This window comes from Amaranthus tricolor, chromosome 1, assembly GCF_026212465.1.
Source record: "Amaranthus tricolor cultivar Red isolate AtriRed21 chromosome 1, ASM2621246v1, whole genome shotgun sequence".
Lineage (NCBI taxonomy): Eukaryota > Viridiplantae > Streptophyta > Magnoliopsida > Caryophyllales > Amaranthaceae > Amaranthus > Amaranthus tricolor.
In genome coordinates, this window is record NC_080047.1 from 7,155,472 (window position 1) to 7,296,081 (window position 140,610).

Below are 140,610 nucleotides of genomic sequence, written 5' to 3' on the forward strand. Positions count from 1 at the left end.
AATGCTTCTTCCTCGCTTGTCGGTCTTCATTATAACAAACACAAAGACCCGACTTATCCAAAAGGAGGTAGGCAAAAAGCTAACATTTTATTTCCAATTCATATTCTCATTAAAATGCTTTATGATATTGCTTCATTAGGTTTTACTTTTTTGACCAATAACATTTTACAATCACATCTAGAAATTATATGGCAAATTTTCCATTCAACTTTTTCAAACCCAGGAATTAAATCAATATACGTATAACTCTAATGAAATATTGGAGATTTTTCGTGGGTAAAATATCCAAGTATTATACGACATACGTACATTATGTTAGATACAATTCTAACTTGATTATTTCATTACTAAATTAACTCCATTCAAATGTACAAAATATCGATAATTCAAGCACAACTATTCACGTTTTATATATAATAAATCGATGTATATATTTATTATGATAATACACATTTGTTGTATATATATCATTGAATATCAAATTTTGAATTGATGGTGAATATTATTATGTTTATCATTAACAATATCATGTTTCATACTATGAACATATAAATATTTGCTGATAATTTTTTGTCTATTTTTTCACTTGTGATTTTTGACGTAAAAAAATAATTGCAACATATGTCAAAAAAAATTATACATTTAGTATATTATTAATATAACAAGTTTTAAATATACTTAATATTAAAAAAAACATAGTTAAAGATGAAAAAAATATTTAATTGCAAAAATCAAAATAAGCAACCTTAATATACAATTTCAACTTTTCAAACTACAAATGTCACTATACATTAATTAATTTATAATTCATTCATAATCTTAAAAATGAAAAAACAAACCAATGTTAATCAAGCAAATTACACACAAATACACAATGCCATACATTTTTTTATATTTATGGCAAAATTAAATTGAAATATGATTCCATCTCAACATCAAAACATTTGGCGCGTTATAGCTATACATTTATTGCTCCTTTTTTCAAAAATCTCCTATCAAAATAAGCAATAATTTTCAGTTTTGTAACTTTGCAACAGGGGACCAATCACCATATATTTTTCCCTTGGCTCTCCTTAATTCCCAGCGTGCGCCGCACTTACAAACCCGGTCGGTGGCCGTCTTTTTCCCTATCTCTGCACATGGGAATACACAACCACCTCATCAAGGCGGCGCGTGAGATTTATAATCAACAACCACAATAACGGTATTAATACCCAATATCATCTTCTAGTGCGTGTTCAGACACGCGCCATATCCTAACGGACTTGTCTAAGCTACCACTATACACAATCCATTCTTGATCATGCCATTGATTTTTCTCATCACTATCATCATCAGACATGTGATGATCATGATCTGGTTCAACGGCTAAACATTTGACAGGACCAAGATGACCGGATAAAACAGCTAAACAAGAGTGGACCCCATCATTTTCTCTCTTCCATACACAAATAGTTTTATCTGCGGACCCACTCAATACCAAACACCCCGCCGTAGATAAACACAAAACGGCCAACTTATGCCCTCTTAACACCCCACCATACACCACCCCTTCTTCTTCATCTCTTTCCCAAAAATTCACCAACCCGTCCGACGACCCGGCATACAAAACCCACCCGTTTTCCTTCTCATCCTCCGCCACCGCCAACGCCGTCACCGCATTATCTTGCGTTAACAGGGTCTTCATATGAAAATGCTTTACTTCCTTCCCATCTAACTCCCTTCTCCAAACCTTAACCGACCCGTCAGCCGAGCCCGAAAAAACCAGCCCGTCAAACCCGACAACTATTGAATTTATTGCATCTTCATGTGCTTCAAATGATTCCAAGCATTTCCCATCAGAAATTCTCCATACTTTTATTGTTTTATCCCATGAACCCGAATACAATAACCCGAATTCCTCATTCAAACTCATACAAGAAACCGCGTCATAATGTTTAATCTTCGGTACTTTATGATGCCGTCTTACCTCAACGTAATTCTTCGGGTTCATAGAACATTTAATATAATCCCCAAATTTCGGAAGTGTACCGACCCGTTTTCCATTCTTGGTCCATATCCGGATCTTCCCATCTTGATGACCCGTAAAAACTTGTTGATCTTTCGAAATAACAATCGCTTTAACTAACCCACTTCCTGATTTAAACCCACCCGCATCATGAAAATTCCTCCAAACCCGAATATTCTTCGATTCGGATCCAGTATACAACATCCCATCCTTAACTGCTAGTGAATAAACATGTCCTTCTTCTCTAAGAAGAGAACCAATCAAATACTTTCTCCCACGAGAAAAGTAGATATTATCAGTGGTATGATTGGGTGTGGTAGGGTGCAGAGTAGGGGAGAGTTTAATCCATGGAGATTTAAGATAAGGGGATGATTGTGGTAATGGTGAAGAGATGGTGAAATTGTATGGTGAAGGTGAATTAGTACTAAAATAATTGTCATTATCATTGTAATTAAAACAGCTTAATCTCGGACTGCTTAATCTGGGACTACTAGTACTACTACTTGAATAATAATGGGTACTTTCTTGATCAGTTTCTTCTTCAGAAGAGTGTTGTAAAAGTTGCCTGAATTTCACTCTTCCTGAAAATTGGTTATTATTATTGTTGATTTTCATTGTCTCAATTGGAGACATGGTGTATGATTTGATTTGGGCGTTGAGAATTTGGTGTTTAGTTTGCTAGTTTTGGTAAAAAAGATTTATGGGGAGGATTTTTTTAGTTGTTGTTTGTTTGTTTTAGAAGTGTAAATGGAAAATTTGAGGGGCATTAATTGGAGAAAAAAGAGGGAAGGAGGGAATATAAATAGGGAAAAAATTTGGAAATGAGTGGGGATGAAGGTAGGTTGAAAGTTGGTTGTGTTTTAGGGACACGTGGGATATATGAATGGTGATTGTTTTAAAATTGATAATAATATAATAAAAAAATATAGTATTTTGTTTATAGAAGTATTTATGTATATGATGAATTTGCATACATAAGCATATACTATTTATGTGAGAACGTTGTAGTCATACTCACATGTACGTTAAATTTATTATTAGTAATGTAAATAAAAAATCGAGAGTATATAGATGTTATTTATTTGCACTGTATGATTTTAAAAAAACTCATGTATTTAAGTCATATAATATAATACAAATTTAAAAGATTGAGAAAATAATAAATTTAATGCGTGTTTAATATATGATTTTTTGGTTGTCTTTAGTTTGTTGTTAGTTAAAAAATTAAGAAAAGGTTTGGTAAATGATTTTTCGGTTAGCTAAAAAACTAATTTCATAGCCAAAACCAAAATACTTGATTAATATTTTTATTAACTTTTGGCTTGTTGACTAAAATAAACAACGACCAACTAGTTTTACAAAATATATCTATAAACAATTAATTTATCTAGCTAACTTAAAAGACAATTAAAATAGCAACATTTCAACTGGTCAAACAAGTCAATTATGAAAACTACATTCAACAATTATTTGTCAAACAATTCTTTAATGGTTGCAATAAAATATTTGTTTTCAATAATTGTTGAATAAGATTTTGAGAAAATATTTTGAAAAGCTAAGTTTGATTAAATACAGCAAGTGTGTTCACATTTTAATGCAATTATCTATGTGGCCCATGTGGCAGTGGCGGATTTAAGGTTCGGAGTTTTAAGTGGCACCACCTAATGAACCAAATTTCGTCAGAGTTTCATTTGTAAAATTAACAATTATTTTTACTCTTACATGTTAAAATTTGAAATACGACATACCATAAAAGAAAATAGAACAAATTAAATCAACTAGCCTGATAAAAAATGACACAAAATAAATAAATAAGATAAAGTTACTAAAATGAGAGAGTGTTTATCATCAAAAGGCTTCAGTATTAATTTTACACTTTTACTTTTATCAATAAAAGAGTCTACTTTAAATTTTCTTTTTTAAAAAACGCTTAAGAGCACGTGTCCCCATAGGCTCCAACATAAATCAGCCTCTAATGTGGCCAAACACTTGTTAAATTGTTAGATTGTTAAATACTGACATTTATTGGTTAAGTTATATTCTGGCATAATAAAGCACTAATGAATCATCTAAATCTTTACGAGTCCAAAAAAACTAAGCATACATTAATATATTAATCTTACATAAGATTTTAAATATTCATAATTTTATCAATAAATCTCATTTATAATTAATATGTAATTTTTTTTTCTTTTTGCATATATAGCTGTAAAGTTATTAAAGTAATTTTCTTTTTCTTTTCATAAAAAAACAGTATATTAGTTTTAAATAAGACGTGCTAACATTTGCCTCATAATAATTAGAGTAATTGGCTGTCTTTAGTTTGAATAATAATAATTGGCTGCGTGACCTGGCGGTTAAAATCGATTGACTTTCTCGCTTTGAGTTCTGACTTGCGGTTTTAGTTTTTTGTTTGGCGTGTAATAATTTTTGGATTTTGACCTTTTTCCGAATTTGTGTTCCCTTGTATTTGATGAAACTACGTTTTCTTTTTTGAGAGTTTTTGACAATAATTTTTTAATTCAAATAAAAAAGTTAAAGTTCATGTAGGATTGAATGGCCAACGCATATTATATGCTAATATTAGGTCAATTAAATGGTTAAAATATTTATTTTTAAATAATCTGCTAATTAATAAATTAAACGAATTAATAAAATCAGCTAGCAAATTAGTTACTATATGTGCAAGAAGTTGATTGAATATTATTTATTTCTCTTGAATTGTCAATTTATTATTCTCTTTATTTATGACTTGATAACTAAAAACGAATTCAATAATAAACCTGTTTAGATCATGGTACAAGCCATAATTAAATTTCATATTAATATTAAAATTATGTATAATATAACACCAAATATTATTGCAAATTTGGTTAAATACACATGACAAGGTGAGTTTTGTCATGAGTTGATCTAATAAATTGTTATTGTTTTATCATTATATTTTGGTTCATCATTTGCAATTATTTTGGATTTGTCGCAATTGATTTCAATTTAACCACAAAAAAGTTATTACTCTATCTTGTTTGGTTGACATAGGAATAGCTTTTTCTTGGGAAATAACTGTCCAAGTAAAATGTGCGTAGAAGTTTTTTTTTTTGTGTTTGGTAACATTAAAGAATTGCAATTAAGGCATGAATTTAATTCTAGTTGTCAGGGGTAAAATAGTGATTAAAATTTTACAAGCATTAGGAATTTATTTTCCTTTAATTTTAAATTTCTATCACAAATTTTCGTGAAATACGGTCTCTTTGAGAGATCATCTTTAATTGAGCCGGCCCATTATATATTTTTTAAAATATTATAAATGTAAGTAAACATTTAAGATATTGAAAGTAGACATTAAGGATACGGTAAATAAGCATTAAGGATAATGTAAGTAGACATTAAAAATACGGTAAGTAGACATTAATTTTTAATGGGCTGGACTTGAGATGTGTCTTTTAAAGAGACAGTTTCTCAAAAGACTAGCTGAATTTTTATGTTAATGGCTAATTAAGCCCAATTTTTTGTATAGTCTAGGAAATTCAACTTTTTTGCTAATTAGTTACAATCAAACAAACTCATTGAAATAAAGAATTATACATTTTTAATACAATTCATTAATGGAAAATACCTATTCGTTCTCTTATGTTTTCTCCGTTCAAAATATTTTACTTAAAGGATAGACAAATTTGATTAAGGTTTTCGAGATATATATAGAAGATAAATTATATTTATGTGAGATCTCGTTAGATTTGTCTTAATGTATATTTTATTATTTATTAATTTTTATAATTTTTTATGATACGTATTTAGAAATATTGAGAATCAAAATTTATTTTAAATATTTTGCAAAAAGTAAACTAGAAGAACAAAAAAGTACGAGGGAGTATTTTATGTTCTTTACCACATCTAATAACTCGAGAAAGACAAGAGAACATTAATAAAAAATAATAATGGCTCTGATTAACATATACTCTTTCCAATTCACATCAATTGTTGTATTTAATTAGTTTTGACATCCAATACACTGATTCAATTATATATATATTTCTACTTGTGTATAATTAAAAATTATAAAATTTAATATAAATTTACATTGAGTCGAATTACACAAAATCTCACTGGACTATATTTTAACATTTAGATTTGGAATAAAATACAATTAAAAATAGTTGATGATTAAAATACCTGTTCGTTAAGTTAATGCTTCACGTTTGACATGACAATATTTTGTATTAAAGATAACTTATCCGTGAATGGCAATTTATATATAGAATTTAAGAAAATATATTTTTTTATTACACTGAAATAAGACCCTATTATATTCATTCAATTAAAAGAAAGCCTATTACTATTCTAATTAATTCATTGAAATTGATAAATACAAGTTGATCATTGACTTACCAAAAAGAGAAAAATAAAAGTAACCGAGAAAATTGTGTAAATTGTTGACATATGAGATTTATACTATAATATAATCCATTTAAAATACCTATCTGAATCAAATACCAAATAAAGGTGGACAAAGGAACGCTTTTTCCTTGCAATGGGAAAATTAAAACCCAAGTTATTTAAATTCTGGGGACAAAGACTTTATGAATAGCAAGTTGGCTAACAACTTCAATTTTATAAAATCATACAATATGGATATAAACATTAAAAGCCATAAAAAAACAAAAAAAAAAAAAACATAAAGACCATATATTTAAACTAGTGCTTCTTTTGTTTTCATATGTTTATCTCAAATAGTATTTACGAATTTTCGTGTTTGATTTATCATCGATCTATATGAAAAAACAAATTCATGTGGGATCTTGATGGATTCGTCTCAAAATATACTTTCTAAATAACAACTTTTTAAAATTTTTAATAACTCACAATTAAAATTATTTGACTTTTAATTTTACATTAGGGTCTACGAAAAAAATAAATGGGAAGAACAAATATAAATCGAAAACAGAGCGAGTATGATTATAGGCTTCTATTCATCATCTAAAATATTTTATTACACATTATATATATATGCATGTATCCGTATTTCTATCAAGTTTGAAATCTCAATTAAAAATTACTTTAACTACTTAAAAAACTATGGTGAAATTTGATTTAAATTTAAATTTGAATATTTTTAATTTGCCAAACAATAAATTTGAGTCAATTTCAAATTTTCAAATAAAATCATCGTTTTCAAGCATGGCATTAAAGAATTTAGGGAGTAATGCTAAATAAATAGTATATAGGAGTAATAATAATCATCCAATTATGAGAGAATTGAGTTTTTTTTTAAAATAAAGAAATATATTATTAAGTTAAAAATAATTAGTGTACATCAAAAGAAAAATAACAGTTCTCATAATCCGATAAAAGAGACTAAGAAGGTGTTCTCTTCAACTTATTTTTTTGACTTATTACTTATTCTTATTGGAATCAGATCAGATCAGACCAGATCAGATCAGATCAGATCAGATCAGATCAGAACTATTCAGATCAGATCAGAAAGTTTCAGATCAGACCAGACCAGATCAGAACAGATCAGACCAGACCAGATCAGATCAGATCAAACCATACCATTATTATTATTATTATTATTATTATTATTATTATTATTATTATTATAGAATTCAACTAAATATAGTCAACGATATTTGGGCATCAATTCAAAGAGAAGCAGAAACATCGTAGTTTTTGATGTTTAATTTTTATAATGTAATGTATATTATTATTAGATGGAGAAACTATGTAGTATGTAATAATAATAATAATAATAATGATAATGATAATGATAATGATAATGATAATGATAATAATAATAATAATAATAATAATAATAATAAGAAAAAATTTTAAAAAAATTTAAAAAATAAATAATAATAATAATAATAATAATAATAATAATAATAATAATAATAATAATAATAATACCTTAACTACTATTATTAATAACAAACTCAATGAAACCAAATCTAATCAGATCAGACCAGATCAGATCAAACCAGACCAGATCAGATCAGACCAGACCAGATCAGAAAGATTCAGATCAGATCAGACTGAATCAGACCAGACCAGATCAGACCAGATCAGATCAGACCAGATCAGAAAGATTCAGATCAGATCAGACTGAATCAGACCAGATCAGACCAGATCAGATCAAACCTTATTAAATTCAGATCAGATCCAATAAGATCAGACGAAGAGAACATGAAGCAAATAATTTTACCAGTCATATCCAACTATGAAAACTTGAAAGGAGAAAAGTCAAAACCCTAATAATGTTTCACATTAGAGGAAAATGTAGTGGAGCAATAGAAATACGCTCGTTCATCAGCCGCCACGTTATCCTTGCTTCTCTTACAAGGCTTGAGCTCTAGAACTAGAATAGCAAGACCGGTTTAGCATGGATAATCTCTTTTTTTTTTTTAGCAAGTTGCTTATTTTGTAAATATTGTGTAGAATAGTAAATTCTTCTAAATTTCCACATGATATTCTTTTCTCATTTGTTGAAGAGCCATTGTTTTTTTTGTTTTTTAGTTATGAAGAGCCATTGTTATTATTAAAGGATATAATATATTTTAGGATTTAATCAAAAGTTTAATCTAATATGGTCTTAGAAGTCAATAAGAAAAGAAATTACGGGTTTAATTTTATTCATTTCTCCTTTAAAGTAGAATATTTTGGGACAGGTCTGAGGCGGCCCACGCTGTATATATTCTTTTAGCTTAAAGGACTCTCATAAGAGAGGTCAAAGACATATTAAAATATATAGTATATCCTGAGGCTTCAACTATCACCATAAACTATTGGTTACATTGATTCTTTGATAGTATATATTATGTGACTAAAGTGATAAGGTATACAAAGAGTAAAAATAGGAAAAAATAAACAAATTCAGTGTCACAAAAAAAAAAATTGAATCAATTGATGGAATAGATATTTTTTGTCAATCACAAATTATTCAACTTAATTAAACGAAAATAAATTTGTTACACAATAGTCAAAAGTATTCTATTATATTCCTTCTGTTCTGGTCTATATCCTATTTATCAATCATTCTTAAATTTTATTTTACAGTTAAAAAATATATGTTAAAACATAGTTAATTAATCTAATTGGTTCGTTGCAATGTAAAAATTAATACCAATTTTTATAATTTTTAATCATGTAAAATTAAAAATATTATAAATTAAATAAGCGCACGCTTTATCATGTGTGTTGCTCCCTCTATTCCTTTGAGATTGTAATCCCAAACAGATGGAAAGGTAAACTAGATGGGAAACTTAGAGTGGTATGTTAGAGTATATAATATATCATAAAGCCTTAATTGCTAGTTTAAATCAAAAATTAATGTCCAAATATATAATATTATATACTCTAACACGGCGTGGAATAATGGGGATCCTTATATGTGCATTACGTACTAATTTGTACTCACACAAGACAAATACTAGCAAAGAGTGCTCAATTTAGAAGCAACAACTACAAGCATGCATCAGTTGTAGACGTTGTCGCTTCTAAGCGTTTACGAAGTACGCTAAATTTTATTGCAGCTTGAATATTTCAAAATTATAGCTAAGATACACCGTCATTTCTAGTTGAATTATGAAAAATGTCACATGCATATTTATTGTTTCAGATATGGTAAATCACTTTGCGTTTACATGTATATATTTTGGTTTTTTATATGCTATTATTGAATGCAACCTTAACCCATTTGAATCATATATTTATATTTCTTAGCGGAAAATGACATTAATAATTTAATATTTTACTCGTTCATTATGAATAATTTTATTTTTAGACAATTTTTAAAAATATAATTTTTTTCGAGTTGGGGGCCTCTTTTGGCCGCGCTCTCCTTCATGGGTATGAATAGTTGCCATCCTTCTCTCCCTAGACCTTGACCATAATTTTCTATGAGTAGGATATACTGGGTATGATGATGATGATGATTTTTAGTTCGTTGTGAATAATCTAACCTTTGTCGTAGTTTGTTAGCAACATAACCTATTATTATATATTATTAGTAATGCGGTATGTTGTGAGCAAATACAAAGGTTAAATTATTAGAAAATAATCCAAAGCTGGAATTATTCAAAGCAAATGGGCGAAAAATTAGATTATTAATGTCAATTTTTCTTAAAATTATTATTTTATAATTTTAAATCTTTTAGATCGTTATTAGAGATGGAGGAGAAACCTAACGGGAAGAGGAACCTAAGTTCTGGCTCGTTAATGAATTAACTCAATCTAAATGTTTGTCAGAATTGTAGATGAAACGTAAACCTTGAATTCTCATATCTAACACTGAATATTTGTTAAAATAAGGGACCGATTAGATTTAAACTCTTGAACTACTTTATTGTAGGTTTTGAATTCTGAAGCTATATGTATAGAGATCAACTAAACCTAAACTATAAGGCGATGGTTGGAACATATGAATAAATTATACTTTCTATATAAGTTGACGATTTAAACGTTAGAATATGTTACTTTGTGTCATGCAATAAATTTGAAAATACATAAGCTTGCAAATATATAAAACTTTTGAAAAATAAGTTATAATAAGTCGAGTCAAATTACCATCAAATTCAACTTACTTATTTAGATCAGTTTCAGATCAAATATACATTTTAAATTTAAACCTACTAATTTTGAACTTAAATTTGAAATCCATTTCAAGTCATATGAAAAATATAAACAATTAAGCAACATGCATAGTGTTGAAGTTTACACTTGTCATACGGTGTAATATGCCACATACTTCTACACAACTACTTCATATACTAAGTCTACATGATTCAAATCATCGGCTAACTACTTGTCTTAAAGATTTGAAACATGTATAATATATGATAGTATGATCAAAAGATAAACATATAAATAATCCAAAATGTACACTACATTGAAAATAAAGGGCATTTTTAAATACAAAATCCCAATTAAATAAATGGTACATCTTGATACGTGTTACAAAAACATTTTTCTATGCGTATGGGAGATATTTGCATACATTTTGCTTGCGTAAATGAAATCCAAGGAAATAATGGTGTAAGCATAAAAAGTGAGGTTAATTTATTTCAATTTATTAGGACAAGTGTTATCATAAAATTCAAAGTGGAGTGAAATAATAATAAATCATATATATATATATATAAATAGTAAGAGAATTTCTAAATGCTTATATAAGAATAGATGCATGCATTGTATCAACTTTAATTTGGTGCATACACGTCGTAATCAGTCTTTGACAATTTCTTTCTTTGCCCTGAATTTTTCCCTATTTATCGTTTTTAGATTATTATTTTTTTTAAGGATTATTATCCAAATTGGGAAATTAATTAGTTTATTTTTGATTATGATCACGATGACGATGAGTTCATCTTTATTCTTGAAAATTTGGTGAGAATTTAATGTAAGAGTCTAATAGTTATTTCTTTTTTATTTTTTTTAATTAAAAGTAGGCGGCTAAAAGATTAAAAACGTTAGATGAGAATTAAAATAAGTATTTTTTTCTAAAAAAATTGATATTTTGTATCCTTTAACTGGGATAAACCTCTTTCTCCTTTTCGACTTACTACACCCTCATTTCTTGGGTTTTACAAATTTGGGTTCTAAAATACTCCTCAAATTATAAGGTTTTTGACCATTAATATGTTAAAAGTATAATTATTTATATTAGTTGATAGTTGATACTATTAAGAGAGATTTGTTGAATATCTATTATAAAAATTGGTGTAATATATGAAGTCTTTAATACTCTCTATTTTCATTTTTTTTCTCATTTACTTTTTATATAGATCTCAATGCAATTTTATTAATCAAATAATTTTTATTATGAAGTTTAAAATTCCAAAACTTGATATTTAAAAAATATGTATAAAAAAAAATCAGTTAAGATCTCACACGAATATGTTATTTCGTATAGATCGATGAGAAATCATAGTTAAAATTTAACAATGAAATTCGTTAATTCTATTTGAGAAAAACATATGATTATTTTTAGTAATTCTTAAGTAAATTGATATTAATGCTCATAATTTCATGTAGAAGTTAATACCCATAATAATTTTAAGTGAACCATAAAATGCAATAGATTTTTTAATAAGAGAATAAAAGTATAATATAATTAGCTAGTGTCATGTCAATTATCCTCTAGTAATATCTGTTAAATAGTACAGGTGTAAGGTTGACCAGCTATGTAGGACACAAAAAACTTGGCCAAAGAAGCAGAAGTTGTGCTTATGATTATAATGATAATCAGTTGATTGCAGCTCTTGACCAGCATCTTGGCCCCCTGCACGTCAATCAACAGTCTCGTTTACTTATAGGGCATTATTATTTGTCGCCACCCTTTTCATTTTATCGCCACCCTCCCTCCTAATGAAATTACGAATTTGCCTCTTATTTTTAAAAAATTACAAATTTGCCATTGAGTTAATAAATTTTCATTTTCATTTTTTTTTAATTTTTTTTAATTATTTTTATTTATATTATTTTTGTTATTATTATTATCATAGTTATTATTATTATTATTATTATTATTATTATTACGGTTATTATTATTATTATTACGGTTATTATTATTATTATAACGGTTATTATTATTACGCTTATTAATAATAATAATAATAATAATAATAATACTAATAATAATAATAATAATAATAACATTAATAATAAAAATAATAATAATAAAAAAAAATTAAAAAAAAAATATCAGTCGCACGTTTTGTGCGACTGATATTTTTTTTTTTTTATTATTATTAATTTTATTATTATTATTATTATTATTATTACGGTTATTATTATTAATTTTATTATTATTATTATTATTATTATTATTATTAATATTGTTGTTGTTATTATTATTATTATTAAATTATTATTTTTGTTTCAATTATTATTGTTATAACTGATGTAAGAAAGAAAGCATAAAAATTGACAAACACAAAACACACAGAATTTACGTGGTTCACCGACAATGTGTCGACTAAGTCCACATGCAGAGGAGAGAAAAATTTTAATACTAGAAGAAACCCAAAAGACAAATATTGGCTAGATTATAGAAAATAAGAGTTTATAAATTACTCCAATACATAAAACCTTAGCCAAAACAGATTTTTTTGGAATGATGCAAAACTAATGCCCAAGACTCCTTTTATAAGGAGAAGAATAACAAGCCTTTGTTATTCTTCCGATGTGGGATAATGATAAACATTAATCTTCCAATGTGGGATAATGAAAAACATTAATCTTCCAATGTGGGATAATGACAAACATCAATCTTCCAATGTAAGGTTATGTCTTGAATCCCACATTGGAAGATTGATGTTTGTCATTATCCCACATTGAAAGATTAATGTTTTTCATTATCCCACATTGGAAGATTAATGTTTATCATTATCCCACATCGGAAGAATAACAAAGGCTTGTTATTCTTTGTTATTCTTCTCCTTATAAAAGGAGTCTTGGGCATTAGTTTTGCATCATCCCAAAAAAATTTGTTTTGCTAAGGTTTTCTGTATTGGAGTAATTTATAAACTCTTAATTTCTATAATCTAGCCAATATTTGTATTTTGGGTTTCCTTTAATAATAAAATTTTATGCTTTCTTTCTTACATCAATTATAACAATAATAATTAAAACAAAAATAATAATTTAATAATAATAATAATAACAACCACAATATTAATAATAATAATAAAAAAAAAAAAAAAATTAAAAAAAAAATACAAGTCGCACAAAACGTGCGACTGGTATTTTTTTTTTTAATTTTTTTTATTATTATTATTTTTATTATTAATTTTATTATTATTATTATTATTATTATTATTATTAATAACCGTAATAATAATAACCGTTATAATAATAATAATAACCGTAATAATAATAATAATAATAATAATAATAATAATAATAATAATAATAATAATAATAATAATAATAATAACAATAATAATATAAATAAGAATAATTAAAAAAAATTAAAAAAAAATGAAAATGAAAAGTTATTAACTCAATGGCAAATTTGTAAATTTTTAAAGATCAGGGGCGAATTCGTAATTTCATTAGGAGGGGGGGTGGCGATAAAATGAAAAGGGTGGCGACAAATAAGAATCGGGTACTTATATCGTCCCTTTTAGGGTTCTGCCAATTGTAATACAACCCACTACTTGATGTTACATGAGTTATGACCAATATTATCATAATTATTACTCCTTTTCTCGTGTTTAATTAGGAGTAAAGAGAAGAATTGTAATTTTTTAAAAAAATTGGAAATTGATCCGATAAAAAATTAAGATAAAAAATAAATTGTGTTAATAAAATTAAAAAAAAAAGTTAAAATTATACATAATATTAAGAGAAAGTGGTGGTTTCTTGTCTGAATATAGAAATGAAGCAAAATAAATAGAACTGACCAAAATAACATATGATGCAAAAATAAATGAAACGGAGGGAGTACATGAAGATTTTATACCCAAATTAACACTTATTTTTATTGAAAAGTTAGTAAGGCTACAACCCTAGGCCGTCATCACTTTTGGTGCGATCGCTAAGTTGTCTCAAGATATCATTACTTCAGTTTTTACAAGAATTTTTCTCATTTTGAAATTTTCAATGAATTTAATTATGACTTTATCTTTGATTTCTTATCTCTCATTTTGAATTTATTCATTGAAAATAATGATACTAAAATAAAAAAAAAAATTGCATTTTGATTTGTATAATCTATATAAATTGATTTCTATATAACTTAAATTTTATGAAAAAAATATTTAAAATTAAATTAAATTAAAAAAATAAAATATTGAATGACAAATCAATAAATATATATTTATAATAAATAATACTAATATTTATTTTAAAAATAATAAATATCGTAAAAATTAAAACAAATGCATTATATTCAATGGACAATGTATTTGTTAATATTTTGTATGAATGTAGCGATGACTTGGCGATAGCCCCAAGTCTTCGCTTATATTTATTGTCTTTTTATAAAACTTGGCGATGACTTGGCATGGGCCAGGCGATTGCAAATAGGAATGGGCGCGGTTGCCAAATATGGAGAAGAGCTGACGTTGACTTTTTAACATCGAATTAGATAGTGAGAAGCAGAAGTTTGTTACCATGTCATCGCTAAGGTCATTAATTTAGCGTTTGCTTGATAATACCTTATACCGTCGCTATTTGTACCTTTTGTAGTATTCTATATATCAATAGTGTTAAATTAATAGTGCACTACGTACATGTTAAACCTCAAAAGTATTATTAGTAAATTATATTGAAAACAATTATAAATTTTTAATATATAAATTATAAAGCTATGCATAAAACCCAAAAGTATTCAATACAACACCGTAATTAACTATATTAAGAAAATTATTTAAAAAAAAAACTATATTAAGAATAAAAAAAAAATGTAATTTGTGTACTATACAATTTGGAGCAAGTGATGTTAAAAATTACCTATGCAAGATGTAAAATCCTTTGATTAACCTATGATTTACGAGAAACATGCTACGTCACATGCTATGTACAATATCATCGTACACTTGGTTCTTTGTTATGCATTTTCAATTTTTACTTGAATAAATAATAATTTTTGATTAGAATGGTTCACCAACTAGCTAGCCCTTCCAAATAAAGGATTAGTCCTTTACCCAAACAGCAAGTCATCAAGAAGACAAACTATACATTATATTGCTTTAATTAATTAATACACTTTTAACAACACATCTTTAAATTTTACGTCATTTAATATACTATTTAATATACTATTTTAATATTAAATATTTTTAAATGTACATAATATAAAAAAAACTTGATATAATCAACATATATATTAATTAATGAATCGAATAAAATCGTACTTGACTACTCTCTCTATTTCTTTTTGTTTGTCTACTTTACTTTTTGCACGCTTTTTAAAGTAAATTTTAAACTATAATATCTCTAATATTACGCATCATAAAAAATTATAAAAATTATATGTTACAAATCTTTACATCAAGACAAATCTAACAAGATCCCATATGAATATATTTTATCTTTAATATATAGTTCAAAAATCAAATTTAAATTTCTCTCTTCTAAGTGGAAAAACTTAAAGAGGACAAATAAAAAGAAACGGAGAGAGCATATTTTTCTTTGTACATTAAAAAAAATTATAAATAAGATTGATTGATGAATGATATTTACTGAAATATAATAATTATTATTAATAAATATTTATTTATGATAATGGAAAAAAATATCCATAGATTTCATGACGGAATCATCATCTATCGTATCAAATCCAATTTCAATATATTAAACAAGTCTTTACTTAGAGAGTGATTTAAACCTACATCATTCCAAAATTAAGCCAGGTGTCCTTAATCAAAGTAATGAAGCAGTATTAGTGACTAACTCATACTTACAGATGGCATTAATTTATTTAATTAATCAAATAATTATTCATCTATTAAGGTAATCTGCTGTTGGCTTATTACCAAACCGTACCCTTCAAACAAACAAAACATGCAATATAATAATACTCCTGGTGTCCCTCTCATTTTCTCTTACTATAAGTTATTTATTTTATTTCATTTTACTTTATTTCACTAAATTTCCCTATTACTATTTTTTATCACGTTTTTTAATACCCATTAAAAAAAACTCCCTTAATCCATATTTTAAAGGTTATATTTGGTATATTTCTATACAATAATAGAGATATTTATAAAATACAAAATATATTTAGGTGAGCTTTTATTAAATTCTTTTCGATGTATAAAATTCAATTCATATATTTTTTATATTTTTTTATAAAAATTTATTTATACTGATGTTAGTGTTAGTGGTGACTTAAATGCACCAAATAAAATTCTATGCATTAGTGTGAATGCATATAATTAGAATTTTTAGAGTGTTTAAGTTAGTTACTTAATGTGTAGTTAAGTTGGTGGATTAATTTGTATGTTAATGATAGTGTTTAAGTTGGTGATCAATGCATGTAATAAATGGTGTGTTGATGAAGGCAGTTAAACATGCATATTATGATGGTAATTAAGGCATGATGAATGATAGTTAATAAGAAGACTAAAGGGTGAAGATTCTTGTATGAGACATCCAAGTAATAAAGCATTACTTTGATCGAGCATTGAAATCGTTTTTCAGCTGATATTTGAATTATATAAAATGCAATGTAAGCCACAAAATCAAATTGAGGAATACAATTTATTTCTCTTTTTCTTCATTAAAACTCATAATTACTTTATTAAAGGTCATGACTCCCCCTACAATCAATACTTCACTAATTAATGTACCCCATAAAATCGAGACGCTCGATTTTCTTAATTCTTATGCCATCCTCTTAAAGGGCAATCTCATGAGACAGTGGAATAGTAAATAGAGAGAATTTTTAATTATATTATAGATTTTGGATTAAGAAAATCAGGAAAGGGCATTAATATAATTGGATATTCTTTCCGTTCTCTAATGTTTTTTTCATTTAGAATATTCCACCCAAGGAGAGAGAAATTTGATTAATGTCATATTTAGAAGATAAAATATATTCATATAAGATCTCGTTATATTCGTCTTAATGTATACTTTTTTATTATGTATTTTATATAATTTTTATTAACGTGTATTTAGAAATATAAAAATTTAAAATTTGCTTTAAAAACTGTAAAAAAGTAAACGGAAAGAAAAAAGAAAGGACGGAGTATCATGCAAGAAGAGACAAAAGAATTAATGTAGATTAAGTGCACTTTGCAGCTAATGTGATGATGATCTGTATAGATAATGATTTGGGTTAAATTGTGATTATAATAAGTTTCAATCTGATACTGCTCCTGATTTGACAAAATCTTAGAGTTGAAATTGCCAACTAATCTAAGCTTATCATAATAGGGAACGTGGTTCTGATTTATGGATTTTATGATATAATTTTCATTAAAGTAAAGGAATTTTATCCAACTGGTTTAAAAGGTGAAAATAATTTAAATTATAGTGCATGCAAGATTGGCCTCAGCCCTAAGCTATATCTATATTGTAGACTTTATAGTTAATTTTAGAGTAGTTAAAAAGTTACGAGTATGAAGTGGTGATCGTGATCCTATTTGGTATATCTTGTCCATAGTTCGAGGAGAGATGGATGACGATAATTTATACCTATAAAGGAAAGCGCGACTAAAAGAGTTTTCCGGCTTGAGAAGGATAATAAATATAGCAACACGGAAAAGATAAATTAAATGCATATAAATAAAATAAATAAGTAGAATCAACTACAAAATGAAAACAAAAAAGAATACAAAACTAATAATAAAAGAAACGAGAGAAGTAAGATGGTAAAAATACCCAAAGGTAACATAAGAGGATATCAGTAGTCTAAAACATGGATATGACGCCTCCAACTACCCCTATTCCTAGTTAGGCCCTCAGAGAGGTTTAACTCATGTAAGTCAACTTTTATTTGCTCATCCCAAGTTCTCATGAGTCCATTCTTGACTCCTCTTACCCTCTACTATAATGTTCTCTACCCTCCTCACCAGGCGGTGAAAGTCTTTCTTTGCACATGTCCAAACCACTTCAATCTACCTTCGCGCATTTTTCCAAAAATAGGGGCTACTCATAGTTTGTCCCTAAACTCTTGGTTCCTAAACTCTGTAATTTCCATCTTATGTTCAAAAATCTTCTTTACAGGCCAACATTCGGTCCCATATAGCATAGCATGTCTGATTGCCGTCCGGTAGAATTTTCCTTTTAACTTACAAGTGTCAAGTAATTAACTTAATTAACAGTTCAAATTTATGTTAGATTTTCTAATATCACCTATATATCCTTCCACCATTTTATAATACTCGCTACATTCAATAGTAATACTATTCATCTTTAATCTTGATTTCGTAATACCGATTCATGCCTAAGAGATTATATAGTCATATATAAATTTTGTTTTAATCTTCTAAGAATCTGGTTTTCTAATATTTAATTTTTTTAATTTTTATTTAGTAAAAATAAAAATATTTAATATTAAAATATACATTGAACTACGTGTAAAAAGAAATGTAGCAAGTATTATATTACGGAGGAAGTATGTAACATCTTTACATCCTTGATTTCCGGTCCATCAGATCGCTGGTGACTATTTATGGAGGCTATAGACTGACCCTATAGACCAACACAAGTTTTTTCATCGCGCTTTAGTCTTAATTGTACGCATCATGTAAAACATCCCATGAGGTCATTCATCTTAAAAAAATCTCCATAAAATATACTTAACTGCGAAGTTCTTAGCAAATAAGAGTATAAGTTTTTGCTATACCAGCATTATTATAAGAGTATACTTGTATAAGAGTATACCAGCATTAATCCACCTTGAAAAGAAATTAAATATACTTGTATAAGAGTATAAGTTTTTGCTTGACTTAGATTTTTATAAGATGATATCCCTTATTTTACATAAATTAATTTCATTATTAGAAACATGTAATTATGTTGTTGATGGATTAACCAAGTTGGGATTTGGGTGAGTTTGGACTGTCATTCCACTTTTAAATTTGCAGGGTGTAATTCTACTTTTAATTGTATGCATTTGTTGTTATTCATTACACACATGTTTTGTGCGCCACATTACAATACCACAATAACTTACACTTCATAAATTATACGTCATTTAAATTATAGCTCTTTTTTTATTATTGATTTTCCTGTGGAGATTCAATGAACCAGAATTTTTAGCCACTAGTTTCCCAATTTGGTTGCTCTGCTGTACTGTTTAATGTTTACCATTAAATTCTTATTATTAAATCTGTTTTTCTTTTCGATGAACTGAAAGTATGTTAGAGTATATAATTTATCTTGGCGTTTTAACTATTAGCTTAAATTTTTAGTTGAGTTAGTTTCTTGAAATGGTAACAAAAGTCAACGTGATAAGAGATCGCGGATTTAAATGTCAACCACTCTTCATTTAAAGTGGAATATTTAACACTAGATGTGAAGAGAGCATGTGTTGCATCACTTATGGCCCAAAGGGTTCTCGTGTGAGGGAGTGTGTTATAGTATACAAGTACATATCCTGAGGCCTTAACTACCAGCGTAAGTTTTTAATTGAGTTAATTTCTTAATGCAATTATTATTCGCATATGAGTTAAAAAAAATAAAATTATACTACTACATATTACCAATTAATTTTAGTATTAAATACAAGTGAGTTATCTGTTATCTTTTATATTTAGTAGGTGTCATAGCTATGTTTCTTAAATTCTATCATTTTCTTTGAAGAATACAAATAAAATGTAAATGGTATGTAAAAAGTTGTGGATTCTTTTCTTACTTGGAGATACTTGGAATCAAATTAATACTGTTTTTCAATAGTTTACATAAAATTAGAATCTTTGATTACAAAGTTTAAAATTTTATCTGAGTCGCTATTTTGTTCAGGACTTCTTAAAAAATCAAATACTTATACAACATTGCTCCCATATGGAATTCATAAGGTCGTCCTTGGACCCATGACTGCATCCGGTGTTTTCAATTCAATTATCACCAATAAACTGTTTAAACCTAATTATTAGAGTAGATATTCTATGACTTGATACAACTCATATGGAGTATATTGATCTCTCTCTTCCTAAGAGATTGAGATTGACACTTTTTTCTTTATAATTCATCCGACCTTATATTTACTATATTTTTCTTTTATGGAAATGTTCTGACCATATATATTATGTTGTCAACTCTCCATTAATATTATCCATACAATTCAAATATTTTAATTATTTTTTAGTGTTTATGTAGTAATATACAATTGTCGCAATTTCATGAAAACCAAAAGAGTATTTAATATTTGGTTGTTGTGTCACTATTAATAAATAATTAAAAATATACTTAAAAAATGAACAAGCCAATTAAAGAACTCGTAGATAAATGAATGTTCAAGAAGCAATCATGTACAAGTACATAATACAATACATGGGCCATTGTATATACTTGTATGTAGCCTTATCAATCCAAACAAGATAAGATGATTAATGGCTATAGCTTCATACTTTATGCAAGCATGGCATGACACTAGTTAGATATTTAACTTGAAGCTGTTTTTCTTTTTCTTTTTTTTTTCTTTTTGCTACACCTAATAGTGAAGCAGATTGATTAGTTGATAGATATTTTTGTCCTCTATACTTTGGCTAATATGCTACATATAACACAAATACAACTAGTCTTTTAGAAGAAAAAGAATGTTGGTTATCATGAATGCACTCATGCATGTGATACATCTCATGATCATAACACGCATTATAACAATACGAAGTCAAATGCTTATAAGGTCAAATAAATAATGAATCGTTGGTCTGTTTTAAACATCTCTTATAAGTAACCATGAATATTAAAGCAAGTTGCTTAAATCTCATTTAGCTATATAGGGTTCATACATAACGGTTAACATTATAATAATTATTGTAAATAATTCATTGTTCATACATTTTAAAACTATCATAGATAACCATTTTACAATATATAAAAACATTTTAAAACGAGTTGCTTAAAGTGTGAATTTTTGAGTTTTTTTACACTATATATGCTGATTATTTTAAAAACAAGCTAGTTGATAGCTACTTCTTCTTTAATTTCTTGTTCTCTAAACATAAATAGATATTTTAAAATATAAGGTAATTTCGATAAAATTAAAATTTACCACTCACATGTGTGTTATTTTGTAATGGTTACACATAAAATTTTGAAAAAAAAATCTAAATATGGAAAATAAATGGAAGAGTTTTGATTAGTATATTAAAAGGGTACTTGTCTAATTAGAGTGTACGTACGTACATATGGCAAGTGGTTGACCACTGTTAGTGCTAGATTCAAATAATTAGGGTATTGGTGGATTCCAACAATACCAGCAAGTACTTTTGTTATACGCCACAATGGTTCATGCAACGTTCACCAGTTATATATATATATATATATATATATATATATATATATATATATATATATATATATATATATATATATATATATATATATATATATATATATATATATATATAGTCTTAACAAGCCTTTTATATAAAGCTTTTTGAGTTAAAAGTGTTGATATAATACAAATTATCTTCATATCTGACGTCAAATATACACTTTAAATGAGTTGATATGCGTGAGATTCAAACATATGACCACTTGTCAAGTTGACCTTTGTTGTCATGTAAAAAAACTGATTCAATTATAAGTTTAAACTGATGATTGAGACCCATAATAAATTACATGCTCTACCATATACTTCACTGCTTGTTAATTAGTGTTCGAAGCTTTCCTTGGCCCTAGGGCTGCTCTTGTTTGTGAAATTATTTAATAGTAGGGTAATATCTATGTTGTCGTCTTAAACTCACCATATATCTACAAAATAAAAGCTGCTTTTCATGGAAGAAACTTGCATTGCTTGCCCTCTTTTTATATGAATGAATATAGTTCACCAATATACTTTTGAGGATATAAAACAAAGTAATGGGCGAGAATGAACTAGTGGAATTATAGGTTGATTTGGTTGTTGAAGAATTTTACTTCTATCTTTTTTCATAAAGGTCGGTGCTCACTAGCTATAGAAAATCATCTTCATTCCCTTCTTACTTGTAGGAGATTCTCTTTACATTGAAGTAGCAAAAGTTTTTGAGAATATAGAAGTGTTAAAAGAACTGACTTAATTATAAGTTTAAATTGATTGTTGAAGCTATATGATATGTTACATATTCTAATGCGTTTTCTCACATGCAACTTTTTAGGCTATAAGTATGGGTGAAACACATGCCCTCTTACACCAGCTAACATTGAAATATTCCACTCGTAATTAGGGATAATTGGGATTTGAATACATAACTTTTTGTCACGTTGACTTTTGATACCATGTCAAAGAACCAACTAAATGATAGAAAATTTTATTTTGACCGCAAGCACATCGTGTGTATGTAGCTAACAGGTTGATGCAAAACAATCCTACTACACCAAAATTAAAAGGAGTATAAACGCCATCAATAATTACAAACAATTATAAGTTTAAACTTATGGTTAAAACTTCAAGGTATCTTATATACTCTTAACATGTTTCCTCTAATAGATTTAGATTTAACCTAATCACGTCATATATAGATTTAGGTATGCTGCCTAGCTATTTCTTCCTGATAAACATTATGTATCATAAATATATATTTATTTGTAGTTATTTATTAGAATGGAAGTATTTATTTTACAAAACTTAAAATTTAATGCACATATACTACATGTAAAATGTATATTCCTATCATATATGTGTAGCTAAAAATGTATACAAGTATTTCACTTTATATGGTTGAACAAGAGAGTTGTGACTACTTGTAAGTACTGATTAGTGTACTGACTACTTAGTGATCACTAGTGTTCCTCATCCACACCTATTACATTTCTTTCAATTCTTTGTTTTTTTTTGACGAAGACTATAATTTCAATTCTTACTTTTTAAGGGTTTATTTCATGACATTTCATTATCAAATGAAACTAATTGAAAAGTGGCCTTTTAAGTAACTAATAATTTTCACCAAATGGCCATACTTGCTAATGTATTGATGATATATGACTAAAGATTTTTTCTCATTTATACATGGTTATAATGATTCTCTAGATACTTCTTTTATTGTAGAGATTATCAATGAATTTATATCGGACTCAATTACATTTCAAAATTTTGATTATGAGTGTTTTTTATCCCCAAGCTCGAAGAGCGTGCCTTTGGTAAAATCCAGTTTTGTTAAACAATCCTTGGTACATGTGTTATCTTGGTCGTCAGATATATATGACTATTTTGGTAGATGAACTTTGAGTTCAATAGAAGCATGGTTGCATTGTCTAAGACTTTTAATATGACTTTGTTTTAAAGCCTTAGTATGAACAAAGATGCTTGACTTTTGTCTTGAAGCAATGAGATCATTCAACATATATTTAATGAGACTTTAGAAGCGTTAGGGATAAAAATGTGCGAGGGATTCACTTCAACAAGGAAGAAGGAAGTTTTGTTTAGCCATATCATATCATGCTCAAACGAGCACCTTGATGATTAACCAGTTGAGGTCTTTGAATCTATGCGACTTGAGCATACATTGATAAGCTCACACAAGCAGCCAATTGCTTCTCCTTAATTGGGACCAATTTTATCCAGCTTAACTTAGCTTCAACCTACTTTTTATTTAGGCTATAGACTCACTAAACAACGGAGCAGTTTTCGACTAGATCGTTCTCTCAATCTAGTTGTGCTCCCTTCCCATTCTAGATTTTAGAGATTCTCATGAAATTTAATGAATATTAATAAATTTTCATTTACCACACGTAACTTTTGTCAGAAGAAAACTTTTCTCAAACCACTCCAAGTCAAATCATGCAAGACGCAAAACTCTTGTTTTGACAAGAATGCTCATTAAGAATTAAGATCTAAGATAGGGTTCATCCGAGCAAGACTGAACAGGCCACATATGAAATTTATAGCCAAAGCACAATTCAACCATGTGCTAAGTGCCGGCCCATATACACCAAATGTTCGGACCATTTGCTCATCTGAGTGTAAGCCTGCTTGTTTGGGTAGTATGCTATACATTACATTTTGCCTTAATTAGCTTATGACAAGCAATCCACTTGCTAGTTCTAGCATAAGCCAAACACACATTCTGTCCAAGTCACTATCTTATTTGTCCAAAAAAGCACGACCTCCACTAACTTAAAAGAACATCAATCTCAAGTTTAATCTTTAATATATAACTATTGTAAGAACGAAATAAATCCAATTGCAAATGCCGTATTAGTTATGCATTTATGATTTAACCATTAGTCAATTTGGTTGATATTTTACACCTATTTTAATATCACATGCTATATGTTCGTAGGAGAAAAAAAAAAACGGTTGTAAGTTTGTAATCATCCTTTGTTACTCCTAACTAATGGCAAATGTCATTTGTATTATTAATTAGTCTACCTTGGATGAATAATCTTCATTAAATTATAAGGTTCTAATACGTACCTCTAAGAGACTTTACATTTTGCATCTCTTGTAACAATCAACTCTTAACTACATTTTGTCTATTATTGTAAAACAACAGAATTTTCATACATACACCCTGCTTTCGAGGGTATGTATGTCGTCCCATTTTGTATACATATACTATGACGTGCTATTTAGTTGATGCCTCATATTTCGTATATATATCGGCTAATTTACAAGTGTGTTGAAGACCAGTAATACTATAATGACCGCTGTATATGTTATTATGTACCAAGTGTTCGAATTTCATTTAAATTATGACTTTTGTAATATATAAAAACACCGTAGTTTGATCGTTTGGTAAAGAATAGGGGTGAATACAAAATAAAATCAAATGATGTCTATGTATTAAGTATTGTTTTTTAAAAAATGTTGATAGTATGGCTTAAATCCGAGACAAAAAATCTATCACACACTAATATTTTAACCAATATACTTATCAACATATTTAGAGATATAACTTGTTTAAATGTTATTAGTTGACAACATTGAAATAATATGGATCCACCCCTCTTAAAGAACATATCTTGTGACTGCAATGTAAGGCGATAAAATTTAAGAAATAGGCCACAATAAGCCAACCAGAAAGAAGAAGACTAGAAGATTACGAGTGAAAGCTAGAAAGTCATTCATTAATAAAACCAATTGGTAGTATCAGTAAAACTACTTCTCAAATTTATTAAGTGGTTCCATTTCACATATATTTCATTTTGGTATGTTGCATCAAATTTACAACATACTTTATTTTGTTCTGTGCTACTATATTGTAAAAGTTACTATATATTGAGTTTTCAATGATAAATTTAACTTATATTTTAATTTTAATTTCACCTGCACATTTTAAATGTATTTTCCTTTTCTACTTAAAACATAAAACAAATTTAATTAATTAAATTTATACTTATAATCAAGGTATATATAGTTTTTACTGGGGTTACAAATACTTATTAATCTAGGTATATGTATTATATAGTATGTAGAGAGTATAGTGCATGGACTTTTGAGTTGCAATTGATAATAATCAAAGGTATAAATAATATTTTAAAGATCAGTTATATCTTCTACTTTAAAGATCAGACATTTAATATATTAAATTTTATTTCAGTTGAAATAAATAATATTTTTTTTATCTATTTCTCATCTTCTCTCGGTCCATTTTGTTGTCATTGGAATGGTGAAGTATATAAGTAGATAATTATATGATAAAATAATTAGTTGTTAGTGTGGTTAAGAAACAAAAAGTCAAGATAAGATGGTTTCATGTCAAAGCAGTTGATGGTGCATTTACAGTAAACAAAGAGTTTATATTTTTTTGACCTGTGACATAATAAACTAAGAGTTTATATTCTCATAATTTTTATTAGTTAAACAATAATATAGACAATGATGAAGGTGCATAAGGTTAAGGAATATAACAACTATTTTTGTTCTTAAAAATATCGGTTAAAACTTAAAACTAAGTATGAGATTAAGCTGTGGTCTATGGGTGATGACTTATGAGTGATAAATTTATCGAGTGGACTAGAAGCCTAGTGACTAGATAGTAGACTGGTTTAATAGGTGGAGCAAGTAGGGAATACGTAAAATGTGTTTAGTTAAAGGTCAAGCGTAGAGTTGCACGTAGGTGGTCAAAACTAAAATCAGACCGAAGTTCAGTAGTTAGGTTTGGTTTTTAATCTCAAAAATTACAATTTCATTTAATTTTAGAAATTCTAGGCATATTAAACCGTACATGTGTAATTTTAAGTTTAGTTGTAAACCACAATCGTACAATACTTTTTAATACTAGAAACTTAAACCTCTCTAGGTGATTTTAATGCAGTATTGTATTTTTCATAGTTTGGTTGTAAGTCTAGCCTTTAATTGTCATTTATACTTATTCAAGTTCTCATTTAAGAATGTTTTATTGTGTGACAACTTTAAATTAAGTTAAATAGTTAATTAAATTAATTAAAATTTATTAAAATTGACATTTTGAATATTAAAGTATTCACTATAATTATTTGAAAGAGCATATTTAAATTTGTTGCTAAATAAGAGAATTCACAAAATATAAGCTTTATGGTGAGATCATTTTTAATAAGCTGACCCATGTATATTTAGTTAAATTAGCCACTTATAATTTTAAAATAATTAATTATAGAAACAGACTAATTATATGAGATTGATTCATACAAGACGACTTGATAAGAATTTGGGAAGGTTTAATCACTCAATCAAAGGCTACCTTAATGGTCATCTAAACCAAGTACAACCTCATCGAAAAGAGAAACCTAGGCCCATGGTCAGGCCCATGGTTACGCCCATTTTCTTATTTTTTTTGTCGACTTAACTTTTTGTTCTTGTTCCTCAAGTTTCTCTGAAAATCATATTTCACTTCAAAACCTCCAAATTCCCAGAAATTTTCAGAGTTTATTTTCATAAGAATATAAATGGAGTTTGTTCTGGAAGAAGGCAAGAAACATCACAGAGAATGCTCCACATTAGTACTGGTTAGTTCACTTTACTACCTTCAATTTCATTGATTTGTTCATAATTTCTTTCTAGTGGTAATTCTCAGAATTAATCAATTTTGTAGACTTTGATTTAGTTTCCTGATTTTATTTCTGTTTGTGGGTAACTATTTGGGCGATAAATCAGCCGGCTTTATCAGTAGGAAATGTAGGACAGTTAGCAGTTGATTTATTGGTAGCATCATCAAAAGGAGCGGAAAGAATCGGGTATTTGGATGATCCATATATTCTTCCTTGTGTTGGAAATGACCCGTTTGGTCCTCTTCCTCAAGGAGAACTTGCTCTTCCCCTTGAAGGTTTTGTTTTTCCTCTTAACATCTTGTGTCTTTCATGCAATGTTATTGTGTTCCAATTTTTCTAGTGTTATTGTGTAATTGTAATTGAATTTTATGTAATTAATGATATTTTTTTTACATAATTTAAATATTGATGGTATTAAGGTTTGCAGTGTATGATTCACCGTCCAATAAATTGACTTTCGTACAGCAAAGATCTCCCATAGTTAAGGTATGTAGTTATGAACTCTAATTACTTATTTACTACTATTATGCTGTGATCAATGTGTCTTTCCCTGAGCTTAGGAAAAATAAAATTTAGGGTTTTTTTATATGAATCTTTACATGAATCGCGATAAGGGATATCGAGCACAGTTTGCAATTACGTTGAGCTGCCATAGTTTTTGGATGATTTTTAAGTTTGATTAAATTCAAAGAAGTGAGTACAAGGGAAAGAGGAAGCATTCTAAGTGAGATAATAGTAAGGGTTTGTCCTCTTCAATTGGTTTACTTTTGACTTGTAGGAACTTGTTGGAATTCGTTGTTTTTTGTTGTTGTTCATTGAATATGGATAACCAGTATCCGAAACTTATTGGAATTGAATGAAACCTATTTGTGCTGTTTTTTCTTGAAGTTAAAGTAGATCGAGAATCATTAAGTTTACATTAATTGTAATAAGACTAGTGACGTGATTAGTTCTCAAGCAATCTAAAGATTTTGCTGAAATTAGATTTTTGTGTTGAGAAAACTTAAGCATTGATTGATGGATAGTATTGAATTTTTCTCTTTGTCCGAGTGTGTTATATTCATCATTGCACGAGGGTTAATGTTTGTGACTAGTGATCAAGAGGTTACTTGCCTCTAAATTTCAGGCCTCATGAGGCCAAATAGTTTGTACCATGAAGTCTTGACTAGTGTCTTGAATAGCTTTTGTAGTTCATGTGCTTGATATTGTGTTTATGTAGGGTTTATTGGTAGTTAAAGTTTTTTCTTATTGTACATTTTCTGTTATTTGACATCTTGTAGGGGATGATGGTTCAATTTGCCCAAAGTTTGGCTGATTTTGCTGTTGCGGCTGGAATGAAGCATGTTATTGTGCTCTCTAGCTTGGAATTTAGGAGATGGCAGAAGGTTGATATGTCTAGGTATTTGTGCCATTCTTTTTTTGTTTTCAATCTTTGAACTAAAAAGTTATCGTTTGAGATTTTGAAAATTAGAGGATATAAAGGGGTGTTTGGCAATTAGCTTTTTTGTTGGCTTTTTCGTTAACTTTTGACTTTTGGTTTTATGCTCTTTGGTCGATCAAATAGCAAAAAAAAAAAAAAATGTTTGCTAAATGACTTTTAAGCTAGATTTTAAATCAAAACCAAAAAGTGGAATAACTTTTTTCATTGACTTTTGACTTTTCGCTTACTTTTCTCTAACTGCCAACAGCAGGTAAATATTTTTTACCAAACATTTTCTCAACAACTAACTTCAACAATTACCTTTTCTAGTCAAACTACAACAACTCCAGCTAATAGTTCAATCCAAGATAATCTAATGTGGTCTTTAGACTTTTAAAAAAAATGTGATCTTCAGACTTGATATTATATTTCCGGCTAATAGTTCAATCCAAGATAATCTAAGTTAGAGATATGTTTTAATCCCTTTTGTGATTGCAAAGATCCCAAATAAGATAACAAGACTTGATCAAGGGAGAAGTTCAATGATGCATGTTATTTGCTAATGACGTTGTAATGTTGGACTAAACTAGAGTTGAGGTTAATGCTAAGTTAGGGATATAGAGATAGGTGTTAGAATCAAAGTGATTTACAATAATTCGAAATAAGAAATATATAGAATATCATTTTGTTACGAAGGATCATATTAGAGGTTGTGATATATTTTGTTACCACAAGAGCCATATTTACATGGAACGTGGAATGTAGTCACGTTCCACGATCCGAGAACGTCTGTCCCAATCACCATGAAACGCGATCCAAATCGCTCAAGGTGACGTCCCGGTGTAGAAGACCTTCCTTAAAAGGTATTTTAGCCTTCATTTACAAATTAAAGAAAAAAGAAGGGAGAAAAATAATTTATCTCGTACCTAATTGTTCCCGTGTCAATCTAGATTGCGTTCCGTGTTCCCGTCTCCTTCCCCGTTCCAAACCGAATGTCGTTCCAGGTAACAATGGCAAGTGCACAATGTACGTGTAGCTAACGAGTAAATGTCAGGGAAGCTAATCAATTAATTTGCCTACTCTTATAATCATGTAATAGAAAATAAAATATATATAAGGTTTGATTCTAACACTACTAAAATTATATAACTAAACGAACAATTGGGAATCACCTAAATTCTCATATGAACACAATTTATAATAGTATTTATAAAAGTTTAGATTAATTATGTGATTAAAAGTGATCTTGTCAATCTCAAGTTTCTCGCTATATTGATTAACTATCAGATTTATACTCTATTAATTCAATTCTCACATATTGACCGGATTAATAAAAATTTAACTAAAATCTATCGTAAAGCAAAGTAACTCCTAATCTCAAATTCTTGTTATGTTGATCAGGTTAACAAAGTTTATAAATTTAGGGTTAATTCGCCCGATTTAATCACATAATCCTAATTTTATAGACACTTTGAATAATTTAGTTCATACTTCGAATGTAGGATCAAACTCTAATCCTAAAATATGAAACTACTCACTAGACAAGAAAACTGACATAAAAACAACAAATAAATCCCTAGACATGATACTAAACACAACTAATACTAATGAGAAACAATTAAAATATACTAGGGAAAAGTAAAATTGCAAAAAGAACTAAGAACATCAAAATCTGGAACAATTAAACAAACAATAATATAGAAACTTACATTGAATAATGGCAATTGGAATTAATTGAATAAAGAAATTACAATTTATATCTAGGAATTGAATTTTCTCTTTATTTACGTGGGGCGACCTCTGACTTGAGTTGTTTTGGTAATTCTTCAGTGGAATGCCAATATACTATCTTTCGAGCACCAATGTAGATGGAACAAATGATGATTGTGAAAAAATTGGATGGAAACGACTCCCAGAGTACAACCCTTCTCTAAGCAGATGGCAATATCTTTGTGATGTGGCAGGAGGGAATAGTGTTGTTGAACTTCCTTTTGATGATGATGTAGAAAGTGATGAAGATTATTATGCCAGTTTGCCTTTTGCTGCACTGTTTTCTTGTTTTAAGGTACTTTTGAATCTATGTATTTGTTAAAATTTTATATGAGATGTTTTATTACTACTTACAAGGTTTATCTTATGGTGTTTTTTTTAATTGTTTGTAAAAAACTAGACTTTGTAGAGTCTAACTTCTCGACATGGAAAACTTGGATGATGCAATTGATAGCCTAATAAGTATTTTGTTTTAATTTATCTTATAGGAGATCATAGAATGAAATTTTATTGCGCCATTCAGGGATTCATGTCCGTGGAATAGTTTTTTCTAACTCATGAGTCCTAGCTTTTTTTTAACTGATCAGGCAAAAGGGTTGAAGGTGACTTGCTTGCTCCGTTACTGCTCAGAAGGAGATAACATATCTGATTCCTTTAATCTTGCTGAGGCAGCATGCAGGATTTTGGGACTGACTCCTAGTGATCACAATGGTAAACTATTTTACCCTTCTTGTTTTTAAGTGATTACTCAATTTCTTTGAATGAGTTGCATGTTTTTTGCAATCTGGTTTAGTAAAAATGGCATGCTACAAATAAAGTGGTAATTGAAGTAAGTGGTAGCGCATTCTATATGTTGATAGTTTTTTTTGTGGGGGTTCCAAAGTTGTTATACGTTAATCTGATAATTCAGTCAAGGAGATAATATTTTTTTTTTTGGAATGAGTAGCTAGCTTTGCACATAATGTGTTTCAAGGTATGTACTAAGCCTGCTACTGCTACTTTGTTATGGAAATTCTATCAAGTGCTTCTGTTTTTTTACTGAAAAGAGGTGGCAGATCTGGTCATTTGAATTTTGAAATTCAGAATATTTTTTGGAAGTGGAATCTTTTCTGTTTAGATTTGCCTCCATGCATCTGAATATGGCTTGAGTCCTTTGTACACTTTCGTTGCCAAAGTTGAGATAAAATCTTAGAAGTTGTCTTACTTCACATCTCGTCCAATTTTGTCTGCCAAAGTACTATTTTGAGTATTAGAAGTTTCATCTAAAGGTTCAAATGCAGTAGCATAGTGTAAATATGCAGTAACGATTGCGCTCATGGTAAGGGGAGTGATGCGGTTATTGTAATGCCTAAATATCAGTAAAAACCGTAAATATCCCTTGATATGGTCCAAAACAGGGTTTTACCTTTACAACCTGTACAACGCAGCTGGCACTATGCGTTGCGGTCTTGTTTTTACACTATGCACATTAGTATAAGTAAGACGCTGTCAGAATTCAGAAAGGGAGCGAGCAGTTCAATGCTTACTTTTGTTACGAGTAGCAAACATGCTATTGTCCATCTGAATGTTGTGATATAGAAAGGGAGTGAGCAGTTCAATGCCTACTTTTGTTATGTGTATCGAACAGACCACTGTCTATCTGAATATTGTGGTTCTGATGGAGAGCTTCCTTAGTTGCTTTATCTTTTTTTTCTTGCTTTTGAAGGCAAACATTATTGGTTCTTTATATTAAGTGAACGACTAAACTTGCATGATGCATCTCTCAGGCGTGTTGATACTCTGCTATGGTGCTACGGCTCTTCTCAGCTTACATTAGTACCCAATGTTCACTATCAATTTATTGAAATTATTTCACTGAAAGCAGCCATCCAAAAGATCTTTTTCTCTCTCAATCAATCTCAGTGATCGACATGTTGGGTTCTATTCCATCTCATTGTAAATATTTAGTACCATGGTAGTTTTGAACTTGCTGGTCCTTATTCAGTTGTTGATTTGTCAGTGAATAATTATATTGTACCACTCTTTTTATACTCCTGCTATATCACTTTAAATTTAAGTTGCATGATGCTGGTGACTAGCAAATGGATAGTGGGTGCAGAGTGGTGATGACTGTAGAGATGAAGGCACATGCCAGCATCAATAATGGTGAGTTTGCGTTCCAATGATGTGGCTGCAGCAGAGTTTGCTGTTGTGCCTATGTCATGATGGTAGCTTCATGACACTGAATGCAGCGCTATGAGTTATGACGCTAATGTGCTCGTGTAATCATTGATTCTATTACAACCATGTATGAGGACTTCAAACCATTAGAAGTAGGGCTTGAATTAGCTAGAGTAAGATTGGTATAGTTAGAAATTAAAACATAATTTAGTGAACAAACTACCACTTAACTGAGCAGGGGCCGGGGGGGTTTCGATATTTGAGATAACTAAATTCCTAATTACTTATTTGGTTTTTCTTTGTGTGTGGTTTTGTTAGCTCTTAGAATCCCAAATCATTACCCTCACAAGGCAATAATAATTACTGGCTATTATGGCTCTCTTGATAGATGTAAAACAGCTCTAACACTATGTTTGGATAACGAGGGAAAGGGAGGGAAGAGATATGAAAGGAAAGTAACTCTTGTTTATTTAGGAAGGAAGGGAAAAGAAAAGAAGGAAGATGAGTTTTCCCTTTAAATCTTTTCAACTTTGGAATGATCGATCCATTAACAAAATCATCCATTCCTCCCATCTTTTTATCCAAACAAGAGATCTCTCATCCCTCCAAATCCTTCCCCTTCCTTTCTCTCTATTTCCTTCCATCCAAAAACAATTTAAATTCTATGTAAAGTATTTTTTGTAATTCACATTACTATCCATACGTGGTAATATTTTCTTGCAGCAGTATGCAAGTATTTTTAAAAAAATTATTTTGCTCGTCTTGGCCGGTAAGAACTTAGAATCAAGGTTCAAAGCATTTTTTTCTTGTCAACTCACTGCACAATGTCTTGCCTTAATTTTGTTTTGAACCATATGTTCTTTGCTACCAGAGTACCACTGCTCAATGTTTGTAAATCTTAGTTCTCTTTTATTATTGACAGCAAGTGGAGATGGAGGCTGGGTCACCCCACTTTCATGGAAGAGCTTGTATGGACCTCCCCCAGATATGTCAATGTTCTAGGCTGATTCAACTTGGAAAGCATTATGCAGAATTTACATGTAAAACTCAAACTCTATAGTTGGTATATTACCGATCAAAGTTTCAGAAAACATGCTCTGAAGACGATTCTAATTAACCACAAAACTTATGTGACTAAGGTGATTTATTAGGCATTCTTCTTTTATCCCCTTCTGAACTGGAGTTGTATTAACTTATGATATTACAGTTTTTTCCATGGTTCTTTCGTAGCTCTGTTATTTTAGTTCTTAGTGGGCATATGCCATATGCCTTTCTTCCTTTTATATTTGTGATACTTCTGTGCTTGTTTCGTTGTTAGAACTTATGGCTATTACAATTAAAGGCTAAATAATACATTGCTTGATGCATTATATGAGGACACAACTAAATAGCCAGAAGTCATTTCCATGTATACTCTTCTCTGCTTCGTTCCTTCCTGGCAATTTTGGTTGGCCCTTACTTGGAGCCATCAATTATCGCTGAGACGTCTTTTACTTCCAAGGATGAGATTGGTTGTTCAAGTTTCTCATGGAAATAAACTAGTCCTCAGTCTTGTGAGATAATATCTACCAGCCTTTTAATTTCTCTGACCCTTAATTTATCATATTTCTGGACCCATCAGGCCATCAGCTTCCCTGTTCTTTTTTTATGCTTTCATTGTTGAAAATATCGGTCTTTTTGAGTTTTGATCAAGGCCATATCACTAACCAAGTCTTCACTATTTAATTTCTTTTCCAATCATCTTTCTATCTAATAAATGTTAATTTAGGACTAATGATCATTCAACTTATAATTAATACATTCTGAATTTTCAATTGACCATGTTACTTGTTCTTAACTAATTCAGTGAAGACATATGCCTGTAACGTCATCTGTATGCTTCCCTTGAAGAGAGAAATTAATTGTAAATAGTAATGATATAAATATGTAACCACTAAGCCCTGTTAGGAGTATTGGTTTAATGATTATTGTTAATGCGATTTAATGTTACAGTTGGGGTCACTCCCTCTTCTGTCCTTTGAAACCCTGACTTTAGCGAACCTTAAAAAATCAAGTTGCATGGAGGCTAAGTTGTAAGTACTTTGTAGGGTATTTACTTTGAATGTGATTGGTTTATTTCTTACTCTTGAACTTCTTTTATTTTCTGGGAGGGGTTTAGTATTCTTGGAATCTGTATCAAAATTGTGCAAATTGACACTTGATTCTCGACAATTTAGTGATTTGTAATTTGTTTGCCCTTCTTCTTCTTAAAATGTTATCTTCATGTCCTTTCTATCATCTTCCAAAAGTGAGCAATGTGCTCTCGTCATCGCGTTCATCAAACCTTCCTCTTCCTTTGTGTAAAATCCCAGGTGGTCATGGTCTACCCTTTTTTGGACCCATGAAGGATCGTTGGGACTTCTTTTATGCTCAAGGACGAGAAGAATATTTCAGGTCTCGCATGGAAAAATACAACTCCACTGTTTTTCGAGCTAACTTGCCTCCTGGCCCGTGGATATCCTCTGACCCACGGGTTGTCGTTCTTCTTGATGCTAATAGCTTTCCAGTCCTCTTTGACAATTCCAAGGTTGATAAACGTGATGTTTTTGCTGGAACCTACATGCCTTCCACTACCTTCACTGGTGGTTTTCGTACGTGCCCGTACTTGGACCCTAGTGAGCCTGAGCATGGCTCTTTGAAAGCCTTGTTTTTATCTGTCCTCACCTCTCATCATGAGGAAATTATTCCTTTGTTTCAGCGTTGTTTGAAAGGCTTGTTTCATGGCCTTGAGGCTCAGCTAAAAAGAACAGGTCAGGCTGAATTTGGGCCGTCCAATGATGCTTTATCGCTGGAGTTTTTTTTCAGGCTTCTTTGTGATGGAAAAAGTCCTTTAGAAACAAAAATAGAGTCTAAGGGACCTTATATGCTCAAGAAGTGGATATTTTGTCAAGTAGCCCCTATGATAACATTAGAATTACCCAAATTCTTACACCCAATTGAAGATTTTATGTTGCATTCTTTTAGAATACCTTTTAAATTGGTGCAAAGTGATTACTATAAGTTGTATGATGCATTCTCCTCTTCAGCTAAGTCATTCTTGGACAAAGCGGAGAGCTTTGGTTTAAGCAGAGAAGAGGCGTGCCATAACTTAGTATGTGTAGTTGGTTTTAATTCATTTGGGATTTCAAAGTGGTTTCCATCCTTGATGACATGGGTTGCATGTGGTGGAAAGAGCTTACACCGAGAGTTGGCTGAGGAGATTAGAAGTGTCGTAAGGTCTGAGGGTGGGATCACTTTCAATGCCATCAATAAGATGGCATTGACCAAGTCAGTGGTTTATGAGGCTCTAAGGATTGAACCTCCCACACCATTTCAGTTTGGGAAGGCCAAGGAAGATTTTGTGATCCAGAGCCATGACTCTACCTTTTCAATCCTAAAAGGGGAATTAATCTTAGGATATCAACCATTTGCTATGAAAGATCCTAATATCTTTGACGATCCCGAGAAGTTTATAGCAAATAGATTCGTCGGAGAAGGAGAAAAACTGTTGAAGTATGTGTTCTGGTCAAATGGGAGGGGGATTGATGAACCAACTGTGCATAATAAGCAATGCCCAGCTAAGAATCTGGTGGAGCTCATTTCTAGAGTTTTGTTGATAGAATTCTTCTTGCGGTATGACACATTTACTGCTAAAGTTGGAAACCTGTCTAATCCCAATGTGACTTTCTTGACCTTAAAGAAAGCCTCCCGTACTTGATGTTGGGAAAAACATATTCAGATAAATTTATGTTGTTTCACCTCAATCACTTTGTTGTGTGTTGGATTGTAGTTGAGTGTTGATTAACTCTTTTCTTTGATTGTGCTTTTATGGTAATATTCTTCATAATGTTACAGTATTTGTCACTGTTCTTTCATGCATCTATACTGTTATTTTAATTCTTGGTAGGCATATTTCTTTTTAGGTGTTATAACTTCTAGGATTATTCGTCGATTCAAATTATAGGTGATTAAACTTTAAAAAGTCCGAGCATACATTGCTCGATTCATTATATGAATGCTAGTTCAGTTCGAGTGATTTAATATTTACATGACGCATGATATTAGTAACCGGTTTGCTCATGCTAGATGGTTCCTGAAGATGTTTGTTTGAGTTAGATTTATAGTTTATGTCCACCAAATATTTTTGCTAAGATTGATAGAAGATTCCATTTTCTGGAGAGCATGTTTTTGTTTTCTAACATGTTTAAGGTATGTATATTCACAAATTAGAGACATAGGAAACATACAACACAGATTACAGTCAAATTTTGAACACCATTTCATTTCATTACAATTCATAACTATTGGTAAACAAGAATCTACTTGCAACCAATGACTTTATTAGAAAATAGGTATATATTTGTATAATGCATATAGTTCATAATAAGCAGCAGTATATTGGTACAGTATTAACTCCAGGAAGCTTTCTCCAAGGACAAGAAGCTCACCTTGGGTTTAGTCAATAAGTTTTCGGATTTAACGGTAAATGTATCATACCGTAAGAAGAATTCCACCAGCAAAACCCTGGAAATGAGCACTACTAGATTTTTAGCCGGGCATTGCTTATTGTCTACTGTCGGATCATCAATCTCCCTTCCATTAGACCATAACACGTACTTCACAAGTTTTTCTCCTTCCTTTCCTACAAATCGATTTCCTATAAACTTCTCTGGATTTTGAAATATCTTTGGATCTTTCGTAGCAAATGGTTGATATCCAAAAATCATCTCTCCTTTTTGGATTTTAAAGGTTGCGTCATGGCTTTGAATAAACAAATCATCCTTAGCCCTCCCGTACTGGAATGGTGTGGCTGGTTCAATTCGTAAAGCCTAGACCACTGACTTAGTCAATGTCATCTTGTTAATGGCATTCAATGTGATCCCACCTTCTGATTTGACTATGGATCTAATCTCCTCAGCCAATTCTCGGTGTAAGCTCTCCCCCGCAGATGCAATCCATGTGATCAAAGACGGAAACCACCTTGCAAACGCAAATGAGTTAAATCCAACTACACAAATTAAGTTGTGGCATGCTTCTTCTCTGTTTAAACCATAACTTTCTGCCTTGTCTAAAAATGACTTAGCCGAGGAGAAAAATACATCATACAACTTTTTGTAATCGTTTTTCACAAGATAAAAAGGCAATCTGAAAGAATGCAATATTAAATCTTCAATTGGGTTTAATAACTTGGGTAATCCTATTGTTACCATAGATGCTATTTGGAAAAATATCCATTTTTGGAGCATCTTAGGCCCCTTTGATTCAAGTTTAGTTTCTAAAGGACTTTTTCCATCACAAATGAATTTGAATATAAAATCAAGAAATAAAGCATCATTTAGCGGACCAAATTCGGCTCTACCTTTGCTCCGTAGCTCATCCTCAAGCTCAGTAAACATTACTTTCAGACAATTTTGAAAGAGAGAAATAATCTTCTCATCATGCTGAGAACTGAGAATAGATAGAAATAAGGATTTCAGAGTGCCATGGCCAGGTTCACTTGGGTCCATGTAGGGACAAGTACGAATACCCCCAGTGAATGTGGTGGATGGCATGAATGTTCCTGTAAAAACATCGCGTTTATCAACCTTTGAATTATCATACAGGATTGGAAAGCTGTTTGCATCTAACACAACAACCACTCGTGGATCAGAAGAGATCATTGGGCCAGGAGGCATGTTAGTTCGAAATACAGTAGAGTTGTATTTTTCCATACGAGACCTGAAATATTCATCTTGTCCTTGGAAGTAAAAGAAGTCCCACCGATCCTTAATGGGTCCCAAAAAGGGCAGACCATAACTTCCGGGGATTTCTCGCAAAGGAAAGTCAGATGAAGATGAATTGAGAGACATTTTTGAGTGCAGGAAAGGATAATAGGAAGTTGCAAATTCTTTCAGCTGACGAGTTGTAGAGGTGTACTTGTGCATACTATATAATATCCCTTCCAAGATCTAACACCAAAAATTGTTAAATTATTTAAACATGTAGCATTATTTAATATATTCTCCCCAGCAAATTAAAATTATCATTATTACTTTCTTTGTTTTTTTAATTGCTTTTAGATTTCTTTTTCGTTATTTAATGCCTTTGTCGAATTATTAATATCTGAAGTTATACATACTTAAAAATTATAAAAATTTCATATTATGAAATTATGCGACGAAACGAATAAACAAGTTCCTATATAATTATGTTTTATTATTGTATACTTGTCGTAATAGGTAAAACATCATAAAATAATAAATATTGTAAAGATTATTTTTAAGCAACTACAAAACAGACTACGTATTATTTTAGTACTCCTATAATGTCAATTGTCAATGCAGCCAGCCAGCTATCCAAATGTGAAAATGAGTAGTTGACTTCGATCATTATTGCAATTGTAAATATATAAAATATGAGTTCTCCCATAGATTCTTGTCTTATTTATCCTTTGGTATATTCATTCTTGTCTTAATTAACACTATATATTCTCGTATCTTACTCTATAATCGTACACCTATAACAAAAAGTTGATAGAAAAAGAAAAATATAAGTAAATGAGATAAAAAATAACAAGTTAACGAGTAAAATTTAAATAAAAATAGAAGTGGATTATAGAGATCAAGGCATATAACATATATATTTTACAGCTACATCAATTAATTTAAAATTTTAGTCAAAAGATACTCACAATAACAAACTTTGTATAACATGTTCTATGGTTCCTAATACTTCATTTAGCTATCCTATATTCGTCTTAGTCTGATTTCTAGCCTTGATGCTTAAGGTTGCTTCATCTAATGATTGCAAGAGGAGAGTGTACTAGCTGATTATCTCTCAACCAATCTCAAGTGCACACTTAGATCCTTCTCCGCAAATACTGACAATTTAGTTGATTTACTTCAAATAAGTCGTCATAAACTTAGTGAACATAAATCATTAATAGCCCTAACACGTCCGATCTGGCTATCCATATTACATGATCAACTTAGAAAATAAATAACTAGTAGCATTATAATACAAAACTATAATACACTACACCATCATTTTCTATACATAATTAGTTTCATTCTTAATACATACATTGTACTTGTTTACGTGCACATGTAGCATTCCCTAACAAGACTATTAAATAATGAATCAATACTCAATAGTAATACCAATAATCAATTATTTCATTTTTTTCCCTAACTTTAAGTCTTCAATAGCTATTTGCTTTGTTCAAGGACAAGAAAGTCAAGTTAGAAGCATCCATTTCAACGGTAAATGTATCATATCGTAGGAAGAATTCGACCAAGAAAACCCTAGAAATAAGCTCCACCAAATTTTTACCAGGACATTGCTTATCATTCATCTTTGGTTCATCAGTCTCCCATCCATTTGACCAAAATACATACATTACCAATTTTTCACCTTCCTTCCCAACAAATCTATTTCCTATAAACTTTTCAGGCTCATCAAATATCTTCGGATCTTTCGTAGCAAATGGTTGAAACCCGAATATCATCTCCCCTTTCTTGACCTCATACTCAGCATCATGGGTTTGGATCACCAAATCTTGCTTAGCCCTACCATATTGGTATGGTACCGGTGGTTCAATCCTTAAACTTCCGTAAACTACTGATTTTGTTAACCCCATTTTGTTTATTCCTTTTAATGTAATTCCACCTTCGGATTTTACAATGCTTCTTATCTCATCCGCTAGATCGCGGTGTAGGGTTTCCCCTGCGGATCCAACCCATTTCATCAAAGACGGAAACCATGTTGTAAAACCTCCAAATGAGTTGAATCCTGCTATGAACACTAAGTTATTACATGCTTCTTCTCTGCTAAAACCGAAACTTTCTGCTTTGTCTAAGAATGTCGTTGCAGAAGAAGAGAATGCATCGTATATCTTTTCATATTCATTTTTTACTAGAAAAAAAGGTATTCCTATAGAATGCAAGATAAAATCTTCAATTGGGTATGATAATTTTGGTAATCCCATTGTTCTTATGGGTAATACTTGGCCAAGTAACCACTTTTTAATCAAGCTAGGCCCATCAGATTTTAGTATAGTGTCTGAAGGGCTCTTCCCATCACAATACAATCGAAAAACAAATTCAAGTGATAAATCAGCATTAAGTGGCACAAAATCAACTCTGTTAGTGTCTCTAAGCTGATTTTCGAGCCCAGAAAACAACCCTTTAACACATGTTTGAAAGAGAGGGATGGTTTCGTCACGCTTAGAATCAAGAAAAGTGAGTAATAAGGTCTTAATAGAGCCATGATTAGGCTCACTCGGGTCTAAATAAGAGCAAACACGATAACCTCCGGTGTATGAAGTTGAAGGCATATATGTTCCTGTAAAAACATCTCTTTTTTCAACTTTAGAAGTATCAAACAGAATAGGAAAGCTTTTTGCGTCTAAAAGAACAATAACTCGTGGGTCATCAGAGATCCACGGGCCAGGAGGCATATTAACTCGAAATATAGTGGAATTGTAGTTTTCCATTCGTGACCTAAAGAATTTATCTTCTCCTTGGAAGTAAAAGAAATCCCATCGATCTTTAATAGATCCAAAAAATGGAAGACCATAATTACCAGGGATTTCTCGTCTAGCGAGATTTGGGGATGATGAGGAGGAGGATTGCACAAAAGAGAATGGGGAAGACATTTTATAAGTGAGAATTAGTTTGCAATGAGATATAGTCCTTAAATTATGTCTTCATATATATAGAAGTAGGGTATGCATTATATATTAGGCAGTAGTCAGAATTTAGGATTAGTTTGAACTTAAATAAATAATTTGATAATAAATCTATAAATTCATGAGAATTCTTTCTTATATTTGATGTTGTTATATTAAATTTTAGACAGGTTTATTTGTTATACTTTTAAAAATCTTTGTATTCTTAAAATATTTTTGACATACTAAGTTGGCCTTAGTCAATTTGATATTAATATTTTTTTTAATGCTTATAGTTCTTACATATTTTTTAACAATTGTATTTTAATATTTTTTTGTAATGCATATGGTCTATTCTATATATATTTTCACAAACTTTATTATAATATTTTTAAATGTTTAAGTTTTTCATATTTTTTTTCATTAACTATATTTTTTATATTTTTTAATGTTTATAATTTTTATTTTTCTCACTGAACTTTATTATTCATATGAAATAATATCTTTATCATCTAATAGATTTAATTTTTCTTAATTATTTTGAATATTCATTATGATATAGAAATAAAAGGAAGTATTTATTATAAGGGGTCATTTGACTTGGTTTTTAAAATCTTGCAATTTTACGTATTTACATGTTGTAATTTTTTTAATCTCTCTTGAGCTATAAGTTTGACCAAGGCTTTATTCTATTAACAAATTATTTGGTTATTGGTGCAAAATAATGATAATTAAAATACTTTATAATGTAAAATTTTCATTAAATGTATCATGTTATTACTATGGCAATAAAACTTGCACCATTATAAAATTCATTTAGTCATAATTTTACATTATCACCTAATATTACAACATTATAAAATACTTTAAAATCTAAATTTTCATAAAGTGTTAATGTATTAAAATTAATTTTGTGAAAAAATCCCATGATTAAAATAGAACAAGTAAGACCATTGACAATATAACACAAATTTTCTTCAAAAATTACATTAACTTATCAAAACTATTCTCAGTATGTGTTTATATTACAGAAGAAATGGAATGACAAACAGAAAGAAAGAAAACAAGATTTGGACAAAAGAATTCTGATTATTATTGAATAATGAATACAGAATGTGTTTATATACAAGAGGAGAAAATCAAGAATTACACATATACCCCTAACAAATAATAAACTAAAAACACTTAGTTATAACAACCTATAACTAACTAAAAACAGAAATAACAGAATGATAGTCTTCTGTTGTAGAGGAAGCCTTCTGCTTCTGTTTGTAGATAATGCAGCCTTCTGTTGTAGATGTATTCAACACTTTGAACAGCTCATTCCTTTGAGCAAAGTGTTCATTCACGAGCACCATTTTCATCATAAGTATTCTTAATACTATTTAATACCAGCAACCAAATAAATTAAACCTAAATGTTTGATGCAACATGTTTATAATCAATTTGTGATTGCTGCTTACTTAATAATTATCTAAGTCAATGGCAGAGGCAGTATAGATTATTATGGAGTTACATCACAGCATCAATAATGACGTCATCTAATTACAATACCTCTTCAATTGGACAATATAAAACAAGATTAAAGTATGTAAAAATTTTGTAATACTTGACATAATTGCAAACAATTAGAATCAAATATCACAAATTCTTGTATGAAACGGCTTCTCCGTAAGATACATTTTATACATGGTTAAATAAAATTAAATAACTTAATTAATATAAATTATTAGCATATACTTATAGGCGGCTTCTTGTTGTCGTCTCATAATCTCTTACATTGATAACTCATTAATTAAAAAAGTAAATGCAAAGATAAATTAATACGTTCTGACTAGATCTTCTAATTATAAGCTTACATTTAATCATAAGTGCATTGTTAGATTGAAAATTCTATGAAATCATTATAAGCAATTGAAGGTAAAAAATTTACTTAGAAACTAACATCTTATCAGCTTTTAGTTTTGTTGATGTAAGCATTTTTTATTATAGATAAGTTTATAATTGAAGGCCGAGTAAACATGACAAGGTCGAGCCTCCCCCAATCCCAATGTGCCTTCGACCTTGAATATGTATCCGAAAAAATAACCAAATGTACAAATACTTTAAGAATAATAAGATTTTTTTAAATATTATAAGTAGGCGTTAAGAATGATATAAATAGATATTTAAGATATTGAAAGTAGATATTAAGAATACAGTAAGTAAACATTAAAAATATTGTAAACAGACATTAAAAATACGGTAAATAGACAATTATTTTTTAATATGTCTTTAAAAAAAACACATTTTCCTATACTGGGTCCCTCAGGCCTCAAAAGTCTAAGAGTAAGACTTCTGCCGAATGTCATCTTATTACAAGACTTATCGGTTTGATAAAATTAATTAATACGGACCATCATAATAATAAAGATAATTGAAATACTAGCAAGTAACTTTAAAAAATATTAAAAACTGAGGATGATGCATTCTTCATTAATCTCTTGGATAGTAACAAAAGGAAATATGATTCTTTAAAAGGAAAATTTGATATTATAAACCCAACAATTTTCTAGGCAACTTAAAATACATCCAACACTCCAACTATCAAATTATTGGGGTAATTAACTTTTAGTAAACCTCGCTTATTTATATTTAACAATAATTATAAGGGAGTATTTTAGGGGGATGAGGAATAAATAAGTGTTCTTTTGATTAACAAGCTTAATAGTTCAGTGTATTTTGAATTTATTAATACCAAATGTTTCTTACATTAATTTATACTTTTTACGATTAAAAATTTTTACAACAAAAAATTTCCTTTTTTAAATTTGAAATACTTTTATGAAAGACTATCTCTCAGAGTCTGAGTTATTCAATCTATATATTGTTAGGCTGTGACAATTCGTCATATGATAATCTCATGGGCCCACTCGTGTTGATACCCATAGGAAACCTATTGGCTTGGCCCACAAACCCCCGAGTAATTAGCATTGACTTGCATACAATACTTGATGAGTTTCACTCTTTCCCAAAATCATATGGTATTAAGAGGATATTCACCAAGGACTATATGCAAGTTTACAACCCAATATTTTAGAGATATAAAATCTTCACAAATTCTTGTGAGAGACGGTCTCTTTGAAAGATTATCTCTAATTGGGCCGGTCCATTATATATCTTTTAAAATATTGTAAGTAGGCATTAAGAATGATGTAAATAGAGATTTACAAGATTGAAAGTATGCATTAAGGATACGGTAAGTAAACATTAAGGATAGTGTATGTAGGTATTAAGGAATACAGTTAATAGGCATTAATCTTTAATAGACTGGACTTAAAATACGTCTCTGAAAGAGACAGTCTCTCAAGAGACTAGCTGTAAAATCTTTCTCACATGTAAAGCATTTTCAAGATAAATAAAGCGCATCTCTCTGTCCTATTTTTTACCTGGACAAGCGTTAAGAACGTAACGGAGGATCGGAGTAGGTTAAATTAGATTTCTTGTGACTTAGATTTTCATTCGGGCCTACACCGCAACGACATTTCCATCATAATATTAATTCGTAATGGCTGGCCTTATTTACACCACTATTTCTTATATAAGGTCATTTCATCGTGAGATAAATTCATATGAAAAGTTAATTAATAAAAAAGTATTAAAAAATAATGAAAACTGTATTTTCACTTGTATAGGAAGCTTTTTTTTTAATATTTGGATTGACCTAATTAAAATCGTTTCACAATGAAACGTCCTAGCTCAATGGAGAATAAAATTAGTGTATTTACACCTATCTTTTACTCTTCTAGGCTTCTACCTTTCAAAACGTACGAATCTTTTCAACAATCTTAAAAAGGAAATTTACGTACGTTGTTGGCCAATTACAGAGGAATAGTATTCGAACAATCCTAAAATATTACGGTAATTGCTTACATATAATGTGCACTACATACGTTACCAATGCATACTCTACTTATTGTATATATATGAACCAAAATTTTGAATTCTATATCTCTTTGCAAATTACTAATTCTTTCTTATAACAATGTCATCTCCATTTGTTTCTTTGCTCTCATCCCCATCTCCATCCTTAAACCTGCCACAACGAGAAATCCCTGGTAAGTATGGTCTTCCCTTCTTCGGATCTATTAAAGATCGATGGGATTTCTTCTACATCCAAGGTCGAGACAAATTCTTTAGATCTCGAATGGATAACTACAACTCCACTATATTTCGAGTTAATATGCCTCCAGGTCCGTGGATCTCTCATGACCCACGGGTTATTGTTCTTTTAGACGCAAAAAGTTTTCCTATTCTGTTTGATACTTCTAAAGTTGAAAAAAGAGATGTTTTTACAGGAACATATATGCCTTCAACTTCATACACCGGAGGTTATCGTGTTTGCTCTTATTTAGACCCGAGTGAACCTAATCATGGCTCTATTAAGACCTTATTACTCACTTTTCTTGCTTCTAAACATAAAGAATTCATCCCACTATTTCAATCATGTGTTGAAAGCTTGTTCTCCGGGCTTGAGAATCAACTCAAAGACACTAACCGAGCTGATTTTGTGCCTCTCAATGAAATTTTATCACTTGAATTTGTTTTTCGATTGTTTTGTGATGGTAAGAGCCCTTCAGATACTACTCTAAAATTGAATGGACCAAGTTTGATTAAAAAATGGCTAGTTGGTCAAATATCACCCATAGGAACAGCCGAATTACCTAAAATATTATACCCAATTGAAGATTTTATTCTACATTCCATAGGAATACCTTTTTTCTTAGTGAAAAATGAATATGAAAAGATATACGATGCATTCTCTTCTTCTGCAACGACATTCTTAGACAAAGCAGAAAGTTTCGGTTTAAGCAGAGAAGAAGCATGTAATAACTTAGTGTTCATAGCAGGATTCAACTCATTTGGAGGTTTTACAACATGGTTTCCGTCTTTGATGAAATGGGTTGGATCCGCAGGGGAAACCCTACACCGCGATCTAGCGGATGAGATAAGAAGCATTGTAAAATCCGAAGGTGGAGTTACATTAAAAGGAATAAACAAAATGGGGTTAACAAAATCAGTAGTTTACGAAAGTTTAAGGATTGAACCACCGGTACCATACCAATATGGTAGGGCTAAGCAAGATTTGGTGATCCAAACCCATGATGCTGAGTATGAGGTCAAGAAAGGGGAGATGATGTTCGGGTTTCAACCATTTGCTACGAAAGATCCGAAGATATTTGATGAGCCTGAAAAGTTTATAGGAAATAGATTTGTTGGGAAGGAAGGTGAAAAATTGGTAAAGTATGTATTTTGGTCAAATGGATGGGAGACTGATGAACCAAAGATGAATGATAAGCAATGTCCTGGTAAAAATTTGGTGGAGCTTATTTCTAGGGTTTTCTTGGTCGAATTCTTCCTACGATATGATACATTTACCGTTGAAATGAATGGTTCTAACTTGACTTTCTTGTCCTTGAAGAAAGCAAACAGCTATTGAAGACTTTTTAGGGAAAAAATTATTGGTATTACTATTGAGTATTAATTCATTATTTAATAGTCTTGTTTGTATACTCGTACAATTAAGTTATTATTACTTTATTTTCAAATTTACAAAAAATAGTCTTCATTTAATTGTAGTTTTCCAAATAAAAGTAAATAAATTTGAACTCTTTGAAGATTCGTTAGTTGAACATCATATCATTAGTAATTAGTTATCACAAATTCTTTATTATAGATGATTTTATGGTGAGACTATTTATTAGACTAATGTATTTTTGTATATTTAATGAGTAAAACTGATTACTCACTATTTTAATGTGATAAGTTAGAGAAATAAGCTAATTATATGAGTCAGTCTCATAAAACAGTTATATACAAAACGAGCTAGCTAGTCATTACTTCCTTTGTTTCTTTGAAATTGCAATAATGAAAGATGACATAAAGATTAATCATGGATTGCTGATACAATCAAATTGTAAAATAATTATACCGATAAGATTAAAATATGTAGAATAGAATTAAAGTATTTAGATAATTACCATTGAAAATATGACAAAGTAAAATAAATGTTTTAAAAGTAACATAATGGCAATCTAAAAGAAATACATAAATTCTTGATGATAATACGAATTAAAGAGAATCTCTTATAAGAATAACTCATTGAAATATATCAGGTATATGTAGTTTGTTAAGTGTAAGATCAGTTGGTTAAATATTGTTTGTTACAATAGCATTGAGCATTTGAGTTCTCTAAAATCACGTGATATATCATATTTAATATTTTTATCGTATTTGGCAACTATATATTGAGTAATAGAAGTACTTCATTATTCTCTTCTATTTTCTCCGCTGTTGCATTCATGCCCACACTTTTGTAGATTTACGAATTGTTTCAAACTCAACGATTGAAAATTGATAACTCAACACGTAATATATCGAAGTACAGTTATACTCAAATTGGTAACTACTCGTTTTTTTTTAAAATTTTTTTAATTTTTTTTTTAACTTCTCGCTTTGTTAAATCAAAGTTCTCCAATTTTTAAAATTTGTTGAAATTTTATTTTTAGTAATTATTCACTTTTATAAAATTTTTATATATACAATTTAACTAAATTAAAATTCATACATTTAACTTATATTTTTAGAGCAAAGTTCAGAAATGGTGGAGGAAATAGAAAGAAAAGTTGAAAAAAAAAGAGTTTAGGATGTATTTGGAGAAATCAAAGTCGTTGATTGAGACAATAACCTTGATTTAACTAAAGTAATTGTCTTAACAACGACTTTTAACCATACCTAGATCTGAAACCATTGGAGTTTCAAATTTGTTGTCTGAAATAATGAATTTGTCTATAAGTAAAATTATTGTTTTAGAAAATCGAATTTTATCTCAATTAGAGTAAGAAATTTATTTTCTGAATACAGTTTTGGAATCAATTCCTACAAAATTCTTGCTTCCTAAGCCTACTCCTTGTTATATTTATCACTTTAATTCCCAAAATCACATGTAAATCCATAAAATAATTAAACCATAGATCATAGAAACATACCTTGCGAATCCATAAGATTGTATGCGGAAGCCCTAATGGTATTACTTCTTTAGGGTTTGCTTGTTATAACTTCCACCACTATGTTTTTCTTTATGTGAAAAATCAAATGATACTTTTCAAAAATATCCCCTTTTAACACTATAATGATGGGTATATATAGTATTAAGAGTTCTTTAAGTCTAATGGGCCACAACCCCATTATAACTTAATGGGCTATATTTATAAACACGTGGTGGGGCCATAACCGCTTATAAAATACTTTAGCATAATATCTCTAATTTGTCCCGATCACCAAAAATAAAGATATTATTATGGTATCTACACAATATTATTTTCACGACATTATTGCCTTTAAGCCTATTTAATCTTTAATATACCACTATATTATTGGCTATACTAATGACGATCCACACATTATTATTTAACATGTGTGACCCATATTACAAAGACCTTACAATCTCCCACTGGGTCGCATATGTTTCCTTAAATGTGTCATACCTTATGAGCTCAATTATATCATCATTACCTCAGGCAACACAATCTCGTCCATCAATCTCATCAATATAGGACCAATGCAGCTTTCATTATGATAAACACAATTTGACCACCAATGATCACACATATTAACATGATTAAATGACATAGATCAATCATAAAAAAAATGTAGCATGAAAAACACATGAATGTGGCTTACACATGTCGATTTTCAACTGGCCTACTTAAAAAAAAAAAAAAATTTCAACTGTAATGTTCGGTAAGAAACTGTCTAATTACACAACTTTATTCTGATCAGAAAATAAAACTTAACATGTAATCAGTCTTTATGATAACCAACTCCCACTAAACTCCAGACTCCTGAAAGTCTATTACTCCCGTGTGAGTAATATGCTCATGAAAAACTTTAGGTGGGAGACCTTTTGTTAGAGGATCTGCCAACATAGAGTTTGTGTCAATTTTCACAATTGAAATTTCCCTTAACCGAACTCTTTCTTTAGTGGCTCGATACTTTATTTTAATGTGCTTTGACTTAATCGAGCTACTATTATCATTTGAATACAGTACTGCCGACTTGTTGTCACAATAAATCTTTATAGGCTTTTCAACCTCATTTACTATTCGCAGCCCAGTGACAAAGTTGCGTAACCATAATCCCTGATTTGATGTAACAAAACAAGCAATGAATTCTGTCTCCATGGTAGAAGTAGCTATAATTTCCTGCTTAACACTTTTCCACGATATCGCACCACCAGCTAGCAGATATACATAACCTGTGGTGGATTTACTAGTGTCTTGACATCCCGCAAAGTCAGAGTCAGAGTATCCAACGACCTCCAAGTTATCTGATCTTTTATAGGTGAGCATATAGTTCCTTGTTCGCCTAAGATATCTCATTACCCTTTTGGCTGCTTTCCAATGGTCCATTCCTGGATTACTGAGATATCTGCCTAACATTCCGACAATGTATGCTATATCTGGACGCGTACAAACCTGAGCATACATTAGACTTCCCACACATGACGCGTAGGGAATCTTCTGCATCTCCTGTCTTTCCAGATGACTCTTAGGGCATTGCTCGAGACTGAATTTGTCTCCCTTAGAGATAGGGGTATCTCCTGGCTTACAATATTCCATGTCAAATTTCTTTAAGACTTTATCGATATAGTTCCTTTGTGATAACCGTAGAGTATATTGTGATCTATTACGCAATATCTCAATTCCTAATACAAAGGAGGCTTCACCAAGATCTTTCATCTCAAAATTCTTTGATAGAAATTTCTTGGTTGCATACAGCATGCCTGTATCATTAGTCACTAATAGAATGTCATCGACATATAAAACCAAGAAGATCATCTTACTCCCACTGAACTTATGATACACACAATCATCAACAACATTCTGCTCGAACCCAAATGAGAGAATGACTTGATGGAACTTGTAGTACCATTGACGAGATGCTTGCTTAAGCCCATAGATGGATTTCTTTAACTTACAAACCATATTTATTGAATCTCCTGATACAAAATTTTCTGGTTGTAACATATAGATTGTTTCAGCAATGTCACCATTGAGGAACGCCGTCTTTACATCCATCTGATGTAATTCAAGGTCAAAATGTGCAACAAGTGCCATGATTATTCTAAAAGAGTCTTTCGATGATACAGGAGAAAAAGTCTCTTTATAATCAACACCTTCCTTTTGAGTATAACCCTTAGCCACAAGACGTGCCTTATATCTCATCACATTACCTTGCGAGTCCCTTTTGATTTTAAATATCCATTTACAACCAATGGGTTTCGCGCCTTCTGGTAATGGGACAAGTTCCCAAACTTTATTGTCATGCATAGAATTATACTCTTCGTTCATTGCGCTAATCCATTTATCCGAATAGGAACTTTTCATGGCTTCACGGAAGTTGATAGGCTCATCTTCCATTAGACCACCACTTTCTCCATGTTCAAGGAGATAGACATTGTAATCATCTGGAATTGCACTTCTCCTTTCTCTAATGGAACGACGCAATGGGACTTGTACTTGTTGCTCTTGTTCTTGAGGTTGTTGAATTTGTTCATCATGAACAGGACCTTCTATGTCATTAGGAGGAATAACAACATTGTCTTGCTGAGGTTCCTCATCTGTTTCCTGAAAACCATCTTTATGAATCGTTTCAGGAATTGAAACTGATTCTTCCTCAAAGACAATGTCTCTTACTTTATTCTTCTCCCCAAATGAAACATCCTCAAAGAACACAGCAGTTCCCGTCTCAAATATAACTTTAGTAGTAAGATCATAAAATTTATAACCCCTGGATCTTTCCGAGTAACCAATAAAGTAGCAGCTAACTGTTTTGGAATCCAGTTTCTTTTCATGTGGCCTATATGGCCGTGCTTCAGCTGGGCATCCCCATATATGAAAATGCTTCAGACTTGGCTTTCGCCCAGTCCAAAGTTCATAAGGTGTTTTAGCAACTGCTTTAGTTGGAACTCGGTTAAGAATGTAAGCTGCAGTCTTTAGTGCCTCACCCCAGAGGGAATCTGGTAAGACTGAATGGCAAATCATGCTTCTTACCATGTCCTTAAGGGTTCTGTTTCGTCGTTCAGCCACTCCATTCATGCTGGGTGATCCCGGCATTGTGTACTGAGGCACAATCCCACATTCCTCTAGGTATCTTGCAAATGGTCCTGGACGTTGTTCACCTGTACCGTCATTCCTACCATAGTATTCTCCACCACGGTCGGATCTGATGTTCTTTATGCGTTTATTGAGTTGATTTTCAACTTCAGCTTTATACGCTTTGAACACATCCAAGACTTGAGATTTTTCATAAATAAGAAACAAGTATGCATATCTAGAGTAATCATCAATGAATGATACAAAATATTCTTGCCCATTCCAAGATGGAGTTGGAAAAGGCCCACATATATCTGTATGTACCAATTCTAATGCTTCAGCAGCTCTGTATGCACCTAATTTCTTAGACTTGGTTTGTTTACCTTTAATGCACGCAACACAATTATCAATACTTGTGAAATCAATGGGGTTAAGGATCCCATCAGACACTAAACGCTTAACTCTATTTATAGAGATGTGACCTAGACGTTTGTGCCACAATTCACCTGATCGTGCATTATCAATTTTACGCTTAGTACCACGTGTTTCAACATTCAGGCTTTCATTATAAGAAACTACAGTATCAAGCATATATAGATTGTCATAAGTATTAAATGATCCAGTCCCAATTTCATTCGAATTAAAAGACAATGTAACTTTATAGTTTCCAAAAGAACAACAATATCCTGATTTGTCCAAATAAGAAACAGAAACCAAATTCCGCCTAAAAGACGGTACAATAAAAGTGTCTTTCAAATCCAAATAAAAACCAGAATTTAACAACAATCTAAAATGCCCTATAGCTTCCACTGCCACCGCTTCTCCATCACCCACGTAGATGTATCTTTCACCATCAGTTGGCTTGCGATTGCTCAGACAGCCCTGCATAGAAACACTTATGTTAGATGTAGCATCGGAGTCTAACCACCAAGTGTTTCTTGGTACTGAAGCTAAATTGTTCTCAGAACAAACCAGAATAAAGGTTGTACCTTTCTTTGCCTTCCAGGCCTGGTATTTAGGACAATCTTTCTTTAGGTGTCCAGATTTTTTACAGAAGAAACAATTAATTATATTTTCCTTGGGTTTCTTCTGCTCAGGACCTTTAGCAGCTTCATCCTTATAGGGAATTTTATTTCTCTTTTTACCTTTATCTTTAGAGTTACTAGCCAGATGAGCACTCTCTGTCTTATTTCGTTTCAACCTCTCTTCCTCTTGCACACAGAATGAAATGAGCTCATTAAGAGACCATTTCTCCCTTTGACAGTTGTAACTGACCTTGAAGGGATCAAATGCATTTGGGAGAGAGTTCAAGATTATATGTACGAGGATATCTTCTGATATTTCGATCTTTAATGTCTTGAGTTTTGAAACAATATGAGACATTTCCATAATGTACTCCCTTATGTTTCCTTAACCTGAATACCTTTTGGAAGTAAAACTGCTTAACAACAAGCTTATTTCCGCCTTATCGCTTTTAATAAAGCGTTTCTCAATTTCAGTAAGGAAATCCTTGGCATTTGTAACCTCATCGGACACAACGCCCCTAAAAGATTCTGGAATGCCGCGCTTTATGATCATTAGACTTAGGCGATTCGAGCGATCCCACTTCTCATAGTACCTTTTATCCTCAGCAGTACTATCATCTGTAAGAGAAGGGGGTTGTTCTACTCTAAATGCCAAATCTAGATCCATGCAGCCTAGAGTGATTTGAACATTCTCCTTCCATTCCTTAAAATTAGTACCGGTTAGGACTGGAATAGAGTTCAAGTTGGCAGATATACTTGAAAAATTAACTGAAAAGGAACAAAAACAAACAATATAAATATTTGCTCACTTAGCACTCGATATAACAATTCAAATAATTGTCAAAACCCATCACAAGATATCAAACGCATCATTAATACCAAGTCTTTGGACAGTAATATTAACTGCTAGCGATACTCTTGTTGCAACAATCAAACATTAATGATAATATATGTGCAAAAATAAATCCTCCTTTGGGTTGATTCATAAACCACATATTTCACTTGATAATCATTACATGTTTATCGTCGTAAATGTACATATATCTTGCCAAATATTAACCTTCCTTTGGGCCGACTAATATTCGAACATAATTATACATACATGCATTCAATATTTCTCATAAGTTGTCTACATAACCGGGATCACTTTTGGTGATATTTTATTTCAACAAGCTTAATCAAAATAGTGAACTTTTATTATTTGTCAAACATACATTATTATCACCACATGTGTGTTCAAATTTTGGCCAAATAATAATCTTCCTTTGGGCCGACTATTACTTGCACGAAATTAAATACACACATCTCAATATTTTAAATCTACTAATCTATACAAAAGAGGTTACTCTGGTAACATATTATATCGATTAATTAGTCTAAAATTGAGGCAAAATTTTATTTTATATTATATTTATTTATTTTATTTTATTTATTTATCGAGTATAGAAAAAGACTGATTAAATCCTTAATATATATGCATATTAATCAAGCTTTTATATATATTATCCTTGATTGATTCACGTTCAACGATCACATTGTACAGTATGTATATTACTTCAATATATACATGGAAGCAATAGCATATGATATAAAATAGCCAATTATCATGAATGTTTAATATGCATATGTCAGTTATCATGAATTTGAGATAATAATTATCATGAATTGGCTATATCAGTGCGCAAGAAATTATAAATTATAATTCATATGAGACAAAAACAGCCGAAAACGTCAAACTGTGCTCAAGTCGAAACGTAATTTTCAATAAACATAATACTTTGTTTCAAGAAAGTATGTGAAACAATGTAATGGAGAGGCACATGAATTTAATAATAATGGATGTAATGATCAAGATTTAAAGATTAGTGAATCTTTATGCCAATAAAATTCATACGATTGAATAATCGAACCATAAAGCCCTAAATTATTTAATGGATCTAAACATGTAGGCTCTTGATACCAATTGTTATATTTATCACTTTAATTCCCAAAATCACATGTAAATCCATAAAATAATTAAACCATAGATCATAGAAACATACCTTGCGAATCCATAAGATTGTATGCGGAAGCCCTAATGGTATTACTTCTTTAGGGTTTGCTTGTTATAACTTCCACCACTATGTTTTTCATTATGTGAAAAATCAAATGATACTTTTCAAAAATATCCCCTTTTAACACTATAATGATGGGTATATATAGTATTAAGAGTTCTTTAAGTCTAATGGGCCACAACCCCATTATAACTTAATGGGCTATATTTATAAACACGTGGTGGGGCCATAACCGCTTATAAAATACTTTAGCATAATATCTCTAATTTGTCCCGATCACCAAAAATAAAGATATTATTATGGTATCTACACAATATTATTTTCACGACATTATTGCCTTTAAGCCTATTTAATCTTTAATATACCACTATATTATTGGCTATACTAATGACGATCCACACATTATTATTTAACATGTGTGACCCACATTACAAAGACCTTACACTCCTGAGCTCAAAAAAATTTGTTGTTTTAAACTGTTGCTTCATTTAAAAGCAAATACGTTGACATAAGCTCTTGTCTAAGGCTAGGAGACGATTATTTTCGAATTATTTTTATCTTGATGTTCAAAGGCAGATCAACGGTGGGTAGTAGAGCTATCGGTACTTGGCACAGTAACAACTAGCTTGAATTTTGTGCCAAGTCAGAAAATTTAAAAATAATTAAATAATTTTTTAAATATAAACAAAATTTGTTTACATGTATTAACTTGTTATTTGTTTACTATAATAAATATAGAGAAAACAATATTTAACGTGTAAGAGAAATTAAACGTGACACTTTACATTTTCTTATGCATGTAATATCGAGTATTATAGTAATCACAATTTAATCTTTTGAATATCTACTTCTATGTGTAATTTTGTGTATATAATATAAATATATATATAATATCTTAATTTTTTAAACTCATAAGTGCTTTTGTGTATTTTTGATGACTTTAGGGAAAATATTTCATAAATGATATTTTCAATAGATGTAGTAGTGTAGGAAAATTTTATTGATCAAGTAATTAAATGAAACGTACGTCTGACGATTGAAAATTCTTACACCTTTTGAAGATATACATTATTTAATATAACATTATATATAGCGTGACAACATTCAACATTTCTTTTTATATGAAAAACACATATTTTTTTGATTTGCATCACGTATCATACAATATTAATAAAAGAGTTGTAAAATGACAAATGACAAATGACAAACTCTTAAAATTTTTCCAAATGAATTTATTAAATAAGTTAGAATTGATTACTTGGCACTTTATTATCCTAAATTAACATGATATTTTTCATTACCTTATTAGTTGATATTTTACAAAATATGCAAGTCAAGCTTTAATATTCTTCTATAATTTGCGTACCTTATTAGTTGATATTTTTCCTTTTATATTCTTATATTAGTTTTACAATATTGCTTTAAATTATTTGATTGATTGATGTTCTAGTATGGTATATGTCTAAATATGAATCTTATTTTATTAATTGAATTTAGTAATACAGTTGACTATTACAACCTGATCAATTAGGTGGGAAAATTTTCAATCATAACTTGACACATGTCAATAAGATACTTTTTTTGTTTCTTTTTTAGTATATTAGTATATAGAAGTATAGATACCATATAATAAGTTAAAATTCTCGTTTGACACAACAATAATTTAAAAACTTATAACACAATTTAGTGTCAAATTAAAGAATCTAATAAATATTTAAATACAGTTATTTTTTTTGATGTAAACTTAAATTAATGGCTGAATAAAATTGTACTTTCTTTATATCAAATAAGTATTAGTGATACAATTTTTTTCATGTGATAAGGTTGTGGAATTAAATGCTCTATTAGCATTTACACTAATTTAATTAATATCTTAATTTTTTTCAACTCATTAGTGTTCTTGTGTATTTTTGATAACATAAGGAAAGATATTTCACAAATGATATTATCGATAGATGTAGTAGCGTAGGAAAATTTTACTAATTAAGTAATTAAATGAAACTTATGTATGACGATTGAGAATTCTAACACCTTTCGAAGATATAAATTATTTAATATGACAATATATATACCGTGACAACATTCAACATTTCTTTTTTATATGGAAAACACATTTTTTTTTTAATTTGAATCACTTATTATACAATATAATAAAAGAGTTGAAAAATAACAAATGACAAACTCTTAAACTTTGTCAAATGAAACTAATTTCATAGGTTAGAATTGAATATTTGACACTTTATTTTCCTCAATTAACATGATATTTTTCCTTATCTTATTAGCTACTATTTTTCCAAATATACAAGTCAAGCTTTAATATTCTTTTATTAATATTCTTATATCATCTTTATAATATTGATTTAAATTATTTAATTGATTGATACTATTTTATGGTATATGTCTAAATATGAAAATGCTATTATTTGAATTTAATGATGGAATTGACTATTATAGCTTGATCATTTAGGCGGAAAAATTTTCAACCATAGCTTGACACGTGTCAATAAGATACTCTTTTGGTTTCTCTTTTAATATATTAGTGTAGATAGCTCGACACGTGTCAATAAGATACTCTTTTAATTTCTCTTTTAATATATTAGTATAGATATAAATGACAACTTTTTTATTTCCATTTTTATTGCTATTCACCATATATTGTCCATATATTGTCCATTTTTATAGAATAGAATGATAATATAAACCAACTGGAATATGAAACGTATATATTATAACATAAAGAATAAAGAATGATTATAATAACCCAATTTAGCCAAATGATGAAATTTTCTAAAAATACCCATATGTCATTTTGGAGGGAAAATAATGAACGTGAAAGTGACACGTGTCTTGCTGAATAACCCATTTTGTATATAGCAATAGATAATAGATAGATGGGATTGGAGAGAAAAGATTCGGATTTTGTCTTGACTAAAGCAAATATCATCTTTTTCAGATAAGAATTTAAGATCGAATCTCATTTGATACTTTCCTTTCCGGCTTACTATATAATAAAAAAAAATAGGGTTAAGAATTTGGAATGAGATGATTGTAGAGTCTTGGAGTAAAAATGAGAAGGTAAATTACGTTTTATATTGGGTTCTTAATTTAATAAGAATACTATTATGATATACTCTTTGGTCTCTATCTTCTTCTTTCCATTTGAAATATGAAACTGGACAAGAAAAATAATAATGAGAGATAAGCTAAAATTATAGACTAATTTTTAGTTCGAATAAGTAATGATTATTACTAATTGAGATTATAGAATATGATGAGGCCAAGGTTATTACTATTAATAGGAAATAATCAATTAACTATTAATAGAAATAAATAATAATTATTGTTTGGTAAACTAATAAGGGTATTTTAATCCAAAAAGATGTTTCAAATAGAAAGATTTATAATAAGAATAACTTTGTGAAATTTCATTTTAGGAAAATGATGAGAAGATTAGGTAAGAATAGAGGTGATCAAACATCGGGTCGGGCCGGGTGGGAAAAAACTGCCCATTGATGCGGGCCGGGCCGGGCCGGGCTGAAGTGCGGGCCTATGTTTTATATTATTTAATTGTATCATATAATAAAACTAAAATTAAAATATTATTTTTTCCGTTTCAAATTAATTGCAACTTAGAAAAATGTCATTATTAATTCTTTACTCTTAATTTTATTTTAATTTTTTTTATTTATAAGTTGAAATATAATTAAGTGATATCTTGTTTGATTCATTTCATTGCAAAGATTATTAATATATAACTTTTGTAATTTTCATTACATATAATTAAGAATATTAATAATTGAATTAGTACATCAAACTTCATAACAAATAAAATATTGCAAGTATTTTGAAATGGAAGAAGCATCCGTGTTTTTATCGAGTCAAATAGAGTCATATTTAATTCGAATAATTAAAAAAAATAAAAATTTATTCCAAATTCCAATCAATTGCCGGCCCTACCCACCCCACAAATTACAAATAATTGAAATAAACAAATACAATTGTTACATATTATACATAACGTAAAACAAATTCAAAATGCAAATCATGAACAAGCTCTTTTTCGGGCCGGGCCGGCCCGCGGGCCAAACGTCAATCCCAAACCCGTCCCAAAAAAATTCGGGCCACTTATTTTGTGCTCAAACCCGCCCATCGGACCATATTTTGATACCCAAGCCCTCATTTTTTCGGGTCGGGCCGACGGGCCGAGCCGCCCATGATCAGGTCTAGGTAAGAATATGGGGGTAGATAGTAGAGAAAATATAACCCAGACATTAGGGCTATGAATGGACCGAATACAGATCGGGTCAAGATATAGTTGAAATAGGTAAGGTCATGTTAAGCCTTACAAAGTAGAAAATAGGGTTTAAGCATGTTGGGTCCATTAAGCAAAGAAAGCCCGACCCAGCTTAGCCCATTTATCTTATTTCATTACTTGTACTTGCTAGTATTACTAACTAATACACTTGAATAGCCTAAGATCAATAAGACAATAACAAATAAAACTGTTAGAGCAAATGCCCAAGCTACCAAATGTGATGGTGTTGTGAGCAACACAAGAGAGTCTTCAATGTGTTGTAATGATGGTGCAATGAAGAACATCAATGTGGAGCACCAAATAAGCATTGGAATGTGCCTTGAACAAGGCAAGGCTCAAAGGGAGGACTTTCTCGAGCAAGGCAGCAGCTAAACAAGAAGATCAAAAGCTGTTGAAGACCCGCTCGACTGGTCGAGCAGGCTAGCTCGGTCGAGCGAGGTACAGGGTCCAATTCTGCTACTTTCTGTTTTTTGGGCTGTTTTCTTTGGGGTTTCAAGGGTTTGGTCCTAGGACTTCTAATATGTAATAGGCTATATAAGAGGGCTTAGAACATTACTAGAAGCAAAGACGAGAGGCAAATACATTAGGGAAGCTAGGGCATTGGCCATTAGAGTGTTCTTGTTGTATTAGTGCCATTTGTGGAGTTTCACCATCAAAGGTGAAACCTTTATGGGTTAAGAGTGAGCTCTTAACTACTGAAAGTTGAGTCATTAGTGTAATATTGATTATATTAATGATAAGATACTTTATTTGAGGGAGAGGTATCATTAAATACCTCATAAATACATTGTGTTGCTTGTTTGATTGTCGCTTGTTTATGCTCTGTTTCTCACTCAACTTCTACATCGTTTTCTACCATTTTGGGTCCTAGCCATTCTCCTTCAAAAACTTTGATATACAGTATATATATCCTAGAGTTCTTACAAGCGTGGCCAAGTTTAGTTCAAGCGACTGATGAAAATGGACACTCTCAAGTCTCCACACAAAAGACTGAACAGCAGCATTAGATTGATGTTCTATCCTCTTTCAACACACACTACGTCATACTCATCACGACGCCAATCTTAAATCTTAACCATGCGATAATTTTTTGGAAAATTTGCAAAGAAACACCTTATAAAACCAGTTTTTTGTAAAAAAACACCTTTTAAAATTTTTTTTGTAAAAAAACACATTTTAAGAGACTTTTTATTAAAAAAAACACCTTAAATCAGTTTCCGGTGACTTTTGTCAACTTTTCGGCGTTGACTATGCCATTTGTCAACTTTCAGGCGTTGACTTTTGAGCTCAAATGGCATAGTCAACGTCGGAAAGTTGACAAAAGTCACCGGAAACTGATTTAAGGTGTTTTTTTAATAAAAAGTCTCTTAAAAGGTGTTTTTTTACAAAAAAAAATTTAAAAGGTGTTTTTTTACAAAAAACTGGTTTTATAAGGTGTTTCTTTGCAAATTTTCCTAATTTTTTATTTCAGTAGAACCCTTATTTAGCCTAACGCTTATTCAGCTTGAACCTTTTAAAACCCTTATAAATAAGGGCTGGAAGCTTGGAACATGGCCCCTACAGGCCTCTGGTCCAATGCACATACCTATTAAACATTAAAAAAATATTAAATTTTCAATTCATTATAAACTTGAGTATTTAGTATTTTTAATGCTATAATTAACAGAGCAATTGTCAAATTCTATCAATTAAAATTGACATGGTTGAATGTTTGGTAATTATTGTCAGTTTAAAAATTTTATTTTACGTGGAATTCAATTTTTAATTATTGATTTTTGTGTTATTGTATTTTTTTTAAATGAAATGATGTTTATGTGTTAATGTTCAATATGTTGCAAAACATTCATGTGATTCTAAAAAAAAAATATGTTAAAATTACTACTCCAATCCCTTTTCACCAAATATGTTAAAAGTCCGACCTAATATCTACGTGTAGACTATTTTGAGTCGAGTTGTTTAATACTGAAGTACCATTAATCGGGTTGGTTTTACACGGTGTTGTTAATTAGATTACATGACTGATGATCGAGTTAGTTGTGACAAATAAGTAGCACACAAGATCTTAACCTTACTCAAAACTCAAGATCCATGCGCATCAAATACGTGCCCTTGACGCACGTACTCCCCAAACACACTTTTCCGAATAGAATATGAATAATGAATTAGTTCACCCAACAATTGAAGATGCTAGAAATGAAGATGCATCAACGATCGCACAATTGTGTACCTACCCTATGTATCTAACAAATTATTACACTTTTCATTTTAATTCTTTTTTTATCGTTATAATATTATTTTTATTAAATAGTTTTTCATACGATTTCGGTCATCATTAATTTCTAGATATTTATATTATTCTTTTTATTTATATTTGTTTTTTTCGTTTATTTTTTGCGCAGATCCCAATGCAAATTTAAAAGTCAAATAATTTTAATTGTGAGTTTTTATAAATTCTAAAAAAATTGAAATTTAAAAAGTTATATATTGAGACGAATCTTTTAAGATCCCACATGAATATGTTTTTTCATATGGATTGATGAAAAATCTTAATCAAAATTAGACACTAAAATTTTTAAATTTTATTTGAGAAAAACATATAAAAACGAAAAAAGTAATTGTTACTAGTATAAAAGTAATTTCTTAGGGATAAAGGGATTACTACCTCATTATACATTGATCTCAATAATGCCAATTGGATTGGTTCATAATTGTAGCTCTTATCTCTTACTATAATTTGACATCAATGTCAGTTGTCAATTTATCAAGGCCATGTCACCACACTTATCGTCATTTTCTTCCTATAGTACTTCAACATGGCCAACAAGGTCTCCACGTTAATTATTATATACTGAATTATTAATTACTGATCTCATAATGCCAATAATATAGATCAACAAATATAAATTTCGTTTTGTACATTGAAATTGTTAATTTGTTATATATCTTTAATTCTGTCATTAAATTTGTTATATTTTTAGTTTTAAATATTATTTCATTTTTGTCCTTATAATTAAACGTCTTTACTAAATGAATTATTAGTTTTAATTATATGTTTATATTGATCTTATGATGGCAATAATCATTATTTCAAATAATACTCATTTTGATCATCTACACAAACTTTCAACATAATTTTCTTATCGACAATCAAATAAGTGGTTGTATTGTTGACGATGGATCAGACCCATTTATGAGATTTCAGTGGGCTAAAGTAATCTTAATATCAAACTTTAATATAAAAACAACATGTGATTAACCTAATATCGCTAAGTGTAGCTTTCACCTATCTAAGACCCTTAATAACAAATAAAAATATATTAAACACAAATAGAATTCATCAACTAGTGTTATAAATTTTATCAAAATTCTTGATACTCACACAAATAACATATACATATAATCCATCAATAACTTAAAGAAGTTTCCACTTTTTATTTTGAAGTGTTTTATTTGTTGTTCTTATAAACAATTTTTTCATTTATATCACAAATTTAGGACAAAAATAACCTTATTCATTCTCATTTTAATATTTTAATACTCCCTCCGATCTTATGAATTAGTCTCATTTCCTTATTTGGCAAAACCTTTGAATTAGTCCCATTTCTATTTTTGGCAATCCTTTTTTACTTAAATACCCTTAGTTCACACAAGTAATTACGAATATACCCCCATATACCTTACTTACCCAACTACCCTTCACTACTTATCCTTCATTACTTACCCTTTACTATTTACCCTTTTTAATGGACCCCACACAATCCTTAATATCCGTGCCCAAGCAAATGGGACTAATTCGTAAGATCGGAGGGAGTAATACTTATGGTCCCTACATATCTTACACTAACATCATTTTAACATTTTTATAATCCTTGTGATTTCCACTTGTTTCCTACTAACTTTGTAAAAATATTATTTTATTAATTGTGGTTTTCATATTTTTTTCTACTAACTTTTTTAAAATATTTTTTTTAATATTTATGGTTCCTATTTTTCCAATATAAAATTTTTTATTCAATAAAATAATATCTTCATTATTTAAAAGATTCAATTTTTTAAAATTACTATGAACATTCCTTAGAATAACTTCATTAAAAAACAAAATGAATATTTATTAACTTTGTTATTTTATTTATACATAAAATAAAATTCATAATTTTTATATTGGAGTCTAAGACTCGTGCTCTTTGGTCCCACCTGCCCTGGATGGGATAAAATGATAAAATGGGGCCAAGAGCAATAGAAGAATTAATTTAGGGTACTTGTCAATGCTTGGTTGTAACATCTGTCTACTAATAATATCATCCTTTTATTTGAGTCAGCAACTGCTCTCAAGTCTCAACAAGTATCGACCCGTTCATCTTTCACAGGTTGGCACTTAGCACCAAATTTCCACGCAATCTTTTTTTTATTGTTTCAGAAGATCTCAATTTTAAACTCCTCACTCCTATAATAGTACAATACTGATTTGCTACCCCAATAACTTGGTTGAACAAACTTTTTCTCTGCTCCGTTCTGTGTTGTATTAGATTTTAGGAAAGATGAAGAAAGGGGATTATTTGAGGATGAAAACAGAGGATGAAATATCAACTGATCAGATCAGTACAGACTTTAATGAGATAGCTAATGCTGCTAAGAAACTTGCTTCTGATGCTATCAAGCTTGGGGGTTTGGGATTCGGTACCACTTTTCTTCAATGGGTTTCTTCTTTTTCTGCCATGTAAGAATCTTGATCTTTCCCGATTCTCATCCTTCATTTGTTAATCTATTTTCGATGTTTATTTAGAGGCGATTAAGTATATTTGATTTAATGGGCTTATCTCAATTCATGAAATTTCATCTGGGTTTCATGTCGTTTGATGATTTATTGAATTTCTTCATATGGGTTTTTGTTTACATAATTGTTTGACCATTAAAAAGATGCCATTGAGCCGTTTTCACCATAGCGGTGGAGTTTTTTCGATTGATCTTTGATAGAAAACAGAATAAGAAGTGCACATGATTTATATCCATTAAAATCCGAAACCAAAAGTTTTGTTCTATTGAAATAAGGACGATTAGTCTTTGTGACTCAGAATCCATTTAAGTTCTAGTAACCTCAAATTTGTTCTATTATAGTCTTTATGGTTCTTCAATGCACAATTGGGTGTGACATAATTTGATTCTTCAATGAATCCTTTGAATTTCTTGTTGCAGTTATTTGTTGGTTTTGGATCGTACAAACTGGAAGACAAATATCCTCACAGGACTCTTAGTGCCTTACATTTTCTTCAGTCTTCCTGGGGTGTTGTTCCACCTTTTGAGGTTTGTTGGTTAATGGAAGTGTCCTAATTTTAATGTCAATTCAATCTATTTAGGGTATGTTTACCAACTTGTATTTGAAAGCAGGGGGCAAGTTGGAATGTGGATTGCTTTCGTTGCGGTCATTTTGCGCCTTTTCTTTCCACAGCGCTTCCCTGGTATACATGAACATCCTTTAGTACCCTAGGCTCTATCTATGTTTTTGACATCAATTTTCATATGTATTTTCTTATGCAAGGACGGAGCAAAGATTATAAGAATCTTATTTACTTTTTGATGTTTAGAAAATCGAGGTCCCTTGTCAACCGGTAAAATGAAAACCAAAATTCAAAAATTCAAACTATTAGGTTTTGAACCCTAATCAATAAAATCACAACAAAACACGTCACCAACTAAGCTGGTTGTTACGCTATAGTTGACTAATGAACTACTCTGAGCAGGTTGTTAATATATGAGGTTTCAGTATTCCGGAGGCCCTAGGCGATCGGGCACCTTAAATGGGCCTAGAACCACCCGCTTTCGAGATGGGTGCCTGACATTTTGCTAATATCACTTCCAGAATATGGGGTTTCTATTTCCTCTTAGATTAATAGGTGTTCATAACTATAATCTAGTTTGTCACTCTTGAATCTTCTATCATCGTTAGTATAGGGCCTCAAGCATCGGTTCAAATATCACTCATCCCTTCTTTTAAGCGGAACTATTAGCTCCAAGTATGAGGGACGTGTTGCACCCATACTTCTAGCCCAAATGAGCTCTAGTGTGACGGGGCATGGTAGAATATACAACATACATTAGAATCTCAACTATCAGCTTAAGCTTTTAGTTGAGTTGGTTCTTTGACAAAATCATGGTTCACAGTGATGCCTGTGTATCTAACTATGCAGTACTGATTCCTATTACTTTGCTCTTGGTTGCTGCAGATTGGCTGGAACTACCAGGTGCAATCATTCTCATCATAGTGGTGGCTCCAAATTTGTTCGCCTATACTATTCGTGGCGATTGGCTCGGTGCAGCAATATGTTTAGTGATAGGGTGTTACTTGCTGCAAGAACATATCCGAGCCTCAGGTGGATTTAGGAACTCCTTCACAAGGGCTAATGGCGTATCAAACTCTGCAGGCATAATCCTTCTATTGATCTATCCAGTTTGGTTCCTGATAACTGACTTCATCTAGAAGTCTAAGCTGCTTCTCATCCGTGGTGACTTGTATATTTGTTGGCTGCGTTTACGAATAGTTCATGGTGTATTCTATATCATCCATCACATCGAACAAAATTTTTGTGCCGGGCATGCATTCATTTGTGTGGTTTGAATTCGTCAAATAAATATGTGGATTCTTAAGACTGTAATGTTTCATGAAATCAAATCGTATCTATCGGTTTTTAGTGTCATCGAGTTATTCCGATTAGCTACTGTCAAGCAAAAATCCTCTACAAACTTCTTGTTATCCCTGCAGTCGTGCCAAAGACGTAGGAATACCTTCTTTGCTTGCCACTGCACATTGATGCTAAGCAGCACTGTTGGGTAGCAAAGTAGAAAAGGTCCTGAGATGATGCTCAACGAGTCAAGTCTGAATATATAACAATGTTACTCTTGTGCTTAATAATTCATAGGAAAAATTCACAAATAAACCAAGATATTAAGATCTCACAATTTCCTATTATGCAGTCAAAAGCAACCCTTTTTCATACACATGACCAGTGCATCACGCAGCTTGGACTTCAAAATGCAATAAACATTATGCTAGTGTAAAAGTACGATCACAGTAATGTTTAAAACTTTTCTTGATATAGCCCAAAACATAACTTTTTTAACGCGTTATATAATTTATATAATGATGTAAAGCAATGCCGCGTTATATTCTTAATACTACTCTAAAATAACATTAAGGCAAATAACATTAAGGCCCATTAGCACAGTTGGTTAGAGCGTGGTGCTAATAATGCCAAATAATTAATTTAAAAACAAAAAAATTAAGGCCTAAAAATAAAATATAATCAATGTTAAAAACCATAAAATGTACCCAAAACTTTTTTGGTTGTGGGTCGAAATCAGGTCGAGTCAGGGTTGTGATTCTGACCAAGTTAACCAAACGGGTTGGGTTTGGGTCGAGGGGTGACTAACCTGTTTATACATGATCTGAACCCGAATATGACCTAAGCTGATCTGTTTGACAGGCCTAGCTGCTACATCTTGCTATCTTTATTAGTGTTATTCTTCTATCTGGAAAATTTTGAGTCGTGCATCATTGACAAAAGGTCACGGGTCCAAATCTAATTCACTCCCTATGATACAAATGTAATATTTAGCGCCAAGAGGAGGGCTTGCATCCACACTCGACACTTCTAGCCCATGGGCTCATGTGCGAAGAAACGTGAGAGTATAGATATCGCAAGGATACAATCATTAGCTTAAACTTTTAGTTGGGCTCATACAAGCACTATTTTGGTGCTGAAGCTGTACTTTCTTTGCTGACCATCACGCTTTGATTCGTTTATGCTTGGTGGTCATGGTTTTAGCAGTACATGAGTGACTAAGAGCCTGAGATATGCTGAACTTCCTGAATATACTCTGCTGCTAAAATTGACAAAATCATTAATACCTTCATATTGGGATGTTAAAATGATCCTAATACTGCTCAGCTAAATTTCATTAGTTACTACATGCAAGTATGCAACAATATGAGACTTGCATTACAGCTAAAACTGACAATTTGATAAAAACAGTAAAAATTAGAAATATCGAGGCCTATTAGCTCAGTTGGTTAGAGCGTGGTGCTAATAACGCCAAGGTCGCAGGTTCGAGCCCTGCATGGGCCATTTTTTCGTGTCAAGTTTATTAAGTTTTTTTTTTTAAAAAAAAAAAAATCAAAAAATTGGCTAAACTATGGGCTGAATTGAGACCATATGATGTAGCAGCACCTTGTGTGACAGTAAGTCATAAGTGATAGTTAAACTTCTTATTCTCTCAGGAACTGAGACCAATTACTGTTTTTAAGAGGATTTCTGGCTGTTATATCAGCCCGATTCTTATTTGTCGCCACCCTTTTCATTTTATCGCCACCCCTCTCGAATGAAATTACGAATTTGCCCATAGATTTTAAAAAATTACGAAAATGCCACTAAGCTTAAAAACCTCTATAAAACACTTCAAAATCACTCAATAACACTCTCATATCTTCCATAAACTCAAATTCTTCACATAAAAGTAATCGGAGTTAAAGCTTTGGAATCGAAATCGTCCACAAAAAGTCGAGGTAAATATTTTTTTTTTGATTTTTTTTTAAAAAAAAAAAAAATTAAACAAAGTCGCACAACCAAATCACACAAAAAAGTGCGACTGTGAATCGCACGCAACTGGGAAAATTTTTTTTTTTTTTTTTTTAATTTTTGAATAATAATGTAATTTTTTAATTTATGTTGTTAGTTAATGTTATTTAGTAAATGTTATAATAGATTTTATTATGAATTTGTTGTGTTTAATTTAGATTGAAAAAAAAAAAAGGAAAAAAAAAAAATTTAAAGAAAGTCGCACAACCAAATCGCACAAAAAAGTGCGACTGTGAATCGCACGCGACTGGGTCTTTAATTTTTTTTTTTTTTTATTTTTAATTTTCGAATAATAATGTAATTTTTTAATTTATGTTGTTAGTTAATGTTATTTAGTAAATGTTATAATAGATTTTATTATGAATTTGTTGTGTTTAATTTAGATTAAAAAAAAAAAAAGGAAAAAAAAAAAAAATTAAAGAAAGTCGCACAACCAAATCGCACAAAAAAGTGCGACTGTCAATCGCACGTGACTGGGATTTAAATTTTTTTTTTTTTTTTTAAATTTCGAATTATAATGAAATTTGTATTTTTAATAATTTTTTTATTGTTTTTTTTAAAAAAATTTCGAATTATAATGAAAATTTTTTTTGGTAATTATATTTTTTTTATTTTTTTTTTTTAAAATTTCGAATTATAATGAAGTAATTTATTTTTTTAAATAATTTTTTTTTTTTGAATGAATTAATTTTGTGTAATTAATTTATTAAATTTTAGTTGTTTAAATATTTATGAATATAATAATTGTGAATTATTTTTGTTGTTATTTGTTTGTAATTTATATGATTGTAAGTGTTTATTAAATGAATTTGGAATGTCGTCTTAATTTAATTTGTTATGCTTTTAAATATTTATTAATAATTATTAAAATATGAAAATTGTAGTAAATGGCTGGAAATCACGGTAAAGGAAAAAGGTTTTTTAGAGGGTTATTGAGCGGCAATAGACCTAGGCCAACTTTACTGAGAGGGGATCCCCATGAGAGGGGGGTTACGGGATCGGCAAGGCGAGCAAGGCAAGAACAAGCGGCCTTACATAGTCAGGCCCAACGTGTAAATTGAAAACCAATTGTTACTGCTATCTCATTAGCCCAAGCATGTAAATCATCTACAGAATCAAATTATCTATCGGTAACAAATCTATCAGAATAATCTACATTATCCCCAAAATTTTCAGAGTCCTGCAAATAATAATTATAATAACATTACATTAATATAATAAATTAAATTACATTGATTATAACTTTTAATTTAAATTTGAGAAAAAAAAAATTAAAAAAAAAAATAAAAATTAAAATCCCAGTCGCACAAACCAGTCGCACAAAAAAGTGCGACTGACAGTCGCACTTTTTTGTGCGACTGGTTTGTGCGACTGGTTTGTGCGACTGCTTTTTTAATTTTTTTTTTTTTTTTTTTTAAATTTTCGAATTCTTAAAATTCAATACTACTACACTAATTATTATAATAAAATATATTAATTAACAACAACTTTAACAATAAATTAATTACATGCAACATATTTTAAATTTCGAAATTCAAAAAAAAACAAAAAAAAAAAAAATTTAAAGCAGTCGCACAAACCAGTCGCACTTTTTTGTGCGACTGGGATAAATTTTTTTTTTTTTTCAACTAATAAATCGAACCGTTTTAATTACTTACCGAATCGTTACCACTCTCGTCTTGGTACGCCATTGATGTTCGATGTAGAGTACTACCTTGTTTAAGTTAACGTAGTGTTTTTAATGAGTTTTTAGAGAGAAAGTACCGTGTTTGAACTCGAATATACTACAATAACCCATCTGAAATTTCTATATATATAAAGTTCCGATAATGATATTATTAAGCGATAATAGTGTAATTAATCGATAATAATAGTGTTGGTTTAGTTAAGTGGCATTTTTGTAATTTTTAAATGAGCAGGGGCAATATTGTAATTTCATTATAAAGGGGTGGCGAAAAAATGAAAAGGGTGGCGACAAATAATAATACCCTTATATCAGTTCTCTTATGTTAGCCTTCTACATTTGCTTAGCACTCAATGAGGTGATAAGCATCAGCCACAGTTCTATGCCTATGCCTATGATACGCTAATGATTTGGAATTGAGATATAAATTTTAACTTGGTCAAGTCACCAAATGAACTGAAAAGCTTCAAGATGTTTGTTTCAAAGTTAAACTTGTTAAATAATAAATTAGTTCATAATACAAATATATTTGAATAATCTCGATACTCTGGTCGAATATTATCTGAAAAAATCCGGCTATATGAATCGAATTTGGTATCTGATTTTGCACAACCATTGTAATTTGTAACAGCAATATACATTTCAGTTATTTACTTGCCATCTTAAAAGGCAATATCAGAAATAATCCAGTAAAGCGCGTGACTCTTAAATGTCAAAACCTATTTCATACATAAATCACAAGATGCCAAACCAAACTATACAAGATTTCTCCCTAGACAAATCCGCAACAAAAGTATGACATTTATACCAAATCTAAGCTCAAACAAAGACCATCATCAGAACTTGAAACCATTCTGTTGTGTCAGAAACAGGATTTGTAGCAAAACATCATCCACTCATCGTCATCATCATCATAGTCCCAAAGAGTCCCATCCAACCAAGCTCAAAAAACATCATCAGAACTAATCACCAATGTGAAATATTACTGATTCCTTGGACAGTAACAATCTTGGAACTGTACATGTTCGACTTTGGATACTGCACAAAGAACCCTTTTTTCATGATCTCATATGATACAAAGTTAGCACAACAGAAGATCTATATCAAATGATGCAAGAGTGTACAAGACTTCTCCAAGACATATTAGCAAGTAGAAAAGCTTAGTTTATATTGCACATTTGAGCTCAAGAAACATGACACAGAACTACAGAATGTTTCATAAATTTGGTTACAGATTAAAAAGCTATAAAACTACACTAAACAAAACAAAACTACACATATGTGAAGCAATTTCCAAATTAATAAACTAACCAATCTGAAAACTTCACAAACCACAGCTATTCTCTAAAAAGCATTCCCCTAACAAAATACAAATACCAATTCACAGAACTATCTCTTTCTCAATCACCCCAGAATCTACCCCATAAAACTCAAGCAAACAAAAGTTTACTAATTTTACCGGTAATTGGATCGAGTTAGATTAAAATCAAGCATCTTTATCAATATTCTTCTCACAACCATCATCATCGTCATCATCAACATTGTCTTCTTCATCATCAACATTGACATTACCAACGTTACTGTCATTATTATTAACAATGAGATCAGCCCATCCTTTAGCAAAAGCCTCAACAAGTTGTCGTTGCGACTCAAGAATCATCTGAGTTCGCTTTAATTCATTCTCCATTCTTACTCTTTCTGATTCCCTCACCATGTCCATCTTCATCCTTTCCACATGCATAAACCCTTCTCCTAATAGTCGAATCGCCTCCACCATCTCCTTCCCCACTCCACTTCCACTTCCACCTCCACCTCCACCTCCACCACCTTTCCTATCTCTTTCTCTCTTCCCCAATGCACTCCTCTTCTTCTTCGTAGCTACCGATATATTCATCCCCATCCCCATTCCAGATGAAGATCCAACACCACCACTTCCACTTCCACCTCCACCATTAAAACCTTCATTTTTGACAATTCTTGTAGCATACCTAACTCCTTCGTTGTATCGAGACGGTGTATCAAACTCATTAAACTTTTTACCCCCAAATCCAAGACTAGGGTTTGGGTTAGGATTAGGGTTAGCGCTAGGACTGTAATCAAATCCACCGTAATTCATCTTCTTTGGATTCGGATTTGGATTTGAATTCGCAATACGAATCCTTAACCCATTCCTTTGAAATTCCTTGAATTCCTTAACAAATCCACCATTAAAATCCTCATCACCATCATTACCCTCATCATAATCCCCACCATCATCATCATCAACACAAACAACATTATCAAAACCCTCATTAACATTATTAGCATCAACAGCAACAATAGAATCACCTCTCTCCATAGCATCCATCTTATCAAAATAAACCCAAGAAGAAGAAAACCTATGATGAGGAATCGATTTCGCGCGTTGAAGATCAGCGCGATACCGCTTTCGAAGCTTCTCCATCTTATGCCGACACTGAACAGCCGTTTTGGGGGGCAAAACATTAGGGCAAACCCTATGAATTTCATCAGCAACTTCCTGCCAATGAGCAGCACGGAGGTTTCCACGGCTGAGAGAATACCATTTTTCATGATAAGCGTCGATAAGCGCGGCAGTTTCGTCCGGTGTCCAACACGGCGGAGGAAGACGGCGAGAGGAAGGTGGTTGTGGTTCTGGTTGTAGATGTGATTGTTGAGGTGGAGGTAAAACAAGAGGGACTGCAAATGGAGGATCTAAGTTTTCGGGAGGTGGAAGAGACGCCATTGAAGAGAGAGGAAATTGGGAAATGAAGGGAGGAGGATAATTTACGCCGTGGGTGGAAATAAGAGAGATAAGGGAGGATCCGGATGGGAAGGTGGGGCGGGTTAAAAAGACGCCCGCCCAGGACGGAGGAAAGAAGGGTGGTTGTGGGTAATGTGGAAAATGGGGATAAGGTGTTAGAGGTGGTGGGGCCCGTGACACCACCTGGCCCCACCTAGGCGTTATATTTGGGCTAATTTGGTTTACTTTGCGGAGGAGAGGACTTTACTCATGTCTTGGCTTGTTGTTTTACCATTAATCCAAATGGTTTAATTAAATTTACTCCTCTTTATTTATATAAATAAATATTCACATTGACTAATTTTTAATAAAAATATTTTGGAAAATTATCTAAAATAATCTAACCTATTCATGAATTTCCTACAATAATCTAATATATTGATTAATCATGAATAATTTCAACTTTGAAAAGTATTTTCTTATAATAAATGAGTAATCGGATAACTTGCTATAACAAGTTTTATTTTGTTAAAAAAAATATATAATAAAATATTGAAAAAAACGATAGAAAAATGTTAAAAAAAATTTATGATTTTTTTTATTATTCAGAATTGTTTGTAAATTTGAAAATATTTCTTTAGTTTTAAATTATTTTTCAATTTACTTTTTTGATGAACTACCTACTATAGCAGGTCATCGGATTACCCAAGTTTACTTTAGGTAAATACCCCTAAAGTTAAGATTATTCAAGGTTAATCGATAGATGAATTATTGTAGAAAAATCATTAAAAAGTTGAATTATTCTAAGTAATTTTTCCAAATATTTTACTTCTACTTAAGACTGATTTTCTGAAATTTATGTTAGAACCTCATTTTAATAGTCAAAAAAATTTGTATAGTTTAAAACTTTTTAGTAGCACACCATGCAATTAAAAATTGGGTTAATTCGTTTTACATCCAACCTTAATTTTAAGGCCTGGGATCTAATGTATTTAGGTTCAATTCTAGGAATTATGATCTTAGACTATTAGACCCAACAAGTCCAGGTTAAGATCTACAAATTTAAAACCAAGTTTGAAATTGAGACTCTACACAAAACAAATAGGTCTAGGTTTAGTCAGACCCAACTCCAACCAAACCCAGACCTAACTCATGATCAACCCTACATTTAAGTTTTAAGAATGTTTTGTGTGGCCCTTCTGCTACCATTCATGGACAAATTTCAACTGCAAACGGCTCTAACTCGCTTTTAATAAGTTATCTGTAGACTTCAAATTGCAAAGCCAATTCACTTCAATGAGCTTGATAAGATTAGTTAGAACATAGACACAAATTGATAGGGAATATTTAGAACATTCAATTTTCAAAAGTTAAATGTTCTTTAAAAAGGAAAAAACGTATGCAGGCTTCGTCATTGACAATTTATAAAAAAATAAGTCCTCCCAATTTCCATCGAAGCCAACCTATAATCACCTAAACTTCCAATCTAAAATTTCTGAATCGTACACAATGAAGTTTGTAAATTATAGAGCTTCAAGGAACTGTTTGAAGAAAAGAATCTAAAGAATACAACGCACAGTTAAACAGGCTCACGCATTGAGCTCCTAACTTTCAATTGACATAACCAAGTTTCAGACTTTCAGTTGATGTCACTATACATTAGACATGGTGTCAAGCAGACGCCACAATAAGCGGTTTACTGCAAATTTTAAATTTCAGTTGATGTCACTGTATCATTTGGCACGTCACCAAGCAGAAGTCGCAAAGGGGTGAGTTACCGAGTTAACTGCAAATTCCTATGCCTTTTGCTCAACGATTGCTCCTGGCCCATATAACAGACGACAGCGGTCTGTGAACGAGCTGACTAATCGAGATACAACCTCGTTAAAGAATAATGACGCCACCTGCATTGAAGGAAACTTCCATGTGAGCAAGCAAGCAGCATTTGTTCATCACAATCACATACAATAACACCTTGGGCAATGCTGCATAGTCTTAAAGGGTTTGAATTTCACTTATTATAGAAAATGAGAAGAAAAATAAGGTTAGCACACAGGAGAAAACCATTATAAGTGCATTACCTGCCGGTATAGAGGCGAGCGGAACTTGAAATCAACCAAGAAGTGAATGTTACAAGTTTCAGGAGTCGGTCCTGGGGTAAATTCCCAAATGTTGATCAAGTGTTCAAAAAGATTGCTTTCAGATGCAGTGGTCTGAAAGTACCATTAATGAAAGTAGAGAGATCAGTAAATAGAATATAAAGTATATCAATTACTTCATTTTACAAGCCCTTAAACCTGAGATTAAAAGATTCTAAGCATACAGCCATAGAAGGCATAAATCTCATTTAGAACCATAGTAAACCAGAAGAAAAACTTTATTGCCAGGATTTCAAAAATTCAAGCAGAGGCCGTTATTTGCAACTATTTACCCCCTCCAAATATTAAAGACAAATCACATTTAAACCACATTACTTCCACTTGCTCTGCCTATCTGACCCATCCCTAACAAAATGAGGCAGAGTTCAGCAACCCCACAGATTCAGGTAAAGATGTCAAAAAAAAAAAGCCATAAGAAGCCCCCACTTAAACTTATAGATCCTACAACCAAACGGGCACATAGAACACAAAAGCCTGACAGCTAAATAAGCATAAAAAAGATTGGCAAAGATGCTAGAGCTACAGCTAAATTATGAGTCAAATATATACAAGTTCAAGCATAAGACAGCATATTTTATTAACTTTTTCACACAGCATCAAAATGGTCCATACATGAAACACTTCTTTCATTTTAGCAACTACTGATGTAGATCACTAGGTTGCAATTTGCAAATAAAGAGACCCATAAAAAATTAACAAGAGGTCTAACAGTGTGGATAGAATATGTGAAGAGAAAGGGAGGTAAGTGAAAGTGTAACACCCCAACCTCGTCCGGGTCGGCATCACTACCTACGGGGGTTGTAAATACTCCACACCAAGTCACCAACCATGTTTAATTGTGGAGTTTTTTGTACATGGGATTCCTTGAAAATATGCACCTTATCGATATGGATGATCAATCAATCCTTTGAAAGCTCCTTTGTTTCTCAACAACAACCCTCCAGTGCCATTCCCACAAACTCCTTCATCCAAACAAGAGCATATACAATCCAATTTCATCATCAATTACTTAACCATTGCAACATCACTCAAGAATCAAAACTTAAAGATAAAAGAATAGTCAACCACAACTATAGCAATGTTAAAGCATTATTCTCAAAAGTTGTGCATGTTCACTAAGCTAATATAAGGATTACCAAATTAGAAACAATAAAATTTGAAATATAAACCTTAACCAATAGCTTGTCCAAAACCGCATGTAAAGCAATTATCCAGGGGTCCCTATAATTTTGCACTAGTATATAACAATTGAATTTTTAATTTTAGTTGGCGATCAAGACAAAAAAAAATAAATGGGTGGAAGATGTAAGTTGATGAGATTAAGAGAGAGAATGAATTTGTTGATGAATGTGGAGGACTAAAACCAAATAAGGAAAGTGAGCATATTAAGTGAAACTTGAAACAAATGTAATAAAATGCCCATTACAAGGTTATGGGACTTTGTCCCATATCGGTTGTATGGGCAACTAATGTGGGGTTTATAGAGTAAATGCACTCTCTCACCTACTTCGCTAGTCTTTTGGGTGAATCCTCTAGTTTATTCTATAACAATTGTATCAAAAATGACTCAGAGTGGTGCCCTATGGAGTAGTGAATTAGGTTAAGCCAGTAGTGACCAATGAGGATCCAACTCAGAGTGTTGGCCTAGGTTAAGCCAACCATGAGCAACAAGGACACTGGAACTTATGAGGGTTCGTATGTCATGGAATGGATTTGAGGCCATTACGGGTTTATAGGACTTCGTGCCACATCAATTGTATGAGCAACTAATGTGGGGTTTATAGAGTAAATGGGCTCTTTCACCTACTAGACTAGTCTTTTAGGTGAGTTTTCATGTTTATTCTATAACATAAACTAATTAGAATATAGGCTAGTCTTTAACTTAAATAAATCAAGCAAGGATATTTATTTGAAATTTGAATCATCCCCACCCCCAAAAATCAATATTGATATTCTCCTCGGTTATCATTCGTCTGGCATGAAAGGTTCGGAGTTAATTAACTAGACTTGATTCTTTCCCAAGGGAAATCCCCTTTAAAACCACAGACTCCCTCTGTCCCTATGATTTTGCACGTCTTTCTATTTTAGCTTGTTTAACTTTGCTCCCTTTCTTTATTTAAAAACATTCTCCACTTTTTCTTCTAATCTCATCCACAATTTCATTCTCTCCTAATCTCATCCACGTATTTATTCTAACTACTTTTTTTTTTGTCTTAATCACCAACTACAAGTTAATAAAACAATTTCAAAAGAGTGATGCTATTTCAAAAAGGACTGAGTGGTATTTAGTTATTTAGTACTTCGATGCTTTGCCTATCTGGCCCTTCCCTAGAAGATATGGGACAGAGTTCAGTTGCCTTGCAGACTCAGTTAGCACTACACTTCAAAAGAAGAATAGTGAGTTCTTACTTGAAACCTAAGGCTAGACCTCCTATATATATAATATACAGGATGCTATATCTTCTGTTATTTTCTTATTCAAATAAAACTAAGTTCAAGCATGAGTGAGCATGTTTCACTATCAGCTTTTGTCACACACCTTAATAATGTTACATATTTCAGCCCTTCCAAATCTTCCTAGTAAAAGAAATAATTATTTAGAAGTTGCTTATGGACCCTTCCATAATCTTCCTTTACTTTTCACTCTTGGCATTTCATATCCAATTTATCCACTAACTTTCCCCGGAATTTCTATCCACTTCCCTTACAACCTTATTTTCTCATCCAAGCATACTATAGAATTGAATTTTTCAATGTGCATGCAAACTTCCAATTTTCAGTCATTCACTCAATCACAACAAAAACACACAAGATTATAAGACTGATGAATACCAAATTGAATGCAATGAGAATTATACCTTGACCAATTTTGGCTTGTCTAAGACCACATGTGAGACATAACTTTCCACTAGAAATTTAAAACCAATCTCTAGCTCAGCATCAAATGACCCATCAGGATGATGTCGGAGTATCTCAGATCTTTGACACCAAGGTAAAAAATCTTCATAAAAGTCTACAGCTGCAACAACAGCAAAGAGCTGCTCAGGGGAGTAGCTGTTAATAAAAATAATCTTAGTTACAAGTTTCAGTCCTCAAAACATCAAAGAATTACAGACATGATGCAACTCAACTACTCTTAGAAAATACATTCTTAAACAGCACAGTACTCAATAAAGACAGTTTCTGCAAGTTACCATCTTTCAACATTCCATCCTAACAAACAACGATCAGAAGATCATCTTCCGAAGTTGCATAATTTTCATACATAACATGGCTCTAAAGCCCTCTCCAATTGCTTACTTCTTCCTTTACAGTAAACTAGAAACATTAAACAATAAATGACAACGAAGATGACAAATGAGAATCCAAAGGATAAAGAATTCTAGGTAATAATCTTGGTGTATCATTATCTGGTTGGTGAGTCTGTAATGATTTCATATTTATTTAATTCACAATTGGTATCACTGAACACTAATCAAATATTCAGTTTCGTATATCCAAAATAAGAATTAGAATTTAGGCCAGTGGAGACTCCGAATATCCCCATTCCAAATAATTCTAGCATTCACAGATGATTATGAAACAAAAGTTTACTTGATAGTTCATGATTCAAAGTAACAATGCTCCAAATTGTAGTACCTCTACCCAAATAAAATTGTCACATTTTTAGGACAAATAACAATAATTAGTTACTTTATTAGCACAAAGTTGATCTTGTCATCTAATTTCATCAAATTGTACAACCTTACATAGCCAACTCAACCAAAGATTCAAAACGCATATTTCATCACAACAAAGATGCAAGCATCAACATATTAGGTTGCAGGGGGATCCAGGCCGGGGTCATTTAGCCAAAAACCCTACTAAAATTGCAATTACATTGTGTAACATATAACATAGAAAATAATAGCGCACTCGATTCAGTATACATGAAGCGGTAAATGTTCAATCCATTATTTCGCCACTGTTTTGTGATTGAGAAAGTCAAATGGCAACCTTAAACTAATCAAAATCCAGTAAAACTGAAATGTGAAAGGTTCCTGAAAAACTCACCCAAGAACAAGTCTTTCTTCATGGACTTTAGATAAAGCACTTCCTTCTTCACCGTCTCCAATACCTAAAAACCATCTCTTCTGCAAATTCTCAAAAAGATAGAAAGAATTCTGATGCCGATGAATTAAATTTCTTGAAGAAAAATAATCAAATCCAGCAATGCTGCTTAAACATCGAACTTGAACACAATTCCCAATATCATCTAAATTGATCGTGCGATTCCGATGCCGAATGAACGATTTAACTTTATTCTGTCGCAACAATTTGCTTCTCCCAATTAATCGCAATGTTGGAAAGAAATTTTGCATATTGATTAAAGCGTGAGAAAACCCTAACAATTTGGATTCAATGGTAGCGCAAAAATGGAGAGAGATTAAGGAGAAAGATTTATTGCTCGAGAAAACCCTAACAACTTACAGTAAATCGTTTAGCGAAAGCATAATGTTTTAATATTCAAACGGGAAACAGAATCGATGATTTTTTTGTTTGTTTGAAGATGAAGAAGTAGTCTCTTCTGAGAAGCCGTCTCTCGGTAGAACCATCACAAATAAAAAATCCATGTTTTTATGATATTTATTAGATGGTCTATTTAATTTGTATAAAGAAAGTTTATATTTTTATGATATTTATTAGATGGTCTATTTAATCTATATAAAGAGCATTTTTTGATAAGATCGTCTCATATAATAATTTGTGGGTGATGAAATATAGACCAACTAATTTGGATTTTGGACCTTTAGTTATCATTTTAATTTTTAATTTTTTAAAACTATAAACTAAAATAAAAAAATTATTATAAGTTTTATGAGACGGTTTTTCTATAAACGTGTCTTATACATTGATTAAATAATCCAATAATATAAATTTTTAGTATATATCTTGTTTTGATATAGTCTCACTATGAGACAACCTCTCACAAGAATTGCTAAAAAATTTAAAATATTGATTTTCTCTTCTTAGTTTTAGAATTTTAAATTATTATCTTTATAATAAATTTGACTGTTTAAATTATAGAATATATATCATTGAAAATTAAAAAAAATTAAAAATAGAAAAATTATAATAATATTGAATGAGCCCATATAGTTATCTTTTAGTCTTATTATTTTATGGCAACAAGCTAAAAGTTTTAATCCTATAGACTAAAATAATGGATTTGGAATTTGGTTGATCACAAGGTGTGATCACAAACTTATTGTTAACCATTCTTAGGACGTGAATCGATGATAAGCAACAAGCAAGTAAAGTTATTATTTATCAAAGGAAAAAAAAATGACAAATACTATTTATTTATTTATTTATAAAAGGTGTATGGTGACTAAGATTATTTTTCTCAATCTATAAAATTTATACTGCATGATTTACGAAAAGGAAAAAAGTGACATAAATACTATTTATTCTTTTATAAAAGGTGTATGGTGACTAAGATTATCGAAAGTAGGTTTAAAAAATCCCCATTAAGTATTAACAAGGGAGGGGAGAGAGTTGAGCCACTATAGTGATAGAGAATCCCTCAACCTCGACTATAAATTAAGTTTTCAGAAAAAACCTTATAGTGCATGATTTATGAGCGAAAAAATTCAGTTGACCCGGTGGATAAACTACCCACTATTAATAGACAAATAAAATATACTCTTTTCTATTCATTTTAAATGTCTTTTTGTATTTTTTCAACACTAATTATCAATCACTCTTATTATGTGATTTATTTTAAATTTATAAGTTAAAAACATAGTCAAGTGAAATCTTGTTTTATTTTTTTATAAATTTTATTAATATTAATTTTTTATAATTTTACTCGAGCACAATTAAAGATATTTAAGATTAAAAACGTGCATTTACAAATATCCCAAAATTAAATAGGACATTTAGAGATAATAAGAGGGAGTATTTGTTATTGGTGATCGGTGAGTTGAATCCACTACCTTCTCGCAATCTAAAATGACTAAGTACAGATGTGTCTTTGGGCAGTTCAAGCATTCAAGACCAAAAGATAGTAGGAGCATATACTATTTATCATGATCAAACAGCCAATGCTAAGGAAGCTAAGGTATAGTTACTGGTTATGACATTCTAAAACCCAGGTTGTATCAATGAACAATTCGAATTACGACATAGACTAGAATCTATATATGGTAACTTGTACAACTATTATCTAGTTCGGAGGATTGGATCTCCATGCCTCGATATTCCTTTCGTTTTCCAGCTCGTCTCACGCTTTTGATCCCTTTACTTTGCTATACATCTCGTTGATCACTTCCTATAAACGAAACGAAGATGAAATTGTTAACACATCATGACTAACTCATTTCGGTTTTGACAGGATTAAAGTATCGACTTGTCTAGGGCCGGCTCATTTATCAGGAGCTCTATGAGCCATGGGTCAGGGCCCCAGTATTTTGGGGGCCTAATTTATTTAAAATAAACTATATAATGTGAATAGTTAGTGTTATTTTACGTAATAATTGCGTTTGATCTGGGAATTGGGAGGTATTGACTATTAAGTGACTTTTCATCATTTTTATCAGCTCAAAAGTAGGTTGTATTGCTCCAATTGTGATTTTTGATTGAAATTTTGTTGTTTGGGATGATTAATTATATCTCCTAAAAGAAAATATTTATCGGGATTTGAAAAAAGTAAAAAAAAAACAAAAAAAGAATTTTATCCTTTTAAATGATTGTAAAACACGTTCATTTGCAAAGGGCCCATATCTTATTCTTCGCTCAGGGCCTCTGAAATATCTAAGACAATCCTGAACTTGTCGAAAAATCATCAAAACATACCTTGTAGTGTTTGAGCAACTGAGGCCTCTTCATTTTGAAGGTTGGAGTCATCAAATCCCGTTCAATATCAAAAGGAACAGGTTCGAGGAAAACTGCTTTTAACATCTCAAACCCGCGAAGCTGTATGATATTTTGTAATTTATGAGAAAACACAGTCGAGAATCGAGATGCTTATAAAAAATTAAAGGCCAAAACAGATACCTTATGTTTTTGAGCAGTGCTATTGAGCTCATCCAGAAAATATTTTCGGGCTTTTGTATTTCCGCAGAGTGTTTTGAAGTCACCCGTTTGGTTATTATTAGCGGCCCAATCTTCCACTGCCTTTCGCTCAGGAACAACAACAGCCACAAGAAATGATTCGAAGCTGTTGCCATAAACCCAAATCTGAAAAGGGAACGGAAGCCTGTTAACCGACCATTTAAAGTACAAGCAACATATGTTCGTGCCCCATGGTGTGAGAAAGGACTTACGGATGTTATAAGATTACAGCGTAAGTATATGCTTTCGAGGTTCTCGACCGCAATATATTCGCCCTGAGACAACTTGAAAATGTTTTTCTTCCTATCTATGATTTTCATAGATCCATCAGGCTGCCACTCCCCAATATCACCTGAACAAGGGAAAAAAATGCTGAGACTGCCTTCCTGACAAGCATATACTTGTTTTCACAACATTTCGGACATGGAGTAATGAGCAACAATATTGTCAAGCGCAAGGCGAAAAAGTCCTTGCCTTAGTCCATTGTTCACCAAAGATTTAGTGGTCAAATCAAGAATTACTTGTACAAAAAACGACTGAGCCTCAAAACATGTAAACTCGGGATATTACTAGGTGTATGAGTTCAATTGTAGTCAATTGGAAACAATCTCTTTGTTATGTTATTACAAGGGTAAGCTTAAGTACATCCTAATCCCAAACCCGCCTAGGCGGGTGTCACTTGGAATTGGAGAAATGACTTATTAATGGCATGTGGTAGGATTTCATTAGTAATTCTTCATTATACTTTTTTCGAATCACAGGAAAAAGTGCGATTATAACTTGGAAAAATTGATATTAATAATCCAACTTATCACCCATCCGCTATGAATAATTTCAACTTTAAATTACCTTTTAATAAACCAACCTTTGCCTGTAATTTACTTTCAGCATACTAATAGGGTATGTTGATAGCAAACTAAGGATAAAGGTTAGATTGTTAAAAAATAATTCAAAGGTTAAATTATTCACTGCGGATGAGTAAAATGTTAGATTATAATATCAAGTTTTCCTTATAATTTTATATTTCAGGTAAGACTTTTGTACCTTCATGTTCGCTTGTAAGTCAAAGACAAAGCCTACAAAATTTTGTTTATAATAGCCTCGAAACATAGTAACATTCACAATACAACACAAATTAAAATACTTAGCTTGCACAAATGATATTTACCTGTATGGAACCACCCATCTATAAGAACTTCTTGAGTTAGATCTGGCCTCTTGTGATAACCAGAGAACAAGGTGTTTCCTCTCAAACAAAGTTCTCCTCGTGGTGTGCTTGAAAGAGCATCATATTCCATCTCTGGAACTGATTCAAGTCTTGCTTCTATAGAAGTATTGGGGATTCCCACAGTCCCTATCATTGAATACGCATTGGCTATTGAATTGAAGCATCCTCCACAGCTTTCAGTTAGACCTATCAATGGTTGAGTAATTTTGTTGACAGATTTGGAAAATGAGTGGAATGATCTAACATTGTAATATATCTTGAAGCGGTATGAATTGAACATTGAATTATAGAACTGACAAAATCACGGATAGCCTTGTGGGTAGAGGCAGCGTGTGAGCCATAGTGTAAAAATAAGGCCGCTTCGCATCGCATCAGTTTTGTTTTAAAGGTTTTCAAATTAAACAAACAGATATTCCCCGCATTGTAAAGGTGTAAAAACCCACGTTTTAGGCCGTGTCAAGGGATATCGTATGGTTTTGACCGATATTTAGGCGTTATATAACCGTCTCAGTCCCGTTACCGCATCACCATTCTGTTATCGCAATCGTGAACGTTATTACATTTTTACACCATGGTGTGTGTTCATACAGTCAGAAGAGTCCCTCCATCAAGATTTGATGGTCACATTGTGCCAAAATCTCATTACTAAGAAGCATAAGACCTGATTTCCGAAAAGAATACCTTTATATTGCGGTGTTCTTCCCCCTCAAAAGTCACATTTCTTAAAAAAGACATTAAAACTTTCGACCATAAACGATAACTTAAACGTTATCAAACATTCTAAAATGTGTTAAGATAACATCGGGAGGCCCTGAAATAACCAATTGCTTTCTGAATCTAAGAGTCATCCGTTTATTTTACACAACATAAACATAAAAATTCATGACTCACCGTACCCCTGTACCACCACACAGCAGCAAGTAACTCTAAAAAATTCTTCAACATGACGTGGCAAAGGTGCTCCTCCAGATAACAGAAGGCGCACTCGACCACCAAAGCTTTGTTTGATCTAGTTAAGGTCAAAACAGGTGTAGGACCAAGTTAATAATATACAACACTATCAGGAAGAAAACTAAATTGCGAAAAAAGGAAATATAAAATAAGGTACAATTGGTTGTAGAGGCGTTCAAAACAAACCCGACCTTGTTACCAAACCAATTTGACCCAACTTCGAAAACGATTTACAACTATGTAAAAAACAATATGGACATAAAGACCGATTTCAAACCGTCCTGAAAAACCTAACCCGAAATCAACCTGATGTACCGAATGAACACCTCTAGTTGGGAGAATCCACCAACCTTACTGAAGAAAAATTTGTCCAAAAGAGGCGCAGCTTCATCTTGGCGTAGTCCCTTCTCCAGATTCCGCAGTTTGCTGTTAGATAGTTACAGATAAACAAAATATAACGGTTGAACAAAAAGAATCAAATTCAACATAAAAAAAAAACTGAGCTTACTAGTTATAGGCATAGTCAAACAAGCCCTTCTTGAGAGAACCACTGGATGAAATTTTATCCACAATACCTTTAGGAAATAGAATAGGTTATCTAATAATTTCACAATATAAGATAATTGTCAGCGAGGACCACTGGAGATCAGCTATGTACCATTATATATTCGGTCATAAACCCTGGGAACCCCACAAAACATAGTTGGCTTCAATTCATGGAGATCCTCAATAAGATACTTTACATCCTGTCAGTGAAATTCATTGTTTAGAAAGCTCTAAAAAAAGTTAAAGCCGAAGTTTTTAAGGCAGCACGAGCTTACCCCTTGCCAGAAACCTATTGAGGTCCCTTTGGAAAGGCAATATGTTTCCACAATCTGATCAAATATATGAGCCAATGGAAGAAATGAAAAGTAGACATCATCCGAGTTTGCCTGAAACAAAGGATCTTTTTAGCTCAATGTTTCGGCAACAACAATGATAGAATGTGTAGAAAAACTGAAGACCTTAACGGCCCGTTTGGTAGGTGGTAATAAACGATGGTAATAGAAATGAAAACTAGTGTAATCAGTTGAAAAATCTCTTGGCTAGTTTGATGGTTATGCTTGTCCAATTTCTGCCATCTCATTTTCTTCATAAAATTCATTCCAATGCATTACCATTGGAAGAGGTGATAATGAAAATTTATAAACAAAAAAAAAATTGTGATCAAAGTTTCATCACCATGGTAATGAGATGGAACTTTTAATGAAATTTTACACTAAAAATCATTCTCATTACCACCATTTAATACCACCAACCAAACGGGCCGTAACACTATGTTTGGATAGCAAGTTTGGATGGAAAAGAAAGGGAGGGAAGGGGAAGGGAGGGAAGGGAAAGGAAGGTAAGAGAAATTAAAGGAAATTAGCTCTTGTTTGTCTAGGAGGGAATGGAAGAGAAAGGAAGGGAGATTAGTGTTTTCCTTTCAAATCTTTCCACTTTTGGAGGGATTACAACCCTTAAAAAATTTATCCACATTTTTCTTCCAAATCTCTCCCCTCCAAATCCTTCCCCTCCCTTTTGTACTATTCAAACAAAGAATCCTTCATCCCTCCAAATCCCTCCCCTTCCTTTCCCTCCATTTCCTCCTATCCAAACATAGTGTAAAAGTATATACAATCGATGGCATCAAGCTTCGGAAAACAGGAAGAGAGTGCCAATTACCGACTTGTCTGTCTCTGAAAACAGGTATTCTACAGCATACACTTCTGCTGTAAAGGCTGCATTAGTAAGAATAACCCCCTTTGGCTCTCCTGTTGTGCCACTTGTGTACATTATGGTGCAGATATCTGTCTTTTGTTTCAAAGGAAGCTCATAATCTTTAATTCCCTACAAAAATAGCGAACGAAAATTGAAAGTCATTAGCAGAGTTATCTGTGTTATATGAGATGAGCCCCCACTAGGAAAAGGCGAACGTAGAATTTCAGAGCCCCCACAACTATGCTTCATATTTTTTCGGAGTAAATTAAGATTAAGCATAAGAGACTTACCAATTGAGAGAATTCTTCCCAAGAGAAACAAGACACGCCAGCTTCCTCTGCTTCATTCTTCTGTGCACCAGAGATGTTCTCAAAGCTGACAATGGCTAAGGACCGAAATTGAATGCATCTTGATTAATAAGAAAGTTACGCAAGCCACTATGTAAATACACTGTGAACAAACTCTCGGTTTACCTACTTTTTAAGGTCGTACACTTCGATAAGCATGCCAATATCTGCAGAAGCATCAAGGCATAGCATCACTAAGTAATATTCAGAAAACTGAGACAAGTGTGTTTCTCATCCATAATAACGCACATTTTGTTAGGCCGTGACAAATCGTCACATGATCATTCCATGGGCCCACTCGTGTGGATACACCCACGGGGCACCCATGGGTTCGGGCCCACAAACAATAAAGAACTTACAGCTAAACAATAAAGAACTTACAGCTGGTATTTTTTTCTCCTGAACGAAAACTATGGAGACTTCAGCATGATTAATGATGAACTCCACTGCATTGGCCCCTGCATTAAGTTTTACAGCATTACTTCCAGTCTAGTACAGTTACACACTTACACCATAAATTATCATTGGAAAACAACTAATAGAAGATAGAGACTCAAAGTAGCATACCAAGTGTGTCATACAATGGCACATAGGATATTGCTTGGCTATTGCAAGCCTGAAAACAAAAATATTAGATTTGTTACTATCCATGGAATTCGACTACTACAACTACGAATAATAGCTTCGTTAATGCATTTAAGTTGATAAGAAACATGATGTGTACGCTCATAGGAAACAAGCTCTAAAGTGAACAGAAGAATAATCCATAATATCCCCTCACAAAAGATACCAATCCAGAACATAGCCACCTTAGAAGGATTTGATACTTGGTCTTATCTGACTTGAGTATATATCCAAGGATTGGAAAAAGTTTTCAACAACTATAACACAACATTCCGTTACCCCAATGCCATCAAGTGGCTCACAACAAGGGTGGGGTTTGAAGAGGTCGAACATACGTGAGCTTCAAGGATAAAACTAACAAAGAGGTTGTTTCCGATTGACCTTCACGTAACAAAAAGCACACATGATTTAATGAGTCATTTTACTTTAATCCATCACAATCCGAAACCAAAGAATTATAAATTCAACTCTAAAATAACGCATCAAAGTTTCCAACTCATGTCCTAGTGTTCAGGGTCCACCACAGCTACTTGAAGTAAAATGAAAAGTCTACTTAACATAGAGAAGTGAGAACGATGATATCAATCAAAATGGGAAGTTGGAGTCGCCTTCAATCAAGTTCACAGAAATTGAAACAGCTAAACCTACGTGGAGTCAAGAAATAAACTTGTTTCCCTTCTATCAACATGGGCAACATTTTTAAACAACCAAACAACAACATGCCATTAGCCTAATGCTGGGCGGCTTCCGCCTAAGGTGGCTTCTGCCTAAGCCGGTTTATTTCCCAAAAAAAAAATACAGAAGCTACCAACTTTCTACAGCTAAGTAACATACCTGCATAGCAATGATCCACTTGGGGCAGTTGGACCCATAAATTCCACAATGACCTCCCTACAACCAAAAATTGGGCCACAAAAATCTCCATTAAGGTTCACATTCACATTCAAGCCACATGTAAATGTAGGACATACAAAATGCATAATCTCATTAGTAATCAAGCAATTCTGCAATAGGTTGTTGCAACTGTTTTATACCCCTTTTTACCCAAACCCCTCCATACCTAAAAAATTAGATCATAAGCATAACCCTTATCAAAATAGACAAAGAAGATTACCACCAATTAGACCTCAACTCGAGAATGATAAACAAATGAAAACAAAGGTCCCGATACACGCCATAAACAAGACACATAGCTACACATGTTTCATAAGACTCGATACTCATTAATACTCCCTCTGTCCGGTGAAAAAGCACCATATGACTCAAAGCATGTGAGCTTTGGATTAATGATTATAATGAAGAGATGGCCAAAATTTTTCCATTAAAAAGTTGTAATGTCTTAAACTTTTTGCATCAAATTGTACTAAATTATAAATTACAATTTATACAATCAAATGAAATGAATATAAAAGATGAAAATCAACAAAAAAAATAAAAATAAAAAATGCCAGTACTCACAGGATTAACTCCACGTTGTCTAATAGATGAACCAATTTGAAGTGATGAATCATAAACCTCTTTGAAAGTAAGCCATTCATATGGACCCGCCTGAAAAAACAAAAATCAACAAAATTTTAGTAAAAAATTTAAGTTCTGTTACAATTAAGTTTATCAAGAAATAGAAATTGCAAACCTTTCCATCAATGATTTGACGAGAACCCAGTAAACGATTAGTCGGATATTTTTCTACAGATTTGCTGAAACCAACATAACCCATTAATTAAACATTTTCTTGAGTAATTTATTCAAATCAAATGTAGCAGCACTGCAACACAAACAATAACTAAGATTCTAGCATGTAAATTAATAAATTACTAGTAATTCAATATCAACAATGGCCCATTAGCTCAGTTGGTTAGAGCGTGGTGCTAATAACGCCAAGGTCGCAGGTTCGAGACCTGCATGGGCCAATTGTTTTTAATACATTTTTGTTATTTTATTTCCATTTTTGTAATTTGTCATTTTTTTGTATATCTCATTCCAATTTAATTTGTACATATTTATATTTATTTATATTTATTTATATTTATATTCCAAAGAACCGATCATTTTATTGCTTTGTTTTCTGATTTACCAGATCATTTAGGACAATGACTTGTAGAATTTCAAATTTAAATGATCGCATAATACTGACATTTCCAAAAAAAATTTAATAATGCTTTAATATGTTAATTTCACTTTCATCAAATATTAATTGGTTTGATTTCATATTCCATAGTCAAATTACACATAATTGATCACAAATATAGTTGGCAGATTATTGTATTTTATAAATTACTCCTATATTCTTTTAAGATTGCTATATTACTATATTTTATGCAAATTTTTATATGAAACGGTGTTACTGTGAGACAAACCTCATGATTGGATTAAATAACCTAAATGGAAACTTTTAGCTTATGAGCTTTTCGTTTTGAAATCAGGGTCGAAGCAAAGCTGTTGGAGGCCCTATTTATTTTTACGATGTCTTTTAAAATGGGGCCCTTCATTATATTAAAAGATAAAAAGAAAGTTTCTTTCAAGAAAAGTAATTCAAGAAAAAATGCATTATAACATTATATTACTTCAAATATAAAAAAGATACGAACTAATTACTTTAAATGTGTTGCTCAAAACCGAGCCTAAACAGCACCATTTAATATTTCAGGCCCCTTATTTCGGCCTTAGGCGATCGGTTACCTCGGATGGCCAAAAAACCGCCCATATTTAAGGTCGTCTCATCGTGAGACGATCTTATACAAGACGGTTCTCTTATATTTCTATTAATCAGCCAAGTAATATGAATTAATTTCATTTCAATCAAGTGAGAAAAAAAATGTTAAGTATGTGACAATTGACAAGTAATCCAATTAACTATAACACATACAATTTAGACCACAAACATAACTAGCAAGCCCTAAATTGTGGGAGTTTATGATCATCCAAACTTATATTCTTGTGCATTGCGCAAGACTCAAGGCCGGTCCTAAGTTTTTAAGGGCCCGAGGTGAAAGATTATTTATAGGTTTCTATACCATTGTATACATAAAAAGTTTGAAACTTAACACTAGTTGAAACTAAAATTTTTTGGAGGCCCTGAACGTAGGCACGACTTGCACTTGTTAGGACCGGCCCTATGTGGAACATAAAGTATACAAAACCCATAGGCCATAAAGGTAGGAATTGAATTAAGAATATTGCCTAGATTAAGCACTATTTATTGATTCTAATTTTTAAGTAAGATAAAATTTAATTCTCATTTGAAATATTACATTAGAAATTTTAATTTTACTTTTTTGATCTAACAAGTAATAAGAATAAATGGATCAAATGTACTCCTTTTATCCTCTTAATTCTCTTAATTTGCAAAATTTCTTATTTTTGTCTGTCTTAAATAATTTAATTTTTTTCCTTTATGCATAGATTCTCACCATTTTTATGATTTTTATTCGCACATTTTTTTTTAATCTGGTGAGTAGGTAGCAAATTTAGAAAGACGGACTGAAGACTATATAACGATTACAATGTGATTGCCATGAGTAACGACTTACACTAACAAAATGAGTAAAGAAATGAAATTAAAAATACCAAAAGAGATCCCAAGGAGCCTCGATGCCCTCAGGAACACCAGTGAGGCCATTTTTGGCGTAAATGCAGCGATAAACAGCTCCTAGTGATGGCCTACTCTCCGTCGCCGCCCTCGCTTCCTCCACCTTCACCGTGTAAACCGCCATTTTACTCCCTTTCTCCGACCCTATTTTTGATCTTATTATATTTTGTAATTTTAATGAAAAATGCAATATTTTTAGCTAACTTTTATATCATGGTAGGGATTAAAGGAACCCGAAAACAAAGATAAGAGGAAGCAAGAAATGATGGACAAATTCATAAATTCAAAGGAGAATTTAAGGCCTAAGTGTGGGTGAGTAGTTGAGTCCAGTGATGGCAATTAATTTTACAGCACAAATATATGGTTGGTGTTGTTAATATGTTTATAAACTTTTATCATTATAAATACTACCCACATTTTCTTCTTTGTATGTGTTTAGAAAAATTCATTAATGCTATTGCTTGTTGCATTTTGCAAATTAAATGTTGATGCTATTCTAAATTGTTGCTCTTTTAAGAGTTTATTTGATTGATCAAGGCTTTTTGGCTTAGGATAGTTTTCACGGTCTTATATATTTGACATTTTTAAAATTAATTAATTATTATTTTTATTTTCTGTTAGAAAGTAGTTTTGTCAAGAAAAATTCTTTTAAAGAAAAAAATTTCCTTAGCTTTGGACTAAACACTCCTAAAATTTGCATATAAGCACAGTGGCGGAATAAGAAGTATTCGAATAAACACTAATCATCCCATGAATTTTATAGAAAACTAATAGTACAAAAATAGAGAATAGAGATACAGAGTTGGCTTTATTGTTACAACATCACGCTTGAGAGTTGAGACTTAGGTTTGATACTTGTTGTTTGCGCCTTTTATTAGTTTTTTATTTTTTATTTTTAGCTTTTTTTTTAACAAATAAATAAATTTCTATTCTAATTACCATTCTCCCTGAGAAGCTAAGTAAACATAGATTATATTAGATAATATATAATAGACATAAAATTTCCGATTCAAAATCTTTTTTATTTTCTAATCTTGAGTAGTACTACTTGTAAAAGCAAATCACTAAGGTCAAAAACAATACAAATTGGCCAAAACAAAACCATACAAAAGAATAGTCCAAGATCACCAAAATATGCCCAACATACTAAAATTATTTTACAAATCTACACCATGTTTCATATTTCAAGTATATACACAACAAAAGAGAACAAAACCTTTTTCTTCACAATATAGTACTCAATTTCCTTGCATTAAAGGATCATTTCCCTAATTTCTAACCAACATCACTTCCATAAAAACAAAAATACATACCAAGACTCTTAGTATATCCTAAACCTATCCCTCTTATAATTCATTACTTTCACAAAATCGAAATTAAATTAATAAAAAAATTATAAAAACATTATCTGTTCGACTCATTTTACTACATCCTCGTCTTAAAGATCGAGGATGTAAAAAAATAAGCTTATACAAAATAATGATATATTTATACTATGTTTTAGGAGTACTAATTAAATAAACTGACATCCACAATAAAATAAAGCATCTTAGTCAATTTGGTGGATTTTTTCTCTCTATCGATCTAGCAATCCCTTAATTTCTCTGTTTCGTCAATTTCTACCATTAATGCACTAGACAGTTGACACAACCTCCCATTAATTTTCTTACCTTTATTATATTTACACCACCTCAAAACCCCACCACATTTACTCCCTTCCTCCATCACCACCGTTCGTATTCCCGCTCTAATCCAACGACTGATTTGTCATCCACGTGTCATAATCTCCTATCGTCTAATCTATTGTTATACCTTTCCGGTGAAATCAACGCTTCAGGATCACCCAATCTCATTCTACTTGACGAAAATATTCCATTCCCCGGTCTTCCAAACAACGGTGACGCGAAAGGTAAAGGTTTCATTCTTCTAGAAGATTCACCGTGGCTGGCGTACCGTAAGCTTGCTGAAGATTCTGACATCGGAAAAAAACTCCGTCGTCGGAAAAATGCTGGAGATTTTATTGTTCGTCGGAAAGAGAATACTCGAGATTTTGCTATTGACCTAAACGGCGTTGATGATGGTCGTTTTGTCCAGAAGAAACTCCGCCGTTGATGGTGGTGGTACGGCGTCGTTGCTGGCTCCATTACAAGTCTCTCTGATGGAATACTTCGCTCAAATCCGAACGAATACGATCTTTTTAAAAGGAAATCTGATTCTCTTCTATTGCACCTGTGATCTTCTGATTGGATGACGCAATTTTCAGGAGAGAATATCTCCTGAATTTCACAAGGATTCTCAACTTCCGGTAAAGGTTCTAGAAACATGCTTTCAAGGAGAATTCCTTCGTCGAAACTCGGCCGAATTCTCGACGCCATGATTGGAGACAACGGTGAATCCAACGGCGGAGGTAAATAAACCCCGGCACGACAAAGCGGACACGTGGCGTGAGATCGAAGCCACATATCGATACAATCAACATGAAATGAATGACAGCAATGAGGTAAAGTACGTATACTTTCTCCTTCCTCAAATTCAAGTAAACAAACAGCACAATCATTGAATCCATCAACTTCAATAAACCCTAATTTCGTCGGGAACTTGTATATAGTAAGAGGTATGTTCTTGATCACGGATTCGTCTAAGCCGTAAGGGGAATAAACATAAAAACCATCAGAAGATTCGTAAGGGGGAGGAGAGCCAAGCTCTAACGGGGGGAAGAATCTTCGACGGCGACGGTGACGACGGATGAAGTGGAGAAATGGCGGGAAAAGGTAGCGGGAAATAAAGCGAGAGTATGTGATGAAGAGGAAAGCCGCCGCAGCAACGACTACCATTGCGATCAACGGTGGGCTGAAATCGATGGGTGATTTAGACGGTGGAGATTGGTGAATGTATAGAGATGTAGAATATGATGTAGGAGCAAGTGTGGGACCCAAACCTGATTGAGGAAGGTGGTGAAGTTCTGGTGGTTTTGCAGCCATTTTTTAGAGAGAAATCGAAGAAGTTAAAAATGGCGGAATTGAAGTTGTTTTTATTGTGAAGTTAAAAGTGGGGCAAGTGACACGTCAGCAAAGGAAATGCAGTAGAAAATGTAGAATTAGTTAAATTTAAGTAAAATGTCTTGAATAAACCTACTTATTGTCCATTATTATGAATAATTTTTACTATTAGTTATCCTTAGATAATTTAATTTTTGTAAATTATTTTATTGACATCACATCTTGCGATATTATTTGGTTACTGTAGCCTGTAGGCACATACTATTAAAAAGAAATAGGGGTAGACAACTGAAAAAACATTAAGAGGAAGAAAAAGTGAATGTAACGACTAATAAGTATCTACAATAGTCCCTTAAAATACGACAAAGAGTGTTGTCAGTAAAAAAATTAGGATATTTAAATTTTATCAACAGTATATATTATTTAGAACACATGAAAAATTTATGGGTTAATTTTTCTATTAATAAAAGAGAAAAAAAGAGTGGGAGACCCTCCCAAAGAAGCACTAATGTGGATGAGGAAGTGAAGTGCTGAATACGAAGTGTTGACTAAAATGGTGGGTGATTGACTTGAACAGTTTATTTAAGATTAATGTGAAAATGATTGTTTTTTTTTTTTTCTTTTTTGAATTCCAATAGTTGGAGCTGGAAAGTTGAGCTTGTGGGGGAATGTGGATGCTTCTTGTTTGTTGCTCCTTGGTTTTTCTAATGTGAAAATTATATAATGATCATATAACTAAGTGTTCACTTTTGATCATTATTCAATATTCATAGTTAGTAATAGTTATCTGATGCTTGTGATCCAGTCGTTCAGATTTGATAGGTATAACTTTATGTTTTTTATTTGGACCACTAACCATACACAACCAGTAATGTAAATGATTTTACTCTTTGACCGCATTCTCCTTATAAGTATAAATTGTCGCTTTTTTGTTTTTTTCAGACTTTAATTATAACTCCTATAAGCGGAATATACTGGATAATATGATGATAATGATAATATTTGGCTTGTTAAAATAATTTAAATTGCGTAGATTATATTAGAAAAAGAGGAAATAAAGTTTGAATGAGAATTAAAGAGAATATAGTAAGGTCAATTGATTCACAAATTATTGTGAGAGACGGTCTCTCAGAGAGACGCATTATATATGGGCTAAATAGTCCAAATAATACAAATTAAAGAGAAAATAAGAATGTGGACATCTTATTTTGAATTTGTCTTTTGGAGAAACGGTCTTTTACAAAAATAGCTGCATTTGATAAAAGAAAATGTAGTAACAAGCAAATCAAGTGAACAAATTCAATAGAACAAAGAGTATAACATTACATATTTACAATTGATAATTGATGATGAATTGTATTTTTACTTGTTCGACATTTAGCACAAAAATCTCATTGCAATCTATCCCAACCTGTTGTGACCTAGCATCAACAACAAGACGAACTTTGTGTTTTTTATAGGTGTCATTAGAATTAGTTTTATGCTTAGAAATCCACGTACATCGAATGACTTTAGCATGAGGTGGACTGAGGAACTAATACCACATCTCATTATCAATAAGAGCATTGAACTCATCAATTATTCCAATTAGGGTAAAGTCAAGTATTGAATCTTTAGGGTAATTGGGTATTGTAAATGGAGATGTATAAATGCATCAAATAAGGGTATTTTATATGTGTGCACACACACATATTATATATATATATATATATATATATATATATATATATATATATATATATATATATATATATATATATATATATATATATATATATATATATATTTATATATATTGTATAAAAAAACTCATATACAATCGTCGATTCGTCGTATATAAGCGGCTTGTATCTATTGGGCTTTTATCTAGTCTAATTGCATTCTCTAACCCAACTACAACTTTAATTACTACCCAAAATTGTCTCCTAATTTCAACTCCCTATTTCCTCTTTTCTTAAACCAGTTTTTTTCTCTTTTCTCTTCCCTTCTACATTTTTAATTTTTAATAAGTAAAGGTAAAAATAAAGGACCATTCCAGTATCCTGCACAAGGCAGGGTACGAGTAGGGGGTTTTCTTTTTCTTGAAAAAGGCGGACATACCATATTCGGTACCCTCAAGGAGGGAGTAAAGAGGGATATCCACAGTCAAGAAACCCCCCAGTTGATACCTGCACCCGGTAAGGGTCAAACCCAAAACCTTTTACTCTACATTCAGATGTTCTATCCATTATTAATATGTCTCATATTTAAATGATATATTTCCTTTTCCTTTTTTAATCTCAATAACATTTTCAAAGCGCCATTATTGGTGGAGCTCCAGCTTTGTTAATAGCAACATTTTTTAATAATTATTTTTGAATTTTGTCACTTTAATTAATATTGGTGTTAAGCTTTGTCAATTTAAGTATTGGAATGAGTATTTTAAGTCTTAAAAAGGTCATTTTAAGCTTTGACGTTGGTCGAATTAATGTTGTAAACACTAGTGGAAAAAATCGTATCTACTCCGTGACATTTGTTGCGGTTTTTAGTAAACGCAGCATTAAATAGCATAAAAGAATTAAGCAAAAAAAATAAAGAGCAAATGCTACGGTACTTAAAAAACCGCAGCAAATGAGTGTTTTAATAAAATTGCAAAATTAGAAAAAATGAGTATATACTGCGGTTCCATAAGAACTGCAGCAACTAATCTATTATATGCTCCGGTACCAAGACGCCCGCACCAAATAATTCCTCTCTAAAAACCTGCCTTTTAACATTGCATTTTGTAAACCTACTGTATTCATAAACCCACGCACGAATAGTACTGTTTAATCATCTTCTTCTTCAAGTTTCAATTTTTCTTCAAACGCACAAAATTTCATCAAAAACCCACGAAATCAATCCTTCATCTTCTTCTTCAAGCTTCAAGTTTCTTCAAATCCACGACATTTGCAATTTTCGTGTCTTCATAAACCCACGCACGACATAGCTGGCTGTTGTTGCTTCATAAACACACTCACGACATTTGCAATTTTCTTCAACCTTTGAGTTCTTTAAGGTATAATTTCTCTCCTTTGTTTCTTCAACCTTTAAGTTCTTTAAGTTTCATAGTATTTTAGGGCTTAGTTCTTCAAATTATACTAATTTTGTTTTTATTTTTCATTTTAGGTTAGTGTAACCAATTGTAGATTGTAGAGCACACCATTTTTGTTTTTATACCTAAATACCAAAGTAAATTTCTATTCAACTATGAAGTTTTGTTTTTGATATTTTTATGGGTTGATGTTATAATTAGTTTGTTGATTATTTTATAAGTTTTACATTTTTTTAAAGTTCTTCAAGTTCTTAATTTAAGTTCTTTAAGTTGTTTTATTTTTAAGGTTTACATTCTTTTCAAGTTGTTGTTATAATTAGTTTGTTAATTATTTTGATATGTGTATTTTGTTTACTTATATTGTATGTAGTTTGTTAATTAATTATGTATGTAGTTTACTTTTGTTTGTATGTTGTTTGATTAATTATGTATTTAGTTTAATTATGTATGTAGTTTACTTATGTATGAATAATCACAATAATTTACTTATATGTATGTAGTTTGTTAATTAATTAAAATATACATAACTTTAATAATTTAAATAATATGAAGGTTAAATAGGGTAAATTTGGGTTAAGTAGGGTTAAGTATATATATACTTATGTATGTAATCTGTATTAATCTTGTTTTGAATTAATTAATCACACTTAGGATGATAAAAGATCGTTCTTGGATGTATGGAAGCATTAAATCGTCAGAACTTATTGATGGCGTATTAGAATTTTGCAATATTTCCATTGAACATCAAGTTAGGACGGGGGGAGTTGGTTTTTATTGCCCATTTGTCAAGTGTGGCAATGTATCAAAGGTAAATAGTGTTGATATCCTTAGGGGGCACATACTTCGACGTGGGTTTAGGCCTCCATATCATGTTTGGGTTTAGCATGGTGAGGAGGGAGTTTACAAAGAAAAAAGTGTTGTTGAGGATGTCAATAATGTGAATGTCAATGAGGATGTAGTAGATCGTGTTAATGGGTATGAGACAGATGAAGAGAATGTTGATGAGGATGTAGATCGTGTTGATGAGATGATGGAGGGAGTCGAGGATGAGTTAGGAGAATGTCCTCGTGTTTTTGACTTGTTGACAAAGGCTTCTTAAAAGCCTTTGTACCCTGGATGTACAAAGTTCACCAAACTAACAGCCGTGTTGACAATTTTCAACATTAAGTCAAAGTTCAATTAGAGTGACACTAATTTCATAATTTTATTAGAAGCGTTAGGTGAGATGCTTCTTGAGGGAAATTGATGCGAAACTAAGGCTGAATGGGGCCTTGATTATGCAATGATTAATGTTGTGCGGATATCTGACTTGCTACTATTTTCAGAAACTACAGATGTTATCAAAAAGAACCCTCAATGATCACAAACAGAACCAAGAAATGGCTTCTTGATTTTCTGGTGATGATGATCAGTGATGATCTTGACTTCTTTCTCTAATACACAAACTATTCTATCACGTTACAAAGTCTTCCAGACTTTGTTTCCAGGTTCCTTTAGAGAATTCAAAGTTGCTCCACAACTCTAATTGCTCCAAAGACAAAGGATGCTCTGCAGCTTTTGATGAAGTTTGCAAACAAACTTCAGAGAAAACAGAAAACACTTTCTGTATTACCTCTTATATTCTTATTGAATGATCCAAAGTAAAACTGATTATTACACAAGTGAGACTCTCCTTATATAGAGATCTCAACTAACATAACGGCTATAATGTCACAAGCTTAATTAAAACGCACGTGCTAATACTGGGCGCTTAAAACATAAAACTGAAAGCAATAAAACTTAGACAAATTCCGATCCCGCAAAAACTGTCGACCAGCCCTCCTTCAGCATGGATTCTAGGGTTCCACGTGGAGTGTTAGCATGGTCCTAGGCCCTTGATGGTTTGGCCCGTGTGGTGAGATGATGTCCTAGGCTTTCTCAAGGGATCCAGGTCTGAACTCAGGAGGCTCAGTAAGGTCCGCTGGTTGACAGAAGGCTCTGTGTCCCTGATTCTGTTGTCTGTTTGCCTTATCAGGCCCATGATGCTATTCTTTGATGTTGGCTTGGCTTATTTGCACCCAATATGTGTTCTTGGGCTTATTCTCAACTCTTTGAAGGCATCAAGGGTTGGCTCTTGTCCTTCATGAGCATTTGGCGTAGATGTTAAGTCAGATGCACTGTTTTGTTCTTGCACATTATTTGTAGGGCTTTATCACTTGAAACATTCGTTTCAGAAATGAACTTTCAAATTCGACATATTATGCCAAAAAGCTCATGCGTCCTTTTGGCTTAGACTACCAGAAAATTCATGCGTGTCCGAATGATTGTGTATTGTATCGGAATGAAAATGAGAACTTATAAGAGTGTCTAAGGTGTGGGTTATCGCGTTACATGCGTAAAGGGGCTCGGGATGCTAAAGGGCCCCGGTATCTTCCAATAATACCTAGATTCAAGCGCTTGTTTTCTATAATGAAGGATGCGTTAAATTTGAGGTGGCATGCAAATAGGGTGAAGAAAGGTCACTTTCTCATACATCCATCTGATTCTCCGGAGTGGAAGAATATTGATAGGTTGCATAAGACATTTGGGAATGAAGTTCATAATTTAAGGCTAGAACTGCGTACGGATGGAATGAACCCATTCGTCAATTTTAGTTCTCAACATAGTACTTGGCTGGTACTGTTAGTGATCTATAATTTGCCACCTTGGTTGTGTATGAAGCATAAGTACATTATGCTTTCGCTTCTTATCTCGGGTCCTAAACAACCTAGCAATGACATAGATGTATTTCTTGCACGGTTGCACCTCTCATTGAGGATTTGAGAAAGATGTAGGATGAAGGCGTTTTCGTGTTTGATCCACACGCTAATAAGGAGTTCACCTTGCGTGGAATGCTTTTATGCACCGTTAATGATTTTTCGGCATATGGAAACTTATTGGGTGTAAGAAAAAATGGAAGAAAGCATGCCCAATATGTATCGATGACATGGAATCCATGTGGATTCTTAAGTGCAAAAATATATTCATGCACCATCGAAAGTTCCTCCTGCGAGATCACCAATATCGTAAGAAGAAAAAGATGTTCAACGAGGAGGTTAAGTACCGTGTAGCTCGTCGACCATTGACCGGTTATGAGGTTTACGAACAGGTTAAGGGAGTTGAAACTGTATTTGGTAAAACAGGGCAAGTGCAAGGGGGGTGAAAACCGACTATGAAAAAAAGAATTAATCTTTTGGAAGCTTCCATATTGGAGAGATCTACAGGTTATGCATTGTCTTGACGTTATGCATATAGAGAAAAATGTATGCGATGCCATACTCGGGACGCTCATGAACATTCTGGGTGAGACAAAGGATTTTAAGGCCGTGGGAGATTACTTTGAATGTAAGGGTATTCATCTAGAGTTGTGGCCCCAGGTTAAGGTGAATAAGAAAAGAAATAGAGCTGATGAAGTTGGTGGCAGTAACAAGGGAAAGCACAGTAAGAAAAAGATGAGTAATGAAAAAAATTATTTGCCTCCAACTTACTACACATTGTCCAAAGCAGAGAAGCGGGCATTTGTGAGTCTTTGTACGGTATTAAGAATCCGTCTGGGTACTCATCCAACATGAAGAGATTTGTGACCCTAAATGGTAAGTTGAAGTTGGGAAGCATAAAATCTCACGATTGCCATGTAATCATGCAAGTGTTCTTACCAATTGCAATCCGTGGAATACTACCAAAACATGTGATATATACTATTACCGAGCTATGTTCATTCTTCAACACAAATTTTGTAGTAAAGTTCTTGATCCCTTTAAACTTGATGCTCTTCAAGTCGACGTGATTGTAACTTTATACAAATTTGAGATGTATTTCTACCTTATTTTTTTGACATAATGGTTCATCTTATTGTCCATCTCGTTCGTGAAATCAAGCTTTTGAGTCCAATTTTTTTAAGGTAGTGTTATCTTTTAGAAAGGCACATAAGAGTTTTACAAAACAAAGTGAGGAATCCAGCACAATCCGAGGGGAGTATGATTCAAGGCACGGTGAGTAATGAGATTGGTAACTTCATAGCCAAGTATATGGCCATGGCAAAGCCTATCGGACTTCCCACCTCTCGAAATGAAGGAAGGCTTGAGGAAAAAGGAACAATTGGCTCCAAATCGATCACACCTCCTCGAGACAGTCTTCTACAAGCACACTTATATGTCTTGCATCATATTCCAGAAGTCCATCCTTTTTTGAATGAGCATTTTGATATATTGCACGCCAAATATCCTTCTAAAGGGGATAGAGCATTGATATAGTTGCATAATAAGACGTTTATTGATTGGTTTCACAATCGAGTAATATGTAAAGAACTCAAGGGTATATCTGAAACTATTAAGTGCTTAGCTTTTGGTCCTCGTGATGATGTTAACAAATATGAGGGTTACGATGTCAATGGGTTCACATTTTGGACTGAGGGTCAAGATAAGAAGTCATCTTATCTGCTGAATAGTAGGGTTTATATTTTGGCGTCATCTACATTTTACGCGAGTGCCAAGGATCAATCACCGGTTGATGCTAAATTGGTATACTAAGAGCGGGTACATGAAATATGGGAGCTTGACTACTCTAGTTTCACTAGTGGTCTTTTTAAATGCAAGTGGGTATATAGTAATCGATGATGCGTAAAAAATGATGATCCTTAGGGATTCAGTCTTGTAGACTTAACTCGTTTGCTTGATAGTGAGGAGCCATTTATACTAGCCAAACATGCCAAGCAAGTATTCTACATTGTAGATCCGTCTAATAAAAAATGGTCTATTGATATACCGGAAAAAAGAAGTATCCTTAGTATAGGTGATGTTGAGGATGAGGAAGAATATGATGCTTTTAAAGACACCCCACCCTTTATCAATCCAAAATCCGTGGATGAAGATGATGTAAATGTTGGTTATACGCGTGTAGATCACATAGAAGGAATACATTTGAATTAAGTGATTCACCAGGTATGAAGTACTTATGCTTTTTTGGCACTTACTCGCTTAAATTAGTTCAAATTTGGTTTGTTTTGCATGAACTATTATTGTGTTGAAATGGTTAGAATTGAAAACAATAGTCATATGCTTGAAATTTACGTGTTAAGTTGCGTTTTTAAGCGTTTTTGACACTCACATTTATTATCTCTTAGTGCTTTCGACAAGATAATTATATTGATAGTGGCTACTACACTCTCAAATTTATGGACGATCTCTTACAAGCCGTGAAGAATGTTGGAGTCGAAAATATTTAATATTATGTATAAATCTAATGTAGTATTATATAAACTTTATTTTTTTAATTATTTTATATAATATTTTGGTTTACACGACACTCCAAGGGAAACATGCAAATTGACAACAAAGGAAATGCGTGAATTGAAGAACAAAGTGGTCGTGTATGTAACTAATTTATGTGTTTGGTAGTGTAATTAGTTTAGATTTTTTATTTTTGTATATATATATATATATATATATATATATATATATATATATATATATATATATATATATATATACATATATATATATATATATATATATACATATATATATATATATATATACATATATATATATATATATACATATATATATATATATACATATATATATATATATATATATACATATATATATATATATATATATATACATATATATATATATATATATATATATATATATATATATATATATATATATATATATACATATACATATATACATATACATATATATATATATATATATATATATATATATATATATATATATATATACATATATACATATACATATATATATATATATACATATATATATATATATATATATATATATATATATATATATATATATTTGTTTATTATAATTCTTCGAGTGTATATATATTGGTGATGAATTTATGGGAATTATTTAGTGATTTCAATTGTGTATATTATGCATTGGTTTGTTAATAAAACGTAAAAAACAAAAAAAAAAAAACATTATATGCTGCGGTTCTCCATGAACCGTAGCATATAATGCCTTTGTTTGCTGCGGTTTTGAATCACAACATTTATTATTGCCTATCTGCTGCTAACACAAATACTTGGGGTCAAAAACGCAGCATATAAGGGCCAAAAAATCGCAGCACTTGACGTTTTTTCCACTAGTGGAAAATTGTACGTGAGAATGGTTGATAAAGGCTTATTATAATTTTATCATTACTATTTAATGTGATTAGATTGCATGTTTAGTTATGTTTTATGTGTGTTTAGGTCTAAAATAGGTATTTTAAGTCTTAAATTTGACCCTTTGAACCTTTAAATTGGTCGGTCTTTGGAATAGACATTTTAAAGCTTAGAATATACCTTTTAAATTTTTTAATTGTCACTTTGAGACTTAAAATAAGCCTTGTATTATTTGAGTAAGCAAATTTAGTATTGGAGCTTGATTTCCGCACAATTATCTTCACCATTATTAAGCAATACTTAAATCTATCATATTATAATCCATTATAATCATCAAACAAAACAACTCACAATTATTAAACATCATCATCATGTAAAAATCCTCTTAAGATCATCCATTAACGCCAGTAATGGTCTTCATGAACCTCAGAGAGATGGCAAAGACGGCGGAGATTAATTCCAGTAATACTCTACTTCCTCATTTGACACCATAATGACTATACTCGGCCTTGATTAACGAAAGCGATTTCGAGAGGTTTTCGATGATTGTGTTACTAAGTATGTTGTTCATCAGTCCTCTCTTCTCCATTTTGTTTGATTTTCTTAGTGGTCCTAACTGATCTCCTCTTTTCCTTCTTACATTAGTTGTTTATCAGCCTCATCTCCCAACTAATTCTTACTGATTCTTAATATGTTCTCTATTTTTAATCACTCTTAATTTTTTTTCCATTTTGTTGTCACTTTAGGTTATACAGTGTTTGATTTAGTTTTTTAAAACTTTTTTTTTTTTTTTTTTTTTTTTTTTGTGGGGTGAAGGTTGAAGAAAGTGTTTTGCGGGATGAAGATGGTGTTTGGTTTCAATTGACTGTTGTTTCTATTAAATGGGAAGAAGTGGGTTGAAATTTTAGAGTTAGGTCGCATATAAGCGAAGGTCGCTCAATTGGATTAAGTACTTAAAAAGCTTGATTAGTGGGCCTCGTGAAATCAAAAATAATGGAGAAAATTTATACTAGTTTACGAATGAGCAAGGGTATAAGACCCTGTCCAATTCTTATTAGACCCGGGTAATTTTAGGGTATATGTCTATTTTTTCTTTACAAATCGGGTCTAGAAAAGTATTAATGGTCCGATTTTGAGTGCAGATCCAAATCTAGTAGAAAAATAATTTAAAAACTCTTGCAATTGACGTATTTTTAATACTAATTCAAAGTAAGTAAAAATTATATTTATTGAAATTTTTATTTTAGAATAAAATGTCATTTCAGATTTAATATATAGTGATAGTTAGATAATATATAATTATATGTGAAGATTGATGCAAGTAGAGATATATTGATTATAAAAAGACGATAGAAATATTTATTTCATAAATGACAATTTAGAGGTTTTAAAGCAGCTATTTGTAAAAAATTTTTGAATGTGACTATAATTTTTTTTTATCCTTGTCACATATTAGAGCTTTCAGACATTTCCTGCTAGACTGCTAATTACTCGATAAACAACGAAGTAATTATTGAAACATCCTTGACTCTTATTGATTGTAATCGCAAAACATAAAGACATCGTAAATTGTCTCTTTTGAACAAAAATTGAGATTTCAAAATTATTTTTAGCTGTGAGAGTAATTATTGAAATTAATACCTTTTAATTAATGTTGGATTCAGATATAACAATTGCTTGTAAAAACCCTATCGTTGAGATGATTAACCGATAAGCGTGTACCATTATATACTCCTACTAGTTGATCCATATTTCTGAGCAGCATTATTGGAGCACCAACTTTTAACACTAATTCATGATTTGGAACTCCAGAGGCACATATTGTGCTTGGAAACTCAATTGAAAATGCATCATCGTTAGTACCATAATTATTATCAGTTTTGCTTATTGAATCAGAATTCAACTAAAACTTTTCCTCACCTAAAATGTGACGATACATATTCATTAATCTTATCAACAATCTCATTCGTTGATGTTAGTACTACCCTTTGATGAAAGTACGAAGTATGAATTGTACCCTCATAATTTTTTAAAGGGACAAATATATAATTGGGTGTACATCGCTGTTATTAACAGCAAACCAATATTCACTTTGATTTTTTGTTTTTCTTTTAAAAATCAACATCTGATAGTAAATGTCCTTGACTCTTATTACTCGTCATCGCAATACAAAAAGACATTGTAAATTGCATTCAACGAACAAACCTTGAGTCCTTGACTTATATTTGGACACCAAAATGCTTATTTTAGAAATTAAAATTACCAAAAAAACTTATTGTGGACTTTTAAAAAAAATATCATTTCATTCATTTTTTTTCTTATAACAACAGACCAGATTAATTTATGGACCGTATCATGGGCTATGTTAAGTTAGCCCAAAACTATATCCCAACTACAAGCCGAATTAAGGAATTTAAATAACATTCGGTTCAAGTCTACGGAATAAAAGTCTCATCAGATATTAGGGTTTATCATTTGAAGGTTTTGGCGAAAATCAATCGTTCTTGCAAACCCTAGAAAGAAAAGAAAGACAGAAAGAAAGAAAGAGAAGAGGAAAAATGTTTGGGGGAATGTTCCAGAGGAAGCCAAGCAAGGAAGAAGCCCTAAAGACGCTTAAGGGTCATGCTGCAATGTTCGGAGCTTTGGTAGCTGCTATTCGGGTCACTCCGTACATTCTCAAGTACTTCCAGAAAGATGAACTCACTTTGGAGCTTTGATTCTGCTCTTTATTTCGGGTATTTTTCGATTGTTGTTGCGTTATCCAGTACTTTGATTTACCGTTTTGGTTTGGATTAGATCATTGGATGTCAAGATTTGGGAATTTCTGTATTTTGCGGAAATTGGAAATGGTTAGATCTTATTCATTGTTGTTCAATGTAGATTGTAGTATGTAATTTGAATTGAAGTTGGAAGTACATTTTTAAGAAAAGATTCATACTTCTTCCATTGTTATTTAAGTCGACATTGAAGTACATTCGCCTGCGAATTAACACGATGGAGAAAATGTTGAAAATTTTCTAATATTTTTCATATTTGTATGGCGCATTGCCGTTAAGAAACAATCGGTGGGTATCAATATCAAGTAGAAGTTAATAGACTTGTTCTTTAAAATTAAGGGTGCGTGTAACAGAGAGTTATCAAATACGAAAAACATGCAATTTAAAATTCGAGAAAGTCTGTATTTTTAAAATGATTTTTCCTTAGTTATCGAGTTGTTGATTTGCTTACTTTGATATGATATCAAGATGGGATAATTTTTGAGCGAAATTATGGTAATATGACTAAAACTAAAGGCTGATTGTTGATGTGGTGACTTGCGTCTTTTGTTTGAGGTTTGAAATCTTTCTTGTAGAGATTTGGTTGCCATATTTTGTTGGTGTTAATCTATGGGTTTGAAGTTTGAACAGGAATTTCAAAACGTAAAATAGAGAGTATTCTTGAAAGGTTGGTGGGAATTTTGGTAATCATAAGCTGATGTGTTTATGGTATATCTTTCGATGTTGAATTCACTTTATTGCCTGAAATTTCAGGACTAGATATGAATGTGTAGTTATATAATCATCTTGAGGTTTAATATTAAGTCGAGTAAGCAATCTTATTTCCAACATGCCCTTTTTGATGGCATTTCTTGTGTTATCATATTATGTCCGTAGTCCATACTATACATTTCGTTTGAATTAGAATTTGGGAGGGAAATGAAAGGAAAGGGAAGAAAAAAAAAGAAGGGGAGAGAATTATAAGAGAAGTCTCGTTGTTTGTTTAGAAGGAAATGGGGGGAATAAGAAGAAAAATAGCATTGTCCTTTCAAAAATTTTCATGTTTGTAGAGATTTAATTATTAATAAAACTAAGAGCATTAACCCATTTAAATTTCTTCTTTTTAAATTCCTTCACACAAAGAAAATTTATCCCTCCTACTTCTTTCTCACTCTTTCCTCCAATTCCCTCTATCTTTCCCCCCCAATTTCCTGTAATCTATAGAATCGTTAGTGTTTTACGGTAGGCCTTCTTTTGGCCATGTAGGAATTCGTGTTGAAGGCAACTCTTTGCATGGTGTAAATTGCCCTTTTGTGGAGCGTTTAGCATGAACCCCATAACTAAACATCTTGGCGTTGCTTCAATCAAATCTTAAACTATGCATGCTTGGTAAAGTGAGAGTGTGTAGTTGCCAAGATGTTACTTTAAAAAATAAAAGAGCTGTCGAGAACCAAAAACCTCTAGACTAGCCATATTTCTTTATTTTCTTGTTTTCAACCAAAGGATTTGAAAAGCTTTTTCTATCTATGGTTCTAAGCCTTAAGGGTTTTTAAGTAACTGATGTGCTTGGGGTTTGATGTTTTCTTGTAGGGATTATCTATCTATAAGTTGAACCTTAAGTAAATGAAGCTATTGGAGCAAAAAGAAAACATCTAACCCTTATTTAGTCAACAAATAAGCTCTATATTTGGAACAAAATTTTTTTTATTTATAGTGTTAGATAGGATTGAATGGAAAAAGCACATGACTGATATTATTAGTATCAATGGTCTCACACGATGTTTCATTTTTGTTCAGAGCCAATCTCATATCTTAGAATTAAGGCTTTGACATCGTATTATTTTGTTGGTAATAATGATTATTTTACACATGTATACTATGTATAGTGTTCTTAATTTGAGTCAATACTTACATTAATTGTCATCTTCTTTCAATTTCGTTATGTATTGGTTTTCATCTTCTATATTTCAATCTTTTAACTTTTCAAAATTAGAGTTGCTGTTCCCTTTTAAAATTTCAACATGTGAATCAACTCTTTTCTCAAGTACTACATTTTCTAAGTTAGGTCCTGTGTCCAATTCTCACTTTGGCCTCCCATTCCTTTAGCATACTATTCAATTTTAAAAAAAGATTCAACATTCTTTTGTAGGCAATGAGATCTTTTTGCTTAAAAATATTCTCAACATCAAAGCCCATGCCTGATTCACATCTCGTCTTTTGTTTTTACCCTCTTTTCTTTTCTTTTGATGTACACTTCTTTTTCTAGAGCAAAAGCAGTTCTTGCAACAAAATCTTGTTCTTTTGGTTTGCTGTTTAGCATTTTTTGGGTTCGCTCCACTTAATATTAGTGTGCACTACTGGTTTTGCTGCGAAGGAGAATTAGTTGTGTGAACACATTTTCTATAAACATTTTATGCTGGTGAAATTTTGAATCTAATGCATCTAGTGGAAAGTGCAATGGAAAATCAAGTAACAAGGTTTAAACTGCTAAAATTCAAAATTATACGGATAAAAGAACTAGAGAGCCGAGTATGGAAATAAGGTTTCTCTAGGATGCTAGATTGTCTGATACTTGACACTGGTCCTTCAATAGGTGTGGGAAACTATAGAGTTTGAGAATAATTGAAGAGATTATTTAAGTGTTTGGTGATTGAGATTGGGTGTTTGAGAGAACTTGTACAGAGAAAGAGTAATTGTGGAAGAACCATAATGGGAATGCACAAATGATTCTCACAGTAATACCATTGGAAATGGATGATAGTGCTTATATTGAACCAAAAATAATATACTTATTGCTTTTTGCTTACTGTTGCTTAGTGCTTAGGAAACCGCTACCTTGCAAAACATTTTTATGGCCAACACTTATATCTTTAAAATTTCTCAACTATCTGAAAAACTAATGCCAAACAGTAGTGTCATTGGATACCACATACAAGCTCTTTTGTTACATCTTGAATGTTTCATTTCATGAGTTTCTCTGTTGTATGAATAATTAAGTAAAGACTCTTATGGAGGCTCATAGATATGATTGTTTTTAAGGAATGAAATGTGGCTGGCCTATCTTTTTTGTGGTGGGTGTGTGTTTGATTTAGACTTGGTGAGCCCGGGCTTCTGTTTGAGAACTTTTTCTAACAGTAAACTGTCTATCATTGATTTAACTTTTAACATTTCATATCCTGATAAATTATGCATCCAATAGGTTTTGATAAGGTTAGACAAATACTTTTAAGATATGGCCCTTGATTACAACCAAACACCCACTCTAATCTTCTGTTGTTTGTTCTCTTCTCCTTTCAAGGGACCCAACATGAATCATGATAAACGTTAATTAGATCCTGTATTAACATATTTCAATTATTAAGCATTATCAGCAGTTAACAGTAGTTTTCTGTTTGTGTTTCAGCAAAGCCAGGAGAGGTGTTAAGCTTCAAGGGAGATTTCATATAATTAGCTTTACCCAAGTTGTCGACATAATCGAAAGTATTTTATAAGCCCTACCATGTAGTTGGACTTGATTAGGCCAAAAATGATACTTCATTGGAGATAATGTTTTGGGAAATTTTTATCTACTGTTACTCTGCTAGTATTCCGAAGTGCAGATTTCATATAATTTTTTGAAGGCTTGACCATGACAGAGCTAATTATCCTGCCTGTCTGTGAATCCAAGTATTCATAGTTTAAAGGATGTACTGCATATATTTTGTGAGATATTGCAGAAGAAATTGCTAATTTGATCGTCCATATTAGGTCTATATTACCAGTGGGGTGGCTATATCCTTTAGGGGGTGTTAGGTGTTTTGGAAAAGTAAAGTCTCAAGTCCGTTTTTGTTTATGAAGGATAATAGGGAAATAATTTTAATTTAATCAAGGTCCCTTAGAAAAATGTTCTTAGGGTAATGTATATTTGTGATCGAGATTTCAATCCCAAATTATCGACTAAAAATCTAACATTACAAGCAAGACATTAGACTTTGATCGAGATTTTAATCCTAAAGTATTAAACTAAAAATCTAACATTACAAACAAGAAATTACGCTTTTTGAGCTCTAAAATCTCGTTCCAATTCTCAACTGAAAATCTTACAGATTCTATTCGTGTTTTGCATTTAATTGGTTAAGAAATAAACAATTTGGGAGGAGGATTGTTTAGTTCATGCCTTCAAGGTAAACTTATGAAAACTAGTTCACTTATTAAAAAAAAATTTTTGAACAATATTTGAAGGATAATAATATAATCTTAAAATTCAATTGAATTAAATTAGTTGATTTGTTTTTTATTTTTATATTATCTAATATATTTTTTTGACCCTTAATATTTTTAGTTGAATATAATTAAAACTTATAGCATATTTGGATTTTGGTACTATAAAAATAAGCAATGAAATAAATCTAATAAAATTTAATTTGAGTGTTTTTTTTTTCTTATAAGAACAAGTAAAATAGTATGACAGAGTTTGACTAATATCCAAACATCGGTGCGGATAACAGAGCCTTTTTCGGTTAAAGTTGGACTACATCAGGAATCGGCTCTAAACCCTTTCATTTTTACTGCTATTATGGAAGAAATTTCTAAATTTATTTGGGAGACGGTACCGTGGTGCATGCTATTCGCTGACAACATAGTGCTTAGAAACTAGAGAGGAGGTTAGTAATAAATTGGATGAGTGGAGGGAAGCTTTAGAAGGTAAAGGGTTGCGCATTAGTCGTACGAAGATCGAGTATTTGTGCTGTGACTTTAGTGGGACAACACCGGTAGGTGAATCAGAGGTGTCCATTGATGAAGCAGTTGTTAAGAGTATGACTAAGTACAAGTATTTAGGATCGATCATCCAAAGGATGGGGAGATTGACGGAGATGTAAATCATCGTATACAAGCGGGTTAGCTCAAGTGGCGAGTAGCCACCGCGATGCTATGTGATAGGAAATTCCCAAGCAAGTTAAAAGGAAAATTCTACCGGACGACAATCAGACCTGCTTTGCTATATGGAACCGAATATTGGCCTGTAAAAAAGATTTTTGAACATAGAATGAAAGTTACAGAAATGCGTATGCGGAGGTGGATGTGTGGACATACATTGATAAATCGAATTAGGAACCAAGAGTTTAGGAACAAATTAGGGGTAGCCCCTATGTTTGAAAAAATGCGCGAAAGTAGATTAAGGTGGTTTGGACATGTGGAAAAAGACTTTCGCCGCCCCTGTGAGAAGAGTAGAAAGCATTATAGTAGCGGGTAAGAGAAGTCGAGGAAGACCCAAGAAAACTTGAGATGAGCAAATAAAAATTGACTTACATGATTTAAACCTCTTTGAGGGCCTGACTAGGGATAGGGGTAGTTGGAGGCGTCATATCCATGTTTTAGACTTCTGATGTCCTCTTAGTTTATCTTTCAGTGTTCTTGCCATCTTGCTTCTCTCGTTTCTTTATTATTAGTTTATCTTTCAGTGTTCTTGCCATCTTGCTTCTCTATTTCCATATTAATAGTTTTTGTTTTCTTTTTTGTAGTTGGTTCTACTAATTTATTTTATTTATATGTATTTATTTTATTTATATGTATTTAATTTATATTTCCGGTGTAACTACGTCTTCTTATCTTTCTTGAGCCGGGGAAATCCTTTGGCCGCGCTCTCCTTTATCGGTATGAGTTGCCGCCGTGCTTCCCTCCCAGACCCTGTTCATAGTTTTTTTTCAATGACGAGATACACTGGGTAGGATGAAGATGATGATGATGAACAAGAAAAAAAATAGTCGTAATATTTATTGATAATTACCGTCCTTCCCTCCCCAAACCCTGTTCATAGTTTTTTTTATGAGCGGGATACACTGGGTAAGATGAAGATGATGATGATGAATAAGAAAAAAAAATAGTCGTAATATTTCTTGATAATTAGTGATTGTTGGCAAATAAATTTTAACTAAATACTCTTTTTGTTTCTTTTAATTTGTACCACTTTTCATTTTAATTTGTTTCTTTTATTTTGCATCATTTTTCTTTTTGGCAATAGTACCACTTTCTTTCGTTTAATCTTATTCACAAACTTATTATTTCTCTCTATTTTAATCACTCATTTCGATCATTCACTTATTTTTTGGTCTTATTTTCCGATTCAATTCCTTTTCCACTAATTTTGGGTGCATTTTATAGGGATGGAAGGAGTATAATTATTTATGTGTTCTTAAGAGTTCTATAAAAAAATAGTTAAAACTTTAAAGTTAGACTAGAAAAAAAAATTCATAAATTATTATTTTATGTCTCCCATTTGATTAGACACATTTGTCAGTATATTATTTCTATTATTAATATATTTATTTATGCTTAATTAAAAATTATAATAAATTAATATTAATAATCTTAAGATGAATCAACAAATATCCTACATAACTATGTTATAGCTTGTAAATTAACAATATAATATCACTTAAGACTAATTAGTAAATAATGTTAAAAGTCAAATGAAACACTTAAGCTGAATAAAAGGGTGTAAAAATTTTTGAATGGTGAAAACCACTTGCATGTTTATTCAACCTTTGTAAGAGGCACCATAAGCCAATCTTCCCTGTCCCCTGAAAGGCTGAAACCACTGGACCAAGCAATGTTTGGGATTTTTTCGGTGTATGTTTGACACTGCTGCCGAGTGCCGACTGTGCCAAGCCATCGTTTGAATAGTGTAGAAATTTATTTGTCTCTTGAAGCAAAAACCTGCCTATATTGATGAACAGCTTAGAAGTTTATTTGTGCCGACTGCCGACTAACTTAACGGGAAAACAACTTAGGTGAACAAATCCTTGTACTGATACACTCTTGACAGCACAGATTGTCACTTCACTTGTACAGTTATACTCGTACTAGACTAAGAGCAACCCTGCAAGGTATTGCATCCAAGGAGCAGTTGGGTCGTAAAGCAAAACATGACAAATTTCCTGCCTATTTTGATGGATAGCTGCAAATACTCTGAAAAAGAAACCATATGTTGCTTCAAGTACTCTAATTGCTAATCAGGGGTCTTTCTCGGGCCGAAAGACTCTTTGGCCATATCCTCCTTTATGGGTATGAGTTGTCGTCTTCCGTTCCTCCCCAGACCCTGATCATACATACCTAGATACCATGATGAAGAACCAGGGGATCTTCAATTTGTATTTTTGTGACAGTATCAATCAGTATACTGAAATTCATGCAATTTCAGCCCTAAATCCCACAATCAGATCAAGTTTCCTTCATCTCCTTCCTCAGGCTTTCCACTACATCTTGGTTTCCTAGCTTTATATAACCATCAATAAAAGCACCATATATCTGTGAATTGGGACTCAACCCTTTTCCTGCCATATGTGCCTGAAGCTTCAATGCCTCATCAATCTTCCCCTCATCACACAAACCCTTCATCAGTAACTCATAACTCGACTCTTTCGCAACAAAACCAGCATTTTTCATGGCAACCCCAAAAAACTCTAAAGCTTCTAAAACCGATTTCTTAGAACAATGAACCGCAACCAATGAATCGACAATCGAACTATCCGACTCAAATCCTTTCCTACACATATCATTATACAACAGCATTGCAGAATCTGCATCACCAGCTAAACAATAACCATGTATAAGATGTTTATAAGTAACACAACTACCCTTAATGCCCTCCATTTCCATTTCTCTGTAAAGCTCCTCCCCCTTTTGAACCTTACCCATTCTACAATACCCACCAATTAATGTATTATAACCAACAATATCAGGATTCAAGCCCTTCAATTTCAGCTCTTCCCATACTTTTTCAGCCTTTCCTATATCAGCTTCTTCACAATAAGCTTCCATTAAAATGCTAAAACTGTAAGAGTCAGGCTCACATTTGGATTTGATCATCTCAATCCAAACTTCCTCCACCATGTCAAGAAACCCGTTTCGATGAAATGACAACATCAAATCATTGAAAATATGCACTTTTGGTACTAATTTACGTTTAACCTTATCATTACAAGTAAATAACTCTTTATACAAATCATATCCAAAGAAACACCCTTTAATTCTCAAACCAGTTGAAATTAAATCAGTGTAAGTACTAACATTAAGATAAAATTCTCTAGATTGCAACATTCTAACAATGTCAATACATGGGTCTAATTTATTCATTTCTAATAAAGATTTAATCAACAAATCAAACACAAAAGGGGCAGAATCACATACCCTATAGGTTTCAACCAAGACCCTGAAAAGTTTACAATTTTTACCAGATAAAAGTTTGGATTCATCAATATCCGCAAAGTCGAATTTCTTAATTGTTGATTTAATAAGCGATTTTGCACGGGATTTGAGGCGTGCACGGGCTAATATGTGGATTATGGTGGCGTAAGAGAGAAGGGAGGCGGAGGAAGAAAAATGGCGGGTGTTAAAGAGGAAGAAGTTGAGAGATAAATGGGGATTATTGCGGATTTTGAGAAGAATTTGGGAAGTTTGTGAAGGAGTGAAGCCATGTGGGTACAGAGAGAGAAGGGCAGACCACCGCGATTTTGAGCGTTGGTGGGTTAGGATTGATACGGCGGCGGATACGGCGGTGTTATCCGGAGATTGAGAAGAGGAAGAAAAGGAAGAACATGGGAGGAGTGTGGTGGCGCGTGGACACACACGCTTGAAGATTGATATTGACATTTGGTGAAGTGACTAGAGAACTAACTAAAACATTTGCTCTTATAAATGGCCATCACACAAGTAGAGTTTTTTTCAAAATCATTCTATTAGCATTAATGCACTTTACCATCAAACCAAGCTACAACATTTGCTTTAATTAAACAATCAAAAACTCAAATATTATCAACAAATTGATTTTAATAAGTAATGATAACAATCAAAAGACACATAAACAACTAACTCAAAAAAAAAAAAAAAAAGACAAACAACCTGCGAATCGGAAAAGCAGAAGTCAAACATTGAATTCGTCTAGGGTTATTGGAGAAAGGAGAACATAGATTGGGGATCGTGATAAAATACGTGAATAAAATTATTTTTTGATAGAGTATGTGATAGAGTATGCCATATTATTTGCCATTATACATGCCATGTGCAATCGATTATATAAAGGTGGATTGGAATGTGTTCACAAGAAAAATAAAACGTGTTCAAATAGACCTCGCCCCATTGCAGAACTCTATTAGATTTGCTATGATGTTTCATGAACAACTTTTACATTATAAATATAGCAAAATTAATAGTAAATAATTAAGAGCAAGTAATACTAATATAAAATATTCTCCACTATTTTAATGCATCACAATTGTATTTCTGTATAACTAAAAGAGCAGTGAAAATATAAAATTTTTTTAGGTTATCTCGATACTCAAATTTTAAATTTAGGGTTGGCCATGGGCAAGGGCAAGACGGGCCTACGCCTAGGGCTCACTAAAAAAAATTATAATTTATCTTTAAGAAGATTTGAACCCAAACCAATTGTGTGAAAGATAAGATTATTAACCATTATGTTAAACCATAATTTTTGTCTTAAATACAATGTTTAATGATTTTAAACATGTATAATTGCAATAATTATAATATAGTGTGCACAATTGGACATATATGAAATTTAAGTGGACTTTAAGTCATTAAACATTAGCTAATTTTCCTAATAAGTACTTTTTAACTTTTTTGTGAGTTTTTTTCTACAATTATAATTCTCATAAATATATGAATTTTTTTTTTTATATTTTCAAGTTGTTTCCTTTTTATATTGCTTTGCTTATTTGTGTATTTGATTAATTTCATTTGAGTTAATTTTATTTTTATTGGTGCGTAGATCCAATGTTATAGATATATAATTTTTTAATCTGTGTTTATACTTTCTTTATTATTTTAGTTATATTTCATTGTGACATTTTTTATCATAAAGTTACAAGTAAAACAAAATAGAAAAAATTTATCGCGAGGGCCCATAATTTAAGTTTCGCCTTGGACCCTTAAAATCTCAGGGTCGGCCCTGTTTAAATTGATAGGTTTAGTTTCATAATAGTCCGATGTAATCTATTATATTGTAAGTATTATGAGAAATAAATTAATTTTATATAATCATAATATAGTTAACATTCATTATTAAATATCTCTCCCTGATACAAAGAGCCCGGGGCTGGATGGATACAATAGCAAGTTCTATAAGGCCTCTTGGTCTATTATTGGTACCGATGTAGTTGAGGCAATTCAATTTTTCAGAAATGGGAAGCTTCTTCAGGCTTGGAACACTACTGCTGTTCACCTCATTCTCAAGGTCCCTAACCCTAACAACCCAGGTGACTATAGACCAATTGCGTGCTGTCATACTCTATATGAATGCATTACTAAACTAATTTGTAGCAGACTCAAATTGGTTCTTGGTCATATTATTAGTCCCTCCCAGGGTGTCTTTGTGGAGGGGCGCAACATTATGCATAATATTCTACTGTGCCAGGATATCGTGAAGCAACATGGTCGGAAACACTGCCCACCTAGTAGTTTGTTGAAGATTGATTTGAGAAAGGCCTATGATACTTTGGAGTGAGTTTTTATTAAAGATATGCTGATCTCTCTTAATTTTCCTTCTCATTTCATTAAAATTGTTATGACTTGTATTAGCACAGCTCAATTCTCTTTGATTCTAAATGGAAGCCCCATGCCTTTATTTAAATCAAAGAGAGGAATTAGATAAGGAAATCCTATGTCCCCTTTGATCTTTGATCTTTGTATGGAGTATCTTTCTAGATTACTTAAGGCTGCTGGGGATCATGCGAATTTCAAATTTCATCCAAGGTGCAATAGACTCAAATTGAACCACTTGTGTTTTGCAGATAATTTTATGATTTTTTGTCGGGGTGAGTTGGCTTCTGTTCGTATTCTTCTAGATCATCTAGAGATTTTTGCGAAATCCTCTGGTTTGGTTGCCAACTCTTCAAAATCTGATGTGTGTCTTGCAGGTATCGCTACCTCTTTGAAACAGCATATTGTAGATTCTTGTAATATTCCTTTGGGTTTTATGCCTTTTCGCTATTCGGGGGTTCTGCTCTCGTCCAAACGTCTTTCTGCAGTTGAGTGTGAACGTCTTGCTACGAATATGACTTCTAAGGTCAGATCTTGGCATGCTAGGAATCTTTCTTATGCAACTAGACTTCAACTTGTTTCTTCTATTTTGATGAATATTACAAACTTTTGATGCCAAATCTTTGTGTTGCCTAAGAAGGTGTTAAAGCAGGTGAATGGAATCTTTCGAGCATACCTTTGGCATGGGAAAACTAACTCTGATGTTCCTGGAAATATGAATTGGACTAGGGTTCGTACTCCAAAGAAGGTGGGTGGTTTGTGTATTCGTAATCTAAAAGTTTGGAATCTGGTTGCTGTGGGTAAACTTGTGTGACATATATCTTCTATGAGTGACTCCGTGTGGGTCAGATGGGTGCATGGTATTTACACAAAGGGTGGAAATTGGAGGGACTTTAATGTTCCAATAACTTTAAGTTGGGCTTTTAAGAAAATATGCAAGATTAAAGATAGGCTTGATCAATGGGTGCATAACGGATCTTATTCCATTCAGGAAGTTTATCATGGGCTCTTAGGGGCTGGGCAACCAGTAAATTGGGCGAGTTTTGTATGGAATAGAAGTTCTATTCCTAAAGCTAGATTTATATTATGGCTAGCTGTGAATGACAGATTGAAGTCTAGGGACAAGTTGTTTGCATTAGGGCTTATCTCAACTGACGTTTGTCCATTATGTGGTTTGATATCAGAATCTAATACTCATCTCTTCTTTGCTTGTATCTATAGCCTTCAATGTCTTCGAGACATTTTGACATGGTTGGATTTTAGGATGTTTAGTGATTCCCTTGCTGATTTTGCATCTTAGAAGTGGAAGTTTGGTACAGCTAAAAGAAAGATTGCTACTATTGCACTATGCAGTCTTACGTATGAGGTTTGGAGTGCTCGGAATGATTCTATTTGGAATTTCAAAGTTCCTAAGGTAAATAGGGTAACTCGCCAGGTGAAACTTGCAGTCAAGAGTAGAGTTTTGCATATTCCAATCAAAGGTGTCAATGTACAACGCCCTTGGATTAGGAATCTCTTGATTACGAGTAACTAGTTTTTTCTGTATAGTTAATCACTTTTGTCATTCTTTGGCGTTCTGCCTCCCCTTATGCACGTGAAGAGTGAAAGATGGGAAACCCTTCCTAGAAGGTGTGCCTACCTTTCATGCTGATGCAAATTAGGGAGACGGTTCTCTTGTTAGTGGTACTCTTTGTACTGTTTTGTTCTAGATTAATGAAATTTTTTTCTTTCTCCAAAAAAATATCTCACCGATAAGTAGTTGATAGTATCTTGCGAAATCTTCATGCATGCATTATAATACTATCAATTCTGATCTTAGAAAACATTTGAAAAACTTGCTATGAAACTGCAAGCGAGGGCAAAAGGACGATAAGTAAATATTTACTTTCAAGTGCGATGCTATTTCTTAATATGTATGATTCAATAAAGTTCAACATGTAAATCTTGTATTGTTTGTCCATAGATTAAAATAACTTTTCAATTAAAGTAACTAACTTTGTTAAGTTTGAATTATTTTTGGTTAAAGTTGTTATGTACTTGCTAATTTTTATCTCTGATGTAGGTTTCGTATAATTCTTTATTAATGAATTAGGTATTATTAAAAAAAAAAAAAAATTAACCCTTTGAGAAAAAGAGTCAAACATATCATATCCAAAACATTATATCCATTAATTTCAATTGACTATTATGACTAATTCTTCAATGTTCTAGATGTATGTAACCTTACATTATATGGACATTCTAAAATCTAAACCAATATAATTTATGGTGTAGAATGAATCAAGATGAAATGGGTAAAGGAATCACCGTGATAGACTACCATTATTTTGTACCTATACATTGATACATGTAACCATTATCCTTGGAATTTTCCCATCGTATGCATTTAAATGTTTCATGGCATCAAGCATCAAGCATCAAAGACACAAGAATTCCAATTCTGTATTATTGAATTTTCTCAACTTTTGTTGGTTCTTAAGAAAATTGAATACACTTCCTTAGTTTATCTGTCCAACAAATTTTGCCCCAACGATATAACTAGTGAGAAAATTAAGAAAAATAGGTAAAAATTATATTTGATGGGAATATGAAAGAAATATGGAGTAGATAAGATAAAAAAGTAAGTTAAATGTGTGAATGTATATTACAAATTAAAGAATATATATATATATATCTAAAAATAAAAATGAGATAAATTTACTGAGACAGACTAAAATAAATTGTATGGTAAATTTGGTGGTAGAATGGGAGTAAATGGGCATGATTGAACCATTGTTTGGAATGATGCTTGTAGGTGATCATCATATTGTTTGTCGGTGTGTGACTTCTACCTTATGTATGGGAACATCATATAATTACAAAAAGAATCGAATCAGTTTTATTTTAAATTATTTCATCACTAAATTGGATAATTAACTGAACTTAAAAGCGTATTAATACTATCAGTATTTTATACATATTCTCCAAATGTAATTTGATTCTGTATAAATGATTTCAAGTAACACGCTGATCAATTTAATTATGATGTCTTTGTTAAAATTTGCTCTCTCTATCCACATGGGATTGCAACATGGCATATAGCACAAAGTAAAAAGAGATTAAGTGTGGTATCCTTTAAATTATATAAATGATATCAAATGAGAAATAAAATATACGAATGAAAATTAAAAAAATTAGTAAAAACATTTTCATAAAAAAAATTATAACAAAGTAAAAACAACGATTAATTAGAATAGAAAGCAATTCTAAAGGGAGAAAAGGTCTATTTCATTAGTTACATATAGACAAAATATGATTTAATAAGACCAATAAACTCAATAAAATAAAAAAAGCCAAAACGACCCCAAAATTTAGGAACTAACAAAAAGCATTTAATATAGATATTCATAATGTACATTGTTTATATTATAGGTTGAACAATTTTTTTTTTGGCAAATCTCGGTAAAGCTTGATTTTAGTACTTATAATAGGGCCAGACATAACTAGTATAGGATAAGCCGAACACTCACCTTTACATTTAAACTGAACCAACTAGACTAATATATATTGACTAACATATATTTATGTTATATGTTACATAATTCAATATAAATGACATTTAATTGATCAGATGATTCAGACCATGATCTAGACTGGTCCGAGCCTAGATTCTCTGAGCGTAGTTGACTAGCTATTAAGACCTTGTTTAATTATACAATGGCATCTTTGATTTTACCTAATCTTAGCATCTTTAAAATTATCCTAGATCAAGATATTAACTTTGCTTGGTACATGAAAAACTGAAATACATGATCAGTTATTTACGATGATGATCGTTAGATTCGAAATAATATGTTGATGTTGACGAGTAACTTTGTTCCTAGCATCTAGTCCTTCCACGTAGCGATACCTTGCTTGGTTATACGGCTTAAGATGATCAAACTAAGAAAAATCATACCATTTTTTGTGGGGTAAGAATTTGTATCCATTTAGATAAGGTTAATAAAACTTGCAATACTCTTTTTTTAGATGCATCATGACCCACAAACTCTTACTAGTCAATATTCCCTTCTCCATATTTGAGATCGTATTATTGAAAGACAGTCTTTCACAAAAGTACGTGGCTCTTAGTAAATTGAGTAGTTTAATACTCCTATTATGCGTAATTTTATTATAAATTTCAAAATTATATATGTAGTAGCATAGTGTTGAACAATAAGGTTCAAACAGGAATGAGTTAGTGTATCATTGATTTTGTTGGGGTTAACTGCTATAAATGCATTCAATATACCTCAAATTATTGTATCCTTAAGAATTAGTCATTGATATGTAAATACTCTCTAGCCTAAATATATAGTAAATACATACCCTTAGAGAGATCTCCTTTCTCTATTGTATTTTTTCATTTTTCATTATCATAATCATATTGAGTACATCCCGCTCGGGAAAGTTATTATCAGAGTCTGAAGATAGATGAAAAACGAATGACCATATACCCTTATCCAAAGAGATAAAAAGTTGCCGTTAAAGAGACTCTTGACTCAATAAAGACCTGCAAAAGAAAACAAAAACCTTAAAACAGACAGTAGATCAAATAAATAGTAAAACAAGACAAGACACATATAAAAACTAATGACTAACCAAAATATAGAAATCCAATCCTACAAGCACAAACAAATCATGGCAAAGAACAACTATGTATTTTATTTTTTCAATGTTAGTTCTCAAATGAGTTTGTAAATTTCATTGTTACTTCACGCAGTTAAGCCGTTCTAAGCTGTTCTTTCTAACTTATGATAATAAGTTAATAAAATTTTGATAAATTCAGTTTAATTCAAATGTGTTCTTTAATTTCACTACTTAAGAATTTTTAAATTGATGACTATTTAGTTTTACTTTTCTCGAATGCCATGTAATTGGAATCAAAAGCTCAATTTCAAAAGAGAACCAAAAAAGAAAAATAAAGTAAAATTATATTCTTCTTTTAGGCTACTTGATATGAAATTCTATGCTCTCTGTCTCTTCTCTGACTCAAAGAGATTCCTATGTACATTCATAATTCCCCTAACCCATCACAAACATAGGAGCACTAGCGGATCCAAAAAAAAGAAGCGAAGTCAAAATAATAATAAAATAAGTAAAACGTACTTATGGGCTTCAAACCCTGGCCACTCATATAGAAAAAAAAAAAATACACTAACCAATTTATTTAGGGTATAATTACATATACTATTTGATTTTATTTTGGATTTAAGTAATGTTAACTGACCTCAATAACTATACACTAAATCCGCCCATGCATAGGAGCACAACACCATGGAATTCCATATTTTTATACCAATTAGCTTCAATCACAAGCTAAAATCTACCCCAATTTTACAAGTCATCCTATTATTCTCAAAATAATATTCAACTTACTATAAATATTTATATACTTGTATGAATGAAAATTCAAAACATATAAAAAATTTTAGGCCATGAAATACAATGAGATATCTCATTTTAGTCACCCACGACATAATCTCAAAATTGAATATACAGAAGTACCCTTTAACTGTGATGGGTGCAAAGAAATAGGCATAGGAACATGCTACAAATGCAATTTATGTGATTATGATCTTCATATGCACTGTGCAATTCCTAGTCCTACAATCTACCATCCTTTCTACCCCAAATGTGCCTTTGTGTTTATGTCACGGCCTCCTGGGAACGTGCCTCGCTATTGCAACGCCTGCGAAAGGGCTGTTTCGGGGTTTTTGTACCATTGTAACTCATGTGGCTTTGATCTCCATCCTTGTTGTGCTAAGCTTCCTACAATGTTGGATGATGGGGAGATCAAGTTGTATCTTTATAGGAAGGTATGTAGTTTGTGTTTGTACCTATTTTAATTCTTATTATAGAATCTTTTTGTTCGAGTTTCTCCTAGATAAGGCAAACAAAAAGATTCTATTTTTTAAAATGATCACAATCTTCATTATATGCTATATATCACGCTCATAATAGTTAAAACAAAATCTAAGAAAGATTTAATGATAGTAGAATATAGCCTCATCAAAGTGATAAAGAGGTTACAAAATCAATAATACTCTGATAATAACATACAAATAGAAACAAAATATCCACAAGTTCTCCATTAGACAAATAAACACAAAAAAGCACTAAAACACACTTGAGTGCACCCATTTTAAGTACAATATATGGTGCACATAACTCTTCATAATGTTTTTTTTCCTACTTTATCCCAATTATGCAATTTGATGTTTACTAAGAATTGGGCTATATGAACATGAAAGGGTTGTACAATTTCAATAGAAAATTTTCATAACACAAATAATGAAGGAAGTTGGTGATTTCGAAAGAAAAAAATAAACAAATAAAAATATACATGTATTTTAAGTTGTTTCTGAAATTTTGAGGATCTACTTCCTTAATTTTCCTTATTGGTGTATGCACAAGAATTATTTTATTTAGCTAAGGAGAAAGAAATTTTTACATAATTTTTAGTGAATTTATACTAGTTAAAATATATTTAAATAAGGTTACAAAAACTTGCAATACTCTCCTTTTCTAGATGCATCATGACCCACAAACTCTCACTAGTCATTACAGATGGGTAAACGATAAATAACCACTAAAAAGTAAATAGAGTGGTTTAATAATAATTTTTATACTATTATAATGCGTGATATTATTATAAATTTCTAAATTAATATATGTAGTAGCATATTGCATTGTTGATCTATAAGATTCAAGGAGCAACGTTGGTGAGTATGATGTTGTTTAATTTGCCCCTAAAAAATTATTATATTTTTTATTTTAGTTGATTTAATTTAAATAAAATTTTTATTTTGAGGTAGTGTTTATCATTTTCTTTAATTAATGTTTATCCACAAATTTTCTATTATATACTCTCACATTTAATTCTACTGACACAATATATTTGTGCCAACTCCTTAGCATAAGTGTAATAGACTAATAGTAATATTGCATGACTATGGAGTGTTTGGTTCATGGTTTTTTGATTAGCTTTTTGGTTGGTTTTTGACTTTTGTCATGTTGATTAGTTAAACAATCAAAAAAAGTTTGGTAAATGGCTTTTAATAAGCCAAAATATTAAGCTACTCCAGTTAGCTTTTTTGGTTGATTTTTTGCTTATTGACTCACTTTTTCTTTGACACACAGTAAACAGTTAAGACCTAAATTTATAAAACATTTTCATATATAGCCGACTTTTTCAGCTAGCTTAAAAAGTCAACAAAAACAACCAACATTTTTAATTGGTCAAACAAACCAACTAAAAAAGTTAACAACCTATACAAAAACAACCAATTACCGAGTATGTACAAGTGCATGAAGGAACTTGGCATGTGAATGAATGAATGCACAACCCCGCTTGATAAAGGGTGATCAAATTGCACAACCCCGCTCAATAAAGGGTGAACAAAATTGTGATGGATAAGGGTTTCCGTACAAACAACCTACCTTAAATACAATAAAAAATCTTTTTATTGTAAATAAATCTTCTTTTTACCATATTAAGCATGTTTTTCAACTTTTACTCGAGGAGCTTTATCTATTATTGACTTATAATTGGCTAATAATGACATTGTAATTGCAGGCATGGGCGGAGCCATAGGGCCGGGATGGCCTTGACGGTTTATTTTTTTATGTTTGGCTGACCTACATAGTTATTGATTATATACCGAATGTATAACAATTAGAGTTATAAAAACTTATAAATGCTTTATAGTTCAGGTTTTCTTAGTAGCAAATTATATGTCTAGCATTTTTTAAAAAATAACTTTACTTTTGATACAATAATGTCTTTCTTGTCACCTTATCCCTTATTGCAGGTGAGTGCACCATGTGAAAGATGCGGAAGAAAAGGACGAAGTTGGAGCTATAGAACATCAGATAAGAAGTATAATCTACATGTAGCATGTGTTAAAGATATACTGATGGAGAGCTGGCAAGACATATTGTACTACGGGCACGGACCTAGCCGTACGATTACTCGTGGTGGGACTAGGCCAATTGAACAAGTTCCTGGCCTAAAAGGGGCCTTACTACAAACACATAGTCATAGGTATAATACCAGTAGTTCTTCAAAGAGTAAGGGATCTTCTAAGGTTCTAAAATGCTGTGAGATGGCTGGAATGACATTACAGTTTGTTATTTCTGCTGTTCTTGGTGATCCCACTACTTTAATTGCTGGGGTCATTGGCTCCTTCTTGTCTAGATAGCTCCATTGGACGGCTCGGCCATACTTTGATGTCTTAATACTCATAAAATAGAGTTGTTTGAAATGTGAGTTTTACAAGTGAATATATAATTAAGTCCTAGCTCGTTTCGCGTAACAATTTATTTTTAATTATTACATTTTTAATTATGGGTCTTTGGTAGTTGTCTTTTATATTAGCTTTTTAGTTTATTTTTAGTTTATTTTTACTTTTGGTTTGTGGGTTGGTTAAACAGTCAACAAAAGTGTTTGATAAACGGCTTTTAAACTAGCTGAAAAGCTGAATTTTAAGCCAAAATCAAAAAGCTACTCCAGTTAGCTTTTTATGTTGGCTTTTGGCTTGTGGACCCACTTTTTCTATAATAAACAGCCAACAGCCAGTGTCTAAATTTACCAAACATCTTCATAAACAGCTGGCTTTTTAGCTAGCTTAAAAGCCAACAAAAACAGCCAATATTTTCAGCTGATTAAACAAGCCAACTAAAAAAGCCAGCAACCAATAATTAATAGAGAATTGCCAAACACTCATATATGTGAGGTTGAATACATGTGTTGTGTGTGTGAAGTGGTATATATACAGTTGTCTAATCAATGTCACATTCAAAAAATTTGTTAAGTGAAGACTAATACAATTGTTAGAAAAAAATTGGGATTATTTTGCACCTTTTACTACTCCTAGTAATTTGGCATATTTACAAATTTAATAAGTAAAAATTTATAATTTTTAAAATTTAAATGTTGTCAAATTACCGATTGTTCATTATGTGATTAGCTCGGCTGGTGTGTCGAATGCTTGCTTGGTTGATAACACATGAAATAATCCAAATTTTGATAGGATAAAGAAGACCTTTTAGGAAAATAATAATTTGCTAGATTTGATTAATGGATCAGTATTTAACACGTATTTAAATATAAATTACTCCCTCCGTTCTTTTAAGTTTTTCCACTTTACTATAACGGATAGTTTTAGAAGTTCTTCCACTTTAGAATACTTTCTATTTTTAGAAAGTTTTTATTTCACTTTTATCCCTTAAAACCCCATTTTCTTTTAGTGTACCTCTAATCTTTTATTTATAATTATTTTTTTCTCATATTTTCAATACAATCATTACTTCATACTACTATTTAATTAAAATAATACCCACTACAACCAAAGATTCTCTTAATCTTAATATGTGTGAAAAACCTAAAGTGGAAGAACTTAAAAGAATTGAGGGAGTAACAAATTATTTAACGTTAAATGTATAAATATATATTATCTCTCATAACTTTTTTTATAGATCAACTTATAAGGTTAAGCTAATGATTGAGACTATACAATTCATTTTATACCTATTATATCCTAAAATACGAGAATGCTTAGATTGAGCGGTTTCTGCCTCAAAATAATAATACAAAATAAATAACTTTATATCTGACAATACCTAACATTTTATTTGAAAAAAGAGTGGGTACATAAAATTTCAACATTATGGTATTATTCTCGATCAAAAATATTCTAGACAATCCAAATATAATAATTTACATATAATTAAATATAATCTAATCATATTGGGTTCATACAATAAAGTGACCGGAACTCACAAACTCTTGTCTAAAATTAAATGTTATATGCCATGCATATTATGATAGTATACCATTATAGGAGTACGTAGTAGAGATTTGATAAAATAAGTGGTGCACAACTACAATTATGTAGGGTATTGACAGCTATAAGACCCAATAATTAACGACTTATTAATTAAATTTGATATAGTCTCCCATGGGAATTAATTAATATACGTACTAGTTGTATATTTATTGTTTATTATATACTCATTATATATATATATATGTATAGGAGTATAGAAGTATGATCAAATAAAAAGGATTTCAAAATAAGAAGGATGAGAAGAATTTTTGTTTGATTTTATTTTGTTATTATATATAAAAAATGATACTATGTTATGAAATAAAAATATTATAAAAATTTATGTCATAGTTATTTTTCAGTGTAACATAGTTACTTTTACAATTATGTGTTTTTGGCTCAATCGTAATCATAAATTTTTTTATTTTAGTAAAATCAAAAATATAGCTTACCCTTTTTATTTTCAACACCCTTCTCATTGAATTGCTCTCCTAGAAGTATGAGTATACGTATTATATACCCTTGAGTAAGTAATATTTCTATCATCTCAATAGACAATACTTTGGGATATTGAAGTATTATGGGAATTCCGAGGAAAATTATTCATTGTATTCCTTCATTTCATATCTTATCCTCCTTGTCAAGTTGTAAATTGTAAGGGCCACATATTGACTTTTTGATCATTATTTTAAAAACATTATTATAAATATAAAAAATGAAATTAAAATCAAAGAATCACTCTATGTGTCTACTCTCTAGCCATGCATGTATTATTGTTCTTGACCAATTTTACATATGGTACCAAAAATAAACAAAAATATATCCTTTTATTTTTTTAAACGTTAGAATTTGATTTTTGGAGACTATTCATCATTCACTCTTAATGTTATGTTTTATTTCTAATTTATAAGTTCAAACAGTCAATTAAGATCTTGTTTCATTCGTTCCAATTAATATTTAGTTTTTATAATTTTTAAATATACACAACTAGAGATATTAAGGATAAAATTAGTACATAGATATAGATGTCCAAACTAAATGGGACGTTTCAAAAAAAACGGAGAGCGTATAAAATATTGATTTAGATTTACAGAAGCGCCAATCAGTATATATATAAATTTTATTTTGGTGTAGATTAAACACAATTTTTTATAAAATAATCTGAAGATTAGGAAGCAAAGTTTTCAAAACGTTAATATGAAGTGTTGAGAACGAATTTTCCGAAACAAAATTAGTGAGAAGTTTCCAATTTATGGTAACTAGATTCTTCACTAATACTGTTTTAAAATACTTTTAACGTTACTTTTAACGTTTGACTTTTCATGCAGTTTAATATATTAATTCAATTCTTAATATCTCTAATGTATAATAAAAATTATAAAAATTTGATATCAATAACCTTTCTTGACTATATTTTAACTTATAGATGAAAAATTAATCACAAAATAAAGGTGATAAATAAATAGTAAAATATTTTTAATGTTGCAACTAATTTAAAATGAAGGAAGTAAAAAATAAATGTATACTATGAGAATTTTAGATTTTGAATTATATGGAAAATTAAAAGAGAATTAAAATGTATCAATTAAATTAAATAAAGCGTGCAGTACTAACTATTGTCTAAAAATAGTAATTAAGTAAAGTGACTGAGATAGATCAAAATAGCAATGGATGCTAACTGAGTGAGACGGAGGGAGTATTGAAAAATGAATTGTTGAATACTAATAGCTGAACGTTGTTAATTCCAAGCTCATGATCACCAATTCAAGGGTGAATACAGAAAAAATTTATTACCTGGACAAATATTATATGTTCTCTTATTGGCATGGTTTAATTAGTTGGAAACACTTAAATTAAAGTGCTTAGGAAGTTATGAGTTCGAAAATTGATATCAGTTTAACAAACTACTTTATTTTTCATGACCCGGGTTGTGGCCCATGCCTGCCCGAATCTAGATAGCCTCTGAATTCACTATTAGCTTGTAGTTGCTACTTAATCGTATTCCAGATACTACGAATTAAGGAATTAAATCTAATCACTAGGATTGGTTGATTACAATATAAAAATGTGGTTAAATCTTAATTAAATCTAATCTACCCATCCCTTAATCATAGCAGCTAGCGTCTTGCAGCAGCTCCTTGATCATGACTTTTCTCCGTTAAGAGAAAAGGTCAGCTCTGCTTGTGTGTGAGCTTGACTTTGACCAGAGGGCTGAGGCTGAACTGAGTGACTTTCCTTTCATTTGAATCTTTTATTGATCTCTAGCTATTTTCAAAATGCATTTGCTTCAATATAATTAATAGCCCGAAGGATAGTAGGCAAAAGGTTGACAAATATGAAGTACTTCTACAAGTACATTGCTACCAAATAAAGCTGTTAGGGCGGAATACGATTCATCCGGTTTGAAAAAGAGCGTGTTTGGACAACGTTTTTTTTTTAAAATAAATTAAGATCAAGGGGTAATACTTGCTAGCGACACCAAAAAATACCTGCGGGCATACCCGTATGTCCCCTTAGGTTAATATATTAATTAGTAAATAATATTTCTATTATTTTTAAGTTGCTCTAGTTTACTTATCTACTTTCTACATACCCATTAAATAATAATTACCCAACTTAGTTTAATACTGCTATCAGTTTAATACTCCGTAGTAAGATGATGATAATCGATAATTGCATTGCTTTGGTTAAATCATCCAACATAATGTTTACATTTATGTAATTTGAGTACTTTGAGACTTTTTATTATTTTATATATTTGAATTATTTTGGACAATGAATTATATTTTTAATTTTTATTGAATGACCATTTACCAACGGTTTCCGCTTGCTAAGAAAATGGACGGTAGCCAAAAAAAATCCCACAAGCAGGCAACAGATAGAATTTTAAGGAATTATAATCCGATCCGCTATCCGTTTAAGTGCGCACATGAACAACTCTACTACCAAATGATAACCACTTGGCACTTGTATAGTCGTATAATGGTGGATAATAGTCAATAGACCTCTCAAACCGGTGGGGAATTGGTTTTAAACGGGTCATTTTTTTATGAAGTTAATTTCATTGTATCATGTTAATTTTAGATTGATTATTTTCGATTTCCATAATTTTGTTATCAGTCTATTTAGGTAAACCCAAAAGTTCTTGAGCTTTAAGAAAATATTTTTTCATTCACTAATTGTTTTTCCAAAGAATTAATATAATTTTTTTCTTGTTTTTGAAATTCTTGTAATTATATAAGAACAATATCTCGTTTTTGAAGCTTCAATAAAGAAATAATAACTCCTAATATAAGAATTGAGCGAAAAATAAACTGATGATGTTGTATACTGGAATAATTGAGAAAACCGGTCAAAACGGGTAGTTTGTCATAATAATTTTAATTATATTATTTTCGATGGGGTTAGTTTTAGATTACAGGTCAAAATTTACGAATTATAACCTACTTATTTAGTTGAATTTGATTTAGGATAAAAATTGACATTTTTATAGATCAGTGATAAGATCCTCAAATTTTCTCACTCAATTTTAAAAACTTTTTCTGATTCTCATGTTTTTAAAATTCGACAATCATATAATTTTCCAAAAAAAAAACTTTACTTCTTTCATTTTTAAGGTTGCTAATCTTGCTTTTAAAATTTCTAAAAAAAACTCACAACAATCAATGTTTTTATGCAGTTCAATATTCATTTTTGACCTAAAATTTTAAATTAAACACAATTAAAAAATTTATGATGATTTGATATTTAGAAATTTAAAGCAAATCAAATAATACATTAAATGATTTTTTTTTGTGTAATATATATTAAAGGATATTATGTAATGAACAGTTATTATTGTAATAGTTTTGCGATTAAAAAAGAACGATCAAGTATTTTTCATGAAAAAAAATATTTTCTTGTCAAACTATTTAGGGTAAACAATTTAAAGTTTATAAACCATTCAGTCGTTCCATTACATAATGGAAAATGTACATTTAATCTTAATCCTTGCGACTAAGCCACTACTTTTTTTTTTTTTTTTTTCTCAAATTCATTATTTCTATATTTTTAGTGACATGACTTGACAAATCAAGTCAATCAAAACCCTAACCACAAATTCAAGAATACTAAGTTAAATATATTTAGGCTCATTTAGTATAGGTTGTCCAACTAGGAATGCAAGCAATATTTGTAACCTCCATTCTAAAAAAATAGCCTTAAGTACAAATAAGGTGAAAATCACGATAAACTTGTAAAAATATACTCATATTTTATAAGAAAATGAGAGAACATAGAGGATATAAAAAGAGCATGAGTCATAGCAAAAAAAAAAAAAAAATTCTAGGTATTGTTGAACATTTAGTGTATAATAATAATTCTAAGTATATAATCACCAAGTACTACAAATAGTAATGGGACAATATGTATTAAATACAAAGTTCAAAAGGGGTTCAAAGGATAGGACAAAAGAAAAATTGGAAAACCGAGTCAGCAAGAAAAGCCGACTCAGCTTTCTTGGATTTGGGCCTAAAGTCGACTCGGCGTTAGGTTCTGGAAAATTGATTTTGTCAGCAGGAAAAGCCAAGTCGGCTTTTCTGGTAATAGAGCAAAAGTCGACTCGACTTTTTGTTCTGATATGACCGTTGAGTCTTTACGTTTACTTTGAGTTGATTGCATTGGATTCCCTTACTTATTCCATATTATTTTTGGATTTACAAAGGAGTAATTGGGAGGATTAATGCTCATGAATAACTTGTTAATGGAATTGATTGGAAGCCATTACTATTGGTCATCAATGGGTGATTGAATGTATCATGACCCTTAGCTATACTTGGAGTAGTATAAATAGGGGCTTGGGGAAGGACGTTGACTACACCTAATTTCTGAATTCTCATTCTTGCTCTTTCTCTTTCACTTGTATTCTTTCAAAAGAGTAATTAATTTTTGTTAGAACTAACAAAGCTTATAATTCATCAAACACTTGTTGTTAAGTGACATACCCTAAGTACTAAGGATCTGTTCTCTTCGTCTGATCTGATTGGATCTGATCTGAATTTACTAGGTCTGATCTGATCTGATCTGGTCTGATTCAGTCTGATCTGATCTAAATCTTTCTGATCTGATCTAAATCTTTTTGATCTGATCTGATCTAATTTGGTCTGATCTGGTCTGATCTGATCTGGTCTGGTCTGATATGATCTGGTCTGATCTGGTATGATCTGATCTGGTCTGATCTGATTTGGTTTCATTGAGTTTGTTATTGTACTTTTTTTATTAATGATAAATAATAGTAGTTAAGGTATTATTATTATTATTATTATTATTATTATTATTATTATTATTATTATTAATATTATTATTATTATTTACTATTTATTTTTAGTTTTGTTATTATTATTATTATTACTACTGTTGTACGTTAGATAACATTAATAATAATAATAATAATAATAATAATAATAGTAATAATAATAGTAATAATAATAATAATAATAGTAATAGTAATAGTAATAGTAATAATAATAATAATAATAATAATAGTAATAATAATAGTAATAATAATAATAACAATAATAATAACAATAATAATAATAATAATAATAATAATAATAATAATAATAATAATAATAATAATAATAATAATAATAATAATTTTATAATAATAATAATAATAATAATAATAATAATAATAATAATAATAATAATAATAATAATGGTATGGTCTCTGATCTGGTCTGGTCTGGTCTGGTCTTGTCTCGTCTCGTCTCATCTGATCTGAAACTTTCTGATCTGATGTGAATAGTTGTGATCTGATCTGATCTGATCTGGTCTGATCTGATCTGATCTGGTCTGATCTGATCTGATCTGATTCCAATAAGAATAAGTAGTAAGTCAAAAAAACAAGTTGAAGAGAACATGTTCTAAGGGTGTGTTGTGTTGTTTGTATCTCGTTGTGTATTTCCAATTCAAAACCCAAGTATCTTTGTGGGGGGAAATATCACAAAAGGAAATGATTACACGCCTACAACAAGTATCAAGTTTTCGGGTAACGGTTGTCGTTACAAAGATAATCTTCAAGCTAATTCTTAGTGTATTTTGTTAGTTTTATTTAACCATCAACAAAGGAAAAATACAAATTCCCAATTGTAATTTGGATTTTGCATTATTAGTTTATAATAGGTATTAGAAAATGAGAGAATGTAGATGATATAAAAAGAGAGTTACAAGGGAATAATTCACTTTTTGTTGATGATCAAAATGGGTTACATGACTACATATTTATAGTTGTCTTAGCTTAGTCTTCCAATTTATGTAGAAGAATCTAGATAGTCCTACAAGGCTTATACATGTGACTAACTTCTAGATATTAGATACTTCTAGTTCATACTTTTAAAGATAATTCTAGAACTACATATCTATAAATTGTTAAAGATTTTTCTAGATTATATTTAACACTCCCCTTGATCTAAAAAATCTTGTACAAAATATTATAAGATGTTGTTGATGCACATGTCACCAACACTTGTCGATCTCATAGCTTGAATTTTCTTTCTAGTGCCCTTGTCATCAGTTGTCACTTTCAAAAAACATTTTTTTCTTTCGTTTTCTTGTTGGTATCCTTGTTACCAAGCGTCTTCCAACTACTATGCATCTATAGCATTTGTTCTAGTTGGCTGTGCTCATGTCGCTAGTCATTTTACAAAATATACATATATGTTTTTGAAATTTTGAGATATTGATGCCCATGTCACAAACCATCTTTACTAATGTCCTTGCCATTAGCAACATTTCAAAATTTTCAAAAAATTGGTTTGTCATTATTTTCTTCACCAAATTGTACAGTTTCTTAATTTATCTTAGACCTATAATTTTTTTCCAATATGACCGAACCTCTTGCACACCCAACATTGTGGTTTTTCTTTGAAGTAATAATCTTCACTAACATGGTTAGTATGCTTACAAATTTCACAAAACATTTTAGTTTCTGAACTTTTATTTTTCATTGTCTTTTCTTCTCCATTTTCATTATTTTTCTTCATTACATTATTTTTGTAGTTCACATTAAATTTTGCTTGAAGAGTCGTGTCTTCACTTTCTTCATCATTGTGTCTATTTTTTCTTTGTTCATGGGATTCTAAAGATCCCATAAGTTGTTCAACTGAAAATTTTTGATAAGTCTTTTGTTTCTTCAATTATGATCACAATATCATCATGTTTTTTGGTTAATGTTAACAATATTTTTTCAATAATTTTTTCTTCAGATATATTTTTTCCATATGATTTCATATGATTTACGATTTTATTACCCTTGAAAAATAATCTTTCATTAATTCGCTTTTTTTATTTTTAAATTTTTAAAATCACCTCTTAAAGATTGAAGTTTAATACTTCTCACCTTACTATCTCCTTGAAACTCTTGTTGTAATATCTCTCATGCCTCTTTCGCTGTATCGGTCCTTAATATTCTTGGAAAAATCGAATTTACTATTGCATTTTGTATTAAATATAAGGCCTTGGCATCTTGCATTCTTTCTGTGTCGAGCTTTTTCTTTTGCGAATCACTCATACTGCTTTTATCTTTATACTCTTGGTACCCTTCATCTACGTATTTTCATAAACCATGTGATCTTAATAGTGTCTTTATTTTAATCTTCCAAAAATCGTAATTTTCCCCCCTAAAAAGTGGTATTGGAAAATTTGCAATGTTATTAGCCATTAGGTATATTTTTTTAAGAAGGTTTATAAAATTATTGAGTTTTATTTTTTAGTTAGGTATGCTTACAAGCTCTGATACCAAATGTAGGAATTTGGACTCTTATGTTTTGGAGGTTTAGGATAAAAAGAATTGCAAGGGAATAATTCACTTTTTATTGATGATCAAAATGAGTTACATGACTACATATTTATAGTTGTCTTAGCCTAGTCTTACAATTTATGTAGAAGAATCTAAATAGTCTTACAAGGCTTATACATGTGACTAACTTCTAGATATTAGATACTTCTAGTTCTAAAGATAATTCTAAAACTACATATCTAGAAATTGTTACAGATTATTCTAGATTATATTTAACAGTATTAATCAACTCTTGTTTTGCATTTGTGATTTTAATATTTGATCAACAATTATAAAAAGTAAGTTTTTTAATTAAGTGATGGACATGGGTTTTTGCCAATGAGTTGATCAGCTTTGTGGATTAGATGACATAGAGTAAATAATACGCCTTTAATGTCAGCAGTTGTTATGACAAGGGAAGAAGACTTGACATTTTCATGGTCTATACAGAGTGCTTGAGATAAGGTTTGCAATTCTTCCATAGGGATTTTGGTCCACTTTAGAGTCAATTAAATAGGGTTGATTACTATCAAAATTCAAATGAAGGATTTATGGTCAATAGTTGTACTTATGAATTTACTATGTTATATATTCGAAATGTATTAGTGAGATAAAGATAATGACTAGAGGTGCTCAACGGGTCGAGTTGAGGCTCGTTGGGTTAAAATTAAATGGGCCGGGTTGGATCGGGTCATATCAAATGTTAAAAGGCAGGGTCGGGTCAAAGTCCGTTTAAGTCCGACCCACTTTGACTCATTTTTTAAAAGTTAATAAAATAGTTTTTTTTATTATACTTTATGACACGCTGGGTCGACCAATTTTATGTATACAATAGTCATTAAAAGATATAAAAAAATGTGGTAAATTTTTTTTGGCAATTAATTCTTATAATTATCTGACCTGAACCTTTACACCAAACCCCATTAATGACCCGGCCCATTATCAACCCAACCTGCTATTGACCCATTAAAATGTAACCCGATCCTTAATCCGTTGGGTCGATCCGTCCCATTGAACACTTCTAATAATGATTAAATATATGTTTGAGAATAGATTAGAGTGGAATTATGTTCCAAAAGAAAAATTCAACAAATTTAGTGAAACAGATCAAATTTGATGTATATAGCAAATTTGATGGATAGAAGAGTAAAGTGTTTTGCTTTTATAAAACTAAGGCATAACATTTGACATAGTCCTTTTAATTATAGCTTTATTTATTCTTTTGATTTTGCTATAAAGAGAAAAACTTAGTTTTACTCTTTTTAATTTTTAGTATAGAGAATAAAAAATGTGAGAATTGAGATCATTACCTAAAGATATAACACTAATTCTCCAAAGAGATAATCTCTTTAAAAGGTCCCTTTAAGCCGGTCTAATATTTTCTTTTAAAAGAAATTTAAAACTTAAAAACATAACGTGCTTCTTTTCTTCCCGTCAATTTTTATTCTTCTCAGACTGCGCTACTACTACTTTATTAAACATCCATGGTAGTCCTTGCTCCTCCATCTTCTTTGCCAAACAATCCATGACTTTTTTCTTACTTCTCGTACCATTTATTGATACCCTTCTTCTTCTTCTCCAATTTAATTTTCAACATTAAATTCAATTATAATTCAATTAGATATTACGACTTGAAAAAGACATGCAAAAGAAAACACAAAGTAAAGATAAGGCAAAACAGGATTTCTAGAGGCTTTTATTATAATTAAATTTGATGTTAAATACTTATATAAAAATTTCTTTTTTAAATTACACTCCTTTCAATTCACACTAATTGTCCCATTTGGTTTTTATACTCTATTCATCATTATCATCATCATCATACCCCGTGTATTCCGCCTATAGAAAAACTACGAGCTAGGTATGGGGAGGAAAGGACGGCAGCAACGCATAGTCGCATACCCATAAAGGACAGCGAGGCCAAAGAGTACCTCAACTCGAGAGAGATCAAGAGAAGTTAAATGCACTAATTCAAATATCACTAATTTTGCATAATTAAAAATTATAAAAAATTAATATTAATTAAATTTATATTTCAAACAAAATCTTATTTGACTATATTTTAACATCTGGATAGAAAATAAAATACAAATTAAAATTAATGATGAATAAAGTCAAAAAATCAAATGGGACAATTCCTTTGAATTAGGTAGTATAATGCAAACTCAATAAAACTGTCTATTTGAAAATTTTTAGTTAGTCTTTTACCTTTGTGAGTAATATCACCACCTAAACGCCGGATTAATTTGATCTCACTTCTTATTTATTGAGATTTTCAATTATCTTACCTACGTCGAATGTATCATATTATAAAGTATTATCCTAAAAAAATGTTTGTTGATGATTTAATTTTGGATTTCAAGTCTATTTGTTAAATTAAAAGTTCATTAACATAATATTTCACACTCAACTACGGTCAAAACAAGCTACTAATCATATATCAACCAAAAGCATTAGTATTATTTTGCAACCTTTTATAAGTTAGTTAGAAAAAAAAGTTTATGTGAACCATAGAAATTTCAACTCAATGATGTGAGAGGACTATTCTTTTCAAACTACATTGTTTAGTAGTCTTTATATCAGATAATTTATTCTACATTGACAAATTAAAGATGATGTGCACACTTTATAAGTTATTAGAGTCCTTCTTACCATTGCCATATAATTTAGATATAATATATATCCATAGCTTATAAAGTGTGTATCTCGTGTTTCTCCTATAATATGCTGACATTTATAATAAGTCCAACCTAATTTTACACCTATCTAAGAAAATCATTTTCTTTTGTCCTTTTAGATGGTGGGTCTACCATGACCCTAACACTCCCTCTATATATCCCAAATACTTTGTCCACCTCCTGATTCATATTGTCCTCCAATACCTTCTCAAACTAGCTCATTTTCTCTCCCTATCCCATCTTTTTAGGTGTCTTAAAATGGGTATTTGCACCTCTCAAATGACCAAAAGAGATGGCAATTTCCTCTCATGGAGACCTAGTGTTATGATCATTCATCAAGATGGAAGATTAGAAGAGTTGAATCAACCAACTATTGCTCAACATATACTATCCCAACATACCGATTGTTATCTTGCTTGTTCGGAGTTAATGTATGTCAATTCAGTTGTCCCTCCAATCCCTGAAGATGAACAACTTGTACTTGGTCAGATTTACTTTCTTTTACCACTTTCTTGTGCCCACAAAGTCTTTTCTTTGGAAGACTTGTGTGGGTTAGCTACTAAGGCTAGTATTGCACTAGGATTTACTAATATCAAAAGAACTCATTCCAATGTTGCCAAATTTGTTGCCCAAGCTCGTAGCTCGTATCGAATTCTTACCCGACATGATACTACTAGTGTGCTTTACCCTCAAGCTCGACGAACTAATCAGAGATCGATCAGTCTATAAAGTCGTTTTTTTTTGCTCTTTGATGTAACATAAAAAAAATTTAAAAAAAAGTGAACAACCATTTTTTAGGCGTTGGTTGTAACTTCAATTATATGTGATGGGACCAAAAAAATGTTTGTGTCCCCAAGAAATGGCATATTATTATGTGAAATGGCCAACAAAATAATCATTTTCATGGTTCCTATATGTATAACATTAAGTGGCACATTATGGGCACCTCAAATCAGGTGTGTTATTGGTCTAATTGTATGCATAAGTCCAAAAACTATGAGATCTAGTGATTGGGAGAAGAGATTGAAAAGTTGCTACACTCTTTATCTTTTTCATTTACTTATTTGTTTAGGGCAACTTTCTGTTCAATTATTAGCACTATGAGCTGGAATATTTGCATACAAATAAGTCCAGATATGGTCGCTTGTACATTTTAGATTATCAACTCATTCATGAATGATTAGTGAATGAAATGGTGTGTATATTTATGAGTTAATTTATTTAAGTCCAATGCATTAACATACCAATTTAACCAACATATTAATGTTTATAGTAATGTGGTTTAATATAAAACTTAAATGCTGTCGGTTAATGGTATTACTAAGCTTATATTCGGATCTAGTCTTATTGTAACACTCTGACCATATTAGACCGCCGCTGACTAACTATGGAGACTATAAACTGACATATAGACCAACGCAAGTTCTTTCAGTGCACTTTGGCCTTACTCGTGCGCACCTAGAAAAACTTCCCTTAGGTCACATATTGTAAGATTGCTCCCCACTAAGTACGTTTAACTGTGGAGTTTATAGTAGATAGGCATAGGCTTCCATGAAAAAAATGTACCTTATTAATATGAATAGTCTATCAATACTTTAAAGTTCAACCTGAGGTATGACACTTATCATAATAGGATAATAGATTTACCACAAAGTTGTAGCAATCGTACACTTACACGATGAATTGAAACACTAAAATCTAGTAAACTGAAGATGTGTGGAATCGAACTTTGTTTGTATAAAATTTTTGTGGTGGATACTGTATACATTAAAAATCAATACACTTTCGCCCCCACCGGCTGCGGACACACGTGTGCCGGAGTGAGAAACAGGGTGGCAAGACAAGGACATATTATGAGAAAAGGACTGCACTTAGTAATTAGGGTGATAAATGATAACAGTTCTTGTCTAACAAACTTGAATACATGTATAACGTATTGTATTGTATCCTATGAATTGATATTACAAATAGCTGGCCTATACCAAACATTTGTACAAAGTCTTGAAATAGGGCCCCTGAAATCCAACAGGTGAAGAAAATAAAATCTCTCAAGATTAGTTGTTTGCTTTCATTGAATCTATGTATAGGACAAATATTTCATCACCTTAATGTTTACAATCTATAATATATCTTAAATTTATAATCATCAGCTTATATTTTTAGTCGAATTAGTTACCTGACATGCTACCAAAAATCAACATGATGTGTTGTAAATGTGACTTTAATTTTAATAATCAAACATATAAAATAAAGTTACACAAACTTAGTAGGTTACAAAACATATGACAAGTTCAAACCTTTGCTTTACATACACCAAATGTGAACTTCATCATTGGGAACACCATATATCGAACACAGTAACAAGAATATTTTATATGTGAACTTGATATTAATTCTAGGCGAGATGCTCTTTCCTAAAACATCATTTCCTCCCTACTACGTACGATGCTTGGGAATATAAACCAGAAATATGTTCTGAGATATAAAGAATTACACTAAATTCCTAGCGCAAGGAACTTAGAACGACATGAGAATACTTAAGTGGAAGAAGAAACGGAAATTTACAATCGAGGATTGCAAGTTCTTTATGTAAAATATTAGAGAAGAAAGGAAAATCAGAAATTGCATGTATATTCCATGTACATCTCATGTACATCTCATGTAAAAAATAACTTACACATGCTTTCTATATTTATAGAAAAGCATACAACCATTCATGAAGTAATATATCACTTCATGAACCGCAACATCGATTCACTAACCAATGTCGACATTAAATCAATTCATCCCAATAATTCAGATAATATACCCATATTAACCGTAGGTAGTTATTGTATAACTAACAAAACCGAATAAAACGAACATTGCAAAAACCAACGTGAAAGTCACGGGCAGCGACAAAAGTCGCGAGCCGCGACCTGTGCTTATACCAAAACAAAATCTTTTGCAATCTTCGGATATTTCCAATTAATTATTAATTTAAATTATTTATTTGATTTAATTAATTATAATTTCCGATGATCATTATACACTCTAAATGACAATATGATGTAAGCAATATATTCAAATCTCATCAACACCTCAATATCCAAGTGAAATGCTTAGCCTAATGTACGAGGAGGGTAGGTGTTGTATGTGATCAGGACTTTACGTCCTTCAATAGTAATACCGCAAGTGCACGGCGTACCGTAGTACGTCGGCAAATACGGGTCAAATCCACAAGGAGTGGGGTTTAAGTTAATAGTTTCTCGATCGATTAGTGTGTTCAGAAACGTATAATATGATGTTTGGAGATAGAAATAATTAAAACAAGCAATTAAAAGTACTTAATGAAAATAAAGCATAAAAGTAAATAAAGATACAATAAACCAAAAGTAAGGATAAAATGATCAATAAGCTAAGAGGCATAGGCTAGGCTTTATCACCAAAGTAGTGTTTACTAAATATTAACCTAAGGTCATGAATATTTTGTTATGGGGAAAAACATATCATAAGTACTAATGTTCTCTCTCGAGCAACAAAAGCTTTCTAAACATACTCAACTACCTATTCTCATGGAGCTAAGCATAATTTAAGACATGAAGCACACATTTATCATTTCCAATCAAAAAAATCTACCTATTCTCATGGAGATAATTCAATTTTCAAGCATAGATTATCATTAAAAATCAACTCTCGCCCTCAATCCAATGATACTACAATAGCAAAATCCATCTCAAACCATAAACAACACAACCAAGCCAAAGGTAAAGAGAGTAATTTAGACTACATACATGGTGATAATACCTAGCCTAAGCCAAATTGAACTACTCACTCATACTCATATTGAAATTGTAGATTGCAAACAAACCAAGAATCATAGATGAAGAAATTAAACTAGAGTATCCTAAAGAGATGAGTGCAATATAAGTTGAAGAACTACAAGCATGAATATATGAAACTAAAGGCAAACAATCAAAGATAACTAAGTGACATGAATTGAAAATAATAATAGCAAGGATAGAAGTTACTCTTTTAAGTTCAATCTAAGGATGAACAAGATGATTTGATGATTCAAAGTAATACCTTCCAAAAGCTTCAATTATAGTATATCAATGGTTGAAGAATTTCAAGTTGCAAAATATTACAATAAAGGATGAAGTTAAGATTGAATTTGAAAAATGAAAATACTTAATTGAATTGAAAGAGAAACTATGCTAACATTAATTCTTAATTGAAATGAAAGCAAAACTATGAAGAATACATAGAAATTACTTCAAAATAAAAGGTGAAAACTGAGATGCCTAGCTCCATCTTCCTCTTCTCTATTTATAGACTTCAAAAAACAAGTGGGGGTGGTGGTTTCAAGATTGCTCCACCACCCCTAGATTGTAGGAGGGGCGTGCCACCCCTAATAGATAGGGTAGGGTGGCTGGCAGTCTTGACAGAAGCAATTAGAAGCAACAAATGTAATTGGACCTCGAATGATAATTAAAAAGATTGCAAAAGCTGCTGCCGCCCATCTCGCTCGACCTGGTCGATCGAGCATTAGGTATAGGTCAAAATCTTTAAAAATAGAGCAGTCACCAAAAAAAGGCTCCGCTTGATCGAGCGAGCTCGCTCGACCGGGTCGAGCGGCCTTCAGGATGGTCCTGCTCAGCTTTTATCTCTAATACAAGTTTTTTGTATGCTTGAGCAAGCTTGGCTCAACCCAATTGTGGCCGAGTGGGCTTGAAATGGTCTGCTTTAGCTCCTTTTGGCCTTGTTTCCTTTACTTGGGTCATCAAGGCTTTGATTACTTGAGCTTTCAGAGTTCAGTGAGTATTGTATGCACCAAATGTACTTGGTTT

At 31.4% G+C, this 140,610-nt stretch overlaps 15 protein-coding genes, 2 non-coding genes and 1 pseudogene across 18 annotated transcripts; 10 read left to right on the forward strand and 8 right to left on the reverse strand.

Moving 5' to 3' along the window:
- Positions 1-731: 731 nt before the first annotated feature.
- Positions 732-2,796, reverse strand: LOC130826524 (protein JINGUBANG-like). Its single transcript, XM_057692106.1, has one exon. It carries the CDS (start codon positions 2,639-2,641, stop codon positions 1,208-1,210), a length of 1,434 nt encoding a protein of 477 aa, XP_057548089.1. The 5' UTR covers positions 2,642-2,796; the 3' UTR covers positions 732-1,207.
- A 24,578-nt stretch (positions 2,797-27,374) lies between these two features.
- On the forward strand, positions 27,375-34,165 carry LOC130828313 (uncharacterized). Of its 2 annotated transcripts, none has more exons than XM_057694232.1 (7): positions 27,375-27,535; positions 27,684-27,852; positions 28,005-28,063; positions 28,858-28,976; positions 30,828-31,062; positions 31,355-31,478; positions 33,850-34,165. In XM_057694232.1, the coding sequence occupies exons 1-7, from the start codon at positions 27,476-27,478 to the stop codon at positions 33,927-33,929; spliced, it is 846 nt and encodes a 281-aa protein (XP_057550215.1). In that variant the 5' UTR covers positions 27,375-27,475; the 3' UTR covers positions 33,930-34,165. The 2 variants fall into 2 exon arrangements, with proteins under 2 accessions (XP_057550215.1, XP_057550224.1); XM_057694241.1 differs by lacking the exon at positions 33,850-34,165 and adding an exon at positions 32,534-32,829.
- A 134-nt stretch (positions 34,166-34,299) lies between these two features.
- Positions 34,300-36,792, forward strand: LOC130828307 (allene oxide synthase 3-like). The gene has a single exon (XM_057694220.1). It carries the CDS (start codon positions 35,179-35,181, stop codon positions 36,661-36,663), a length of 1,485 nt encoding a protein of 494 aa, XP_057550203.1. The 5' UTR covers positions 34,300-35,178; the 3' UTR covers positions 36,664-36,792.
- A 136-nt stretch (positions 36,793-36,928) lies between these two features.
- On the reverse strand, positions 36,929-38,892 carry LOC130828302 (allene oxide synthase 3-like; annotated as a pseudogene).
- Positions 38,893-39,885: 993 nt separating this feature from the next.
- On the reverse strand, positions 39,886-41,580 carry LOC130828326 (allene oxide synthase 2-like). Its single transcript, XM_057694254.1, has one exon. It carries the CDS (start codon positions 41,578-41,580, stop codon positions 40,126-40,128), a length of 1,455 nt encoding a protein of 484 aa, XP_057550237.1. The 3' UTR covers positions 39,886-40,125.
- Positions 41,581-45,606: 4,026 nt separating this feature from the next.
- LOC130828333 (allene oxide synthase 2-like) lies at positions 45,607-47,080 on the forward strand. The gene has a single exon (XM_057694266.1). The coding sequence runs from the start codon at positions 45,617-45,619 to the stop codon at positions 47,069-47,071; it is 1,455 nt and encodes a 484-aa protein (XP_057550249.1). The 5' UTR covers positions 45,607-45,616; the 3' UTR covers positions 47,072-47,080.
- Positions 47,081-63,375: 16,295 nt separating this feature from the next.
- On the forward strand, positions 63,376-65,814 carry LOC130828338 (cold-regulated 413 plasma membrane protein 2-like). Its single transcript, XM_057694280.1, has 5 exons — positions 63,376-63,489; positions 63,649-63,839; positions 64,316-64,423; positions 64,508-64,578; positions 65,344-65,814. The coding sequence occupies exons 1-5, from the start codon at positions 63,388-63,390 to the stop codon at positions 65,595-65,597; spliced, it is 726 nt and encodes a 241-aa protein (XP_057550263.1). The 5' UTR covers positions 63,376-63,387; the 3' UTR covers positions 65,598-65,814.
- A 1,354-nt stretch (positions 65,815-67,168) lies between these two features.
- On the forward strand, positions 67,169-67,242 carry TRNAI-AAU (transfer RNA isoleucine (anticodon AAU)). The gene has a single exon. It is a non-coding gene; the product is annotated as a tRNA-Ile (tRNA).
- A 2,775-nt stretch (positions 67,243-70,017) lies between these two features.
- Positions 70,018-72,484, reverse strand: LOC130828342 (uncharacterized). Its single transcript, XM_057694293.1, has one exon. The coding sequence runs from the start codon at positions 72,177-72,179 to the stop codon at positions 70,923-70,925; it is 1,257 nt and encodes a 418-aa protein (XP_057550276.1). The 5' UTR covers positions 72,180-72,484; the 3' UTR covers positions 70,018-70,922.
- A 627-nt stretch (positions 72,485-73,111) lies between these two features.
- On the reverse strand, positions 73,112-78,931 carry LOC130828348 (uncharacterized). Its single transcript, XM_057694305.1, has 4 exons — positions 78,389-78,931; positions 77,194-77,389; positions 74,258-74,389; positions 73,112-74,080 (listed from the first exon to the last, which is right to left on the reverse strand). Exons 1-4 carry the CDS (start codon positions 78,694-78,696, stop codon positions 73,973-73,975), a joined length of 744 nt encoding a protein of 247 aa, XP_057550288.1. The 5' UTR covers positions 78,697-78,931; the 3' UTR covers positions 73,112-73,972.
- Positions 78,932-80,367: 1,436 nt separating this feature from the next.
- On the reverse strand, positions 80,368-90,294 carry LOC130828356 (probable CoA ligase CCL6). The gene is made up of 19 exons (XM_057694317.1): positions 89,888-90,294; positions 87,954-88,017; positions 87,779-87,868; positions 87,155-87,211; positions 86,264-86,312; positions 86,078-86,154; positions 85,827-85,863; positions 85,640-85,734; positions 85,314-85,478; positions 84,431-84,541; positions 84,268-84,355; positions 84,118-84,184; positions 83,960-84,035; positions 83,550-83,667; positions 82,599-82,844; positions 81,643-81,782; positions 81,374-81,556; positions 81,173-81,292; positions 80,368-80,648 (listed from the first exon to the last, which is right to left on the reverse strand). Exons 1-19 carry the CDS (start codon positions 90,031-90,033, stop codon positions 80,601-80,603), a joined length of 1,977 nt encoding a protein of 658 aa, XP_057550300.1. The 5' UTR covers positions 90,034-90,294; the 3' UTR covers positions 80,368-80,600.
- On the forward strand, positions 88,157-88,230 carry TRNAI-AAU (transfer RNA isoleucine (anticodon AAU)). Its single transcript has one exon. It is a non-coding gene; the product is annotated as a tRNA-Ile (tRNA).
- A 130-nt stretch (positions 90,295-90,424) lies between the features above and the next one.
- Positions 90,425-93,035, reverse strand: LOC130828364 (RING-H2 finger protein ATL65). The gene has a single exon (XM_057694328.1). It carries the CDS (start codon positions 92,888-92,890, stop codon positions 91,688-91,690), a length of 1,203 nt encoding a protein of 400 aa, XP_057550311.1. The 5' UTR covers positions 92,891-93,035; the 3' UTR covers positions 90,425-91,687.
- An 11,563-nt stretch (positions 93,036-104,598) lies between these two features.
- On the forward strand, positions 104,599-108,510 carry LOC130828373 (mitochondrial import receptor subunit TOM6 homolog). Its single transcript, XM_057694340.1, has 2 exons — positions 104,599-104,879; positions 108,304-108,510. Exon 1 carries the CDS (start codon positions 104,703-104,705, stop codon positions 104,859-104,861), a length of 159 nt encoding a protein of 52 aa, XP_057550323.1. The 5' UTR covers positions 104,599-104,702; the 3' UTR covers positions 104,862-104,879; positions 108,304-108,510.
- A 3,590-nt stretch (positions 108,511-112,100) lies between these two features.
- LOC130820880 (pentatricopeptide repeat-containing protein At2g15980) lies at positions 112,101-113,531 on the reverse strand. The gene has a single exon (XM_057686454.1). The coding sequence runs from the start codon at positions 113,529-113,531 to the stop codon at positions 112,101-112,103; it is 1,431 nt and encodes a 476-aa protein (XP_057542437.1).
- A 2,029-nt stretch (positions 113,532-115,560) lies between these two features.
- LOC130820957 (uncharacterized) lies at positions 115,561-116,253 on the forward strand. Its single transcript, XM_057686564.1, has 2 exons — positions 115,561-115,965; positions 116,080-116,253. The coding sequence occupies exons 1-2, from the start codon at positions 115,561-115,563 to the stop codon at positions 116,251-116,253; spliced, it is 579 nt and encodes a 192-aa protein (XP_057542547.1).
- A 12-nt stretch (positions 116,254-116,265) lies between these two features.
- LOC130821039 (uncharacterized) lies at positions 116,266-117,312 on the forward strand. The gene is made up of 3 exons (XM_057686676.1): positions 116,266-116,690; positions 116,793-116,853; positions 117,259-117,312. The coding sequence occupies exons 1-3, from the start codon at positions 116,266-116,268 to the stop codon at positions 117,310-117,312; spliced, it is 540 nt and encodes a 179-aa protein (XP_057542659.1).
- Positions 117,313-120,711: 3,399 nt separating this feature from the next.
- LOC130828382 (protein VACUOLELESS GAMETOPHYTES) lies at positions 120,712-124,308 on the forward strand. Its single transcript, XM_057694350.1, has 2 exons — positions 120,712-121,276; positions 123,272-124,308. Exons 1-2 carry the CDS (start codon positions 120,896-120,898, stop codon positions 123,659-123,661), a joined length of 771 nt encoding a protein of 256 aa, XP_057550333.1. The 5' UTR covers positions 120,712-120,895; the 3' UTR covers positions 123,662-124,308.
- Positions 124,309-140,610: the final 16,302 nt, after the last annotated feature.

What these genes read in the sequence shown, in the direction of transcription:
- LOC130828382 (XM_057694350.1), top strand. Translation starts at nt 120,896, where the DNA reads ATGAAATACAATGAGATATCTCATTTTAGTCACCCACGACATAATCTC. An exon ending in AGTTGTATCTTTATAGGAAG is followed by an intron (nt 121,277 to 123,271) that starts GTATGTAGTTTG and finishes CCCTTATTGCAG; the next exon opens with GTGAGTGCACCATGTGAAAG.
- LOC130828333 (XM_057694266.1), top strand. Translation starts at nt 45,617, where the DNA reads ATGTCATCTCCATTTGTTTCTTTGCTCTCATCCCCATCTCCATCCTTA.
- LOC130820880 (XM_057686454.1), bottom strand. Translation starts at nt 113,531, where the DNA reads ATGTCAATATCAATCTTCAAGCGTGTGTGTCCACGCGCCACCACACTC.
- LOC130828373 (XM_057694340.1), top strand. Translation starts at nt 104,703, where the DNA reads ATGTTTGGGGGAATGTTCCAGAGGAAGCCAAGCAAGGAAGAAGCCCTA.
- LOC130828364 (XM_057694328.1), bottom strand. Translation starts at nt 92,890, where the DNA reads ATGGCTGCAAAACCACCAGAACTTCACCACCTTCCTCAATCAGGTTTG.
- LOC130820957 (XM_057686564.1), top strand. Translation starts at nt 115,561, where the DNA reads ATGTCCCCTTTGATCTTTGATCTTTGTATGGAGTATCTTTCTAGATTA. An exon ending in CTACGAATATGACTTCTAAG is followed by an intron (nt 115,966 to 116,079) that starts GTCAGATCTTGG and finishes TTGCCTAAGAAG; the next exon opens with GTGTTAAAGCAGGTGAATGG.
- LOC130828356 (XM_057694317.1), bottom strand. Translation starts at nt 90,033, where the DNA reads ATGGCGGTTTACACGGTGAAGGTGGAGGAAGCGAGGGCGGCGACGGAG. An exon ending in TTATGACCGAATATATAATG is followed by an intron (nt 84,185 to 84,267) that starts GTACATAGCTGA and finishes TATTTCCTAAAG; the next exon opens with GTATTGTGGATAAAATTTCA. An exon ending in TGTGGTGGTACAGGGGTACG is followed by an intron (nt 82,845 to 83,549) that starts GTGAGTCATGAA and finishes AACCATTGATAG; the next exon opens with GTCTAACTGAAAGCTGTGGA.
- LOC130828348 (XM_057694305.1), bottom strand. Translation starts at nt 78,696, where the DNA reads ATGCAAAATTTCTTTCCAACATTGCGATTAATTGGGAGAAGCAAATTG. An exon ending in GAAGAAAGACTTGTTCTTGG is followed by an intron (nt 77,390 to 78,388) that starts GTGAGTTTTTCA and finishes TTTTATTAACAG; the next exon opens with CTACTCCCCTGAGCAGCTCT. An exon ending in ACAAGCCAAAATTGGTCAAG is followed by an intron (nt 74,390 to 77,193) that starts GTATAATTCTCA and finishes TGGTACTTTCAG; the next exon opens with ACCACTGCATCTGAAAGCAA.
- LOC130828326 (XM_057694254.1), bottom strand. Translation starts at nt 41,580, where the DNA reads ATGTCTTCCCCATTCTCTTTTGTGCAATCCTCCTCCTCATCATCCCCA.
- LOC130821039 (XM_057686676.1), top strand. Translation starts at nt 116,266, where the DNA reads ATGAGTGACTCCGTGTGGGTCAGATGGGTGCATGGTATTTACACAAAG. An exon ending in CTTCGAGACATTTTGACATG is followed by an intron (nt 116,691 to 116,792) that starts GTTGGATTTTAG and finishes TGCACTATGCAG; the next exon opens with TCTTACGTATGAGGTTTGGA. An exon ending in GGAATTTCAAAGTTCCTAAG is followed by an intron (nt 116,854 to 117,258) that starts GTAAATAGGGTA and finishes TTCTGATCTTAG; the next exon opens with AAAACATTTGAAAAACTTGC.
- LOC130828338 (XM_057694280.1), top strand. Translation starts at nt 63,388, where the DNA reads ATGCTTGGTTGTAACATCTGTCTACTAATAATATCATCCTTTTATTTG. An exon ending in GACCCGTTCATCTTTCACAG is followed by an intron (nt 63,490 to 63,648) that starts GTTGGCACTTAG and finishes GTGTTGTATTAG; the next exon opens with ATTTTAGGAAAGATGAAGAA. An exon ending in CTTTCCACAGCGCTTCCCTG is followed by an intron (nt 64,579 to 65,343) that starts GTATACATGAAC and finishes TGGTTGCTGCAG; the next exon opens with ATTGGCTGGAACTACCAGGT.
- LOC130826524 (XM_057692106.1), bottom strand. Translation starts at nt 2,641, where the DNA reads ATGTCTCCAATTGAGACAATGAAAATCAACAATAATAATAACCAATTT.
- LOC130828342 (XM_057694293.1), bottom strand. Translation starts at nt 72,179, where the DNA reads ATGGCGTCTCTTCCACCTCCCGAAAACTTAGATCCTCCATTTGCAGTC.
- LOC130828307 (XM_057694220.1), top strand. Translation starts at nt 35,179, where the DNA reads ATGTTATCTTCATGTCCTTTCTATCATCTTCCAAAAGTGAGCAATGTG.
- LOC130828313 (XM_057694232.1), top strand. Translation starts at nt 27,476, where the DNA reads ATGGAGTTTGTTCTGGAAGAAGGCAAGAAACATCACAGAGAATGCTCC. An exon ending in AAAGATCTCCCATAGTTAAG is followed by an intron (nt 28,064 to 28,857) that starts GTATGTAGTTAT and finishes GACATCTTGTAG; the next exon opens with GGGATGATGGTTCAATTTGC. An exon ending in CACTGTTTTCTTGTTTTAAG is followed by an intron (nt 31,063 to 31,354) that starts GTACTTTTGAAT and finishes TTAACTGATCAG; the next exon opens with GCAAAAGGGTTGAAGGTGAC.